We start from the raw sequence: 144,179 nt of genomic DNA, 5'->3' as shown, positions 1-144,179 counted from the left end.
GGGAACGATAGGAGCTGCCCAGCGGGAGAACTGAACGGGAGTAATGACGTTTGCTTCCTGCAGCCGCTCCAACTCATCTTCCACTTTCTTTTTCATGGCGTAAGGCACTGTCCTGGGCTTGAAAAAGCGAGGCTCGGCCTGAGGATCCACGAACAGCTTAACTGTAGTGCCCTGCAGTGTGCCCAGTTCCTCTTTGAAAATCTCTGGGTATTTTTGAATGACATCCTCAGTCACTCGGGTGTGTTTTATCTCACCCCAGCTCAGTTGTATTTTGTTTAGCCAGTCACGCCCTAGTAAACTAGGCCCATTCCCTTTCACCACCAGGAGCCGTGCTCTCGCTTCCTGGCTGTTGTATGCAATGTTCACTTCTAGAGCCCCAAGCAATGGTATGGTCTCCCCGGTGTACGTACGCAGTCTGATCCCTGCCGGTGTGAGGGCAGAAACCTGTCTTGAGCCCCATTTTTGTTTGTAGGTCTCCTCACTTATGACAGAGGCAGAGGCCCCCGTGTCAACCTCCATCCTCATCTGCTTTCCATCTACCTCCACTGTAGCATAAATAGGCTCTGCGCGCGGCTCCCTCACATTAAACATGTTGTAGGAACAATGCTCGTCCTCCTCCTCTGTGCTCTCTAGGTGGTGCGCTGCTGACTGAGGCTTTGGTGCTGTGAACTTGCCCAGCCCAGTCCGCCCACCCTCTGGCTTGCTCCTAGGACCCCTGCATTTTTTTGCTAAATGTCCCTTTTTGTTGCAATTGTGACAGACAGTCTCCATGAACTTACAGTTGTTACCATAATGTGTCCCTCCACATCTGAAACATTCCACTGCTTTTCCCCTTTTTCCTGCCGCCTCTTTTGTCACCTGATGCACTGCACAACTTTCACTATTGGCCTTTTGAATATTTTTCACATTACTAGCGGCCATCTCCATCCCTTGAGATAGTTCCAATGCCCTCTTGAAAGTCAGTGTGGCTTCCCCAAGCAACCGGCGCTGTATGCTGTCCTCATTAATGCCACAGACTAATCTGTCACGGAGCATGTCCTCTAACATAGCCCCAAACTCACAATGTTCAGAGAGTTCCCGTAATTCAGCAACAAAGTTAGCAACAGACTGACCTGTTTTCCGAAAATGGCAGTTAAACTTGAACCTCTGGACAATCACTGAAGGCTTTGGATTGTGGTGAGTCTGAACGAGAGCAACTAGATCCCCAAAAGGAATTTCTCCCGGTCTCCGTGGTGTAGCCAAATTCCTCATTAGCTTGTAGGTTTTAGCCCCACACACACTCAAGAGAATAGAGCGCTGTTTAGCCTCATCTATGATTCCATTTGCCAAGAAAAAGTGTCCCAACCTTTCCACATATTCCGTCCAGTCTTCGTTCTCTTCCACAAACTCAGTGATAGTCCCAAACATTGCCATTATAACGCCAACCTGTCCTTGATCCTCGTTAGCGATTTGCACTTGCTGCTGATTGTCCCCGTCGGCGTTTCCGTCCAGTGGCACCTGCTCTCCGTCGCTCATTAAGCTAGCTAGCTAACTCGCCCTGTACAAGTTGATAAAGTTTTATCCTCGTCGCCAAAAAGGTGTAGTAACTTGACAAGGAATGCCCACACGCATTTCGATATTACTTTCCTTTACTTTCAACCCAAACCTAAAGGTGTATTGCCAGGTACAAACGGTACAGATATAACAGAACTATATAGCCCACTCAGCCGGTGGTAGAATCACATTGCACAGAACTCACTCTTGGTGATGACATCATCAAAGGGGAAAGGTCAAGGTTAATGCCAATAATAACCATGTAATTATTTATATAGTGTCCACACTATAACAGTTCCCCACTATTCCACCCACTAAAACCCCTCCCCATCTTAAGTTGGGTTGTCATCCCAGTGACCAGCAGACCACCCCCATTCCCCCTTGGTCCGAGGGCCCCCTTAGCGACCCGCACTAGCAGTTCTGAGGGGGGGGGGGGGGGGGGGGGGGGCAACTGTGACAACAATTTTGGACCCCCTTGTGGCCCCCCTAAATGTGGATGAAATAATTTTTACATAACAAATTTTTGCTATCGTTCTTTTTTTACATCCGTTATCAGACAGTGGCAACGTGGAACATGGTCTTTTGCCTGCTAATGCCTACAATGCAGTGAAGAAAATGATATGACAACAATAACGTCTAATGTAACAGGCCCCTCTAGCAGTACACCTGGCCCCAGGTTGGCCCCCCCAGTTGAAATGGTCTAGAACCGCCACTGGCGACCGGGACCCATCCTTTGAAAAGAGCACACAGTGCCACCCACAGAACAGAAGCAGATCAACCGCCAAAAGCATTTCCATCGCCCTTACATCGATTTGTATTATATATAGCTATTAAAAAATATATATTAATATTAAAAATCCTGCTTATCTTAATTTCCATAATTAACAAATCATTTTTGTAATAATGTAGGCAGTTCATGATAAGAATTGTTACCTGTAACCAGGATTGCCATTACAAAAATTACATTTTTGGCAAGAAATTATTATTTTAGCAAACAATTATTGTGATTCATCCTATATTGTCCCTAACATCTTTACTCCCTAGCAACAGTTGTGGGATACATACACACACACAAACACTCATACACACTCAACCCCTTTCCCCCACAAACAACCATAAACTCAGATGCTCAATAGTTGTTCCATCCCAGAGCCCAACTCAAGAAAGGACTTGATTTACGAATGCATATACAGTTGCAGATGTTTGAGAAGGCATGCAAAATTGAGCAAAAACTGGCAAAAATTGGGAGATTTGGTTAACCGCTGTAAAGTCCTAGGTGACTGAGATCAGATACACACCCTTCCCCTGAAACACACACGCAAGGGTCCCCCGTTGTGACCATTTTCCCAAGCATCTCTGTGCAGTCAGACCTTTGATTATTTTGTTCCACCAAGGCCACAATAATATGCCCCCTCTCTGAATGTCTCAGTGTGACCCCCTCCCCATGGGTTACTGCAGATAGTGTTGCCTGCACTGCCACTACCTGGGTGGGGGCACCCCACCGGAATCCCCACCGGCTAGGTACAAGGTCGTAAAGGTTCTCATTATCAGCTTTGAGAATTTCCTTGTATATTATGCTCTCCCATCAAGGGGCTTTGGCTTTGTAGGACCAACCCTACCAGGCAGGCTCAGAATCTTGAGGGGGCGGTGTTGCTTTAGTAGGTCTCTGACCACATTCATCTTTCTGATTTGGCTGCGAACAGGGTACTTACAGCAGGCCCATAAAACAGATAAGGACTTCTCCTTAGTGTATGGGTTTCTCAGGTGGGTGTCCAGGGTATAGGGTTGGGGACCATTCCATCAGGATAGAACAATAAATAAATAAATAAATATTATTTATTTTAAAATGTATATCTCATATCTGCACAAAATGGAAAGCTCTCTGGCACAACTGTAACGTGTGTCGTATAGAGGGGACCAAGGCGTGGCGTGTGGAGTGCTCATGATTATTCTTTAATGAAAACTAAACACTTTTACAAAGAAACAAAACGACAGCCAACAGTTCTGTCAGGTTACATACACTAAACAGAAAACAACTACCCACAAAACACAATAGGAAAACCCCAACTTAAATATGATCTCCAATCAGAGGCAACGAGGACCAGCTGCCTCCAATTGGAGATCAACCCAAAAACCCAACATAGAAATAGAAAACCTAGAACTAAAACCTAGAAATAGAAAACATAGAAAAACACAAAACACCCCCTGTCACACCCTGACCTACTCTACCATAGAAAATAACCTCTTACTATGGTCAGGACGTGACAACAACCTCTGCTCACAAACACACATGGGCTCTGGGATTTGCAACCTTTTTCCTTCTTCACTCACTTAACACTTTTCCAAACACAAAAAAACACACCCCACCTTCCATCACAATACATCTGCACATACCCACATCCTGTGCCTTCTATGTCCTCTGTTAGCTGTGTTTTATCTCTACCATGTTGATTGAGTGCTTTTGTGTTCCAGTTCCTTATATTTAAAAATCCATTATTTCGCTAATTATCCTTTCTTCTAATGCTGTCTTATCAATTTATGAAATACTATAAACAGAAAGTCTAATACTATTTTCCAACATTCCCCCTATCTAGAATGGTATAGCGTAGTTGTAGTTTATTTCTTTAACAATTGTTGTATTTTATTGCTTTTCTATATATTTTTTTTATTAAAATCCCTAACATGGCTAGTATTCGGAGTTGCATTATTTGACTCCTCTATGGGAATTTTGTAACATTTAGAATAGCCATGGAGTAGTCTTTGTGTCTCGGAACATTTGGTTATCAATATAAAGTTTATTGACTACGAGAGCTACACGTTTCCCTTTGAATCTATTCTCCTTGAAGACTGGGTACAGAACGTTGTGGCGTTCTGCAATTTCATTCATGCCTATTTTCATGCCAGCAAGTCTTTTACCCAGGCTTTTAACCGTTATTTTATCTTTAAAGAAAGCAAATTTGGCAATGACTGGGCGCTCATATCTCTGTCCTCTCTGTCTGAAACAGTGTACATTTCGAGTTGGATTTTGTCGACAGCTTCACGTGGGATCTGAAGCGCTGTAAGGAGGAACTCCCTCACTACACCTTCAGGAATTTCTCCTTCTTTCTCTTGGATACCAGTAAGTACCAGATTTTCTCTCATAGTTCCAGTCTGTATGTCAAGTAAGGCTTCTCTCAGAAAGATGTTCTCCTTTTTAAGTTCATTAATGTCCATTTCAATCTTATTGACTGTCCCTTTTAGCTTGTTTGTTTCTTTCTCCATTGTCACAGCTTTTTCGTCACTCATCTCGAGGCTCGCCTTCAACTCATTTATATCATTACTGGGTAGTTCAATTATGCCCAGTTTGTCATTTATCAATTTTAACAGATCAGTTTCCACCCTTACCATTCCCGGGGGTGAAAAGCTTAAATCGTCTGTGTTCATCGAGGAGTGGCATTTATTGGTTCTCCTTGTTTACGCTCTTGTTTACGCTCTGTCATGTTTGGGTGTTGCTTGTTTTCCTAATATTTGTAGATACATTTCTCTAACCTTATGATTTGTTTTGTGTTGTTATCTAGATTGAAGGTTATTACCCACCAGTATGTGAAGTGCTAATATTGAGTCTAACTTATAGATATTGTATATTATAATACGTTTTTATCTTGAGGTGATTTGCAGTGCTGTGTTCAGTCCGCCATCTTGCCGCCTAGCAGTCATGTCTTTAGTAATATCCATCATATATGTAATCTATTACATGGTGGTTTATTCATTGTAAGAAAGTCCCCCTCCTTGAATCCACCATAGAGATTACAGTAAAACCTGTCCACCCACTCAAATCTGGCCCAGTCCAGGCAGTGAAACTGAAACTAGACTGGGAGCTGTGGGAGTGAAACAGATTTGCATAGACTGGGCTCGGTGGTTCTGCGTGTCCCAGAATAGAGCAGCACTGTCACCAGATGTTCGCCCTGTCCCCAGGGGCTTGGAGGTAGAGAAGACTATAACTCTACTCTCTATCTTGAAGTTGTGGCACTTGTAATATTAGTCATTTTTATAATGTATTTAGCTTCTAATCACAGACTATAACACACGTCCAAGATACTGGTAGACTGTGTGATAGTTCTTATTTTATTTCTGTAAAGTCTGTCAAGTTAAACAGGTCTGACACAGACTCAGTATCCTGATGAATACAGACAGTCATCAACTACTTCCATGGCAGAACCTCTTCTATTATATCATAGTATATTGTGATGGTATTAATTACTGGTCAGTGATGATGTTCAGTGAGAATGAAGTTTAGGCCTGACAGTTTTCAAAGACACCATGAATCAGGCTTACTGAATGCATTTATTTTTCCAAATATTCCAAATATATCTATGATCCAGTTAATTAATAGAAACAACACAAATATGTATTGCAAAAATACATCTTTATTTTAATCCATTATTACATAGTTGAAGCAGCAAACATGATAGTGAATAAAAGCAGATCACATCAAATCTAAAACGAACAAAATCGCAGTCTACAGAATGGATTGACACATGAACTCAAGCCAAGCCCCCTGTTAGTCTATACGAGTGTGATCACTAAATCAGAGAACGAAGCAAGTCAAAGCAGAGGAAGCAGCAATCTCTCTCCACAGGGGTGTGTGACTGGTGGGTCCTACCCAGAACAGTCAGCCTTCCTCAGGGTCTTGGTGACTGGAGTCTGGGAATTCTGCTGGGCTTCACAGGTCACCTCTCCTGCCTTGGTCCACTCCTGGGCAGTGAGAGTCAGGGTGCTGCTCCAGCTGTACAGACCGTCCTTCTCCAGGACTCCGGGATTGGCCTCCTGCTCCTTTCTGGTCCCATCCACTTTCCAGCTCATGGTCCAGTCTGAGGGGAAGCCCTTGTTGGCCAGACACGTCAGTGTGGCTGTTGTTGTACTGGACAGCTCCTCACTAGAGGGGGGCAGGACGGTGAGGGTGGGGACACTGTTACCTGGAACAAACAGAACACATCAAGTTATTAACTACATCAAGTACAACTTCAGTAAAGTACACATCAAAATAAAGTGAATTGGAAATGCCCTGTAAATATGAATGTAAAAGTTAGATTGTTTAGTGAGATTGTTTAGTAATATGATAAAGCAGATTTATAAACCGAACAAGTATTAAATAAGTAGAGTTACAAGTTATACGACGTCAGTTATACATGTCATACAGATATTATTTAGGAATGAATCTGATGAGAATGGCCAAGTCATATTCATAGTATTTGCAGAATTTGAGCCTAAATTATTTTTAATCACATATCAACCATGTTAGTTCATGACGTTGGTTACAAACATAACTGAGACCTTTTGTCTTCACACTAACAGTGAAGGCTACCATGAATTCAATGCAACAATAATGACTACTATATCCAATACTATTAAAAATTGTCGTACCAGAACTAAGAGTTACATTCTGCAATCATACAAATCAGACATAAATAAACCTACAATTTAACATTTTGATTCAATAAAATGTTACTTGAAAGAAGGCTCAGTCAAAAGCAATTAAAATATTTAGAAAATCTAAAATCGCAATATTTTCATAGAGACAGAGTGTAAGAATAATATACTTAAGTGTAATCAGAAAGAAATATCAAGAGATCTTGTTACTTACTTCCAACATCAAGTCTGGTGCCGCTACCAAAAGTGTACCACAGTGATACAATCCCTATTACTGCTGGTACAAAAACCTCCTGACCATTGGGCAAGCTGAATTTCTTTAGACTGTGGTTCAAATCATTGACTCTAATATGGTATGAATACTTGCCAAAGATGATTTTATCTTGTTCTTTTCAAATACAGTGTTTTTTGTTTTGTTTTCCTAAAGAATTTGCTGAAACTACTCTTTATTGAACATTTCCTACAAGGTGCAGTATGTTTATTCATACAACTAATCTAAAATGTAGGCTAATCACTTTCATAGTTTAAAGACAGGTCAAATTTAATTAGATGTGATAACATTCATATTCTAACTGGCCATATTATGTGTAGGCCTTGTATATTGTTTCCCAAAATCATGTAAAAAAAAAAGTAAGTAAAAAATCCTCAATATTGAGGCTAAAATTATTGAAATATTGAAACACAACATCAAAAGGTGAATAAAACAGTTAATTTAGTTGTTTACTTACTTCCAACATCTAGTCTGGTGCCGCTACCAAAAGTCCTCCACAGTGATACAATCCCTATTACTGCTGGTACAAAAACCTCTATGTTGTGATGCTGCAGCTGTTACAGTGAAGATCAGTCATATAGAATCATAATCAAAACTAATACACTTGACCATCTTCCAGGTAGAACAAACACTTCATATAAGCTGTTCTAGATAATACCGATGAATTGAATCTTAAATCCAGATATGAGTATTTTGTCCTTCCTCTGTGTATCAGGTTCTCCTAGTTTGTCGTTATAGTCCTGCATTAGATCAGTGTTGCTAGTATTCCTCCATATCGTCCATCTGAAAGACAACAGCAGCAGCAGTAGTGATAGTGATCCATGTTGTATATTCCTTTATTAAACATGTTGATCTCAGATTTAACAGTGGTGGTAAAGGACAGACAACACTACCAGAGGAATTCTACCAGCTTTAGTTTAGAGAAGTGTTCACTAACTGATTAGAGGAACTTACATCAGAGACCAAGCATGAGTGAACAGACAGTTCATTATATCTGATCATCATCAGAATAAAAATATAATGGTGATGTGACATAAAAGTGGCCATACATCAGTTACCTGAGTAAACAGTTACTGTTTGATGTTCTTAAAGGACAGCAGGTAGCTAGCGCATAGAGTGTTGGCCTAGTAACCAAAAGGTCGCTGTCACGTCCTGACCAGCAGAGGGCGTAATTGTATTCGTTTTGGTCAGGACGTGGCAGAGTTTTGTTTTTCTATGTTTAGTTGATTGAGGTTGGACTCCCAATTGAAGGCAGGTGTGTTGAGTTGCCTTTGATTGGGAGTCCTATATAGTAGTGTGTGTTTTTCTTTGGGGTTGTGGGTAATTGTTTCTTGTTTAGTGTGTTTGCACCTGACAGGACTGTTGGCTGTCAGTTTCCTTGTTTTGTTTGTTATAGTGTTCTTTCTAATTAAATTGAAAGATGAATACTAACTCCGCTGCATTTTGGTCCATTCCTGAAGACAGCCCTTACAGTCGCTAGTTCAAATCCCCAGGCTGTGTAACGGTTGTCGTCGGGAATAGAGGACCAAAACGCAGCAGGAATGTGGATGCTCATCTTGTATTTATTTTAAAATAAAGAGAACACCAAAATAACAAAATGAAGAAAGCATGAACAACAAAACAGTCTTTGTCAGGCTCACACAGGCAAAACAAGAAACAATCTCCCACAAACACTTAACCAAACACATACCCATATATAGGACTCTCAATCAGAGGCAACTAGAAAACACCTGCCTCCAATTGAGAGTCCAACCCCAATAAACTAGACAAAGAAATACAAAAGACTAGAGACCACATAGAAATACAAACCTAGAACATAACCCCAAAAACCCGGAAATAATAAATCAAACACCCTACTACATAAAACACCACCCCGAACCACATAAACAAAATACCCTCTGCCACATCCTGACCAAACTACAATAACAAATAACCCTTATACTGGTCAGAACGTGACAGGCTGACACAGTGAAAAATCTGTCGATGTGCCCTTTAGCTAGGCACTTAACCCTAATTTCTCCAGGGTCGTCATTAATAATGGCAGATGCTGGCCGTGACCACAGTAGTGGAGTGTATAATATACATGTGTGAAATAGGACAAATATAAGCACCCACCTAATTACTATTATTATAAAAGCAAGCTCATGCAGGACAAAACATATTCTAATGATGGGAGCCTACTTGGAAACTGAAATAGATTTGAAACAATAATTTGTATAATGCATCTGCCCCGCTGCTCTAAGAGTGTTTATAGCCCTGTCGATTTAACACTTCATGACTAAGAGCTGTCATTTATGACAACAGAATCCACAACAATCATGACTTTTATCACCATCTTCATCTGGACACTGGCCGTCTGCTTTCAAGGTTACACATTTCCAAATTTACTGTTGAAAATTAATGAAATCTACACAATTGAAATGTATATCTATGTTAATATTTCTATTCAGAACTATATGTAATATTTTTTTAATGTAATTTTTTAAATTATATTTTTCAGAATCCAGAGGACAGATTACTGTGACTCAGACTACTGTTGTGAAAGCTGTTCTCCCAGGACAGACAGTCATTATTGACTGTAAAACCAGCATTGATGTGCTTGGTACTAACTACCTAGCCTGGTATCAACAGAAACCTGGAGGAGCTCCTAAACTCCTTATTTACTATGCTACAACACTTCAGTCTGGGACTCCATCTAGATTCAGTGGTAGTGGAACTCATAGTGACTTCACTCTGACCATCAGTGGAGTCCAGGCTGAAGATGCAGGAGATTACTACTGTCAGAGTTTACACCTTCACAATGATAAACATGTGTTCACACAGTGCTATAGAGACATATAGAATTATCCCTCAGATTTCACAGTAACTGCACTAGTTGGGTATGACAGCAGGTGCTGAGGAAGAGACAGTGACCTGGAACACTGACTCAACTAAAATACACTGAGCTAAATATATCAGTGAAAGTTAATCTGTCAACTCATATACTGTCACCAAAGCATTACTGAAGTGGTAACTCATATACTGTCACCAAAGCATTCCTGAAGTGGTAACACATCAGTGGCGACACATACATTCTTATAAATGTCAAGGAATTATATTATCTATATAAAGTCTTAACCACCTTGATCATTTTCCCCTAGATCCTACAATGTTCACCCATTTCATAATTGATTATTCCACATCTGCTTTGAAAAATCCAATGCAAACATTTCATTATATGCAAGAATGTGCAATACATTGAATGGACAGCATAATTATGTGTGTAATAATAATGTCTCACATTGTTTCAGAATAAATACCCCAGTCATGTCCCCCTGCTGAATAGAGCATTTCAAGCAATATTTCAACCATATTTATTGATGTTATAAATTAGTAATAAACTCCATAAACCAGAGTACAAAGACCCTCAAGTCTAAACATCACCTGCACCCTAAATAGCCACCCTCTGGTTCCAGGATTGTCTATATAGAAAGAAGTTAACTGGTCCCGTGTGGCTCAGTTGGTAGAGCATGGCGCTTGCAATGCAAGGTTTGTGGGTTTGATCCCATGGGGACCAGTATGGGAAATGTATGCACTCACTACTGTAAATTGCTCTGGAGAAGAGCATCTGCTAAATGACTAAAATGTATCTGCTGCCCTCTCTCTTCACAGATCCCAGCATCAAGCTGATCTGTTTGCATAGAGAGGACATTTTGCATAGACAGCACATGCTTCAGTGGTCTGGGAGTGCTTATATCCCTGTGAGTTTAACACATCATTGCTGAGAGCTGTCCTTCATGACAACAGAACCCACAACAACCATGACTTTTATCACCATCTTCATCTGGACACTTTCCCTCTGCTTTCAAGGTTACCATTTTTTTGTTCTTCGTATTATAGAAAATATCATTCAAGCTACATGAAAGAATCATATGTATGGCTTTAATATGTATATTCAGAACTATTTATTTATTTAATAATTGTGTTTTTATTATATTTTTCAGAATCTAGAGGACAGTACACTGTGACTCAGACTCCTGCAGTGAAAGCTGTTCTCCCAGGACAGACAGTCTCTCTGAACTGTAAAACCAGCAGTGATGTGTATGGCGCAGGAGGCTCTCATCCCCGTCTAGCCTGGTATCAACAGAAACCTGGAGGAGCTCCTAAACTCCTTATTTACTATGCTAAAACACTTCAGACTGGGATTCCATCTAGATTCAGTGGTAGTGGAACCCATAGTGACTTCACTCTGACCATCAGTGGAGTCCAGGCTGAAGATGCAGGAGATTACTACTGTCAGAGTTTACACATTCCCAATAGTAAACATGTGTTCACACAGTGATACAGAGCCGTACAAAAACCTCCCTCAGTCAGACTGCACAGTGACTCTACTGCTACAGCTGGGACCTACTGCAGGTGCTGAGGGGAGGAGATGATCCAGTACAATGACACAGTGTGTAGTAGAGCTGAACAACAATAGAGTCAAACTAGAGCTATGTCTAGAAGACCTTAGATCATAACTGATCACTAAATCTTTCACTTGATCATTAACTACATGTTGACTCTGTTGAGTAACTCAAGGAAAACCATCAACCAATCTAAATAGAGATCAAATCAAATTTTATTGGTCACATACACATGGTTAGCAGATTTTAATGCGAGCGTAGCAAAATGCTTGTGCTTCTAGTTCCGACCGGCAGTAATATCTAACAAGTAAACTATACATTTCACAACAACTAACTTATACATACAAGTGTAAAGGAATGAATAAGAATATGTACATAAAAATATATGGATGAGCGATGGCCGAACGGCATAGGCAAGATGCAGTAGATGGTATAGAGTACAGTATGTACATATGAGATGAGTAATGTAGGGTATGTAAACATTATATAAAGGGGCATTGTTTAAAGTGACTGGTGATACATTTATTACATCCAATTTTTCATTATTAAAGTGGCTAGAGACTTGAGTCAATATGTTGGCAGAAGCCACTCAATGTTAGTGATGACTGTTTAACAGTCTGATGGCCTTGAGATAGAAGCTGTTTTTCAGTCTCTCGGTCCCAGCTTTGATGCACCTGTACTGACCTCGCCTCCTGGATGATAGCGGGGTGAACAGGCAGTGGCTCGGGTGGTTGCTGTCCTTGGTAATCTTTTTGGCCTTCCTGTGACATCGAGTGGTGTAGGTGTCCTGGAGGGCAGGTAGTTTGCCCCCGGTGATGCGTTGTGCAGACCTCACTACCCTCTGGAGATCCTTACGGTTGTGGGCGGAGCAGTTGCAGTACCAGGCGGTGATACAGCCCGACAGGGTGCTCTCGATTGTGCATCTGTAAAAGTTTGTGAGTGTTTCCGGTGACAAGACAAATTTCTTCAGCCTCCTGAGGTTGAAGAGGCGCTGTTGCGCCTTCCTTCACCATGCTGTCTGTGTGGGTGGACCATTTCAGTTTGTCTGTGATGTGTATGTACGTTGAGGAACTTTAAACTTTCCACCTTCTCCACTACTGTCCCGTCAATGTGGATAGGGGGGTGCTACCTCTGCTGTTCCCTGAAGTCCACAATCATCTCCTTTGTTTTGTTGAAGATACAATAATCAAAACTCCTAAAGATTACCACTGTTTTGAATACACTCCTGGATAGAGAGTCGGGGTGCTGCTCCAGCTTAACAGGTCATCCTTTTCCAGGACTCCAGGACTAGCTTCCTGCTTGTTGGTGGTCTCGTTCACTTTCCAGCTCATGGTCCAGTCTGACGTGAAGCCCTTGTTGGCCAGGCACATCAGTGTGGTCGTTGTCTTACTGGACAGCTCCTCACTGGAGGGGGGCAGGACGGTCAGGGTGGGGGAACTGTTACCAAGGAGAAACAACACATTAACTACATCAAAATAAAGCACTTGGAAATGACTTCTAAAACTGTATATGAATATTAAAGTTATATTGCTAAAATATGTGAAGAAGACAGTTACTTTATGTAAAGCAGATTACAAGAATAAAGTATACAAGCAGAAAACATACAGGTATGACGTGTTTAACTTAAACATTACTTTGTCATACAGATATTTTTTTAGGAACATATCTGATCAGAATACTCAAATGTATAGTATTTTTTTAATCAAAGAGGTTTGATACAAACATAACAGAGACCCTGTCACAAGTGTAGAGAGGAGTAGGCAGGAGGCAGTCGCAGGTGTTGAACTACTGAATTTATTAAAGCACCATATAAAAAAGTGACAAAAGCAAAAGTGCTAATTAATAATGTACTCAGGAAATAGTAGGAGAGATTCCTCTCAGGAAAATAAACAACATTTACAATGACCGACAAAGACAAACGACAGAGGGAGTATATATACAGTGATGGAGTGAGGATTGGAACCAGGTGTGTGTAATGATGACGAGACAAGTCCGGGGTTGATGAGTGAAGGGTGTTTGCAAGCAGCAGGCCGGCTACGCCGAAAGCCTGAGCTGGGCAGGAGGGGGAGGCAAAGCAAAGGCTGGTGTGACAAACACTTTTTTGGTTACTAGATGATTCCATAAGTCTTATTTCATAGTTTTGATGTCTTCACTATTAAAAAGTAAAAAAGCTAAAAAAAATTTAAAAAATTAAGCAAAACCCTGGAATGAGTAGGTGTGTCCAAACTTTTGATTGGTACATGTACTGGTATATATATATACAATACAAAAAACTGGTCAAAGTGCTAGAGGACAGAACCAAAATAACAAAAAAATGGTCACTGTCCAATAAATGATGGTGCTCACTGTATACAATGACAATGGGGGTGAAGTGCAGACTGTCAGCTTAAATTTTAGGGTATTTCATACATATCGGATGAACCGTTTAGAAATGATAGAAGCTTTTGTGCATAGTCTTCCCCCATTTTCGGGCATAAAAAATCATTGGACAGTTTAACCTGTTGGGGCTAGGGGGCAGTATTTGCACGGCCGGATAAAAAACGTACCAGATTTAAACTGGTTACTACTCTTGCCCAGAAACGAGAATATGCATATAATTAGTAGATTTGGATAGAAAACACTGTAAAGTTTCTAAAACTGTTTTAATGGTGTCTGTGAGTATAACAGAACTCATATGGCAGGCCAAAACCTGAGAAGAATCCATACAGGAAGTGCTTTGTCTGACAATTTGTTGTCCTTCTGTTGCATCTCTATCGAAAATACAGCATCTGTGCTGTAACGTGACATTTTCTAAGGCTTCCATTCGCTCTTTAAAGCCGCCAGAAAGTGAAATGGGGTGTCTGCTGTCTCTGGGCGAAGAACAGTGGGAGAGTTTGTGAGTGGTCAGCCTGGGGACAATGACACTGGAGATGCGCATTCACGAGACTACTCCATTTTTTCTTTCAACCTTTGAATGAATACAACGTTGCCCGGTTGGAATATTATCGCTATTTTACGATAAAAATAGCATAAAAATTTATTTTAAACAGCGTTTGACATGCTTCTAAGTACGGTAATGGAATATTTAGAAATGTTTTGTCACAAAATGCGCTCACGCGTCACCCTTTGGATAGTGACCTGAACGCATGAACAAAACGGAGGTATTTGAATATAACTATGGATTATTTGGAACCAAAACAACATTTGTTGTTGAAGTAGAAGTCCTGGGAGTGCATTCTGATGAAGAACAGCAAAGGTAATCCAATTTTTCTTATAGTAAATCTGAGTTTGGTGAGCCCCAAACTTGGTGGGTGCCAAATTAGCTAGCCTGTGATGGCCGAGCTATGTATTCAGAATATTGCAAAATGTGCTTTCGCCGGAAAGCTATTTTAAAATCGGACATAGCGATTGCATAAAGGAGTTCTGTATCTATAATTCTTAAAATAATTGTTATGTATTTTGTCAACGCTTATCATGAGTAATTTAGTAAATTCACCGGAAGTTTTCGGTGGGTATGCTTGTTCTGAACATCACATGCTAATGTAAAAAGCTGGTTTTTGATATAAATATGAACTTGATTGAACAAAACATGCATGTATTGTATAACATAATGTCCTAGGAGTGTCATCTGATGAAGATCATCAAAGGTTAGTGCTGCATTTAGCTGTGGTTTGGGTTTATGTGACATATATGCTTGCTTGGAAAATGGCTGTGTGATTATTTGTGTCTATATACTCTCCTAACATAATCTAATGTTTTGCTTTCACTGTAAAGCCTTTTTGAAATTGGACAATGTGGTTAGATTAACGAGAGTCTTATCTTTAAAATGGTGTAAAATAGTTGATTGTTTGAGAAAATTGAATTGTGGTATTTTAGTTGGTTTTGTATTTCGCGCCGTGCGATGCCATTGGTTGTTGGCTATGGGTTCCGCAGGCGGAACGGGGTTCCACTAGCGGAACGTCTGTCATCAACAGGTTAACCTCTTACATCTAGACATTCCGCTAGCGGAACACCTGCTCCAATATCCAGTGATGGTCGTGGCGCGAAATACAAAGTCCTCGAAAATCCGAAAACTTCAATTTTTCAAACATATGACTATTTTACACCATTTTAAAAGACAAGACTCTCCTTTATCTAACCACACTGTCCGATTTCAAAAAGGCTTTACAGCGAAAGCAAAACATTAGATTATGTCAGCAGAGTACCCAGCCATAAATTATCAGACACCCATTTTTCAAGCTAGCATATAATGTCACAAAAAACAAAACCACAGCTAAATGCAGCACAAACCTTTGATGACCTTCATCAGATGACACTCCTAGGACATTATGTTATACAATACATGCATGTTTTGTTCAATCAAGTTCATATTTATATCAAAAAACAGCTTTTTACATTAGCCTGTGACGTTCAGAACTAGCATTCCCACCAAACACTTCCGGTGAATTTAGTTGTTAGTTGTTTACTTACTTCCAACATCTAGTCTGGTGCCGCTACCAAAAGTCCTCCACAGTGATACAATCCCTATTACTGCTGGTACAAAAACCTCTATGTTGTGATGCTGCAGCTGTTACAGTGAAGATCAGTCATATAGAATCATAATCAAAACTAATACACTTGACCATCTTCCAGGTAGAACAAACACTTCATATAAGCTGTTCTAGATAATACCGATGAATTGAATCTTAAATCCAGATATGAGTATTTTGTCCTTCCTCTGTGTATCAGGTTCTCCTAGTTTGTCGTTATAGTCCTGCATTAGATCAGTGTTGCTAGTATTCCTCCATATCGTCCATCTGAAAGACAACAGCAGCAGCAGTAGTGATAGTGATCCATGTTGTATATTCCTTTATTAAACATGTTGATCTCAGATTTAACAGTGGTGGTAAAGGACAGACAACACTACCAGAGGAATTCTACCAGCTTTAGTTTAGAGAAGTGTTCACTAACTGATTAGAGGAACTTACATCAGAGACCAAGCATGAGTGAACAGACAGTTCATTATATCTGATCATCATCAGAATAAAAATATAATGGTGATGTGACATAAAAGTGGCCATACATCAGTTACCTGAGTAAACAGTTACTGTTTGATGTTCTTAAAGGACAGCAGGTAGCTAGCGCATAGAGTGTTGGCCTAGTAACCAAAAGGTCGCTGTCACGTCCTGACCAGCAGAGGGCGTAATTGTATTCGTTTTGGTCAGGACGTGGCAGAGTTTTGTTTTTCTATGTTTAGTTGATTGAGGTTGGACTCCCAATTGAAGGCAGGTGTGTTGAGTTGCCTTTGATTGGGAGTCCTATATAGTAGTGTGTGTTTTTCTTTGGGGTTGTGGGTAATTGTTTCTTGTTTAGTGTGTTTGCACCTGACAGGACTGTTGGCTGTCAGTTTCCTTGTTTTGTTTGTTATAGTGTTCTTTCTAATTAAATTGAAAGATGAATACTAACTCCGCTGCATTTTGGTCCATTCCTGAAGACAGCCCTTACAGTCGCTAGTTCAAATCCCCAGGCTGTGTAACGGTTGTCGTCGGGAATAGAGGACCAAAACGCAGCAGGAATGTGGATGCTCATCTTGTATTTATTTTAAAATAAAGAGAACACCAAAATAACAAAATGAAGAAAGCATGAACAACAAAACAGTCTTTGTCAGGCTCACACAGGCAAAACAAGAAACAATCTCCCACAAACACTTAACCAAACACATACCCATATATAGGACTCTCAATCAGAGGCAACTAGAAAACACCTGCCTCCAATTGAGAGTCCAACCCCAATAAACTAGACAAAGAAATACAAAAGACTAGAGACCACATAGAAATACAAACCTAGAACATAACCCCAAAAACCCGGAAATAATAAATCAAACACCCTACTACATAAAACACCACCCCGAACCACATAAACAAAATACCCTCTGCCACATCCTGACCAAACTACAATAACAAATAACCCTTATACTGGTCAGAACGTGACAGGCTGACACAGTGAAAAATCTGTCGATGTGCCCTTTAGCTAGGCACTTAACCCTAATTTCTCCAGGGTCGTCATTAATAATGGCAGATGCTGGCCGTGACCACAGTAGTGGAGTGTATAATATACATGTGTGAAATAGGACAAATATAAGCACCCACCTAATTACTATTATTATAAAAGCAAGCTCATGCAGGACAAAACATATTCTAATGATGGGAGCCTACTTGGAAACTGAAATAGATTTGAAACAATAATTTGTATAATGCATCTGCCCCGCTGCTCTAAGAGTGTTTATAGCCCTGTCGATTTAACACTTCATGACTAAGAGCTGTCATTTATGACAACAGAATCCACAACAATCATGACTTTTATCACCATCTTCATCTGGACACTGGCCGTCTGCTTTCAAGGTTACACATTTCCAAATTTACTGTTGAAAATTAATGAAATCTACACAATTGAAATGTATATCTATGTTAATATTTCTATTCAGAACTATATGTAATATTTTTTTAATGTAATTTTTTAAATTATATTTTTCAGAATCCAGAGGACAGATTACTGTGACTCAGACTACTGTTGTGAAAGCTGTTCTCCCAGGACAGACAGTCATTATTGACTGTAAAACCAGCATTGATGTGCTTGGTACTAACTACCTAGCCTGGTATCAACAGAAACCTGGAGGAGCTCCTAAACTCCTTATTTACTATGCTACAACACTTCAGTCTGGGACTCCATCTAGATTCAGTGGTAGTGGAACTCATAGTGACTTCACTCTGACCATCAGTGGAGTCCAGGCTGAAGATGCAGGAGATTACTACTGTCAGAGTTTACACCTTCACAATGATAAACATGTGTTCACACAGTGCTATAGAGACATATAGAATTATCCCTCAGATTTCACAGTAACTGCACTAGTTGGGTATGACAGCAGGTGCTGAGGAAGAGACAGTGACCTGGAACACTGACTCAACTAAAATACACTGAGCTAAATATATCAGTGAAAGTTAATCTGTCAACTCATATACTGTCACCAAAGCATTACTGAAGTGGTAACTCATATACTGTCACCAAAGCATTCCTGAAGTGGTAACACATCAGTGGCGACACATACATTCTTATAAATGTCAAGGAATTATATTATCTATATAAAGTCTTAACCACCTTGATCATTTTCCCCTAGATCCTACAATGTTCACCCATTTCATAATTGATTATTCCACATCTGCTTTGAAAAATCCAATGCAAACATTTCATTATATGCAAGAATGTGCAATACATTGAATGGACAGCATAATTATGTGTGTAATAATAATGTCTCACATTGTTTCAGAATAAATACCCCAGTCATGTCCCCCTGCTGAATAGAGCATTTCAAGCAATATTTCAACCATATTTATTGATGTTATAAATTAGTAATAAACTCCATAAACCAGAGTACAAAGACCCTCAAGTCTAAACATCACCTGCACCCTAAATAGCCACCCTCTGGTTCCAGGATTGTCTATATAGAAAGAAGTTAACTGGTCCCGTGTGGCTCAGTTGGTAGAGCATGGCGCTTGCAATGCAAGGTTTGTGGGTTTGATCCCATGGGGACCAGTATGGGAAATGTATGCACTCACTACTGTAAATTGCTCTGGAGAAGAGCATCTGCTAAATGACTAAAATGTATCTGCTGCCCTCTCTCTTCACAGATCCCAGCATCAAGCTGATCTGTTTGCATAGAGAGGACATTTTGCATAGACAGCACATGCTTCAGTGGTCTGGGAGTGCTTATATCCCTGTGAGTTTAACACATCATTGCTGAGAGCTGTCCTTCATGACAACAGAACCCACAACAACCATGACTTTTATCACCATCTTCATCTGGACACTTTCCCTCTGCTTTCAAGGTTACCATTTTTTTGTTCTTCGTATTATAGAAAATATCATTCAAGCTACATGAAAGAATCATATGTATGGCTTTAATATGTATATTCAGAACTATTTATTTATTTAATAATTGTGTTTTTATTATATTTTTCAGAATCTAGAGGACAGTACACTGTGACTCAGACTCCTGCAGTGAAAGCTGTTCTCCCAGGACAGACAGTCTCTCTGAACTGTAAAACCAGCAGTGATGTGTATGGCGCAGGAGGCTCTCATCCCCGTCTAGCCTGGTATCAACAGAAACCTGGAGGAGCTCCTAAACTCCTTATTTACTATGCTAAAACACTTCAGACTGGGATTCCATCTAGATTCAGTGGTAGTGGAACCCATAGTGACTTCACTCTGACCATCAGTGGAGTCCAGGCTGAAGATGCAGGAGATTACTACTGTCAGAGTTTACACATTCCCAATAGTAAACATGTGTTCACACAGTGATACAGAGCCGTACAAAAACCTCCCTCAGTCAGACTGCACAGTGACTCTACTGCTACAGCTGGGACCTACTGCAGGTGCTGAGGGGAGGAGATGATCCAGTACAATGACACAGTGTGTAGTAGAGCTGAACAACAATAGAGTCAAACTAGAGCTATGTCTAGAAGACCTTAGATCATAACTGATCACTAAATCTTTCACTTGATCATTAACTACATGTTGACTCTGTTGAGTAACTCAAGGAAAACCATCAACCAATCTAAATAGAGATCAAATCAAATTTTATTGGTCACATACACATGGTTAGCAGATTTTAATGCGAGCGTAGCAAAATGCTTGTGCTTCTAGTTCCGACCGGCAGTAATATCTAACAAGTAAACTATACATTTCACAACAACTAACTTATACATACAAGTGTAAAGGAATGAATAAGAATATGTACATAAAAATATATGGATGAGCGATGGCCGAACGGCATAGGCAAGATGCAGTAGATGGTATAGAGTACAGTATGTACATATGAGATGAGTAATGTAGGGTATGTAAACATTATATAAAGGGGCATTGTTTAAAGTGACTGGTGATACATTTATTACATCCAATTTTTCATTATTAAAGTGGCTAGAGACTTGAGTCAATATGTTGGCAGAAGCCACTCAATGTTAGTGATGACTGTTTAACAGTCTGATGGCCTTGAGATAGAAGCTGTTTTTCAGTCTCTCGGTCCCAGCTTTGATGCACCTGTACTGACCTCGCCTCCTGGATGATAGCGGGGTGAACAGGCAGTGGCTCGGGTGGTTGCTGTCCTTGGTAATCTTTTTGGCCTTCCTGTGACATCGAGTGGTGTAGGTGTCCTGGAGGGCAGGTAGTTTGCCCCCGGTGATGCGTTGTGCAGACCTCACTACCCTCTGGAGATCCTTACGGTTGTGGGCGGAGCAGTTGCAGTACCAGGCGGTGATACAGCCCGACAGGGTGCTCTCGATTGTGCATCTGTAAAAGTTTGTGAGTGTTTCCGGTGACAAGACAAATTTCTTCAGCCTCCTGAGGTTGAAGAGGCGCTGTTGCGCCTTCCTTCACCATGCTGTCTGTGTGGGTGGACCATTTCAGTTTGTCTGTGATGTGTATGTACGTTGAGGAACTTTAAACTTTCCACCTTCTCCACTACTGTCCCGTCAATGTGGATAGGGGGGTGCTACCTCTGCTGTTCCCTGAAGTCCACAATCATCTCCTTTGTTTTGTTGAAGATACAATAATCAAAACTCCTAAAGATTACCACTGTTTTGAATACACTCCTGGATAGAGAGTCGGGGTGCTGCTCCAGCTTAACAGGTCATCCTTTTCCAGGACTCCAGGACTAGCTTCCTGCTTGTTGGTGGTCTCGTTCACTTTCCAGCTCATGGTCCAGTCTGACGTGAAGCCCTTGTTGGCCAGGCACATCAGTGTGGTCGTTGTCTTACTGGACAGCTCCTCACTGGAGGGGGGCAGGACGGTCAGGGTGGGGGAACTGTTACCAAGGAGAAACAACACATTAACTACATCAAAATAAAGCACTTGGAAATGACTTCTAAAACTGTATATGAATATTAAAGTTATATTGCTAAAATATGTGAAGAAGACAGTTACTTTATGTAAAGCAGATTACAAGAATAAAGTATACAAGCAGAAAACATACAGGTATGACGTGTTTAACTTAAACATTACTTTGTCATACAGATATTTTTTTAGGAACATATCTGATCAGAATACTCAAATGTATAGTATTTTTTTAATCAAAGAGGTTTGATACAAACATAACAGAGACCCTGTCACAAGTGTAGAGAGGAGTAGGCAGGAGGCAGTCGCAGGTGTTGAACTACTGAATTTATTAAAGCACCATATAAAAAAGTGACAAAAGCAAAAGTGCTAATTAATAATGTACTCAGGAAATAGTAGGAGAGATTCCTCTCAGGAAAATAAACAACATTTACAATGACCGACAAAGACAAACGACAGAGGGAGTATATATACAGTGATGGAGTGAGGATTGGAACCAGGTGTGTGTAATGATGACGAGACAAGTCCGGGGTTGATGAGTGAAGGGTGTTTGCAAGCAGCAGGCCGGCTACGCCGAAAGCCTGAGCTGGGCAGGAGGGGGAGGCAAAGCAAAGGCTGGTGTGACAAACACTTTTTTGGTTACTAGATGATTCCATAAGTCTTATTTCATAGTTTTGATGTCTTCACTATTAAAAAGTAAAAAAGCTAAAAAAAATTTAAAAAATTAAGCAAAACCCTGGAATGAGTAGGTGTGTCCAAACTTTTGATTGGTACATGTACTGGTATATATATATACAATACAAAAAACTGGTCAAAGTGCTAGAGGACAGAACCAAAATAACAAAAAAATGGTCACTGTCCAATAAATGATGGTGCTCACTGTATACAATGACAATGGGGGTGAAGTGCAGACTGTCAGCTTAAATTTTAGGGTATTTCATACATATCGGATGAACCGTTTAGAAATGATAGAAGCTTTTGTGCATAGTCTTCCCCCATTTTCGGGCATAAAAAATCATTGGACAGTTTAACCTGTTGGGGCTAGGGGGCAGTATTTGCACGGCCGGATAAAAAACGTACCAGATTTAAACTGGTTACTACTCTTGCCCAGAAACGAGAATATGCATATAATTAGTAGATTTGGATAGAAAACACTGTAAAGTTTCTAAAACTGTTTTAATGGTGTCTGTGAGTATAACAGAACTCATATGGCAGGCCAAAACCTGAGAAGAATCCATACAGGAAGTGCTTTGTCTGACAATTTGTTGTCCTTCTGTTGCATCTCTATCGAAAATACAGCATCTGTGCTGTAACGTGACATTTTCTAAGGCTTCCATTCGCTCTTTAAAGCCGCCAGAAAGTGAAATGGGGTGTCTGCTGTCTCTGGGCGAAGAACAGTGGGAGAGTTTGTGAGTGGTCAGCCTGGGGACAATGACACTGGAGATGCGCATTCACGAGACTACTCCATTTTTTCTTTCAACCTTTGAATGAATACAACGTTGCCCGGTTGGAATATTATCGCTATTTTACGATAAAAATAGCATAAAAATTTATTTTAAACAGCGTTTGACATGCTTCTAAGTACGGTAATGGAATATTTAGAAATGTTTTGTCACAAAATGCGCTCACGCGTCACCCTTTGGATAGTGACCTGAACGCATGAACAAAACGGAGGTATTTGAATATAACTATGGATTATTTGGAACCAAAACAACATTTGTTGTTGAAGTAGAAGTCCTGGGAGTGCATTCTGATGAAGAACAGCAAAGGTAATCCAATTTTTCTTATAGTAAATCTGAGTTTGGTGAGCCCCAAACTTGGTGGGTGCCAAATTAGCTAGCCTGTGATGGCCGAGCTATGTATTCAGAATATTGCAAAATGTGCTTTCGCCGGAAAGCTATTTTAAAATCGGACATAGCGATTGCATAAAGGAGTTCTGTATCTATAATTCTTAAAATAATTGTTATGTATTTTGTCAACGCTTATCATGAGTAATTTAGTAAATTCACCGGAAGTTTTCGGTGGGTATGCTTGTTCTGAACATCACATGCTAATGTAAAAAGCTGGTTTTTGATATAAATATGAACTTGATTGAACAAAACATGCATGTATTGTATAACATAATGTCCTAGGAGTGTCATCTGATGAAGATCATCAAAGGTTAGTGCTGCATTTAGCTGTGGTTTGGGTTTATGTGACATATATGCTTGCTTGGAAAATGGCTGTGTGATTATTTGTGTCTATATACTCTCCTAACATAATCTAATGTTTTGCTTTCACTGTAAAGCCTTTTTGAAATTGGACAATGTGGTTAGATTAACGAGAGTCTTATCTTTAAAATGGTGTAAAATAGTTGATTGTTTGAGAAAATTGAATTGTGGTATTTTAGTTGGTTTTGTATTTCGCGCCGTGCGATGCCATTGGTTGTTGGCTATGGGTTCCGCAGGCGGAACGGGGTTCCACTAGCGGAACGTCTGTCATCAACAGGTTAACCTCTTACATCTAGACATTCCGCTAGCGGAACACCTGCTCCAATATCCAGTGATGGTCGTGGCGCGAAATACAAAGTCCTCGAAAATCCGAAAACTTCAATTTTTCAAACATATGACTATTTTACACCATTTTAAAAGACAAGACTCTCCTTTATCTAACCACACTGTCCGATTTCAAAAAGGCTTTACAGCGAAAGCAAAACATTAGATTATGTCAGCAGAGTACCCAGCCATAAATTATCAGACACCCATTTTTCAAGCTAGCATATAATGTCACAAAAAACAAAACCACAGCTAAATGCAGCACAAACCTTTGATGACCTTCATCAGATGACACTCCTAGGACATTATGTTATACAATACATGCATGTTTTGTTCAATCAAGTTCATATTTATATCAAAAAACAGCTTTTTACATTAGCCTGTGACGTTCAGAACTAGCATTCCCACCAAACACTTCCGGTGAATTTAGTTGTTAGTTGTTTACTTACTTCCAACATCTAGTCTGGTGCCGCTACCAAAAGTCCACCACAGTGATACAATCCCTATTACTGCTGGTACAAAAACTTCTCTACTTGTATGTTGTGATGCTGCAGCTGTTACAGTGAAGATCACTCATACAGAATCATAATCAACACTAATACACCTGACCATCTTCCAGGTAGAACAAACTGTTTCTAGATAATACAAATGAATTGAATCTTAAATCCAGATATGACTATTTTGTCCTTCTTCTGTCTATCAGGTTCTCCTAGTCTGGAGGTACAGTCCAGCATTAGATCCAGAGTTGCTAGTATTCCTCCATATTGTCCATATGAAAGACAGCAGCTGCAGTAGTGATAGTGATCCATGTTGTATATTCCTTTATTAAACATGTTGATCTCAGATTTAACAGTGGTGGTAAAGTCACAGAGGACAGACAACACTACCAGAGGAATCCTACCAGCTTTAGTTTAGAGAAGTGTTCACTAACTGATTAGAGGAACTTACATGAGAGACCAAGCATGAGTGAACAGACAGTTCATTATATCTGATCATCATCAGAATCAAAATATAATAGTGGTGTGGCATAAAAGGTGCCATACATCAGTTACCTGAGTAAACAGTTGCTGTTTGATGTTATTAAAGGGGCAGCAGGTAGCTAGCGGATAGAGCGTTGGCCTAGTAACCAAAAGGTTGCTAGTTCAAATCCCCAGGCTGACACAGTGAAACATCTGTCGATGTGCCCTTTAGCTAGTCAATTAGCCCTAATTGCTCCAGGGTCGTAATTAATAATGGCAGATGCTGGCCGTGACCACAGTAGTGGAGTGTATAATATACGTGTGAAATAGGACAAATATAAGCACCCACCTAATTACTATTATTATAAAAGCAAGCTCATGCAGGACAAAATATATTCTAATGATGGGAACCTACATTGACACTGAAATAGAGTTGAAACACTCATTTGCATAATGCATCTGCCCTGCTGCTCTAAGAGTGTTTATAGCCCTGTCAGTTGAACACTTCATGACTGAGAGCTGTCCTTCATGACAACAGAACCCACAACAACCATGACTTTTATCACCATCTTCATCTGGATCCTTGCCCTCTGCTTTCAAGGTTAAAATTTTTTGAATTTATTGTTGAAAATTAATTAAATCTACACAACGGAAATGTGATCAATTTCTATCCAGAACTATTCGTTAATATATGTAATATTTCCTTCATATACAGTTGAAGTTGGAAGTTTACATACACTTAGGTTGGAGTCATTAAAACTCATTTTTCAACCACTCCACAAGTTTCTTGTTAACAAACTATAGTTTTGGCAAGTTGGTTAGGACATCTACTTTGTGCATGACACAAGTAATTTTTCCAACAATTGTTTACAGAAAGATTATTTCACTTATAATTCACTGTATCACAACTCCAGTGGGTCAGAAGTTTACATACACTAAGTTGACTGACCCTTTAAACTGCTTGGAAAATTCCTGAAAATTATGTCATGGCTTTAGAAGATTCTGTTAGGTTAATTGACATAATTTGAGTCAATTGGAGGTGTACCTGTGGATGTATTTCAAGGCCTACCTTCAAACTCAGTGCCTCTACTTGACATCATGGGAAAATCAAAAGAAATCAGCCCAAGATCTCCACAAGTCCGGTTCATCCTTGGGAGCAATTTCCAAATGCCTGAAGGTACCACGTCCATCTGTACAAACAATAGTGCGCAAGTATAAACACCATGGGACCACGCAGCCGTCATCCCGCTCAGGAAGGAGACGCATTCTGTCTCCTAGAGATGAACTTACTTTGGTGCGAAAAGTTCAAATCAATCCCAGAACAACAGCAAAGGACCTTGTGAAGATGCTGGAGGAAACAGATACAAAATATCTATATCCACAGTAAAACGAGTCCTATATCGACATAACCTGAAAGGCCGCTCAGCAAGGAAGGAGCCACTGCTCCAAAACCACCATAAAAAAGCCAGACTGTGGTTTGCAACTGCACATGGGGACAAAGATCAGCATCATGTTCTGAATCATGTTCTGAATGTTCTGAGTACTATGGTGTTGAAGGCTGAGCTATAGTCAATGAACAGCATTATTACATAGGTATTCCTCTTGTCCAGATGGGACAGGGCAGTGTGCAGTGCGATGGTGATTGCATTGTCTGCGGATCTATTGGGGCGATATTCATTTAGTTCAGTTACCTTTGCTTTCTTGGGTACAGGAACAATGGTGGCCATCTTGAAGCAAGTGGGGACAGCAGACTGGGATAGGGAGAGATTGAATGTGTCCGTAAACACTCCAGCCAACTGGTCTGCGCAGCCCAATTCAGATCTTTTTTTCACTAGTTGGTCGTCTGACCAATTAAATCAGCTCTGATGTCAAAAGATCTGATGTGTTTGGTCAAAAGACAAACAAGTGGGAAAAAGATCAGAATTGGCCTGCCTGTGTAGACACAGCCAGTGTCCCTCTGGGATCATGAAGGTATGTTTTCATAGAGAGGACACTTTGCATTGGCAGCACATGCTTCAGTGCTCTGGGCGTGTTTATAGCCCTGTGAGTTTAACACTTCATGTCACAGGTGTAGCCGTGTTGAATCGACCAAAACACAGCCGGGATGTGAATACTCATCTTTATATTTATTTTGAATAAAGCATACACGGGAAACCAATAAACAAGAACAACTAGTGACAGTTTCACAGGCTATACATTCACTAGCAGTGTAAAATACAACAACCCACAAAAACCAGGTGACAAACACACTCCTAATATATGACTCCCAATCAGGAACAACGATAACCAGCTGTCCCTGATCGGGAGCCACACAGACCAACATAGAAACAGAAATACTAGACAAACACATACCCAGTACTTCTGCCACGTCCTGACCACAATACTAAACAACTACTCCCTCTGCTGGTCAGGACGTGACACTTCATGACTGAGAGCTGTCCTTCATGACAACAGAACCCACAACAACCATGACTTTTATCACCATCTTCATCTGGACACTTTCCATCTGCTTTCAATGTTATATCGTTTACAGAAAATTACCCTGACAATATAAAGTTATTATTTTATACAGGACTGGATAAAGGAATTAACAATTGAATGCTAATTATTATACATCTCTGTTTCAGAGTCCAGATCACTGTGTCTCCTGCAGTGAAAACTGTTTCAGTGGGTTACTCAGTCAGTCTCAGCTGTAAGACCAGCAGTGCTGTAATCATTTATGGACATATACAAAGGTTGGCCTGGTATCAACAGAAATGGAGAAACTCCTAGACTCCTTACATATTTGATTAGTACCCCTAACTCTGGGACTCCATCTAGATTCAGTGGCAGTGGATCTGGGAGTGACTTCACTCTGACCATCAGTGGAGTCCAGGCTGAAGATGCAGGAGATTACTACTGTCAGAGTTTACACCTTCACAATGATAAACGTGTTCACACAGTGCTATAGAGACGTATAGAAACATCCCTCAGATTTCACAGTAACTGCACTTGTTGGGTATGACAGCAGGTGCTGAGGAAGAGACAGTGACCTGGAACACTGACTGAACTAAAATACACTGAGCTAAATATATCAGTGAAACTTAAATCTGTCAACTCATATACTGTCACCAAAGCATTCCTGAAGTGGTAACCCATCAGTGGCGGCACATACATTCTTATAAATGTCTAGGAATTATATTATCTATAGAAAGTCTTAACCACCTTGATCATTTTCCCCTAGATCCTACAATGTTCACCCATTTCAGAATTGATTATTCCACAACTGCTTTGAAAAATCCAATGCAAACATTTCATTATATGCAAGAATGTGCAATACATTGAATGGACAGCATAATTATGTGTGTAATAATAATGTCTCACATTGTTTCAGAATAAATACCCCAGTCATGTCCCCCTGCTGAATAGAGCATTTCAAGCAATATTTCAACCATATTTATTGATGTTATAAATTAGTAATAAACTCCATAAACCAGAGTACAAAGACCCTCAAGTCTAAACATCACCTGCACCCTAAATAGCCACCCTCTGGTTCCAGGATTGTCTATGTAGAAAGAAGTTAACTGGTCCCGTGTGGCTCAGTTGGTAGAGCATGGCGCTTGCAATGCAAGGTTTGTGGGTTTGATCCCATGGGGGACCAGTATGGGAAATGTATGCACTCACTAATGTAATTTGCTCTGGAGAAGAGTATCTTCTAAATTACTAAAATGAATCTGTTGCCCTCTCTCTTCACAGATCCCAGCATCAAGCTGATCTGTTTGCATAGAGAGGACACTTTGCATTGGCAGCACATGGTTCAGTGCTCTTGGGAGTGTTTATAGCCCTGTGAGTTTAACACTTCATGACTGAGAGATATCCTTCATGACAACAGAACCCACAACAACCATGACTTTTATCACCATCTTCATCTGGACACTGGCACTCTGCTTTCAAGGTTACAAGTTTTTTTGTTCTTCGTATTATAGAAGATATAATTCAAGCTACATGAAAGAATCATATGTATGGCTTTAATATGTATATTCAGAACTAAATATTATGTATTTAAAAATTAATTGTGTTTTTATTATATTTTTCAGAATCCAGAGGACAGTACACTGTGACTCAGGCTCCTGCAGTGAAAGCTGTTCTCCCAGGAGACACAGTTTCTCTGAACTGTAAAACCAGCAGTAACGTGTATGGAAATAACCATCTAGCCTGGTACCAACATAAACCTAGAGGAGCTCCTAAACTCTTAATTTACTATACAAGCACCGTTCAATCTGGGACTCCATCTAGATTCAGTGGCAGTGGATCTGGGAGTGACTTCACTCTGACCATCAGTGGAGTCCAGGCTGAAGACGCAGGAGATTACTACTGCCAGAGTTTACACATTCCCAATAGTAAATATGTGTTCACACAGTGATACAGAGCCGTACAAAAACCTCCCTCAGTCAGACTGCACAGTGACTGTACTGCTACAGCTGGGATCTACTGCAGGTGCTGAGGGGGAAGAGACAGTGACATGGAACACTGACTGAACTAAAATACATTGAGCTAAATATAACAGTGATGCTGACAATATGTCAACTCTTCCACCCTCATGTTAAATCATTCCTGAACTGATAACGCCCACAGATCAAGACTACATAAATATTACTTCCCTGCTGCTATGGCCAACAAACCTTTTCATAACATGTCACACAATAAGTTGAATGGACTCCATCTATATGCAATAGTAATGTCTAACATAATTTCAGAATAAATAACCAAGCCTCTGTAAGGTATGTCAGTCAGTTAGTGAATTTCAAGCTAAGATTCAACCATATTTATTGAGATAAACATGATTATAACTCCCTAAAATGTCCTATGGTTCCGTCAAGTTAAAATGTCTCTCCTGCCAACCCTTCAGCACCTTCCCAGCCTTTCATTGAGCCCAGATGAGGCTTGTTTACCAATGAAGACCATGACCATGATGAACCTCAACCTTATTTAATTGCTGCTGATCACACAGATCTCTTCAACTACAGTTTCCCTGGGGGATCAAGAAAGTCTGTTTGCATAGAAAGGACACTTTGCATAGACAGCACATGCTTCAGTGCTCTGGGCATGTTTGTCCGTAAACACTCCAGCCAACTGGTCTGCGCAGCCCAATTCAGATCTTTTTTCCCTAGTTGGTCGTCTGACCAATTAAATCAGCTCTGATGTGATTGGTCAAAAGACAAACAAGCGGGAAAAAGATCAGAATTGGCCTGCCTGCGTAGACACAGTCAGTGTCCCTCTGGGATCATGAAGGTATGTTTTCATAGAGAGGACACTTTGCCTCCCTCAGTCAGACTGCACAGTGACTGTACTGCTACAACTGTGACCTACTGCAGGTGCTGAGGGAGAAGACAGTGACATGGAACACTGATCAGTAGAGGAGGTCAACTTTGAAAATGGTTGGAAAGTATCATACAAATCACACGTTCTCCAACGTCGTCATCATCGTCTTCATCATCGTCATCATCGTCATCATCATCATCATCATGGCTGTAACATGTTATATTGGTCATGAACTGAAAGTGTATATAAAAGTTATTAGACGTTTTGGAACACATTTCCAGTCCATATGTAGACTAAGATCTACTGATGTTAAATCTGCATCAGCCCCCCAAACCAAATCCCTACCTGAGCTTCACAACCAATTACTGATGTGATCATCTAGCATGTATTAATGAGCTGTTAGATCTGTGAATGAGACATGATGCTGGGCTCAAACAGGAGACACATTTATGTAGAGACATAAACTACACACTATTATCGTAAAGTATGATATCCATGTTCTATGTTACAAATTCCACCATAGCCCTGTGTAGGGTGCCGTCTTTCGGATGGGACATTAAATGTGTGTCCTGACTCTCTGAGGTCATCAAGGATCCCATGGCACTTATCATAAGAGTGGAGGTGTTAACCCTGGTGTTCTGGCTAAATTCCCAAGCTGTCCCTCATACCATCACCTAATCATCCCCAGCTTACAGTTGGCTCATAAATCCCCCTCCTCACCCCTGTAACTATTCCCCAGGTTGTTGCTGTAAATGAGAATGTGTTCTCAGTCAACTTACCTGGTAAAATAATGGTAAACCTGTCCTCTCCCTCACATCTGGCCCAGTCCAGTGTATTTCACTCAGTGAAACTGTTCAACTGCTAAATGTGGGACTGAAACTGAGATTTACATAGACAGGACAGGGTGGTTCTGCTTGTCCCAGAATAGAGCAGCACTGTCACCATATTAGGAATGAAACATTATAAATATAAACTCAGCAAAAAAAGAAATGTCCTCTCACTGTCAACTGTGTTCATTTTCAGCAAACTTAACATGTGTAAATATTTGTATGAACATAAGAAGATTCAACAACTGAGACATAAACTGAACAAGTTCCACTAGACATGCGACTAAAAGAAATGGAATAATGTGTCCCTGAACAAAGGGGGGGTCAAAATCAAAAGTAACAGTCAGTATCTGGTGTGTCCACCAGCTGCATTAAGTACTGCAGTGCATCTCTTCCTCATGGACTGCACCAGATTTGACAGCTCTTGCTGTGAGATGTTACCTCACTCTTCCACCAAGGCACCTGCAAGTTCCCGGACATTTCTGGGGGGAATGGCCCTAGCCCTCACCCTCGATCCAACAGGTCCCAGATGTGCTCAATGGGATTGAGATCCGGGCTCTTCACTGGCCATGGCAGAACACTGACATTCCTGTCTTGCAGGAAATCACGCACAGAACGAGCAGTATGGCTGGTGGCATTGTCATGCTGGAGGGTCATGTCAGGATGAGCCTGCAGGAAGGATACCACATGAGGGAGGAGGATGTCTTCCCTGTAATGCACAGTGTTGAGATTGCTTGCAATGAAAACAAGCTCAGTCCGATGATGCTGTGACACACCACCCCAGACTATGACGGACCCTCCACCTCCAAATCAATCCCGCTCCAGAGTACAGGCCTCAGTGTAACGCTCATTCCTTCAACGATAAACGCAAATCCGACCATCACCCCTGGTGAGACAAAACCGCGACTCATCAGTGAAGAGCACTTTTTGCCAGTCCTGTCTGGTCCAGCGACGGTGGGTTTGCGCCCATAGGCAACGTTGTTGCTAGTGATGTCTGGGGAAGACCTGCCTTACAACAGGCCTACAAGCCCTCAGTCCAGCCTCTCTCAGCCTATTGGGGGCAGTGTTAGCACTGATGGAGGGATTGTGCGTTCCTGGTGTAACTCGGGCAATTGTTGTTGCCATCCTGTACCTGTCCCGCAGGTGTGATGTTCGGATGTACCGATCCTGTGCAGGTGTTGTTACACGTGGTCTGCTTCTGCGAGGACAATCAGCTGCCCGTCCTGTCTCCCTTAGGCGTCTCACAGTACGGACATTGCAATTTATTTCCCTGGCCACATCTGCAGTCCTCATGCCTCCTTGCAGCATGTGTAAGGCACGTTCCCACAGATGAGCAGGGACCCTAAACATCTTTCTTTTGGTGTTTTTCAGAGCCAGTAGAAAGGCCTCTTTAGTGTCCTAAGTTTTCATAACTGTGACCTTAATTGCCTACCGTCTGTAAGCTGTTAGTGTCTTAATGACTGTTCCACAGGTGCATGTTCATTAATTTTTTATCGTTCATTGAACAAGCATGGGAAACAGTGTTTAAACCCATTACAATGAAGATCTGTGAAGTTATTTGGATTTTTACGAATTATCTTTAAAAGACAGGGTCCTAAAAAAGGGACGTTTCTTTTTTTGCTGAGTTTATATGTTATGGCAAGTAACTGTTTAGCAATGTGAGTTCTGAGAGCAGATCTTAGAGGTTTATTATAAAATATCACTAATTATTATCACTGGTATTGGTGCTACAGTATAACAGGATCATTCAGTTGTAGAAATGATTACATAGTATTTGTTGGATCAGATGCCCTTTTCATTCTGTTTAAAAACATGAGTAGGGATTTGCTACAATGCTGAAATTATAAAAGAAGCTGATTGATCTAAATTACTATGAAATGTGATGCATATTCATGAGATAGTGATCACTGGAATCATGATTATAGTAATTATTTGGGGTATTTTCTAAATAAAAAAAGCTTTATTTGAACTAGATGACATGCACAACTTAATCTCAAAATAGTTCATTTATCATACAGCACTACTGATATTATTCACTATTATACTGTAACATTCAGCTCTAAAACACTGTTTCCAGAACTAGCACCATGTGGGGACTCTGTAGACCCCTACAACTGCCTCTCCAGTCTCCAGACACTACAGTGACTTTTACGGAAGGCGGCCGAATAACTGGTGTCTGTCACGTCCTGGCCATTATATAAGGTTAATTGTTTTGTAGTTTGGTCAGGGCGTGACAGAGGGTATTTGTTTTATGTGGTTCGGGGTGGTGTGTTTGTGTAAAGGGTGTTTGATTTAGTATGTCCGGGTTTTGGTTTATGTCTAGGTAGTTCTATGTGGAATCTAGTGTGTGTGTTTCTATGTTTGGTTGATTGGGGCTCTCAGTTGAAGGCAGGTGTTGTCTATCTGCCTTTGATTGAGAGTCTCATATATGAGGGTGTGTTTGTGTTTGTGATTTGTGGGTGATTGTTCTGTGTTCAGCCCTAGGCTTTGCCAGACTGTTTAGTTGTTCGTTCGTTTTCGTGTTTTGTTGTTTTGGAGTGCTCTTTTGATAATTTAAATAAAAGTCAAAATGAGCATACACGTACCTGCTGCGTATTGGTCTACATTTTCAGACGACGATTTCGTTATATCGTCGGAAGACGAAGACGACAACCGTGACAGAATCACCCACCTCAAAAGGACCAAGCAGCAGAGGAAGGAGCAGACGGCGTTCGAGTTGGACTGGCGGGAGAAGTGGACTTGGGAGGAAGTTCTGAACGGGGCCGGACCTTGGCATCAGGCTGGGGAGTATCGCCGCCCGCAGTGGGAAATAGAAGCAGCCAAGGCAGAGAGGCGGTGGTACGAGGCCAGAGTGGACGCGCTGAAGGAGATGCACGAGAGGCACCCCCAAGAAAATTTTGGGGGGGGGCACATGGGTAGTTTGGCTAGGCGTAAGAAGAGCCGGAAGCCAGCTACCCGTGGATATATGGAGGAGCGTATGGGGTGGAGAGCGTTATGTTTCGCTGAGGAGCGCACTATCTCACCCATACGCACGCACAGTCCGGTGCGAGTTATTCCAGCCCCTCGCAGGTGCCGTGCTAGAGCGGGCATCCAGCCTGGTAGGAGGATGCCTGCGCAGCGCATCTGGTCGCCGGTACGCCTCCGAGGACCAGGCTACCCAACTCCCGCTCTACGCACGGCTACCATCAAGCCCCTGCACAGCCCAGTCTGCCCTGTACGAGCACTCCGCTCGTGCAGGGCTACTAGTTCCATCGAGCCAAGGCGGGTTGTGCAGGAGGTAAGATCTAGACCGGCTGTGCGCCTCCATAGCCCTGGGTTTCCAGCTCCTGTCTCTCGTGCGGACCCGGAAGTGCGTCCACCCAGTCCGACTCGTCCTGTTCCCGCTCCCCGCACTAAACGGCAAGTGCGTAAACCCAGCCTCGCCAGTCTACAGTCGTCGGAGCTGCCCGCCAGTCAACAGTCGTCGGAGCTGCCCGCCAGTCAACAGTCGTCGGAGCTGCCCGCCAGTCAACAGTCGTCGGAGCTGCCCGCCAGTCAACAGTCGTCGGAGCTGCCCGCCAGTCAACAGTCGTCGGAGCTGCCCGTCAGTCAACAGTCGTCGGAGCTGCCCGCCAGTCAACAGTCGCCGGAGTGGTCAGACTGCGCTGAACTGCCGGAGTGGCCAGACTGCCCTGAACTGCCGGAGTGGCCAGACTGCCCTGACCTGCCGGAGTGGCCAGACTGCCCTGACCTGCCGGAGTGGCCAGACTGCCCTGACCTGCCGGAGTGGCCAGACTGCCCTGACCTGCCGGAGTGGCCAGACTGCCCTGACCTGCCGGAGTGGCCAGACTGCCCTGAACTGCCGGAGTGGCCAGACTGCCCTGACCTGCCCGAGTGGCCAGACTGCCCTGACCTGCCCGAGTGGCCAGACTGCCCTGACCTGCCCGAGTGGCCAGACTGCCCTGACCTGCCCGAGTGGCCAGACTGCCCTGACCTGCCCGAGTGGCCAGACTGCCCTGACCTGCCCGAGTGGCCAGACTGCCCTGACCTGCCCGAGTGGCCAGACTGCCCTGACCGTCCCGAGTTGCCAGACTGCCCTGACCGTCCCGAGTTGCCAGACTGCCCTGACCGTCCCGAGCTGCCAGACTGCCCAGACAGCCTGGAACGGCCTGAGCCGGAGCCGCCTCCAATATAGGTGGGTTGGGGAGGGGGGGTGTAGCACAGTGCCGTCGTTGACGGCAGCCACCCTCCCTTCCCTCCCTTTAGAAAGGGGGAATTTTTCTTTTGGGTATTGTTTGGGGGCATTTATATTTTTTTTGTGTTAAGGTGCTTCTGGGGTAGCACCTTTAAGGGGGGGGTACTGTCACGTCCTGGCCAGTATATAAGGTTAATTGTTTTGTAGTTTGGTCAGGGCGTGACAGAGGGTATTTGTTTTATGTGGTTCGGGGTGGTGTGTTTGTGTAAAGGGTGTTTGATTTAGTATGTCCGGGTTTTGGTTTATGTCTAGGTAGTTCTATGTGGAATCTAGTGTGTGTGTTTCTATGTTTGGTTGATTGGGGCTCTCAGTTGAAGGCAGGTGTTGTCTATCTGCCTTTGATTGAGAGTCTCATATATGAGGGTGTGTTTGTGTTTGTGATTTGTGGGTGATTGTTCTGTGTTCAGCCCTAGGCTTTGCCAGACTGTTTAGTTGTTCGTTCGTTTTCGTGTTTTGTTGTTTTGGAGTGCTCTTTTGATAATTTAAATAAAAGTCAAAATGAGCATACACGTACCTGCTGCGTATTGGTCTACATTTTCAGACGACGATTTCGTTATATCGTCGGAAGACGAAGACGACAACCGTGACAGTGTCACCATGGTCGACCCTGCAGGTGTACACCTCTCCCTCTTCCCAGCGTGCCTTGCTCAGGGTCAGGGTGCTGCTACGGCTGTAGCGACCACTCCTCTCTTCTTCTGTGGTGGTCAGGACCCCCTCCTTCACCTCCGCCCCGTCCACCTCCCAGCTCACCCCCAGCTCACCATCGCCCCCTGGGGGGAGTAGCCACTCATCAGGGAGGCCAATATGGCCGAGCTCCAAGAGAGCTGCTCAGAGGACGGGGGGAGCAGAGACACTGTGGGCCTGACAAAGGGACCAGCTGGAGAGGAGGAGGTCAGCAACTACTACTATTGTATAATGGAATGTATTAGGAGAGGAGTGGAGAGGGGAGTGAAAGGCTTAATGTGTCTGGCAAACAGCCCCTAAGTCTACAAAGACATGCGGTAATACTGTATATGAAAATTAGTTTTTTTTCAATTGCACGTTATTATTGCCAAATAATCTTGGTGGTATGTAACAATTCTCTAACTTCGGTGACTCTGCCATTTACCAATCTACCAAGGTGTCCATAGAGATCTCTAAAATGATACAGCCTGAAAGTATTTCCTCTGGAGAAGATGATAACATCTCATACCATTGTTACAGATGATTACTACTGTCGGAGTGAACACTACCCCAATAGTGTCTGGGGTTTCACACAGTGATATAGAGCCATACAAAAACATACCTCAGCTTTCACAGTGACTTCACTAGTTGAGTATGACTGCAGGTTGAATTTTTTATTTAACTAGGCAAGTCAGTTTAGAACAAATTCTTATTTACAATGACAGCCTACCCCGGCCAAACCCTAGCCCAGATGACACTGGGCCAAATGTGCACCGTCCTATGGGACTCCGAATCACGGCCAGCTGTGATACAGCCTGGAATCGAACCAAGGTCTGTAGTGACGTCTCTAGCAAGGAGATGCAGTGCCTTAGACCTCTGCACCACTCGGGAGCTCCTAAACTCCTGAGTGGGAAGAGACATGTGCTGAGTGGGAAGATGCAGTGGCCAAACTGGCCATGTCCGAATACTAGCATACGAAATAGTAATAGTTTTATAGTATGTGAAATTTGGATAATAGTAGGCCTACTCCGCATGCGTCATCTAATGCGCTATTCCATTGACTCCCGTTATTCATTCATTTTGGTACAGTGCGTCAATTTATCTGATAATCAGCTGTTGTCAAACATGTGAGTCGGAAAAGAGGTGTGAATTCCGCTAGATCAAACGCCAAAAATAGTATGCAGTTTAAGTATGTAGTACTCCAGTATGGATATATTTGTACATAGCAACTGACCTGGAACACTAACTGACCTAAAGTACACTGAGCTAAATACACTGAGTGTACAAAACATTAGGAACACCTTTGTAATATGGAGTTGCACCCCTTTTGCCTTTAGAACAGCCTCAATTTGTCGGGGCATGGACTGTACAAGGTGTCAAAAGCGTTCCACAGGGGCGCTGGCCCATGTTGACTCCAATGCTTCCCACAGTTGTGTCATGTAGGCTGGATGTCCTTTGGGTGGTGGCCCATTCTTGATACACACAGGAAACTGTTGAGCGTGAAAAACCCAGCCGCGTTGCAGTTCTTGACACGAACCAGTACCCCGGTACCTACTTTTATACCCTGTTCAAAGGAACTAGCATCTTTGTGACACCCATCATCATAACCATGTCATAATATGTCATAACAGCTGACATAACAGCTGACATAAGTTGTCACAACCTGTCATAATTGGTAATAACACTTTTCATGACCAACATATTTACACCTGTTGCAACATATATTACATTATTTCATCGCTGGTTATGACACCTACATAAGAGTTTGTTTTGTTTCGTAAATCCTTTGTTGTTGTTGTAATGAATACTTTACAGTAATGTTTTGTTTTCTTTGTATTTTAAATAACTTGTAGGAAATAACGTTACATTTTGTGACTATCATGAAGCATTATGACCATCCTGTGTCACTTTACTTGGACTATGAAAATACACTTTATGACACTGTCAAGAAGCATTATGACCGTCATAATCGTATAAGCCAGATAGGCTTATGACGAACATGCCCTTATGTCAGTCAACAGTAAAAAAGATGGTGTCTTGTCCTGCTCCTGAAATCTGCTCCTGCATTCATCCCAGTCATCAGCAACATAGCATTTGGTACAGTAGGTGCATGTCTGACATCAATGTGTGTGACATCAATTTCAGAAAATGATATATAACATAAACATACTGTTGACAAGTAGGCTATGGTGTAATGGAATGTTTTGCATTATGTGGTAGGTTGTGTGGGTTTTGACACTCTTGTGAAGGTGTCATAACCAGCCATAAAATAAAGCAATATAAATGTCACAAGAGGTCAAAATATATGTGTCATGACAGTGTTATGACCATATTATGACAGGTTATGACAACTTATGTCAGTTGTTATGACATGGTTATGACCGTGTCATAGTGTTAAGACACCAGGTGTCAAGTAAAGTGTTACAACACAATCCATGTCTCAAGGCTTAAAATTCCTTGTTTAACCTGTCTCCTCCCCTTCATCTACATCGATGGAAGTGGATTTAACAAGTAACATAAATAAGGGAAAAATAGCTTTCACCTGGTCAGTCTATGTAACGGAAAGAACATGTGTTCCTAATGTTTTGTACACTCAGTGTATATCAGTAATGATGACAATATGTCAACTCATACACCGTCACGTTAAATCGTTCCTGAAGTAATAACAGCCAAGTCTTCCTACGCTGAATTAGTTCATATGCAAACATTGCCTCAAAATGTCACACAATATTTTGAATGGACTCCATATGTGTTAAATAAGTGTCTCACATCATTTCAGAAAAAACTGTCTCTGTAAGGTCCTTCTGTCGAAGAGTTAATTCCAAGTAAAAATTCAACCATCATTGTACTTCCTGACGGCCATGTCGAAACACATCAGAGTTTGAGAGATTTTAAAAACAAGTTATCGTCCAATAGGCTTTGATTAATTTTCCAATATCCTCAGCCACGTGGAAATTCTGTAACAGTATTATATATGCCAATTATGTGATGGTCTGACCGCATTCTGTCCCCTATCAACACTTTTTAAACATTTGATGCCAGAGAGAATTACATAACAAAGTAATCAAGACGACTAGCATGATTGAGCCTATGCCATGCATATCTCACTAGGTCAGGATATTTAAGCCTCCATATGTCCACTAGTTCCAATATATCCATGACATTCATGATTTCCTTATTTATTTATTTCACCTTTATTTAACCAGGTAGGCCAGTTGAGAACAAGTTCTCATTTCCAACTGTGACCTGGCCAAGATAAAGCAAAGCAGTGGGACAAAAACAACAACACAGAGTTACACATGGGATAAACAAATGTACAGTCAATAACACAATAGAAATATATATGTACAGTGTGTGCAGATGAAGTAAAATTAGGAAGGTAAGGCAATAAAATGGCCATAGTTGCGAAATAATTACAACTTAGCATTTACACTGGAGTGATTGATGTGCAGATGATGATGTGCAAGTAGAGATACGGGGGTGCAAAAGAGGAAAACAATAAATAACAATATGGGGATGAGGTAGATGGGTGGGCTATTTACAGATGAGCTGTTTAAGCTGATGCTTAAAGTTAGAGGGAGATATAAGTCTCCAGCTTCAGTGACTTTGGCAATTCGTTCCAGTCATTGGCAGCAGAGAACTGGAAGGAGAGGCGGCCAAAGAAGGTGTTGGCTTTGAGGATGACCAGTGAAACATTCCTGCTTGAGCACGTGCTACGGGTGGGTGTTGCTATGGTGACCAGTGAGCTGAGATAAGGCGGGGCTTTACCTAGCAAAGACTTATAGATGACCTGGACCCAGTGGGTTTGGCGACCAATATGTAGGGAGGGCAAGCCAACAAGAGCATACAGGTCGCAGTGGTGGATAGTATATGGGGCTTTGGTGACAAAACGGATGGCACTGTGATTGACTACATCCAATTTGCTGAGTAGAGTAGAGTGTTGGAGGCGTTTTACGAGGGTATGTTTGGCAACATGAGTGAAGAATGCTTTGTTGTGAAATAGGAAGCCGATTCTAGATTTAATTTTGGATTGGAGATGCTTAATGTGAGTCTGGAAGGAGAGTTTACAGTCTAACCAGACACCTAGGTATTTGTAGTTATCCACATATTCTAAGTCAGAACCGTCCAGAGTAATGATGCTGGCTGGGCGGGCAGCAATCGGTTGAAGAGCATGCATTTAGTTTTACTTGTATTTAAGAGCAGTTGGAGGCCACGGAAGGAGTGTTGTATGGCAGGTTTGTTAGCACAGTGTCCATAGAAGGGCCAGATGTATACAGAATAGTGTCGTCTGTGTAGAGGTGCATCAGAGAATCACCAGCAGCAAGAGCGACATCATTTATATATACAGAGAAAAGAGTAGGCCCGAGAATTGAATCCTGTGGTACCCCCATAGAGACTGTCAGAGGTCCGGACAACAGGCCCTCCGATTTGACACACTGAACTCTATCTGAGAAGTAGTTGGTGAACCAGGTTCATTATAAACATTCATAAAAGATACATGTGTTATACATCGGCTTAAAGATGAACTTCTTGTTAATCCAGCCACTGTGTCAGATTTCAAAAAGGCTTTACGACAAAAGCATACCATGCGATTATCTGAGGACAGCCCCCCGCTTACAAAAGCATACAAACATTTTCAAGCCAAGTAGAGGAGTCACGGATGTCAGAAATAGCAATAAAATTAATCTCTTACCTTTGATGAGCTTCATCTGGTTGCAGTCACAAGAGTTCCTGTTACACTATAAATGTTTGTTTTGTTTGATAAAGTTCCTCTTTATGTCCCAAAACTCTGTTTTGTCTGCGCGTTTTGTTCAGTAATCCACTGGCTCAATGGTGCTCACAACATGCAGACGAATACATCCTAATAGTACCATTTAAATTCGTTGAAACATGTCAAACGATGTTTATAATTAATCGTCAGGTTGTCTATTGTCTAAATCATCGATAATATTTAAACCGGACAATAGCGTCTTCAATAGAAAGGAAAACCAACGAATGGCGCGTAATCGGTCGCGCGCGCAAAGGTGCTCTGCTTCATTCTGCAAGCCACTTACAATATGGTCTCATTCTTCCTCGTTTTTCAGAATACAAGCCTGAAACAATGTCTAAAGACTGTTGCAATCTAGTGGAAGCCATGGGAACTACAATCTGGGTCCGAGTCTGGCAGTTGAAAACTACACACATCAAAAATATCCCACTTCCTGGATGGATTTTCCTCAGGTTTTTGCCTGCCATATCAGTTCTGTTATACTCACAGACATTATTTTAACAGTTTTGGAAACTTTAGAGTGTTTTCTATATCCTAGCATATCCCAGATTCTGGGCCTGAGTAACAGGCAATTAATTTGTGTACGCTTCTCATCCAGATGTCGAAATACTGCCCCCAAGCCATAACAAGTTAACTTGGCTTTCGAAGTCTTTAGAAAGGTAGGGCAGGATGGATATAGGTCTGTAACAGTTTGGGTCTACAGTGTCTCCCCCTTTGAAGAGGGTGATGACCGCTGCAGCTTTACAATCTTTAGGGATCTCAGACGATACAAAAAAAAGAGGCTGAACAGGCTAGAAATAGTTGCAACAATTTCAGAGCATAATTTTAGAAAGAGAGGGTCCAAATTGTCTAGCCCAGCTGATTTGTAGGGGTCCAGATTTTGCATCTCTTTCAGAACATCAGCTCTCTGGATTTGTGGGGGGGGGGGCTTCAGCAAGTTGCTGCAGGGGTTGCAGCGCTGTTGGCCGGGGTAGGGTTAGCCAGGTGGAAAACATGGCCAGCCGTAGAAAAATGCTTATTGAAATTCTCAATTATCGTAGATTTATCGGTGTTGACAGTGTTTCCTAGCCTCAGTGCAGTGGGCAGCTGGGAGGAGGTGGTCTTATTCTCCATGGACTTTACAGTGTCCCAAAACTTTTTGGAATTAGTGCTACAGGATGCAAATTTCTGTTTGAAAAAGCTAGCCTTTGCTTTCCTAACTGACTGTATGTTAGTTCCTGACTTCCCTGAAAAGTTGCATATCGCAGGGACTATTCGATGCTAATGCATTACGCCACAGGATGTTTTTGTGCGGGTCAAGGGCAGTCAAGTCTGGAGTGAACCAAGGGCTATATCTGTTCTTAGTTCTACATTTTTTGAATGGGGCATGCTTATTTAAGAAGGTGAGGAAAGCACTTCTAAAGAACAACCAGGCATTCGCTACTGATGGGATGAGGTCAGCATCCTTCCAGGTCAATTAGAAAGGCCTGCTCGCTGATGTGTTTTAGGGAGCGTTTGACAGTGATGATGCAGGCAATGAGGCAGTGATCTCTGAGATCCTGTTGAAGACCACAGGTGTATTTAGAGGGCAAGTTGGTCAGGATGATATCTATGAGGATGCCCATGTTTAGGGATTTAGGGTTGTACCTGGTTGGTTCCTTGATAATTTGTGTGAGATTGAGGGCATCTAGCTTAGATTGTAGGACGTCTGGGGTGCTAAACATATCCCAGTTTAGGTCACCTAACAGTACAAACTCTGAAGATAGATGGTGTCCAGGGCACAGCTGGGGTCTGAGGGGGTCTATAACAAGCGGCAACATTGAGAGACTTATTTCTGGAAAGGTGGATTTTTAAAAGTAGAAGCTCCAACTGTTTGGGCGCAGACCTGGATGGTATGACAAAAACTCTGCAGGCTAACTCCGCCCCCTTTGGCAGTTCTATCTTGACAGAAAATGTTGTAGTTGGGGATGGAAATTTCAGAATCTTTGGTTCAGTCACGGCTAGGACATCAGGGTTGGCGGAGTGTGCAAAAGCAGTGAATAAATCAAATTTAGGGAGGTGGCTTCTGATGTTAACATGCATAAAACCAAGGTTTTTACGGATACAGAAGTCAACAAATGGGGAATAGGTGTAGTACTGGGGGCTACAGGGCCTGGGTTAACCTCTACATCACCAGAGGAGGAGTTGGATGAGGGGACAGCTAAAGGCTATAGGAACTGGTCGTCTAGTGCGTTGGGGACAGAGTAAAAGGAGCAGATTTTGGGCGTGGTAGGATAGATTCAGGGCATAATGTACAGACAAGGGTATGGTAGGGTGTGAGTACAGTGGAGGTAAATCTAGGCATTGAGTGACGAGAGAGATTGCATCTCTGGAGGCGCCATTTAAGCTGAGGTCTCCGCATGTGTGGTGGGTGGGACAAAGGAACTAAGGCATGTTGAGCGGGACTAGGGGCCAGAAGTAAAATAAAACAATGAGCGCTAGCCTAAACAGTATACAAGGCATATTGACATTAGAGAGAGGCATAAAGCAATCACAGGTGTTGATTGGGCGAGCTAAGATGTTACGCACGCCTCTAGAAAGAGGGAACGCAACACCCTGCTACAACTTAACTCTCCGTGGTGTGAAAGATGTATGGGAGCTTAGGTGTGAGCAAGGATGACAAAAGGCAGAGAATACCGTTTACAGGGAATTTATTCCTTCACACGGTAAGTTTGGGGATTAGGGGCTGGACAGAACCAAAGCAAAGAAAGTAAATATCGAAGCCCCCTCTCCTACCTTCCCCACTACTAAACTAACTAGCACCACCTGGTGCACTAACCAAAATACAGGGGATGGTCCGCCCAGTTCTTTCCTAGTGTGCATAGACAAACTACTACGGGTAATGTTTGCCCGCGGGCCTCTTGCCTAAGCACTCCCTATGTGCCTTCCCCTTCCCCCCTGGGAACAAATGAAACAGAATAACACAAATGCAAGTAACAATTCCAATAAACCAAACACTGCATCCTATTGACACACAGAATTATCCAATCAGCTACCTCAGCAACAACTAACAGAGTACATACCAAATCTCTTAGTAACAACCAACATGCTACAACCCTCAGCCTCCTCTCTCAGCAAATATCTCTCTTACGATCATCTTCCCCTCTGAGCAACAGAACACTGGCTTATATAGCTGTAGGAGACAACTGCGTCCTGACGAGGGGGCGGGGTCAGCTCTCCAATCAGCAATGGGGCCGACCAATCAGCTGCTTGTAGAGAACTTCAGGAAGCCATTTCCTGAAATTCATACATGAATATACACAAACCACAACACAGAAACTGTGGAACGTAACATAAGACAACAACGGGTAAGACAACAATAGGTAAACAGCTAAGACAACAACAACGGGTAAATGGCGACGAATGGGCAGAGAGGGTCAGTTAGCTACACACAGGGCCTGAGTTCAAGGCTGGGGCCGACAGATAAACAAAATGAGCTACTGTGTTAGTGAACAGTCCAGCAGGCATCAGCTGTGTAGCCGAGTGATCATAGGGTCCAATGAGCAGCAATAGGTGAGTCAGGGAGCCATTCGGTAGTTGATACTACACTAGGTGAGCAGGAGACATGGAGTTCAGAATGCAATCACTACTGTAAGTCGCTCTGGATTAGAGCGTCTGCTAAATTACTAAAATGTAAAAATTATGTATATTTTCAAAGAAGCGTGGATCATCATTATTTGGACCATATACTGTAGGTTAATATGCCATATCTGTTTATGGTCCAATAACATATTTAAAATCATCCATCTACCTTGAGGATCTGTTCGGACAATTTGTACATTCGGATCAAAATTACTGTTAATTAATATCATCACTCCTGTCATCACTCGGGTTGGCGCGCCCCCCCCCCCCCCCCCTGGATTCGTGCCTTGGGGAAGATCATCGAGGGCTATGGTCAGTCTGTCATATCTGGAGTATTTCTCCTGTCTTATCCGGTGTCCTATGTGAATTGAAGTATTTCTCTATCCTTCTCTCTCTCTCTCTCTCTTTCTCTCTCTCTCTCAGAGGACCTAAGCCCTAGGACCATGCCTCAGGACTACCTGGCCTGATGACTTCTTGCTGTCCCCAGTCCACCTGGTCGTGCTGCTGCTCCAGTTTCAACTGTTCTGCCTGCGGCTATGGAACCCTGACCTGTTCACCGAACGTGCTACCTTGTCTCAGACCTGCAGTTTTCAACTCTCTAGAGACAGCGTGTGCGGTAGAGATACTCTGAATGATCGGCTATGAAAGCAAAGTGACATTTACTCCTGAGGTGCTGACCTATTGCACCCTCTACAACCACTGTGATTATTATTATCTGACCCTGCTGGTCATCTATGAACATTCTAACATCTAGGCCATGTTATGTTATAATCTCCACCCGGCACAGCCAGAAGAGGACCCCTCACAGCCTGGTTCCTCTCTTTTCCCTAGCCACTGTGCTTCTACACCTGCATTGCTTGCTGTTTGGGGTTTTAGGCTGGGTTTCTGTATGGCACTTTGTGACATCAGCTGATGTAAGAAGGGCTTTGTAAATACATTTGAATTGATTTTGATTTAACCAATAAGTGAAATTGTCAGATTTACATTCTCAAATGGGTCTTTTAAATAATATCCAAATTGATTAGTTTTCTAAATGAGACATTGTAAACTTTTTCCACATGAACCTAGATGAGGCAACCTCTCATGTTAATTGAAGTTTAATTCCCAAATAGAGTATACAGGTTTGGGTTATCATTGAAATTGATGAAACTGTAAAATGTTGTTTTTGCAAAACACATTCAGTAACCCTGTCACACCCTGACCATAGAGAGCCTTTTTATTCTCTATTTTGGTTAGGTCGGGGTGTGACTAGGGTGGGTGATCTAGTGTGTTTAATTCTATGTTTGCCTTGTATTGTTCCCAATCAGAGGCAGCTGTTTATCGTTGTTTCTGATTGGGGATCATATTTAGGCAGCCATTTCCCCACTGTGTTTTGTGGGATCTTGTTTTTGTGTAGTTGCCTGTGAGCACGCCATAGCTTCACATGTAGTGTATTCTTTATTGTTTTTTTTGTGCGGTTGACTTATAATAAAATTATGTCGAACCAGTATCACGCTGCGCTTTGGTCTGAATGTTCCTACGACGATCGTGACAAACCCAGTACTGACAGAAGTCCCGCCTCCAGGGGGAATCCCATGTGGCTTCGGCCTTCGGGTGAAGTGAACCTTGTGGTGAATGTACCCTAACATTTGCTCTACTGGTTACTCTTATGGTATTCCAAGCAATCCCAATTGATTGGATATCATCGTCTCAGTCAATTTAATAAGATAAATTGTCGAACATACCTTTTTAGGTTCTTCCAATTAAATGAGACATTGTAAACTTTTTCCACATTAACCTAGATGAAACAACCTCTCAGGTTAATTAAAGTTGAATTCCCAAATAGCCTATACAGGTTTGATTGATCATTAAAATTGATCAATCAGTAAAATGTTGTTTTTGCAAAACACATTCAATAACCCAGTACTGACGGAAGTCCCGCCTCCAGCGGGAATCCCATGTGGCTTTGGCCTTAGGGAAAAGTGAACCTAGTGGACTACTGTTTACACTTATGATATCCAATCAATGGAGATTGTATGTATTATCGTCTCATTCAATTTAATAAGTTAAATTGTTGAACATACCTTAAGGTTCTTCCAATCAAATTAGACACTTTTAAACTTCCCATATTAACCTCTCTGGTACATGTGGGACGATTTCGTCCCACCTACGTAACAGCCACTTCAATCCAGTGGCGCGATTTTTGAATCGTTAGAAATGCTATAACTTCAATTTCTCAAACATATGACTATTTCACAGCTATTTAAAGACAAGAATCTCGTTAATCTAACCCCACTGTCCGATTTCAAAAAGGCTTTACAACAAAAGCAAAACATTAGATTATGTCAGCAGAGTACCCAGCCAGAAATAATCACACAGCCATTTTTCAAGCTAGCATATCATGTCACATAAACCCAAACCATATCTAAATGCAGCACTAACCTTTGATGATCTTCATCAGATGACACACCTAGGACATTGTGTTATACAATACATGCATGTCTGTTCAATCAAGTTCATATTTATATCAAAAACCAGCTTTTTACATTAGCATGTGACGTTCAGAACTAGCATTCCCACCGAACACTTCCGGTGATTTTACTAAATTACTCACGATAAACGTTCACAAAAAGCATAACAATTATTTTAAGAATTATAGATACATTACCCCTCTATGCACTCGATATGTCCGATTTTAAAATAGCTTTTCGGATGAAGCACATTTTGCAATAATCTAAGTACATAGCCCGGCATTACAGGGCTAGCTATTTAGATACCCACCCAGTTCAGCCTCCACCAAAATCACATTTCCTATAAGAAAAATGTTCTTACCTTGCTTGTTCTTCATCAGAATACACTGCCAGGACTTCTACTTCAATAACAAATGTTGGTTTGGTCCCAAATAATCCATCGTTATGTTCCAACAGCGACGTTTTGTTCGTGAGTTCTAGAATGCTTCTTCGCGGTGTCGCGCATGGCGCATTGGCGTGTCAAAAATGTCTAAATATTCCATTACCGTACTTCGAAGCATGTCAACCGCTGTTTAAAACCAATTTTTATGCCATTTATGTCGTAGAGAAGTGTTAATATTCCGACCGGGAGTATGCATTGAGCCTAAACAGCCGAATAAAATTTCTCCTCAGAAGCGACTCATGCACGCGCATCATTGAAAGGTCCTCCGAGCATCCACTTACAAAAGGCGATAATATATTTCAACCTGAGGTTCCCTCGTAAACCTTCAGTTATTTCGCGGGCTCTGAGAGCCTATTGGAGCCCTGGGAATTGTCACGTTACAGCTAAGATCCTTACTTTTCAATAAAAAGAGGTAAGACGCACGACTCCTTGTCAGACAGGGTACTTCCTGCTTGAAGCCTTGTCAGGTTTTTGCCTGCCATAGGAGTTCTGTTATACTCACAGACACCATTCAAACAGTTTTAGAAAATTCAGAGTGTTTTCTATCCAAACCTGAACAATAATATGCATATTCTAGCTTCTGAGTTGGTGTAGGAGGCAGTTAAAAATGGGAACATATTTTTTCCAAAATTCTCAATACTGCCCCCTATACCAAACAGGTTAACCTGAATGAACCAACTTCTCAGGTTAATTAAAGTTAAATTCCCAGATAGCCTATCCAGGTATGATTTATCATTGATTAATTCATTCAATTTGCTTTTGCAAATTCATTCACGTCCAACTCCCACATTATAGTACTGATGGTTCGTTAATACAGTGGGGCAAAAAAGTATTTAGTCAGCCACCAATTGTGCAAGTTCTCCCACTTAAAAAGATGAGAGAGGCCTGTAATTTTCATCATAGGTACACTTCAACTATGACAGACAAAATGAGGGGAAAAAATCCAGAAAATCACATTGTAGGATTTTTTATGAATTTATTTGCATATTTATATGCATATTCTCGTTTCTGGGCAAGAGTAGTAACCCGTTTAAATCGGGTACGTTTTTTATCCGGCCGTGAAAATACTGCCCCCTAGCCCAGACAGGTTAAAACCTTCCTGGTTCATTCGAGAGAGTGCATTATTGAAGGTCAAGTGCTTTTGCAAAATTATCTTAAGTATTAAAGATGTAGTTTAACTCGGACTGGTGTGTTTGTAACTCTCCTCATTTGGTAATGCAGAAATTAGCCACCACACTTCTCACAAATAGTTTCATATTTAACAACACTTAGATGCAAACCTGGTCCCTTAAATGCGTACACTTTCAGAGATACAGTTATTTATATATAGCATCCTTAATGATATCACAAAACAATACACTTTTGACAGGATTTATTGTTTAGATCCCAACCAACAATTTCCCACATTATTTATGAAGAAATATTATTTTATTATCCACTTTTGGATGTTGGGGTTATAGCGGCAGATGCTCTCTCAACACACAAAGTATTTTTCTTCTCAATACTGCAGGTCAGAAAGAGAGAATGTTTACGACCTGTCGTTAAATCATACAACTGGCCCAATTTCCCCCCTTCCTCTCTGGTGGGAGAGAGAGAGAGGGGGGGTTCTCTTTGATCCTCACCCAGGAGGGAAAGTCATGACACCCCGTGGTCGGAGAAAGAGACGCTGGCCCTCATTGAGCTGTGGGGGAATGATGGGGTCCAGACAAGCCTCCGATGTTGTGTACACAATGGGCACATTTTCGCCAACATAGCGGAGAAGCTGGCCACCATGGGGCACTTCAAAATGGCTGAGCAGTGCCACTCGAGGGTTAAGCGGCTGAGGAAACCTACCAACATTGTCTCCACAGCAGGACGTAAGTGGAAAGCATAGATCATTTGAGGGTAAGGCCTGAACTCTTCACCTCCCAATGTTCTCCACCTCCCTCTACCTCTGGCTGTACATACAGAGACCGAAGGGAGCCCTTGCTCTTCAGATTCTTCAGGTTCCTGGAGCCGGTGCTAGGCAACAACACTCTCTCCCCCGATCCAGAGATTGTTCATTTTTGTGTTGACTTTAATCCAGATCCCACTGAGGAACCAGATCAGGGAACATGTATGGTACCTCATCATCCTTACCCTCTAAGTGTAATGTTATTAAGGCCCTGTGTCAGTGCCAACATTTGTTTGTCCTGGTCCTTGTTTGTGCTGGTCAGGTCAAATCAGGACCCTAGTCATAATCAATCTTCTAAAAATGTACTCAGCAGGCACCTAAAGCCTCCCAAAAACATCTTGCGCAGATTTAACCCCTACTGCTCATACCTTCCATATATATGTCTCTTTTTTTAAGGCCAGGGCTCAGCCAGTTACGCTGTGACAGAGTCCAGCAGAAAGATGCCCTGGCCCGATCGGGAAACCCAGGCTCTGCTGAAGGTCTGGGGTGAGGACCACATGTAGCTCTCCCTCCGCGGCTGCTTGAAGAAAAGACACATGTTTGAGTACATCTCACGGAGGATGACGGCCCAAGGATTCATAAGGATGGCTGAGCAGTGCCACACCGGCATCAAATGACTCAAGGCCAGCTTCCACCATGACAAGTGAGTGCAAAATAATTTATAACTACCATTTATTTACTTTATAAATGACACCACAACATCGGATATAAATTGAGATGCAAAATCTTTCATCAAATCAATGCTTTACTTAATTTCATAACATTAATAAACTATGTAATTGCAGTCTTGTTTTTATCACTGTTATTGTTACATAGTACATGTGGTCAGAGGATATGATGATCCAACTGAAATTCCCTCTGAACAGTGTGTCTAATCTTCTCTTTCCTCAGAAGGGAATGTAAGTTCTACGACCAGATGGAGATTTTATTGACGGAGGTCAACATCGACAGTTTGGCCGAAGATTCGTTAGACAATGAGGAAGCTGCTGTCTGGGAGTCTACTCTTGAGGTTGACCAAAGGAAAGGTAAAGCAAAGCCATATCATACCCTGAAATGTTAATGAAACGCTCTATGAACTGTCTTATTTCAACTAACCTAACCCCCTTCCCATTGAAAACAATGTGTTCATTGGGTGTCTTTGTCTTCAGCTAGCCGTCCTTTAACTGACGGCTCCAAGTTCCCCTGGAGCGACAGTGCGACACAGGTCCTCCTCAGTATCTGGGGGAGTCACGAGGTCCAGGAGGATCTGAAAGGCTGCACCAAAAACTGACACATTTTCACCAAGATCTCTCAGGCCATGGCCAACAAGGGCTACCTGAGGACAGCCGAACAGTGCCAGTCTAGAGTGAAGCAGCTAAAGGCCAACTTCTGCCAGTTCTGTAAGAGCAAACAGTAAGCCATGGGGGATAAGATATGGATCTGAAATCGATATCCACTATTTATAATTGTGAATTGATTATGAAGACTCCATACTGATCGAACAGTTGTGTATTCATGGTCCGAGTTTTGCCATGCTTATGTTAGATAAGCAAAGCTCACAACCAAATGTTATGTTCTATTTTCCCAGGATTGGAGGGGAAAAATGTGGAGTGCAAATTTTACAGTCAGTTTCTGCAAATATTGGGGAACAAGTATATATCCTGTGACTCTCTGGCTGAGGAATCGAATGACGCCACAGACAATGGAGAGGTACCAGGTGGCCAAGTCAAAGGAACAGGTAAGGGAAACAATCTCCTAATCTCTGTACAGTAAATGCTGTTTTATTTTATACTATCAACGTTGGGCCTTTGTTTCAATTTTTTTCTGGCTCTCCAGAATCAGGCAGCTGTCTGTCACCATGGGAACTAGATCTCCCCTGGAGCATTGAGGAGACTGAAGAGGACCTGAGGGGAAACACTGAACTTCAACACATTTATATAGATCTCTCAAATGATGGCTGACCAGGGTTTCATGAAAACAGCAGAGCAGTGTCAGACAAGGGCGACCCAACTGAACCGGAGTATTATTCCAATCTGACGATGAGGAAGCATAGTGATCATCTGAAGACAGTTTTGTAGCCACAGGAAAGCTGCAATGACTCAACAATTACTTCTGGAAAAGAGGTGTATCAACAATGACCAGTGTCTCTTGTATAGATGTGATTAAGGGATAGGCCCCTGTTTTCTCCATTTCTGCATGAATGACGTGCCTAAAGTAAACTGCCTGTAGCTCAGGCTCTGAAGCCAGGATATGCATATATTTGGTACCATTGGAAACATAACACTTTGAAGTTAGTAGAAATGTTAAAATAATGTCGGAGAATATAACATAATCGATATGGTAGGAAAAAATCCAAAGAAAAACCAACCGGAAATTTTATTTTTTTGAGAGACCATCCTCTTAGAAATGCAAGAGAAAGCTCATATTGTAAAATAGCTCCCTGGGTGCAATTCCTATGGCTTCCACAGGGTGTCAGCAGTCTATGTTCAATTTTTCAGGCTTGTAACTTCAAAAACGAAAAGAAATAGCAGTTTTTGTATGAGGACAAAGTCTTGGAAATCTGTTACTTTGCTCGCCATGATGAAGTTGTGCACCTGATAAAATCGGTTTCCTATTGAACATACTTCTTTCTGAAATAAATATTATAGTTTGATTACATTTTAGGGTGTCTGAGGAGTAAATAGAAATGTATTTTGACTTGTTGAAACAAAGTTTAGGGGTAGATTTTCGGATTCCTTTCTCTGCAAGTTGAACGGGTGGATTACTCAAATCGATGGCGCCAACTAAACAGACTTTTTGGGATATAAAAAAATATTTTATATAACAAAACAACACTACATGTTATAGCTGGGACCCTTTGGATGACAAATCAGAGGAAGATTTTCAAAAAGTAAGTGAATATTTAATCTCTATTTGAGTATTTAATTAATATTTAATCTTTATATGTGAATGTATGAAACCTGTGCCGATGGAAAAATATTTTGATGTGGGGCGCTGTCCTCAAACAATTGCATGGCATGTTTTCTCTGTAATAGCTACTGTAAATCAGACAGTGCAGTTAGATTAACAAGAATTTAAGCTTTCAGTCGATATAAGACCTAAATGTTTAAAATCTATAATAACTATTAGAATTTATTTGAATTACGCACCCTCCAGTTTCAACGGAAGTTGTCCCGCTAGCAGGACACCGATGCTTAAGAGGTTTTAAATCTAAGTGTAATGGACTATCTGAATGTATTTGTGTCATGTATGTCACTAAGTGCACTTGTTGAGGCAAAGGGACGTATTCACTGAACTTAACAAAACATTTTAAAGGGATTGGCTTGAGTGAATCCTCTAATGAGAATTGGTCAAAACCACATGACATTCTGGACATCTTGATTTTATGATTTGTTAAACAAAAGGCTTGCTATTATGCAAATATTTCTGTATTTTATGTACATTTGTGTTTTAGCAAACACTGTGCTTTTAGGACTATTTTCAAGTGAACTCATTTAGATAAAATTCCTTTGAGTGGAGTTTGATTGCCTGACTATTTGGCTACTGTATAATCTCTGTTACTGTGGTATATCTTTCTCTCAATATGTTTTAACCTCTATCTAGGTTCACCGAAACACTGAGGTTTCTGTTGTGTAATGTTGTGTAATGTAACTGCTGCTCTCTCTCTTCACAGATCCCAACATCAAGCCTATTGTTTGTACAGTTTCCACAATCCCAATGTGTTCACACAATGATATAGAGCCGTACAAAAACCTCCCTCAGTCAGACTGCACAGTGGCTGCACTGCTACAGATAGGATGTACTGCAGGTGCTAAGAGGAGAAAAATCATCATCAGTATCCTGATTAAATTACAGATGATTATTGCTATATTGTCAGGACACGTAAGTGCACCTACATACATGAAGGGACCATTTCGGCATTTGCTGTATGGTTAATGAGAAAGTCCATATTGCAAATGTACGGTCCCTTACTAGACGGTGCACGGACTGACGCCGTCCGCGAATTTTACAAACGTCCGCGGACGGCGTCGGGCCGTGCACCGGATCTTCCGGGAAGTCATCGAATGGAGTCTCTCGGACATTCGGTTTCCATTTTATAAAATGTTCTAATTTTGGTAATTTCTCACCTGTCCCGGATTATACCACAGGAGGGCGAATGGAATCATATTGCAAATGTAACAAACATCACCAATCACGACGTGGCCTTTTCTCCTAAATGGAAAATACTTTGAAGACGAAACTTGGTGAGCATTGGTTTGGCATAATGGGCAGTTGGCCCCGAACAAGATGGAGTCGAGGCCTCAACGCTTTTTGAGTTAAGGCCATTTTTCTGGGATTAAAGGTCAAAAATGAAAATAGAGCGCTAAATTGACCGCTTCACGTCAAAGTACATGAGCCTATGGTGTCAGAAAAAAAAGAACCAGACATTTATCTACCGTCATTTAAGAGAAATCGTGCAATGTCAAATTGGTGATATTCAAAATAATTAGTTTTTTTTCCCAAAAAAGTTACAGATCCAGTTGCAGCGTGTTCAGATGAATCCGTTAAGGTGGGTTCCGGAGCTCTGTGAGATTTCTGTGAATTTTTGTGATTTTCTGAAACAACACACACACGTTCAACCCTCTGTAAACAAGTCAGTTCTTAACGTAAAGACTTAAAACTCAATATTCTATAAGAGCCTAACCCAAGGAGGATATGTGTTCACTTTCAGCTTCCTGTGTCAACCAGAAGTGCCTTAAAATGGTGTCATAGGGGCTGTTTCGAAGGGTTAAAAAGGTCAGATCTTTCCACAACTTCATATGTGTGATTAGGCAACCATCGTGAACTGTAAATCAGTCATTTCTCCAAACAGATGTCAAAGAAAAGCTCTCTCACACACACACACACACACACACACACACACACACACACACACACACACACACACACACACACACACACAGCAAGGATGGAGTGACAGAATGAGGTGCTTAAAGACACACAGAGCCTGCAATGGTATTACCATTATCTCTAGGCTGTGCCGAGTTCAACGAGATGCCCCGCTTGACCGTAGCTCGCTCGGTCCAAGCGCAGCGACCGTGAGAAAAAGTAGGCCCAAAATTAAGCCTGGCCCTAAATTTCAAGTGCTTTTGGGTGACAGCAAGAGAACCGTTAGGGTTAGAAGCACAATTCTACCTCAGGAACGTTCCTATCAAAAACCAGCTTTTTACATTAGCATGTGACGTTCAGAACTAGCATACCCCCGCAAACTTCCGGTGAATTTACTAAATTACTCACGATAAACGTTCACAAAAAACATAAAATTATTTTAAGAATTATAGATACAGAGCTCCTCTATGCACTCGCTATGACCGATTTTAAAATAGCTTTTCGGTGAAAGCACATTTTGCAATATTCTAAGTAGATAGCCCGCCATCACAGGGCTAGCCATTTAGACACCCACCAAGTTAAGCACTCACCAAAGTCAGATTTACTATAAGAAAAATGTTATTACCTTTGCTGTTCTTCGTCAGAATGCACTCCCAGGACTTCTACTTCAATAACAAATGTTGGTTTGGTCCCAAATAATCCATAGTTATATCCAAATAGCGCCGTTTTGTTCGTGCGTTCAAGACACTATCCGAAAAGGTAAATAAGGCTTACGCGCCCGACGCGTTTCGTGACAAAAAAATTCTAAATATTCCATTACCGTACTTCGAAGCATATCAACCGCTGTTTAAAATCAATTTTTATGCCATTTTTCTCGTAAAAAAGCGATAATATTCCGACCGGGAAATCGTGTTTTAGTACAAAGAGAGAGAAAATAAAAACATGGTGTCCCCTCGTGCACGAGCCTCAGTCTAATAGTACTCTGATCGGCCACTATCCAAACGTGCTAATGTTTTTCAGCCAGGGCCTGCAAAGCAACCATTCAGCTTTTTGCCGCCTTCTGAGAGCCCATGGGAGCCGTAGGAAGTGTCACGTAACAGCAGAGATCCCCTGTTTTGGATAGAGATGATCAAGGAGGGCAAGAAATGGTCAGACAGGGTACTTCCTGTACAGAATCTTCTCAGGTTTTGGCCTGCCAAATTAGTTCTGTTATACTCACAGACACCATTCAAACAGTTTTAGAAACTTTGGAGTGTTTTCTATCCAAAGCTAATAATTATATGCATATTCTAGTTTCTGGGCAGGAGTAATAATCAGATTAAATCAGGTACGTTTTTTATCCGGCCGTGAAAATACTGCCCCCTATCCATAACAGGTTAGTGCCTTACCGGCCTGTTATTTCGTCATTGTGTTTTGTGTACGTGTTTATTTTGGTTCTCCTTCTTTGCCAATTCAATAAAAGAAGATGAGTGCACATTTCCCCACTGTGTCTTGGTCCGCTTTATCCGACGACAACCGTTACAGTTGACATGTAGTGGAAGCCATAGGAATTGCAATCTGGGAGCTGGATTTAACATTGTCCCTATACATTGTAATGGAAGAGCATGGGATCTCAAAAAAAAACATTTACGGTTGTTTTAAAAAAAATTCTCCTACCATATCAATTGTGTTATAGTCTCATACATTATTTTAACATTTATACAAACGTCAAAGTGTTTTATATCCAATGGTACCAATTATATGCATATCCTGGCTTCTGGGCCTGAGTAACAGGCAGTTTACTTTGGGCACGTCAGTCAGGCAGAAATTGAGAAAAATAGACCCTAGCCTGAAGACTGGCTCTCATCAAGCTGCCCACTCAAGAAAAAACTTCTGTAACCAGTGCCTGCAACCTGATTCAGGTTGTCAGTCAACCTCCTAGGGTATTTACAAACTGCACAGGAATGAAATCATCAACATGTATTGATCATATCTTTACAATTTCTGCAGAAGTTTGCTTTGAAGCAGTATCCAAGTCCATAGGATGTAGTGATCACCATATAATAGCCATATCTAGGAAAACCAAAGTTCCAAAGGCTGGGCCTAATATAGTGTATAAGAGGTCATTGTCACGATTCTCTAAGACAGAACCCAGAAGCAGACCAGGACAAGGTGAGTAAAATGAAGGTGAGTATTTATTGGTAGTCTTGAAGTGTAAATTGAATAATCCAGGAGACGGAACGGCAGCGGAGGTGAGTTGATGAGAGTGAATGGGTTGATCCAATGAAGTCACTGAATCCACCGACGGCCAGGCAAGGGAGTTGAATGTTCCGGGAGAATGACTGTAGACAGAGTAAACGGGAGTGAGTAACCGGCAACAAGTACAGAATAACAAAACAAACTCAGGAAACATGAGGCTGATACGCTGGCACAACATACTGTTCGTTGCTAACAATCCGGCAGGGAATGGATGTCAGGTCAGGGCTTATGAAGAGGTGATGATCAGGACCAGGTGTGCAGATGGTTGATGAGATGCAGGTGCAGGTAATCAAAAGTTCTCCCGCCTAGCTTCGTCGCCTGGCAACCAGACAGGGTGCGTTCAGGAACCTCAGACAAAAGACTCCAAAACAAAAAACAGTCAGCTCAGGCAGAAAACAGACTCAGGAAGCGGGATTCCTGACAGTCGTACAACAACTTTTGTAGTGATTCATATGTTGATGATGTAAATAATATTTGTTGGTCCGTGGTATGTAATGAGAAGGAGCCAGACGCTGCACTTGACACATTTATTGTTGCCTATCAACAATGACAAGCCACCGGGATCTGACAATCTGTATGGAAAATTACTGAGGATAATAGCGAACAACACTGCCATTCCTATTTGCCACGACTTCAATTTAAGCCGATTAGAAAGTGTGTGCCCTCAGGCCTGGAGGGAAGCTAATGTCATTCCTCTACCCAAGAATAGTAAAGCCCCCTTTACTGGCTCAAACAGCCGACTAATCAGCCTGTTACCAACCCTTAGTAAACTTCTAGAATAGTTTTTTTGACCAGATACAATGCTATTTCAGACTTTCAGCACGCTTATACGGAAGAACACTCAACAAGCACAGCACTTACACAAATGACTGATGACTGGCTGAGAGAAATTGATGATAAAATTATTGTGGGGGCTGTCTTGTTTGACTTTAGTGCAGCTTTTGACATTATTGATCATAGTCTGCTGCTGAAAAAACGTATGTGTTATGACGTTACACCCCCTGCTATAATTTGGATAAAGAGTTACTTGTGTAACAGAACACAGAGGGTGTTCTCTAATAGAAGCCTCAAACATAAATCAGATAGAATCAGGAATTCCCCAGGGTAGCTGTTTATGCCCTTTGCTTTTTTCAATCTTTACTAACGACATGCCACTGGCTTTGAGTAAGGCCAGTCTGTCTATGTATGCGGATGACTCAACACTATACACGTCAGCTACTACAGCGACTGAAATGACTGCAACACTTAACAAAGAGATGCAGTTAGTTTCGGAATGGGTAGCAAGGAATACTTTGTCCTAAATATTTCCAAAACTAAAAGCATTGTATTTGGGACAAATCATTCACTAAACCCGAAACTTCAACTACGTCTCGTAATAAATAATGTGGAAATTTAGCAAGTTGACGTGACTAAACTGCTTGGAGTAACCCAGGATTGTAAACTGTCATGGTCAAAAAATATTGATACAACAGTAGCTAAGATGGGGAGAAGTTTGTCCATAATAAAGCGATGCTCTGCCCTCTTAACAACACTATCAACAAGGCAGGTCCTACAGGCCCTAGTTTTGTCGCACCTAGACTACTGTTCAGTAGTGTGGTCAGGTGCCACAAAGAGGGACGTGGGAAAATTGCAGGTGGCTTAGAACAGGCAGCACAGCTGGTCCTTAAAAGTATATGGAGAGCTAACAATAATGGCATGCATGTCAATCTCTCATGGCTCAATGTGGAAGAGAGATTGACTTCATCATTACTTGTTTTGACAAGCTGAATGTACCGACCTGTCTCGGGTACCCATGCATACGTCACAAGACATACCACCAGAGGTCTCTTCACAGTCCCCAAGACACACAAAGGTACAGTCACATGCATATGCACACATTGAGATATTGTTGTATGGTGGTATTGAACATTTTGTGTTGTGGATATGTGGTGGTGTAGGGATGTTTTATGATGTCCTGTTTAATCTTTAGCTCATTCAGTACAAACATAAAACAGTGAATTATCTTTTGTTTTATATGTAATGTGGGTGCTTTGGTGTGTTTGGACCCCAGGAAGAGTAGCTGCTGCCTTCTAAAATACAAATACCAACCCTACCTTGTCACAACAAAACTGATTGGCTCAAACGCATTAAGAAGGAAAAAAATTCCACAAATGAACTTTTAACAAGGCACACCTGTTAATTGAAATGCATTCCAGGTGACCACCTCATGAAGCTGGTTGAGAGAATGCCAAGCATTTGCAAAGCTGTCACTTGGGCCCCCGAGAGGCACATCGGTCTAAGGCACTGCATCTCAGTGCAAGAGGTGTCACTACAGTCCCTGGTTCAAATCCAGGTTGTATCACATCCGGCCGTGATTGGGAGTCCCATAGGGCGGCGCACAATTGGCCCAGCGTCGTCCGGGTTTGGCCGGGGTAGGCCCTCATTGTAAATAAGAATGTGTTCTTAACTGACTTGCCTAGTTAAATAAAGATTAAATAAACAAAAAAATGCAAAGGCTGGCTACTTTGAAGAATCTCAAATATAAAATATTTTTTTATTTGTTTAACACTTTTTTGGTTACTACATGATTCCATATGTGTAATTTCATAGTTTTGATGTTTTCACTATTATTCTACAATGTAGAAAACAGTAAAAGTTAAGAAAAACCCTTGAATGAGTAGGTGTGTCCAAACTTTTCACTGGTACTGTATATGTATTTAGTTTCGAATCACAGCCTATAACACATGTGAGAGTCCAAGATATCTGTCGACTGTTTGACAGTGATTTTATTACTGTAAAGTTTATCAAGTCAAACAGGTCTGACACAGACTCAGTATCCGTAGGAATGAAGACAGTCAACTATTACCATGTCAGAACGTCTTCTAGTTGAACATCAAATATCATAGTATATTGTGATATTATTAAATGCTGGTCAATGATGATGTAAAGTGAGAATGAGATTTAGACTTGACAGTTTTCAAAGACACCATTAAACAGACTTATTTTTCCAGAATTTTACAAATATATCTATGCTCCAGTTTAGAAACAACACACATTTGCATTCCCCCCAAAATATTTATTTTAATCCATTATTACATAATTGAAGCATCAAAGCAAACATGATGGTGAATAAAGTCAGGTCACATCAAATCTAAGATGAACAAAATCTCAGTCTACAGAATTGATTGACACATGAACTCAAGCCAAGCCCCCTGTTAGTCTACACTAGAGTGATCACTAAATCAGAGAATTACTGATCTTAGAACAAGGCAAGTCAAAGCAGAGGAACCAGCATCCTCTCTCCACAGGGGTGTGTGACTGGTGGGTCCTACTCAGAACAGTCAGTCCTCCTCAGGGTCTGGGTGACCGGAGACTGGGAGATCTGGTGGGCCTCACAGGTTACCGACACTGCCTTGGTTCACTCCTGGGCAGTGAGAGTCAGGGTGCTGCTCCAGCTGTCCAGACCGTCCTTCTCCAGGACCCTGGGACTGGCCTCCTGCTTCTTAATGGTCCTGCCCACTTTCCAGCTCATGGTCCAGTCTGATATTTTTTTAGGAATGTATCTGATCAGAATAACCTCATATTTATAGTATTTTACAGAATCCACATTAACAGTGTAGGCTATCATGAACTCAATGCAATGATGACTAAAAATATCTCAAATCTAAATGTCTTACGTAATAGAGATGGAAGAGTCAAGAAAAATGATATAGGTCTAGGTGTAAATCAGCCGAGGTGATAGAGCAATGACCCTGGAATAAAAAACAAAATGTGTATAGGTGGAGAGAGGGTTGGTTTTACAGGTTTACTCGCTCTGGATTGCCAGTACTGCATGTATTCTTGGCTGTCGTGCCATGGCTGTGTCAGAGTTGATTGTAAGTTCAACTTGGGTATTCCTTTATTGGTAGTGTGATGCCTAAGACTAATTGTTACTTGCGGTCATTAGCGGCCGTTAGAATCTATGTTTCTTTTTCCTTCTTCCTTTTTTTGTCGGAATACAACAGGATATAATGAGGACTGCATTAAATATGTCTTGCATTTAATGGACATAAAAAATGTATTTATAGGTTATTTTCTCTTCATTTACATTTTTTTTTCAAACAATTGATTCCAATGAACTGAGCAGGCTGGGCTGACATGCTTATAGCCTTTGTCGTGTCTTTGGGTACCATTAAACTGAAGACATGTTTATCAATTAACTCCCTGTAATTATTATCACGCGATTAAACTGATTAATTGTTTAATTGTAATTAACTAGGAGATCGGGGCACCAAGAAAAATATTCAGATTACAAAGTTATAATTTTCCTAATATAACTTAACCTATATTATAATATAGGCCGATTATCTTCTGGTTTAAATGGTGTATTTTACCTCGAGTCCAGTCTCATTCCAAACGTCGTAAATTGTTTTATCTGCACGAACCCAGTCTTTACTAAAATCATCCATACATCAATTGTCTTAAAATGATTTATTTACTACACTAAGTAATTAACAGAAAACATACAAACAGTAATTATCGTCACAAAGGATTGGTAGCGTAATGTGCCCTAAAGGGCTAACAGGCAGGTCGGCCTGTTGAACAATGGATCATAAAAGTCAGCTGAGGATGCACACCTACAGAGTTCATTAATATTACAATTGACAATTGAACGCTCACTCATTCGGGAACAATTGCAATCAATATATATTTCCGCTCAGTGTCGTCGGGATCCTTGTTCGAGCGTCGTTCTGATGGAGAGTTCTCTCTCTCTCTCTCTCTCTCTCTCTCTCTCTCTCTCTCTCTCTCTCTCTCTCGGTTAGAATGGATCTTTCAAAGCGACATTCATTAATGTCGTTATAGAATGGATGTTTCGTTGGTCTTCGCGTTCGATGATATAATTTACTTAGCTGCAGTCTAATAATTAATATCAAAGACTTGTTCTTATTCTGTCGATCTCGATAGTCTAAAAGTTAACCACGTGGTGTAGTTCACTTTCAGTAGAGGAATTGGATGGTAAAACCTACTGGCCATGGAGTGCAGGCCTGGTCTTAAGAAAGTAAATCAGGGTGGGGTTTTTTATAGGTGACCCTAGAACAGGCTTGTCAAATGACGCCTGGTCCTGTCTGTGTCCCTTGGGGGGCGTGCCGATGGCTGAGTGAAGCTTGGTACAGAAATCCAATTCTATCACATTAACATCAGTACATAGCATCTCAATGTATTACAAATAGCTTTATCCTTATTAATACATTTTATACAACCATTATGATGCAAGTCTCATTGCTGAGGCTATTATATAAACAGTTTTATGGTAATATGGCTATATTTTCTCTTCTGAGTATCACAAAATTGTACCAAGCGGACCAGTTCGTAGCTGGATTCTTCACCAATCTTCCATACCTCTCCAGAACACACATGTCGCTCGGTTCTCCAATTCTATGAGTTGGAAGAATTTCCTTTGTCTCTCTATGAAACATGTGGTAGGAGATTCTCCTCTTAGAGTTTTTACAACCCTTTCACACAGGGCCTGGGTTGGGGGGAAGGTATGTTGGGGGATGGTCCCGTGTGGCTCAGTTGGTAGAGCATGGTGTTTGCAACGCCAGGGTTGTGGGTTCGATTCCCACGGGGGACCAGTACAGAGAAAAAATGTATGAAATGTATGCATTCACTACTGTAAGTCGCTCTGGATAAGAGCGTCTGCTAAATGACTAAAATGTAATGTAAAAATGGATGGTACAAAGGGGAGGGGGTCAACTGATAGCCTTGTACCCAAAGAGGCCAACGTCATGACACCTTGCTAGGACTTTCTAAGTATGAGGATGCATTTATAAGATTGTGCTGTTATTATTTATATTAATATGATCTATTATTGTTTCTATTTATTTTTTTCTGACTGTTTTCTATGTTATTTGGTTAGTTCTCTTTAAAAAGCACCCTCATAGATATTTGTTGTCATGGGACTGTCCGTATTTCCCTCTGGCAAACACCAATTGGTTTGCCTTAGGATGCAAAGGTCGGTCATGAGTCAGGGAGATGGTCTGATGGTGTTAGTCACTGATGGGGGGGATGGTTTTGTGGGTGGAATATTAGGACAATTGGAGGTTTACAAAGTTTCAGCTACATTTTGCTTAACAGTGCAAATATTATGGTATAGCTATATGGACACTTAATCATCATGGTGCTTTTTAATGGTAAGTTTACAAACATTGGTTGTGGTAAGTATAATTGAAATGTGGGTATCATTATGGTGAGTGGGGAAATAAGTATAGCCAGTTATAATTGTAATGGCTTAGCAGATCATTAAAAAATATACATTTTTACATGGCTAAAAGAGAAAGAATATAATTTCTATTGCTTACAGGAAACTCATTCTACAAATATAGATGAGGTTGGGTGGAAAAAGGACAGGGAGGTTAGAAATATAAATTTGTCATTTTCAAATAAACTCAAAAGGGATGATTATACTAATTAATACAAATTTTGATCCGATTGTGCAAACTACAAACAGATCCGCAAGAAAGATGGATTATTTTAAGTATGCTATTGGACCAAAAACAGATCTGGCTAATTAATCTATATGGGCAAAATAACGATGATCCACACTTCTTTGAAAATATATATAATAATCTATTGAGCTCACAAGCAACGAATGAATCTATTATTATGGTGGGAGATTATAATACAGTTTAAAGTATCTCAATGGATCGTTAAAAAAAAAATCACTGTACAAACTATCACCCTCAAGCACTTAAGATGATCACAAAGATCATGGATACATTAGAACTAGTGTTTTTTTGGAGGCTGAAAAACCCTGACATAGTGAGATATACATGGAGGAGGCTTAATCAAGCTAGCTGTCTTAATTACTTCCTAGTCTCATTCTGCTGGCATCAAAAGTCAAATAAGTATTTATAGGAGACCGAATGCGATCGGACCACCATCTATTTGGCCTCCATATAACTCTTTCAGAATTTCCACGTGGACAGGGATATTGGAAATGTAATCAAAGCCTGTTGGATGACAATTTGTTCTTAAGACAAAATATTTCATAATTTACTTTTTTTGCACAACATAGGTACAGCTGATCCCGTTATTGTATGGGACACTTTTAAATGTACTTTTAGAGGCCATTTAATACAATACTCATTATTAAAACAAAAACAGTTTAGGTCAAAAGAGATTAGATGTCACGGTTGTCGTCTGGAATGGAGGACCAAAACACAGCAGGAATGTGGATGCTCATCTTGTATTTATTTTTAAATCAAGAAAACACCAAAATAACAAACAAAGAACACACGAACAAAACAGTCTTGTCAGGCTCACACACGCAAAACAAGAAACAATCTCCCACAAACCCTAAACCAAACAATTACCCATATATAGGACTCTCAATCAGAGGCAACGAGAAACACCTGCCTCCAATTGAGAATCCAGCACCCAAACATAGAAAACCTAAACTAGACAACATGCAGAAATACAACCTAGAACAACTAACCTAGAACATACACCCAAAACCAAGGAACACATAAATCAAACACCCCTCTCTAACACACACAAAACCCCCACCATACAAAACAAACCTCCCTCTGCCACGTCCTGACCAAAATACTAAACAACTACTTCCTCTGCTGGTCAGGACGTGACATTAGAATAATAAAGGAAATAGAGGAAGTAACAGTGCAGGTAGATGGTAATGGAAACTGTACTATATAGAGGCACAAAATAGGTTAGAGGAAAAACAAAAAGAAATGGAGGTACTTATTGAAGAACGATCAAGTGTAATGCATTACAAAAATAAAGCGAATTGGATGGAAAATTGTGAAAAATGCAACAAAAAATAATTTACTGAAACTCGTTACAAATGGAGTCATCCATGATCCACCAAATTATATTTTGAAAGAGGAAGCAACATATTTTAGGCATATGTTTTCTTTTCAGTCTCCTCCATTTCCACTGAATGATGTTAACTGTAAGGATGTATTTCCTAATAATAATAATAATTTAAAATTAACAAATTTACAGAAAGACCTGTGTGAAGGGCAACTTACAGAAGATAAACCTTTTGAGGCAATAACATATTTTCAGTCTGGAAAAACACCAGGGCTTGACGGCAGAGGTATATCAGGCCTTTCTTGATGTACTCAAAGATCCACTATTATTATGTTTTAATTACTCCTGTACAAATTGTAGACTTTCAGGCACTCAACAAGAGGGTCTGATTTCATTTCTACTAAAACAGGACATAGGTGGTAAGTATAAAGATCCAGTCCATTTAAAAAACTGGAGGCCTCTAACACTTAAATGTTGTGATGCATTCATCATGATCAGACAGGTTTTTTACATGGACGATATATTGGAGATAATATACGACAATTACTTGAAACAATTGAACATTATGAAACATCAAAGATACCAGGCCTGGTCTTCATAGCAGATTTTGAAAAGGCGTTGATAAAGTATGACTAGAATTTATATATAGTAGTAAAAAGCACATGACAGCCCGCTTGGAGTTTGCCAAAAGGCACCGAAAGACTCTAAGACCATGAAAAACAAGATTCTCTGGTCTGATGAAACCAAGATTGAACTCTTTGGCCTGAATGCCAAGCGTCATGTCTGGAGGAAACCTCACCATCCCTACAGTGAATCATGGTGGGGAGGCAGCATCATCTTTAGGATAAAGTAATCCTTCTAACCCCCCCCCCCCCCCTGCTAAATGACGTAAATGTAAATGTAAATGTAAAATGTAATGCTGTGGGGATGTTTTTCAGTGGCAGAGACTGGGAGACTTGAATGTCCTTGAGTGGCCCAGCCAAAGCACAGACTTAAACCCGATTGATCATCTTTGGAGAGACCTGAAAATAGCTGTGCAGCAACGCTCCCCATCCAAGCTCACAGAGCTTGAGATGGTCTGCAGAGAACAATGGGAGAAACTCCCAAAATACAGGTGTGCCAAGCTTGTAGCGTCATACCCAAGAAGACTCAAGGTTGTAACCGCTGCCGAGGGTGCTTCAACAAAGTACTGAGTAAAGGGTCTGAATACTTATGTAAATGTGATATTTCAGGGTTTTTTTAGCAAACATTTCTAAAGACCTGTTTTTGCTTTGTCATTATTGGGTATTGTGTGTAAATTGATGAGGAAAATAAACAATTTATTACATTTTTGAATAAGACTGTAACCTAACAAAATGTGGAAAAAGTCAAGGGGTCTGAATACTTTCCGAAGGCACTGTATATCTGGGTGTAAAGTCACAGAGGACAGACAACACTACCAGAGGAATCCTACCAGCTTTAGTTTAGAGAAGTGTTCACTAACTGATTTGAGAAACTTACATAAGAGTCCAAGCATGATTGAACTGACAGTTAGGGCTGTATTCAATCTGTATCGCTGAAGCCTTTACATTTTAATTGGGTTTTAGTGCTGAACTTCAGTGATACGGATTGAATAGAGCCCTTCATCTGGTATAAAAGTTTAAATGGTGTGGCAGAAAAGTTGACACAAAACAATATAATAGACTAAAACGTTGCTGTTTGTTCTTATAAAAGTTATCATGTGCAGGATAAAATACACTCTTAATAATGGGAGCCTACTTGGAAACTGAAATAGATTTGAGACATGAATATGTATAAGCTCGCTAGTGTGTAAAGTAAACATTTGGATTTAACACTTCTTGACTGAGAGCCGTCCGTCATAACAACCAGTGGTGAAAAAGTACTCAATTGTAATACTTGAGTAAAAGTGAAGATACCTTCATAGAAATTGACTCAAGTAAAAGTGAAAGTCACCCAGAAAAACACTACTTGAGCAAAAGTCTAATAGTATTTGGTTTTAAATATACTTAAAACCTCACTGTGGTAGGGGGCACTATTTCCACCTCTGCTACTCAGGCTCAGAGGCTAGGATATGCATATAATTGGTAGATTTGGATAGATAACACTCTAAAACTGTTAAAACAATGTCTGTGAGTATAACAGAACTGATATGGCAGGTGAAAACCTGAGAAAAATCCATCCAGGAAGTGGAATTTTTTATTTTTGTAGTTTTCTATTGAATGCCATTACAGTATCCATTGGCTTGGGACTCAAATTGCACTTCATATGGCTTCCACTAGATGTCAACAGTCTTTAGAAATTGTTTCAGTCTTGTATTCTGAAAAATGAGGGAGTAAGACCAGTCTGAATAAGTGGACACTGCAGTTGCCCAGAGATTTATCATGCGCGAGAAGTAAGTATCCAAAGTAAAAGTATAAATAATTTCAAATTGATTAAAATAGGAAGATCAGACGGCACAATTTTTGTATATATTTTTTACATAATTTACAAATGAAGCATTTGTGTTTCGTGAGTCCTCCAGATCAGAGGCAGTAGGGATGACCAGGGATGTTCTCTTGATAAGTGAGTGAATTGGACCCCTTTCCTGTCCTGCTAAGCATTGAAAATGTAGCAAGTACTTTTGGGTGTCAGGGAAATGTATGGAGTAAAAAGTACATTATTTACTTTGGGAATGTAGTGAATTAAAAGTAGTTAAAAATATAAATATAAAGTATAGATACCTAAAAAAACTACTTAAGTAGTACTTTAAAGTATTTTTACACCACTGATTACAACAGAACCCACAATGACTTTGATCACCATCTTCGGCTCTGTTCAATTTGTATCATTGAAGCGTTACTGACATGTTACATTTACTGAGCAGACGCTCTTACAAGAGAAATTAGGGTTGAGTGCCTTGCTCAAGTGCACGTCAATAATATTTCTCAAATACCGGAGCTTGTGAGTTCAAATAGACTTTATTACAAAGTAACAAAAGCCGAGCTGGTTCATGAAGCAACTGTTTTTCCAAGTCTCAGCACCCTCCTTTTATACAGTTTCAAGTACACACACCTCTCATGGTTGTTCCCCTTCATGTTAACCATCATTCTTCTTGGCTTTGCCCTACTATTATTTCCTACACTAAGTTCTTTCTCTGGGACGTGCTTTCTCCCCCCCATCCAGATCATTAAAACACTACAAATCACTAAACCAATTATATTGGAGTCGCAATCTTGACAGTTTGGAAAACTCTACAAATCACCAAACCAATTAGCGCAACAGTTAAGTTTAAAAAAAATAATAGGGGCCCCTGATAGGCAAAAGTCATACAGTAAGTACACTTCAGTATGTTTATGTGTATCAGCATTCACCAGGTTATATTCATATGTGCATTCATTATTTTAATTATGATGCTTCAAATACAGGCATGCATCTGGATTACAATATGTGTCCGTCCACTTCTTTTATATATGGGCTTTTCTCATGCTGTACGGGTGTGATTATAGGTTCCTTTAAAGCTTTTAATAATTATGTTTCATTACATTATTATTTCACAATATGTTAGTAAAAAATTACTATGCACATCGTCAGATTTTTCACATAGTCATCTCTGTGAATCGAAACAGCAAAATGCTTTCCAAAAACCTCCCTCAGCCAGACCGTGCAGTGACTGCATTGCTACTGCTGGAACCTGTTGTGAGTAGTGAGGCGGAGGTCTAGACCAGTGATAGTGTTGAGGACTACACCAGTGATAGTGTTGAGGACTAGTCCAGTGATAGTGTTCAGGACTAGACCAGTGATAGTGTTGAGGACTAGACTAGTGATAGTGTTGAGGACTAGACCAGTGATAACGTTCAGGACTAGACCAGTGATAGTGTTGAGGACTGGACCAGTGATAGTGTTGAGGGCTAGACCAGTGATAGTGTTGGGGGCTAGACCAGTGATAGTGTTGGGGGCTAGACCAGTGATAGTGTTAGGGGCTAGACCAGTGATAGTGTTCAGGACTAGACACAGTGATAGTGTTCAGGACTAGACCAGTGATAGTGTTCAGGACTAGACCAGTGATAGTGTTGAGGACTAGACCAGTGATAGTGTTGAGGACTAGACCAGTGATAGTGTTGGGGGCTAGACCAGTGATAGTGTTGGGGGCTAGACCAGTGATAGTGTTGAGGGCTAGACCACTGATAGTGTTCAGGACTAGACACAGTGATAGTGATCAGGACTAGACCTGTGATAGTGTTCAGGACTAGACCCGTGATAATGTTCAGGACTAGACCAGTGATAGTGTTGAAGGCCAGACCAGTGATTGTGTTCAGGACTAGATACAGTGATAGTGTTGAGGACTAGAGTCTAGAGTATCATATGTTCCCTTTATTACTTGACAGAACAACACTTCAAACTGAAAACAGTCACACAATGGATGATACACACTGAATGGACAAAACATTAGGAACATTCAATGACATACTGACCAGATTAATTCAGGTGAAAGCTATTATCCCTTATTGATGTCACTTGTTAAATTCACTTCAATCGGTGTAGATGAAGGGGAGGAGACAGGTTATAGAATGACTGTTAACGCTTGAGACAATTAAGACATGGATCGTGTATGTGTGCCATTCAGAGGGTGAATGGGAAAGACAAAAGATTTATGTGCCTTTGAACGGGGTATGGTAGTAGGTACCATGTGCACCGGTTTGAATGTGTCAAGAACTGCAACGCTGCTGGGTTTTTCACGCTCAACAGTTTCCCATGTGTATGAAGAATGGTCCACCACCCAAAGGACATCTAGCCAACGGCAGGCTAGTTGTCGAAAGCGGGTCATTGATGAAAGAGTAGAAAGGAGGCTGACATGAATTGTGCAGAGCAACAGACGTGCTACAGTTGGTCAACTGACAGTCCAGTACAACATTGGTGCCCAAAGACCCATAAAATAATGCACAACTCGTTGTACCTTGACACGAATGGGATATGGCACCCGACATCCTTAAAGTTCCACTTCTTTCAGCAAAAACAAGAAACTGAGGTTGCAGTGGGCTAAGGAACAAAAACACTAGACACTGGAGAATTTGAAAAAATATTGCTTGTTCTGATTAATTCCGGTTCTTGCTGTTTCACGCTGATGGGAGGACTAGGGTATGGAGAAAACCACATTAGTACATCCATCCATCACACTGTTTGTCAACATTGCAGACTAGTGATGGTGGTGTGATGGTGTGGGGTGTGTTTTCATGGCACACGTCGGGTCCATTGATAAAAGTGGAGCAACGTTTGAATGCCACTGGATATCTGAATATCATTATCAATCAGCCAATCAATCAAATTTATTTCCAAAGCCCTTTTTACATCGGCAGATGTCACAAGGTGCTATACAGAAACCCAGCCTAAAACCCCAAACAGCAAATAATGCAGATGTAGAAGCACGGTGACTAGGAAAAAATCCTTAGAAAGACAGGGACCTAGGAAGAAACCTAGAGAGGAACCAGGCTCTGTGGCGTGGCCAGTCCCCTTCTGGCTGTGCCGGGTGGAGATTGTAACAGTACATGGCCATAAAGGCCAGATTTATCTTCAAGATGTTCAAACGTTTATAGATGACCAGCAGGGTCAAATAATAATCACAGTGGTTGTAGACGGTGCGACAGGTCAGTACTTTAGGAGTAAACATCACTTGGCTTTTCATAGCTGGGCATTCAGAGGATGAAATAGCAGGTGCAGTAGAGAGAGTGAGTTGGGTCAAGCTACCACGTCCGGTGAACAGGTCAGGGTTCCATAGCCGCAGGCAGAAGAGTTAAAACTAGAGCACCAGCTCGACCAGGTGGACTGGGGACAGCAAGGAGTCATCAGGCCAGGATGTCCTGAGGCATGGTCCTAGGGCTCAGGTCCTCTGGGAGGGAGAGAGAGAGAGGGAGAAGAGAGAGAGAATAAGAGGGAGCAGACTTAAATTCACACAGGTGTCGTGTCTTTGGCTATGCCGGATTAAGTGATATGACATGCTATTCTATAAAATCCTTTCTCTGTAATTAATATTACCTGATTAAGCTAATCATGTAAATGTAATTAACTAGAAAGTCGGGACACCACAGAAGAGTGTTTATAGACCCGTTATCTTCCGAATAAACTCTTAAAGACTTTAATATTTTACATTGATAGCCGTCAATATTAATCCTCATTTTATGTTCAGTCTCATAATGAAAGTTGTAAATTCTTGGTTATCTTCACGAACCCTGGCTAACAAGTTGAATCAGCAATAAAAAATTGGGTTTAATTATTTATTTACTAAATACCTAACTAATCACACAGAATTACATATACACAGAATACAAATGATGTCATACAGAAAACGTCCCTGGTGGACGGAGCCGACATGGTGGCTTGTCACACAAAGAAAGGGGGTTGGGCTTGAATGAAAGAGCGGGAAGACTTAGGAACAAAGAAACAGCAGCTATGCTATCGTACATACAGAATCTTATGCATTCTAAATTACCGCCCATTTGGAAAAGGAAAATGCAATAAATATTTACTCTGAGCTGCGCTTCGGTAGATTGGTCGTAGATGCTGGCCGGGTTGGCCAACAGATCTTCCTGTCCTCGGAAGAATGTCAATGGTGGTAAAGTGGATACATTGTAGTATCTTCGTCTGTGGTAGACTGGATCCGTCTTCCGTCCTTTCCTAGCCCACGTCTACAGCGGCCGCTGCTAACTCAATGGCTACGAAGTATCACTTCTGTAGTGAATAAGTTCAAAGTTCATACCATTCACAACCAAAGCTCATGCCGAGGTTGGCTTAGTTCTGTACTTGACATGTGTGTCCTTGTAACGCAGAGGCTGCAGACCTCACGTAATGGAACCCGGTTACATTGTGTCATTGTCTTATATAGTGGCGAGGGGAGAAGGGTGTGTCATCGTTTATAACCCCTGTCTCTTCACAGGGGTGGGCCACTGATAAAGCAGGGCACTTTCCTTATGAAAACCCAATTCTCTCAATTGGAAGCTAAAATTACATTTAATCTCCTAACAAACAATGTCAATATCAAACATTTCAATTGCATAACAATTCCATGTGACTCTGATAACTAGAGGGTGTATACTTTCCCAGGTACAGTTTATGTCGTCCTGTCATCAGTCATAATGACTCAGATGACAACCGAACTGACATCCATACTCATTAACCTGTTGGGGCTAGGGGTCAGTATTTGGACGGCCGGATAAAAAACATAGCCGATTTAAACTGGTTACTACTCTTGCCCAGAAATGAGAATATGCATATAATTAGTAGATTTGGATAGAAAACACTCTAACGTTTCTATAACTGTTTGAACGGTGTCTGTGAGTATAACAGAACTCATATGGCAGAACCTGAGAAGATTCCATACAGGAAGTGCCCTGTCTGACAATTTGTTCTCCTTCTGTGGCATCTCTATCAAAAATACAGCATCTCTGCTGTAACGTGACATTTTCTAAGGCTTCCATTGGCTTTCAGAAGGCGCCAGAAAGTGTAATGGGGTGTCTGCAGTCTCTGGGCTAAGTACAGCAGCTCTGTTTGTGAGTGGTCAGGCTGGGAACAATGACACTGGAGATGCGCGTTCATGAGAATTCTCAATTTTTTTCTTTCAGCCTTCGAATGAATACAACGTCGCCCGGTTGGAATATTATCGCTATTTTACGAGAAAAATAGCATAAAAATTGATTTTAAACAGCGTTTGACATGCTTCGAAGTACGGTAATGGAATATTTAGATTTTTTTTGTCACGAAATGCGCTCACGCGTCACCCTTCGGATACTGACCTGAACACACGAACAAAAAGGAGGTATTTGAATATAACTATGGATTATTTGGAACCAAAACAACATTTGTTGGTGAAGTAGAAGTCCTGGGAGTGCATTCTGACGAAGAACAGCAAAGGTAATCCAATTTTTCTTATAGTAATTCTGAGTTTGGTGGGGACCAAACTTGGTGGGTGTCAAATTAGCTAGCCGTGATGGCCGGACTATCTACTCAGAATATTGCAAAATGTGCTTTCGCCGAAAAGCTATTTTAAAATCTGACACCGCGATTGCATAAAGGAGGTCTGTATCTATAATTCTTCAAATAATTGTTATGTATTTTGTGAACGTTAATCATGAGTAATTTAGTAAATTCACCGGAAGTTTGCGGTGGGTATGCTAGTTCTGAACATCACATACTAATGTAAAAAGCTGGTTTTTGATATAAATATGAACTTGATTGAACAAAACATGCATGTATTGTATAACATAATGTCCTAGGAGTGTCATCTGATGAAGATCATCGAAGGTACTCTCCTGACATAATCTAATGTTTTGCTTTCGCTGTAAAGCCTTTTTGAAATCGGACAATGTGGGGACGCGTCCCACCTAGTCAACAGCCAGTGGAATCGTGTGGCGCGAAATACAAATTCCTCATAAATGCTATAACTTCAATTTCTCAAACATATGACTATTTTACACCATTTTAAAGACAAGACTCTCGTTAATCTAACCACACTGTCCGATTTCAAAAAGGCTTTACAGCGAAAGCAAAACATTACATTATGTCAGGAGAGTACCCTGCCAAAAATAATCACACAGCCATTTTCAAAGCATGCGTATATGTCACAAAAACCAAAACCACAGCTAAATGCAGCACTAACCTTTGATGATCTTCATCAGAAGGGTGACGCGCGGGCGCATTTCGTGACAAAATAATTCAAAATATTCCATTACCATTACATTAAATCGGGTACGTTTTTTATCCGGCCGTGCAAATACTGCCCCCTAGCCCCAACAGGTTAACCCACTCAAGTGACACACCCCTCCGAGGGACCGCATGGAAAGCACTAGTAAGTCAGTGACTCAGTCCCCGTAATAAGGCAGAGAATCTCATTGGAGAGAGGGGAACCGGCCAGGCAGAGACAGCAAGGGCTGTTCGTCGCTGCAGTGCCTTTCCGTTCACCTTCGCACCCTTGGGCGAGACTACACTCAATCATAGGATCTACTGAAGAGATGAGTTTTCAGTAAAGACTTAAATGTCGAGACCAAGTCTCCGTCTCTCACATGGATAGGCAGACCATTCCATAAAAATGGTGCTCTATAGGAGAAAGCTCTGCCTCCAGCTGTTTGCTGAGAAATTCTAGGGACAATAAAGAGGCCTGCGTCTTGTGACTGTAGCGTACGTGTAGGTATGTATGGCAGGACCAAATCGTTAAGATAGGTAGGAGCAAGCCCATGTAATGCTTTGTAGGTTAGCAGTAAAACCTTGAAATCAGCCCTAGCCTTAACAGGAAGCCAGTGTAGAGAGGCTAGCACTGGAGTAATATGATCAAATGTTTTGGTTCTAGTTGTCACGACCGTCGGATGAAGTAGACCAAGGTGCAGCGTGGTGAGCGTACATTTTCCTCTTTATTGAATGTCGCCAGCAAAACCAATAAACAATACAAAACGACCGTGAAGTTTACAGGGCAAAGTGCCACAAACAAAGTTAACTACCCAAAAGGACAGGTGGGAAAAAGGGCTACCTAAGTATGGCTCCCAATCAGCGACAACGAAGTACAGCTGTCCCTGATTGAGAGCCATACCAGGCCAAAACAAAGAAATACAAAACATAGATAATAGAACATAGAATGCCCACCCAAATCACACCCTGAGCAAACCTAAATAGAGACATAAAAAGGCTCTCTCAGGTCAGGGCGTGACACTAGTCAAGATTGTAGCAGAAATAAACTGAAGTTTATTTAGTGCTTTTCTCTACTTTCCGGCTTTGTAGCCGGAAAGTAGAGCATTGCAGTAGTCTAATCTAGAAATGACAAAAGGATGGATTAGCTTTTCTGTATCATTTTTGGACAAAATGTTTCAGATGATAATGTTACAAATATGGACTAAAGCTGTCCTTGAAATATTCTTGATATGTTCATCAAAAGAGAGATCCAGGGTCCAGAGTAACGCAGAGGACCTTTTTTGAGACGACTGTACAACCATCAAGATGAAATGTCAGCCCCAACATAAGATCTCATTGTTTCTTAGGACCTAGAACTAGCATCTCTGTGATGTCCGAGTTTAAAAGTAAAAAATGTGCCTCCATCGACTTCCTTATGTTTCATTGAAATGTTCAGCTGTGTGTCATCCACATAGCATTGAAAGTTAACATTGTGTTTCCGAACGACATCACCAAGAGGTAGAATATATAGTGAAAACAATAGTGGTCCTAAAATGGAACCTTAGGGAACACTGAAACGTACAATTGATTTGTCAGAGGACAAACCATCCACAGAGACAAACTGATATCTTTAAGAAAAATAAAATCTAACCCAGGCAAGAACTTGTTCGTGTAGACCAACTAAGATTTCCAATCTCTCCAAAAGAACATGGTGATTGATGATGTCAAAAGCAGCATTAAGTTGCAGAGCCTTGGTTTGACGTCAACCTGTTTGGGATAGGGGGCAGTATTTTCACGGCTGGATAAAAAACGTACCCGATTTAATCTGGTTACTACTCCTGCCCAGAAACTAGAATATGCATATAATTAGTAGATTTGGATAGGAAACATTCTAAGGTTTCTAAAACTGTTTGAATGGTGTCTGTGAGTATAACAGAACTCAATTATTCTACAATGTAGAAAATAGTAAAAATAAGGAAAAACCCTTGAATGAGTTGGTGTTCTAAAACTTTTGACCGGTAGTGTATACGAAACGCTTCAGTCTGGTTTTAGACCCAATCATAGCACTGAGACTGCACTCTTGAAGGTGGTAAATTACCTTTTAACCCCTGGTCGGGCTCGGACATCCAGCGAAAAATCCTATCGCCATTAGCATAACAAAATTTCATATTTTTCTTTTTTCAATTTAAAAAAAAAAATTATATCGTTTTATAGATACACCTCTCCTGAATCGAACCACTTTGTCCGATTTCAAAAAGGCTTTACAGCAAAAGCAAAACATTAGATTATGTTAGAGGAGTATATCGTAAAAGTAGCCACATAGCCATTTTCCGACCAACCACATGCATCACAAATAATCAAAAAACAGCTAAATGCAGCACTAACCTTTGACAATCTTCATCAGATGACACACCTAGGACATCATGTTACACAATACATGCATTCTTTTGTTCGATAAAGTTCATATTTATATATAAAAATAGCATTTTACATCGGCGCGTAACGTTGACTAACTTTTTTCCCTCAAATGCATCCGGTGAAACAGCACTACAATTTACTAAATTATTATTCGAAAACATTTTAAAAATGTAATATTGCCATACTAAGATTTATAGATGAATATCTCTTGAAAGCACCTGTAATGCCAGATTTAAAAATAACTTTACTGGGTAATCACACTTTGCGATAAAAGGGGATGCGATACTCAGAACAATAGGCTAGCAATACAGGTCAGCGCCATCTTGGAACAATCTTGTCTTGTATACTATTGTCAATAATCCCTTACCTTTGATTATCTTCATCCTTAGGCACTTCCAGGAATCCCAGGTCCACAACAAATGTATTTTCGTTAGAAAAAGTTCATCCTTTATGTTCCAATAGATTGTTCTTGTTAGCGCGTTCTGAAGGCTGCACCAAAAGTTCTGTCGTGCGCGGGGCTACTCTTTCAACAAAATGCATTTTTTTCTTATTTAGGTTCGTTCAAACATGTCAAACGTTGTATAACATAAATCTTTAGGGCCTTTTTCAACCAGAGCTCCAATAAGATTCAAGGGGGACGATTGCATTGTCTTTATAAACGTTTCGAAAGGGGAGGGTAGCCAGGGGCGCCGGCGTCATAATGGTGATGGCCCTCCTCATGTGACCACGTTCCACAGCGTGTCATTCAGTCAGTTTTCACAGTAGGAGACTCAAATCACTTTGTAAAGACTGGGGACATCTAGTGGAAGCAATAGGAAGTGCTCAATGAACCATTGCTCACGGTGTGATTTATAGGCAACGAGATGAAGTTGAGTCCGCAATTCAGAATTCCACTTCCTGTTTCAATCTGTCTCTGGGTTTTGACTGCCATATGAGTTCTGCTATACTCACAGACACCATTCAAACAGTTTTAGAAACTTTAGGGTGTTTTCTATCCACAAGTATTAATTATATGCATATCCTAGCGTCTGAGTTTGAGTAGTAGGCCGTTTAAAATCGGCACGAATTTTTTTCAAAAAGCGCTGTAGCGCCCCCTATCCTAGGTGACCGTCAAGAGGTTAATTCTTAAGGACAGACGTTCCGCTAGCGGAACGCCTCACCAATATCCAATGGAAGAGCGTGGCGCGAAATACAAATACCTCAAAAATTGGTTGTCTTCAGTAAGACAGTGAGTTGCTGCACAATAGCTTTTCTCAAATATTTTTTTTACAAAATAATGAGATCCTCAGTTATGACGTTTGTTATATACAGTTGAAGTCGGAAGTTTACATACACTTTAGCCAAATACATTAAAACTCAGTTTTTCACAATTCCTGACATTTAATCTTAGTAAAAATTCCCTGTCTTAGGTCAGTTAGGATCACCACTTTATTTTGAGAATTTGAAATGTCAGAACAATAGTGGAGAGAATGATTTATTTCAGCTTTTATTTCTTTCATCACATTCCCAGTGGGTCAGAAGTTTACATACACTCAATTAGTATTTGGTAGCATTGCCTTTAAATTGTTTAACCTGGGTCAAATGTTTAGGGTAGCCTTCCACAACCTTCCCACAATAAGTTGGATGAATTTTGTCCCATTCCTCCTGACAGAGCTGGTGTAACTGAGTCAGGTTTGTAGGCCTCCTTGCTCGCACACGCTTTATCACTTCTGCCCACACATTTTCTATAGGATTGAGGTCAGGGCTTTGTGATGGCCACTCCAAAACCTTGACTTTGTTGTCCTTAATCCATTTTGCCAAAACTTTGAAAGTTTGCTTGGGGTCATTGTCCGTTTGGAAGACCCTTTTACGACCAAGCTTTAACTTCCTGACTGATGTCTTGAGATGTCGCTTCAATATGTCCACATAATTTTCCTTCCTAATGACGCCATTTATTTTGTGAAGTGCACCAGTCCCTCCTGCAGCAAAGCACCCCCACAACTTGAGCTCCCACCCCTGTGCTTCACGGTTGGGATGGTATTCTTCGGCTTGCAAGCCTCCTCCTTTTTCCTCGAAACATAATGATGGTCATTATGGCCAAACAGTTCTATTTTGGTTTCATCAGACAAGAGGACATTTCTCCAAAAAGTATGATCTTTGTCCCCATGTGCAGTTGCTAACCGTAGTCTGGCTTTTTTATGGCGGTTTTGGAGCAGTGGCTTTTTCCTCGCTGAGCGGCCTTTCAGGTTATAGGACTCATTTTACTGTGGATATAGATACTATTATACCTGTTTCCTCTAGCATCTTCACAAGGTCCTTTGCTGTTGTTCTGGGATTGATTTGCACTTTTCGCACCAAAGTGCGTTCATCTCTAGGAGACAGAACGCGTCTCCTTCCCATCGCGGTATGTTGGCTGCGTGGTCCCATTGTGTTTATACTTTATACTATTGTTTGTATAGATGAACGTGGTACCTTCAGGCGTTTGGTAATTGCTCCCAAGTATGAACCAGACTTTTGGAGGTCTACAATTTGTTTTCTGAGGTCTTGTCTGATATCCTTTGATTTTCCCATGATGCCAAGCAAAGAGGCACTGAGTTTGAAGGTAGGCCTTGAAATACATCCACAGGTACACCTCCAATTGACTCAAATGACGTCAATTAGCCTATCAGAAGTTTCTTAAGCCATTACATCATTTTCTGGAATTTTCCATGCTGTTTAAAGGCACAGTCAACTTAGTGTATATAAACTTCTGACGCACTGGAATTGTGATACAGTGAATTATAGGTGAAATAATCTGTCTCTAAACAATTGTTGAAAAAATTAATTGTGTCATGCACAAAGTAGATGTCCTAACCGACTTGCCAAAACTATAGTTTGTTAACAAGAAATTTGTGAAGTGGTTGAAAAACAAGTTTTAATGACTCCAACCTAAGCGTATGTAAATTTCCGACTTCAACTGTATATATCCACGTAGGTGGAGGGAGTCTGGAAGGGCATCTAGGAATCTTTGGGTTTACCGAGAATTTATGGCATGGCTTTTGATGATCCCTGGTTGAGGTCTGAACAGATGGTTTGTTGCGATTGCAAACGTATTATGAGGAAAAACATTTAGATCCACATTATTTATTCCACGGGACAAGACTAGATCCAGGGTATGACTGTGGCATTGAGTAGGTCAGGAGACATGTTGGACAAAACCCACTGAGTCGATGATGACTCCGAAAGCCTTTTGGAGTGGGACTGTGGACTTTTCCATGTGAATATTAGTCATCAAAAATTTGAATATTATCTGCCATGACTACAAGGTCTGATAGGAATTCAGGGAATTCAGTGAGGAACATGGCTTCATGGCAGCAGTGTATCCATATGCTAATGTATTTTTTCAGCAGGATAATGCCCCATGCCACAAGGCTAGGATTGTCCGGGAATGGCTCCACGAACATGACAGTGAATTCAGCTTACTGTAGTGGCCTGCCCAGTCACCAGATCTCAATCCAATTTACCATCTGTGGGATGAGATGGAACCAGCTATTCAAGAGATCCACTACCAGCCAACTGGACACAACTATGGGAAGCATTGGAATCAACATGGACCAGCATCCTTGTGGAACGTTTTCGACACCTTATAGGGTCCACGCCCCAAAATAAAATGTAGGCTGTTCTGAGGGCAAAAGGGGGTGTAACTCAATATAAGGAAGGTGCTCCTAATGTTTTGTACACTCAGTGTATATCACATATGTTACCAAATGAGGCATACATTATCTGAAACAAGTTCCATATAAATCAAATTTATGAGTGTGTGTGTGTGTTTCGTGTAATATTGCCTGGGCTAAAAAGGGCAAAAAAGGATTCAGTTGGAATATCGTGATGCAATAGTTACACCATAACATTTCTTTCTTATTTATTTGATAATATTTTCTTCATTAATCTTTGTCCTGTCTAGTGCCTTGCTCGAGGAGGGCTATTTTCATAGAGAGGACACTTTGCATTGGCATCACATGCTTCAGTGGTCTGGGAGTGTTTATATCCCTGTGAATTTAACACTTCATGACTGAGAGCTGTCCTTCATGACAACAGAACCCACAACAACCATGACTTTTATCACTTTCTTCATCGGGACACTTGCTTTATGCTTTCAAGGTTAACATTTTCTGAATTTATTTTTGAACAATTATTAAATCTACACCATCGACATGTATAGTATATCAATGTTAATATTTCTATTCAGAACTATTCATTACTATGTGTAATATTTCATTCATACACATGTTTTTTTTCTGTTTCAGAATCCAGAGGACAGTACACCGTGACTCAGACTCCTCCAGTGAAAGCTGTTCTCCCAGGACAGTCAGTCTCTCTGAACTGTAAAACCAGCATTAATGTGTATGCCAATAACTATCTATACTGGTACCAACATAAACCTGGAGGAGCTCCTAAACTCCTTATTTACTATGCTACAACACTTCAGTCTGGGACTCCATCTAGATTCAGTGGCAGTGGATCTCATAGTGACTTCACTCTGACCATCAGTGGAGTCCAGGCTGAAGATGCAGGAGATTACTACTGTCAGAGTTACCACAATCCCAATGTGTTTACACAGTGATAAAGAGCTGTACAAAAACCTCCCTCAGTCAGATTGCAGTGTCTGAGAGGGAAGAAACAGTGACATGGAACACTGGTCACCAGATGAGGTCAACTGTTACATGTTACAATATGGTTAGAAAGCAATCATTCAGATCACATGACCATCATCATCATCATGGTTATGACTTATAGTATTTGTCATGGTCTTTAAGTGTATATATAAAAATCATTTGAAGTTTTGAAACACATTATCTGTCCATATGTAAAGCAAGATCTACAGTTAAACAAAAGGTGTTATGACCTCAACATTACTTCAAAGTTACAATCACTTCAGCCCCCCCAAAACAAGTCCTCCTATGGACCTCACAACCAAATGGCCGATTTAAATTGATGCAATATTCTAGCATTATATTAACTATTTTCATGAGCAGATTATTGACCGTTAGATCTGTGAGTGAGACTGTGAATGAGGCTGGACTCAAACATGAGACACATGTACTGAACACTACATACACTATCTACATACACTATCTACACTGCATACAGTATCTACATACACTAGCTACACTACATACAGTGGGGGAAAAATGCAAATCAATTTATATCATTTCTGACATGCGTTTTTCTGATATTTTTGTTGTTATTCTGTCTCTCACTGTTCAAATAAACCTACCATTAAAATTATAGACTGATCCTTTCTTTGTCAGTGGGCAAACGTACAAAATCAGCAGGGGATCAAATACTTTTTCCCCCCACTATCTACATACCCTATCTACACTACATACACTATCTACATAATTTACACTACATACACTATCTACACTACACTACCTACACTAAATACACTATCTACATACACTATCTACACTATCTACACTATCTACACTATCTACACTATCAACACTACACTACACAATCTACACTACACTATATACACAAAGTGTCTAGGTGTTCACGCAGTGAAACAGAGCCATACAAAAACCTCCCTCAGTCAGACTGCACAGTGACTGTACTGCTACAGCTGGGACCTACTGCAGGTTCTGAGGGAATCAAGTATAGTAACTGTATCTGACCACTAGAGGGGAGTTAAAAAGCAGCCATAACTTATGCTTGAAATCAGTTAGTCCTAACCCACTGGGTACACACTGGTAGAATCAAAGTTGTTTCCACGTCATTTCAATAAAATTAAATTGAACCAACGTGGAATAGACGTTGAATTGACGTCTGTGCCCAGTGAGAAGGCTTCATAATGCGTGTGATAGTGCAGCATGAGAGGAGATGGCAGATAATCCTGATTTCCTGCTGTCTGGGGATTGAGGATCAAACGGTTTTTGATTCATATGGATCTGTCTCTGTCAGTTAGCATGGAACTGGTATTTCCTTCAGCCTACGGCTCATTTCCTTTGTGGCGAGAACAAGCCCCTCTTATGGCCCTCACTGAGATCATCCAGAGCAGGGTAGCTTACTCTCTCTCACACACACACACACACACACACACACACACACACACACACACACACACACACACACACACACACACACACACACACACACACACACACACACACACACACACACACACACACACACACACACAAACAGCAGGCAGTTAAACTGTCATACTGTAGTCACACACACACAGATGATGTGACTCAAAGAGGGGGTGAGACAGCACACACTGTGGCCACACAGCAGCAATAGATATTTAGGCCACAACAAAGTTCAGTCTCAGTAGAGAATGTCTCTGATATGTTGTCATGTCAAAATCTCTGATTAGACAGACATAGACAAGGTAGGAACCTGTGATACATGGTGTTGTATCAAAATATATGACAGTCCAAATGATATAATTTTAGTAAGCGGTTGATTAATGTCTTATCACCGTTGTCCCTTGTTTAAGTGAGACCCCTATATCAGCCCATATATTTTAGAGATATCAGCTCCGATATGTCAAAGATACTAAAAAAGAGATTTCAGCTCTGTTCTCTCAGGGATATCACCCAAGAAGAATCAGTGATACCAGATCAGAGTGTCACCAGTTCAGAGTGACACCAGTTCAGAGTGTCACCAGTTCAGAGTGTCACCAGTTCAGAGTGACACCAGTCCAGAGTGACACCAGTCCAGAGTGACACCAGTCCAGAGTGACACCAGTCCAGAGGGGGAGCTTTCTGCTCTCTATGCAGTTCTTGATGTTGGCTTCATTTGCTACCTCAGTGGTGATCAGGCTTCACCCATTATTGGTGTGTCAGTTGTACTGGTGACTGGTGGAATAAGGATGTTTATGGTCCGTTCCACATTAGTGGACAGCCTTCTATGGCCTCTCTCAAGGTTACTCTCTGGGGTGCCTCCTCTTCTAGATTTAATCTGTGGAACAGAGTATCATGTTGAAGCATCCAAAACCATACACCAGTGCTCTTCAGTCCTAGTCCTGGAGAGCCAGTGTGCAGGCTTTTGTTCTAGCCAAGTATCAAATCAAATCGTATTAGTCACATGCGCCAAATACAACAGGTGTAGACCTTACAGTGAAATGCTTACTTACGAGTCCCTACCCAACAATGCAGTTAAAAAAATATGTATAAGAATAAGAAATAAAGTAACAAGTAATTAAAGAGCAGCAGTAAAATAACAATAGCGAGACTATATACAGGGGGTACCTGTACAGAGTCAATGTGCGGGGACACCGGTTAGTTGAGGTAATATGTACATGTAGGTAGAGTTATTAAAGTGACTATGCATAGATGATAACAACAGAGAGCAGCAGCAGTGTAAAATAGGGGGGGGGGGGCAATGCAAATAGTCTGGGTTGGCATTTGATTAGGTGTTCAGAAGTCTTATGGCTTGGGGGTAGAAGCTGTTTAGAAGCCTCTTGGACCTAGACTTGGCGCTCCGGTACCGCTTGCCGTGCGGTAGCAGAGAGAACAGTCTGTGACTAGGGTGGCTGGAGTCTTTGACAAATTTTAGGGGCTTCCTCTGACACCGCCTGATATAGAGGTCCTGGATGGCAGGGAGCTTGGCCCCAGTGATGTACTGGGCCGTACGCACTACTCTCTGTAGTGCCTTGCGGTCGGAGGCCGAGCAGTTGCCATACCAGGCAGTGATGCAACCAGTCAGGAGAACCTTTTGAGCATCTGAGGACCCATGCTAAATCTTTTTAGTTTCCTGAGGGGGAATAGGTTTTGATGTGCCCTCTTCACGCCTGTCTTGGTGTGCTTGGACCATGTTAGTTTGTTGGTGAGTACTAACACATTTGATGATTAGTTGAAGTGTTGATTTAGATGCGTAGTAGTAGTGCTGGGCTGGAACAAGAGTCTGCATACCCTGTAGGTCTTCTGGACCAGACACTGTCATACAGCCTGAGCAAGCCATCCACATTGTTAACTTACCACCCACACAATGAGGAACACACATGCTGTGACTGGGATCGAAAGCAGGGACAGCAGACTCCCCCTTGACCGAGTCTGTTCATGGTCCTGTGCTTCACTTCCTGAGAGCGACAACAACACGCTCTGTGAGGAAGAGACTTGTGAATGCTGTATGTGGGGGCTGAATGGATACTGTGTGTTGGGGCGTGTTTCTTACCTGGTGTAGTAGGGGCAGGGCAGGATGGAGGCACACAGCGGAATCCTCCTTCTTGGTGAGTTGCAGAATTCAAAATGTCTCTGATATAGTCAAAATACAGCCCAGATGGCCATTTGACCGCCCTATAGTGGCATTTAAAGACTTGCATTGTTGCCTCCTGGAAGTGCAGACAAACAAAGTAAACATCAGGATGGTTGCACCACTTAATACAGTCAATAAACTGGGTCTACAGTAACTGGGTCTACAGTAACTGGTTCTACAGTAACTGGATCTACATTTGGGAGAACTGACAGGCATTACCAGCTCCTCATGATCAAATTGGAAACGTAGATTTTGCAGCATGGTGATAAAGATCATAATATTATCTTTGTTGGAAGAAATGGCACCAAACACTCGGGCCAGTTCCCTAAGGCTTTGTTCCAGTGGATAGATATTCAGTAGAACCCAGCACACACCACTCTGGAGAAAGAAAAAGGAAGAAAACCGACTAGGTTACATATAATTCCATTCCACAGATTCCAGATAAAACAAAAATGTTCATCAACAACAATGCTGCCAAAGTTTAAGACCACCCAGCACAACTTCTCTCCTTCTAATAGTTTCTGCATGATGTTTTGTTTTTGAGAAATTCTACTCACCCTCTCTTTGGGAAGATAATGTATAGAAATGTTATAACCCTTTGGAATATTGTGTTTCTGTAAAAATAAATTAGGATTATTTGGTCATTTATTTTTTGCCCAGTTTGACCCATTTTCTGTATCAAAAGAAGAGATTTAATGTAGTTTTAATGATTAAATAAACTCTAAATAATCACCAGACTAGTTTTGCATAGTACAGTTCAGGTTAGAGTATGTAGAAGTTCTTACCAATAACATCAGCCTGCTCACATCATCTGTTACAGGATTCCCAAATCCTCCGGAGCATACTCCAAGACTTGTGAATAGAAATAGGAGGACACACGTGGTCGTCCGAATCTGACAGAGGAAGCACATCAGAAAGGGAAGACTTTCCTTTCCCAACCCCTCCGTACATTGCTTTCTTTTCTGAATCTGTATATGGCTTCACTTTCTCATCAACCCTCAAGTTAATTCTAGAAACGTTCAAAAAAAAATCACAAAAGGAAAGTCTGATAATATCATACATAAAAATATGGATTTTTACTCACTTTGCTCTTCATATGGAACTTGAGAAGTTAATGAGGAAGACTTGAAATCCAATGTTTCTTCCTTCAGGCAGAGGACTTGTCATGATAACATGTAAATACTATAGACCAGGGTCCGGCGGACTAATGTCGCAAGGGCCGCCTACGAGCACTACTGTCTGTCACTGCCATTCATACACTTACCCGCACGCACACATTTTAAAAACTCTTACTTGTTTGATATTTGTGTTCTATCTAAATGGGGACATTACTTTTTTTTGAAAGAGTTGTTGTCCCCTACCCATTCATAACCTGCCCTGAGCCTCTTCAAGCACCATGCCGTCATCTCACAAAAACGTCTCTGTGCTGTTTCGCTAACATTTCCAGCTAAATATTTATCATAAATGTTATCAAATGGATTGTGAATCAATATCCAGTGTAGTATCCAAGAAAATGAGGAGGATATTTGGCAGTGATGTGGATTAGAAGTGCGTCTGAGAGCCTGAGAGGAGAGACAGCTGTCTGTGATTCATATGCTTTGATTCATCTGACCTTTTGTGTACGGCACAAGGACAGTATTGTGTACCAGTCCACTGTCACCCAGTCACATAGTGTGTGTGTGTGTGCACGTGTGTCTGTGTGTGCGTGTGTGTGTGTGTGTGTGTGTGTGTGTGTGTGTGTGTGTGTGTGTGTGTGTGTGTGTGTGTGTGTGTGTGTGTGTGTGTGTGTGTGTGTGCGTGCAAGCGAGAGAGAGAGAAAGCGAGAGCGTGACAACAAAAGCTGCTCGATGAGAGTGGTTGGTAGCAAATACGAGTCAGACAACATGGAGGAGGATGAACGTACAACTCGTGACAAGTCACTCACTTGTTATTCTCTGTAAGGTTTTGATCAGGCACACACAAGGTTACTTAACAAAGTACATTTTGTCTGTGTAGGATGTTAGGAGCCAATAGGGGCCAGATATATTTACAAGGGGAGGGAAATACTGTAACTCTAAAGTGAACAAAAATATATCTAGACAATGTTTTTATATTAGTGTCTGTCTTACAATATTGGACAGTATTGATATTGTTTTTTTTATGAAGAAATAAACCACACAAAAATTCTGATAATCTCACTGATGATTTGTCAACAGCATTCATATCACAGGTGTCATGTATCATCAGACTGTTTTCTCATTTGCATATGAAGACAATTTGCATTGACAGCACATGCTTCAGTGGGCTTAAAGTGTTTATAGCCCTGTGAATTAAACGTGTCCTTTATAGAAGCAACACAACATAAGACATTTTATCTCCGTAACTATCATGGTCCTTGCATTTTACACAAATGGTAAGTTTGGAATTACTTCAGTAATTAACCTTAAAGCTATCGATTTTAATATCATTATCCTATTTTAAACAACAATTATTTATTCTAATATCCATATTTGAACTGAAAAAGGTTTAATCTAAATCAAAGACTGCAAATTCATATTGTTTTATCTCTTCCAGGCTATGTAGGTGACATTTTATTGACCCAGACTCCTGTAGTTGTCATGGCACAGTCTGGAGAGTCTGCCACGATCAGCTGTAAAGCTAGCGGTGCCATTGACAATGATTTAGCCTGGTACCATCAGAGACCTGGAGAAGCTCCTAAATTCATCATCAACTTTGACAGAGGTTTAACATCTGGTTGATATCATGGCACTGGATATGATATTGATTTCACTCTGACCATCAGTGGAGTTGAAGCTGAAGATGCAGGAGATTACTACTGTCAGCAGCATGAAGCTACTCCGTTCACACAGTGATACAGAGCCGTACACAAACCTCCCTCAGCTGTAGAGAAAGTGATCCAAATCTGCTTACTGGGGACTTTCACAAATGTGTTGAAATACAATATTAACATTTATCATGACAAGGATTATCATGACAAACACAGGTAAGGTCAAGGCCCAATTTGAATATAATATCAGTTAATGTGCCTGTTTGTTGGTGTGTTTATGCCTATTTAGGTAAGGTTGGTCCAGACAGAACGCAGACAATTAACACTGACAGTGTGCAAAGTGTACAAACCATCCAGACATTTGTGTAGACCTAAAAAGTATATGTGTATTCAAGAGTAGGCCTACAATGCGCTATAGGATTTTCAATGTTTTTTGTAGTCTACGCGTCAAATTCCTCCAGCATGCTAGGTGGCGGTAATGCTGCCAGCTTCTATGCTGCCCAAAAAAAAACTTCTGGTTGGATGTTTAGAATATTTTCTGATTCACGGCAGCAACACTACCTGGATCACTGAGGTTTAATAAGAACTGGGGACAACGTCCAAGATGTCCGACTGTTGTTTTCAAGGTAATCTACTCACGTTCACATACACCGCTTCATGGACTGTCTGTACGGGTTGCATCCAGTTTATATGGACCAACCACAGGAGTTTTGTGGCACCTTAATTGGGGAGGATGGACTTGTGGTAATGGCTCGAGAGGAATTAGTGAAATAGTTTCCATGTGTCTGATGTCATTCCAAAAACTCTGTTCTAGCCATTATTATGAGCCACCCCTCAGCAGAATCCACTGGGTCACCAACATCCTATTCATGAGCAGCGACGACATCATCACGTCATCCAAAAATATAGCAAACATTGGATGAATATAAAATGTTAATGGTCTTGCTTGAGTGGTAAGGATTCTGAAGCAAGCGACTGCAGACGAAAGTCGAGGATGTGTTACGATTGTGTGGAGAGACGGACCAAGACGCAGCGTGCGCGGAGTTCCACATCTTTATTTTGTGAAACTTACAAAACAAAAAAGGAAATAATGTCACGGGTGTCGTAGGGTAGAGACCAAGACGCAGCGGGAAAATGTACACTCATCTTTTTATTTGGTGAAGAAGGAAAACACATGAAACGTATACAAAACGAACTGGACAGTCTCGTCAGGCAAACAGCTAAACAAGAACAAAATTCCATGAAAAACAAACTCCTAATTATAGGACCCTCAATCAGAGGCAACAATAACCAGCTGCCTCCAATTGAAGGTCCAACCCCAATTAACTAAACATAGAACTACAAAAGACTAGATAGAACATAGAAATATACTAACATTGAACAATGACTAACAAACCCCGGACTAATAAATCAAATACCCCCTCTACCTAAACACATACACAAAACACACCCTGAACCACATAAAATAAACACCCCCTGCCACGTCCTGACCAAACTATGATAACAAATAACCCCTATACTGGTCAGGACGTGACAAATAAACAACGAACCGTAACATAAGAGGTGCAGCATGCACTAACTCAAAATAAGATCCCACCAGTGGGGAAATGGCTGCCTAAATATGATCCCCAATCAGAGACAACAATAAACAGCTGCCTCTGATTGGGAACCATACCAGGTCAACATAGACATAAAACAACCTAGATAACCCACCCTAGTCACACCCTGACCTAACCAACATAGAGAATAAAAGGCTCTCTATGGTCAGGGCGTGACAGGATGGCGCCGGATGTCGATTGAATCATGGCGCTGGAGAAGATGGCTGAAGTTTTACATGCTCCTAAACAAATGTGTTTTTTTGTTCATTTTTTTGCGTTATTTGTAACTTATTTTTGTACTTATTCTGTACATAATGTAGCTGGTACCATCTCTTATGACAGAAAATAACTTCTGGACATCAGAACAATAATTACTCACCACAAACTGGAAAAAGCTTTTTTTTCCTTTAACAAGTCCGACGAGCCCGACATGAAGGACATACTGATTTCCCGGGAACAGGCCCAAATCCCCGTCATTTGCGTGAAGAGAAGACGGAGAAAAAGAGGACAGAGGTCGGCTGCCTTCTGAGAATTCGTTGGCAATCGAACAAACCCCCACTGCCTTCTGTTCAACTAGCTAACATGCAATCATTGGAAAATAAAATTGACGACCTACGAGGAAGATTAAACTACCAACGGGACATTAAAAATTGTAATATCATATGCTTCACGGAGTCGTGGCTGAACGACGACATTATCAACATACAGCTGGCTGGTTATACGCTGTATCGGCAGCATAGAACAGCGGCATCTGGTAAGACAAGGGGGGAAGGACTATGTATATTTGTAAACAACAACTGGTGCATGATATCTAAGGAAGTCTCAATGTTTTGCTCGCCTGAGGTAGAGTATCTCATGTTAAGCTGTAGACCACACTATCTACCTAGAGAGTTTTCATCTGTATTTTTTGTAGCTGTCTACGTACTACCACAGACCGATGCTGGCACTAAGACCACACAAAAAGAGCTGTATTCCACCATAAGCAAACAGGAAAACGCTCATCCGGAGGCGGCGTTCCTAGCGGCTGGGGACTTTAATGCAGGGAAAATTAACCCGGAAGCTTATAAGAAATCCCGCTATGCTCTAAGACTAAGCACCAAACAGACAAAGCGTCAATACAGGACTAAGATCGAGCACTTAGCACGCCCCCATTCTCATCGACGGGGCTGTAGTGGAGCAGGTTGAGAGCTTCAAATTCCTTGGTGTCCACATCAACAACAAACTAGAATGGTCCAAACACACCAAGACAGGCGTGAAGAGCGCACGACAAAGCCTATTCCCCCTCAGGAAACTAAAAAAATTTGGCATGGGTCCTGAGATCCTCAAAAAGTTCTGCAGCTGCACCATCGAGAGCATCCTGACCGGTTGCATCACTGCCTGGTACGGAAATTGCTCGGCCTCCGACCGCAAGGCACTTCAGAGGGTAATGCGTACGGCCCAGTACATCACTGGGGCAAAGCTGCCTGCCATCCAGGACCTCTTCACCAGGCGGTGTAAGAGGAAGGCCCTAAAAATGTTCGAAAACCCCAGCCACCCCAGTCATTTTTTTTTAGGTCATTTTAGCAGACACTCTTATCCAGAGCAACTTACAGTAGTGTATGTATACATTTCATAATTTTTTTTTCTCCGTACTGGTCCCCCCGTGGGAATCGAACCCACAACCCTGGCGTTGAAAACACCATGCTCTACCAACTGAGCCACAGACTGTTCTACCTACTACCACATGGCAAGCGGTACAGGAGTGCCAAGTCTAGGACAAAAAGGCTTCTCAACAGTTTTTACCCCCAAGACATAAGACTCGTGAACAGGTTACCCGGACTATTTGCATTGTGTGCCCCCCCCAACCCCTCTTTTACGCTGCTGCTACTCTCTGTTTATCATATATGCATAGTCACTTTTACTATACATTCACGTAAATACTACCTCAATTGGGCCGAGCAACCAGTGCTCCCACACATTGGCTAACCGGGCTATCTGCATTGTGTCCCACCACCCGCCAACCCCTCTTTTTACGCTACTGCTACTCTCTGTTCATCATATATGCATAGTCACTTTAACCATATCTACATGTACATACTACCTCAATAAGCCTGACTAACCGGTGTCTGTATATAGCCTTGCTACTGTTATTTTCAAAAGTATTTTTACTGTTGTTTTATTTCTTTACTTACCTACACACACACACACACACACACACACACACATATATACCTTTTTTTTCGCACTATTGTTTACAGCCTGTAAGTAAGCATTTCACTGTAAGGTCTACACCTGTTGTATTCGGCGCACGTGACAAATAAACGTTGATTTGATTTGATTAACCCAATCCTCACTTCCCTCATCAACTTATACTTGACCACTGGCTGCGTCCCCTGTGACTTCAAAATGTTCCGAGTTGCTCCCCTCCTCAAGAAACCAACACTCGACACCTCTGACCTCAAAAACTACAGACCGGTATCCCTTCTTAATTTTCTTTCCAAAACACTTGAGCATGCTGTCTCAGACCTACTCTCTCACTGTCTCTCTCAGAATGATCTTCTTGACCCTAACCAGTCAGGCTTCAAGACGGGTCACTCAACTGAGACTGCTCTTCTCTCTGTCACGGAGGCTCTCCGCACTGCCAAAGCTGACTCTCTCCTCTGTTCTCATCCTTCTAGGTCTATCCTCTTCCTTCGAAAATATGAACCATTAGATCCTCCTCTTCACCCTCCAAGATCTTGGTGTCTCAGGCTCTGTACAGTCTTGGATTGCATCCTATCTGGCAGGCCGCTCCTACCAGGTGACATGGAGACAATCTTTGTCTGCACCACGTACTCTCACTACCGATGTCCACCGGGGCTTGGTTCTGGGCCCTCTTCTGTCTATACACCAAGTCACTCGGCTCCGTCATATCCTCACATGGTCTCTCCTATCATTGCTATGCGGAAGACACTCAACTACTTTTCTCCCCCACCCTTCTGACATCCAGGTGGCGACACGCATCTCTGCATGCCTGGCAGATATCTCAGCTTGGATGTCGGCACACCACCTCAAACTCAACCTAGAGTTTGAGCACGCTCAAACTCAATCTAGACAAGATGGAGCTGCTATTCCACCTCTTTATCATGGCTGGAAGTGGTGACCCACTTCCAGAGTGAAAATGACCTTGGCGTGACCCTTGACAACACCCTTTCGTTCTCTGTAAACATCAAAGCAGTGACTCGCTCCTGCAGGTTCATGCTCTACAACATCCATAGTGTACGACCCTACCTCACACAGGAAGCAGTGCAGGTCCTAATTCAGGCACTTGTCATCTCCTGTCTGGACTACTGCAACTCACTGTGGTCTGGGCTCCCCGCTTGTGCCATCAAACCACTGCAACTTACCCAAAACACTGCAGCCTGCCTGGTGTTCAACCTTTCCAAGTTCTCCCATGTCACCCCACTCTTCCGCACACTCCACTGGCTTCCAGTTGAAGCTCGCATCCACTTCAAGACCATAATACTTGCCTACGGAGCAGCAAGAGGCACTGCCTTCAGGCTATGCTCAAACCCTACAGCCCAACCCGAGCACTCTGTTCTGCCACTTCTGGATCTCTTGGCCTTTCCACCCCCACGGGACAGCAGCTCCCACTCAGCCTAGTCCAAGCTCTTCTATATCTTGGCACCCCAATGGTGGAATCAGTTTTCCCCTGAAGCTAGGACAGTAGAGTCCCTGCCCATCTTCCAAAAAAAAACATATTTAACCCTACCTCTTCAATTAGTATTTTAAATAATCCCCCCCTTAAAAGACTTTTGTTAACTAACACTAGCACTTGACACTGACTTTGCTGATAGCTACTTTACTGAGAAAAAATGTACTTATGACCGCATATATAAATATATATATATATATATATATTTTTTAGCTTGCCCGTTTTGCGTGTTATTTTGGAATTAATACGTGTCACATATCAGTTTGCAAACAATGTAAAAGAAATAGGTACATATCATTCAGTTAATAAAGCTGCATACACACATGGTCTCTTTTTTTGTTTTCCCGAGTAAGGCAGCTCCAAAATGCAGGTATTTCAGCCCAGCTCAGTGCTTTCTGTGATGGTGGGGCAAACCAGCAGCAAATAGGAGCATTGAGCCGTGATTGGCTTAGTGTTCTGTCACTCATGGGGAAAGTACGTCATCACCAGGTTTAAGTCCTTGATACGGGTAGACATCCAAAGTTTCAGCCCTTGGGGTCCTGCCATAGAGTTATATGACAAGTGCCATTCCAAGAAGGCTCAAAGTCATTGGCAAAAGATAAAATTATGTCAAATCACGTTATATGTACAGTAGCTTTGATTGGACTGATCATGTCAATATCTTACTTTCAAAGTATTAGCTAGCAGTCATCATCGTGAATAAAGTCGACGATCAACTGGCAAATCCTTTTAATCCTTGTCAAATGAAGAGAAATAAGGAAGAGAAATTATAGATAAAACGTATCGTGCTCATCGGCCATTGGACATAAAGATTACACAACAAGTTGGAAATAGCAAACTCAACAATGAGTAGTTTGGAAGGAATCAGTGGCTAACTGCAAGCATTGCAAAGCTACCACTAACGTTATCCTGCTATTCAATGGAGTGGCTGTGTGTGTTTTTTTCGTGTGAGTTTCTTTGGTGAGTTCCCACCAAAAATGCAGAGAATGCCGAACTTTGATGACAAAGTTTGATGACAGAATTTGCCCACAAAGGACCGCTGCGCCACCTTCACAAGGCTGCTGCATATATTATGTAATATTCAAGGGAGATACAGTTGAAGTCGGAAATGTACATACATCTTAGCCAAATACATTTAAACTCAGTTTTTCACAATTCCTGACATTTATTCCTAGTCAAAATTCCCTGTCTTACATCAGTTAGGATCACCACTTTATTTTAAGAATGTGAAATGTCAGAATAATAGTTGAGAGAATGATTTTCAGCTTTTATTTCTTTCATCACATTCCCAGTGGGTTAGAAGTTTACATACACTCAATTAGTATTTAGTAGCATTGCCTTTAAATTGTTTAACTTGGGTCAAACATTTTGGGTAGCCTTCCACAAGCTTCCCACAATATGTTGGGTGAATTTTGGCCCATTCCTCCTGACAGAGCTGGTGTAACTGAGTCCGGTTTGTAGGCCTCCTTGCTCACGCACGCCTTTTCAGTTCTGCCCACAAATTTTCTATAGAATTGAGGTTAGAGCTTTGTGATGGCCACTCCAATACCTTGACTTTGTTGTCCTTAAGCCATTTTGTCACAACTTTGGAAGGATGCTTAGGGTCATTGTCCATTTGGAAGACCCATTTGCGACCAAGCTTTAACTTCCTGACTGATGTCTTGAGATGTTGCTTCAATATATCCGCATAATTTTCTTTCCTCATCATGCCATCTATTTTGTGAAGTGCACCAGTCCCTCCTACAGCAAAGCACCCCCACAACATGATGCTGCCACCCCCGTGCTTCACGGTTGGGATGGTGTTCTTCGGCTTGCAAGCATCCCCCTTTTTCCTTCATATATAACGATGGTCATTATGGCCAAACAGTTCTATTTTTGTTTCATCAGACCAGAGGACATTTTTCCAAAAAGTACAATCTTTGTCCCCATGTGCAGTTGCAAACTATAGTCTGACTTTTTTTATGGTGGTTTTGGAGCAGTGGCTTCTTCCTTGCTGAGCGGCCTTTCAGGTTATGTCGATATAGGACTCGTTTAACTGTGGATATAGATACTTTTGTACCTGTTTCCTCCAGCATCTTCACAAGGTCCTTTGCTGTTGTTCTGGGATTGACTTGCACTTTTCGCACCAAAGTATGTTCATCTCTAGGAGACAGAACGCGTCTCCTTCCAGAGCGGTATGACGGTTGCATGGTCCCATGGTGTTTATACTTGCGTACTATTGTTTGTACAGATGAACGTGGTACCTTCAGGCGTTTGGAAATTGCTCCCAAGGATGAACCAGACTTGTAGAGGTCTACCATTTTTTTTCTGAGGTCTTGGATGATTTCTTTTGTTTTTCCCATGATGTCAAGCAAAGAGGCACTGAGTTTGAAGGTAGGCCTTGAAATACATCCACAGGTACACCTCCAGTTGACTCAAATGATGTCAATTAGCCTATCAGAAGCTTCTAAAGCCATGACATCATTTTCTGGAATTTTCCAAGCTGTTTAAAGGCACAGTCAACTTAGTGTATTTAAACTTCTGACCCACTGGAATTATGATACAGTGAATTATAAGTGAAATTATCTGTCTGTAAACAATTGTTGGAAAAATTACTTGTGTCATGCACAAAGTAGATGTCCTAACCGACTTGCCAAAACTATAGTTTGTTAACAAGAAATTTGTGGAGTGGTTGAAAAACAAGTTTTAATGACTGCAACCTAAGTGTATGTAAACTTCCGACTTCAACTGTATGTATACTGTAGCTAAGAAAGTAATACTAAGTGTAGTAAGCTGTTAGTAGCCCATGTGGCTCACCCTACAAATGTAGTATTCTTTTCACCAACGCGGTATTGTAAACACATCGTTCGTGCCCAGTGTGTGCTTGTTTGCCAACTTTTTTTGTACAGCTTTGACAGTGCTACTGATAGTAGTGGTGGTGCTTGGTTTGCATGTGCAAATTCAGCACACACAACATTCTATAATAGAATTGTGTTATTTAACATGTCAAATTGTGTTATATGACATGTATGTTTTTTGACACAATCTTTTTAACTAGGCAAGTCAGTTAAGAACAAATTCTTATTTCCAATGACGGCTTACACCGGCCATCATGTGTTACAGCCTGGAATCTAACCAGGGTGTCTGTAGTGATGCCTCTAGCACTGAGATGCAGTGCCTTAGACCGCTGCACCACTCGGGAGCCCAAATGGTGTTCAATGTGCCTCACCCTAATAATTTGGTCTATTTTCACCTCTTAATTTCGCCTACTATTCTAACATGGTGGTGCACATGTAGCCTATAACCTGTTTTAGAGGAGGGTAATCATTGAATAAGTCATTAAATCATTTAATTGTCTGTTTATATGCCCCCTTTATTTATCCTACGGTTCTGATATGTTGTACAGGGAGTACACTGTAAGAACGGCACATGTTCTGAATTCAGTCGCTGCACATTTCAAAAAGGCTGAACAAATAGTTATATTGACTACGTCTGTCGTCGCTCGCTCATTAATGTCTTAATCGAAATTACGGATTGCCTCTTATCCGCGTGTCCTCCCCTTATGCCATAGTGTGTACATCTCAATTGTCAGTAGAAATCACATTTGTTTAAACAAATCAGCCATATCAGCTATGTTTTTTTAAAAGGCAGTAAATGAGTATGAATGAACTGTTTCGCTGCCAGACAAGGCTCTGCTGAAAGCCAGGTGTAGCAGTGCTAAGGTGTCGGGACTGCTGTTGGGACAGCTTTGTGTAGGCCCTAACAGTTTGGGGGCACTGTTTGTCACCGTTATAGTGTAATTCATGTATTGTTTAGTGTTGAGTTGTGTAGTGGCTTTGCTGGCATGCATCCCCCAAAAAATGTGCTTGCCCCACCAAGATTTACATGCTAAAATCGCCACTGAAATAGAGGTTAATTACTTTTTTACTATTACGTGGTTACTTTTATTTTGAAATTTCCCGAAACAGTGACCCGGAAATACTTTTCTAGTGTTGCTGACGAGACATTAATTACTTTCTGAATGTACGGTTGTTGTTTCCATTTTCACATTTATTTTATTGCTTGTTGATATACAGTTGTATGCTGTTAATTATCCATACATACATTTGATAACAACTTTTTCATCATGGACAAACGAGTCAAAGCGACTGCCAGTACGGGTAGGGGTTGTTTCTAAAAGTAACGTTACAGTCTATGCTATTAACCCTGGCTAAACGTAAGCTAGAGTAGCTCAAATTTAACATACAGGCAGCCCCAAGTGAACTGTAAAGTAACTTATTAATATAGCTAACTACATTCATTTCATGTCAATATCATGTTGGCTTTCTTTCTAAATGTAGCTAGCTATTGCTGCTAAATATAGTAAAACCAGAGATTATAACTCTCATCTGTGGTATAGTCTTATAATATTTTGTATAGCCTTGATGTTGTAGATGAATATGATTTTTTTGTTATGCAACAACCAGTACAGCCTAAATATTTATTGGTTCCCTCTTCTTTCCATAGGTCCCCCACTTCCTCTCTCCTCTTTGCGACTATTGGTTTCTCCCCTGCGGCTGATGTATTCATTTGTATGGCATGTGGTGAATCAACGCAATGTGATGCACTATGGGAAGGTCGAGGAATTTGTAACTGTGGTGACTGAAGCTGTTCCAAAGTTGCTGAGTTACAAACAGAGGGCTCAACTCATCCTGGGCCTGAGAGCAAGGGTGAGTGGCATGATGTGTGGTCATGGGAGGGGTGGTTGATTATGCTTTGATTGACACATTTATATCAATGCCAGTAGAAACTATATGTGTGTAAGGAGGGCAGGGAAGTTGCAAGTTTACTCAATATCGCCATGATTCCCATTATTTAGATGATCTTGGAGATGTTCCGCAAGGATTGTCCACCTAACCCTCAGGCCATCCAACGTCTCCTGGGAAAGATTAACATCAGTGCATCCGCAGGGGTAAGAATATTTTTCTCTCTCCTGCATACATTCAAAGGGTGTAACAGCTACTAATTTTAATAGCTCAATTCAGATAACCAGAAAAGTTATACTTGTGTCAAATATTTCACATTCTGTGTTACAGCAGCAAGATATGGAAGTGGAGAAGTCACAGGCTAACTTTGTGGCGCTGGTCCAAACCCTTCTGAAAAACCCTTATGAGAGGAAGCACTTCTTCCAGGTTTGACATACTTTCTCTCTCTCCCTTTCATCTGACTTGCTTTTAGCGGCTCATCATTCAGGTAGGTTCTCTCAGATACTGTCACTCTTTCCTTCCCTGTAGGAGGAGTTCCATACACAGTATGGCTCCAAGTATGACACAGCACTGCAGGCCCTTGTGGGAGGCTTGGTCCTCAGACTGGAACGACTGCAATCTGTGCCAGATCTCTCCCAGGTAATGAACTGGTACATGACAAGTCTATAACTAACAGTTCACTGATCATACCTAATTTTGTCATTATTAGATAACAGTTTATGTCAACACATGCCATATTATTGTCTTGTCCTCACATGCTAAGCCACCCCCCTTTTGCTGATCTCAGGTTCTTCCTCTCCTTCTCAGATAGCGTCCATTATCAGTGCTGCCCCGTCTGACCTGGAGGAGTGTGGACAGTCTGTGTCTGACCCTGAGCACCTGAAGATCCTCCTCCAGCACCAGAACCTGCTAAATAAAACCCAGTTAAACAAAAATGGTAGGCTTGAAAACAGTCCATAGAAAGCTTTGGAGTCTCTACTTCAATCATTATCTGTTATCCTCTCTGTGTATGTACAGTAGATTTATAAACAGCTAAACAAAGAACATTACAAGTTTTATTTTTGACATCTATAATTAAAAGGACAATGTGGAGAAATCGCTCAGCCATTACCTGGTTGGTAAAATTCTGTAGTGTTCTCCTACTTTCAGTTAGTGACAAAACAAGCAATTTAAATAATTAAACCACTGTGAAATATATTTTCAATGATCATGAATATAATATTTTTAGCTGTATGAATTTAGTTTACAAATCCTTAAATTAAAAGGTTAAAAAGCTCAACTTAAGGATGGAAGGCATAGAAATAGCATGCATAACACTGATATAGCACTTTTCAGCCTTGCTTACAATGAGAAAGACAGAAATATGAGTTATAGATGTATGTACATTTGGTTGGGTCACACACAAAACTACATACGGGACCTTTCAGTTCATTACGAACCACTGTATGATTTTTTTAAACAGGAATGGAAATAAAAAGCTTAGTATTTTTTTAATTAGTAGAATATCCTTAACTGTGATGTACTTAAATATTTTTCTTCTTTTTTTTTTTTTCTCAGTACCTCTCACTTCCTCTGTGGGTGACTGTGTGCTGTCTTCGCTGTCCTTCCGCCTCGCCTGTGGAATGCCATCAATGGAGCCAGATTTTGATGAGCCATCAGAATCATTAGAAGCCGCTCTAAGCCTCATGAACCCTGCCTCCTTCAGTGACTTGGAGGATCTGGGAATGATGTCAGATGACTCGCCACATGCTGGAGAAGATAATACTGTAGAGAGAGAAGAGGATGCCAGGGATAACGGAAGTGGGGTGAAAAATGCAGTGCGTGACAATGCACTGCCAGAGAGCGTGTCTAGTCCTCAAGGTGTTAGCGGACTAGTAGGAGGGTCACCATCAAAAGGGGCGCCAACAGAGAGACACCAACAGCTTGTATCACTGATGAGTAGTTCCTTCACCAAATCCTCTCCTTTACAGATAGTCAAATTAGTCATCCCTGACACGGTCACCAATGGGAACCAACCGTGTATCCCACCGGTCAAAGTAGCGAGTATCCACCAATGGGTCTCCCACATTGCAAGTAACTCGATCTCGCTCCCTTCCTTGCCACCCCTTCCACAAAACAATGATGTAGACAAGGAGATCCGGTCAGGTGACACATGTCTTGGAAGCAGTGTGGTAATTGGGGGTCAGGAAACAGAAGCCAATCTCTTTGAGAAGGCTGTTATCCGAAGGAGATGGGTGCCCAAGCCACAAAGAATAACGGTACCCTCGAAAAGGAGAATCCCTGAGGCAACCATCATTTGCCAGGAGTGTGGGAAGAGTTTTGTCTATCCGTCTCAGCTGGAAAATCACCTCCGCATTCACACAGGAGAGAAACCTTTCAAGTGCACTGAGTGTGGCAGGGCCTTCAGGTCCTTAGGAGGCATGACCACTCATATGAAAAATCACTCTGAAGCGCGGCCATTTAAGTGTGATGAGTGTGACAAGGGCTTTCGGAAAAAGGCTGACTTGAAGAAGCATCAGCTCATCCACACGGGTGCGAAACCACACAAATGCACCATCTGCGGAAAGGGCTTCACCCAAGCATTCTATTGCAGAATACACATCCAGTCTCATGCAAGTGAAAATAACTTTCCCTGCACTCATTGTCAGAAGAGATTCCCAACCCAATACAAGCTGTCTGTCCACGAGCGCTGGCACACCATGGAGCGCCCGTTCATCTGTGAGCAGTGTGGGATGCGCTTCTTTCATCCCAGTGGGCTGAAGAGGCACATGGGCTATCACATTGGGAACCGCCCGTTCCTGTGTGCCCAGTGTGGAAAGACTTTTGTTTATGAGTTCGACCTGAAGAAACACCAAAGGGACCATGGCCCCAAGCCCAAGATCCCATGCCCTGTCTGCCAGAAGGTGTTTGGCAGCAACGGACTCATTAAGGCCCACATGTTTACGCATACCTCTGTAAAACCTTACAGATGTGACATATGTGACAAGACCTTTAAACAGAGCAGCAGCTTGAGCAGTCACAAACGTCTGCACACGGGCGAACGCCCTTACCACTGCGACATGTGTGGGAAGACATACAAGCTGAATCAGCACCTGAAGGAGCACATAATTATCCACCACACGGCGGAGGGGCACCCCTGTGACCAGTGTGGAAAGGTCTTCAAGTTACCACGTCTTCTGAAGGCGCATGAGCGGTTGCACTCAGGAGAGCGATCTGAGCAGACAAGGAAATACAGTCACACCAGCCGTCACAGGAGAAATTCCTCCAAAAGGAGTTGATTTTCTACACAGTGGCTGCCCTCCACACACACAATGACTGGAATGCTAGTTTTATTGTTCTGACACAAGTTTAACTTTGTCACAATGCCATGCCATTGGCTGTAATCATGTCCTTGTTTTTTTTGTTGTAAACTTGACAATTTTGGACCATAATCCAGGATTCCCTAGACTGAACATTGACAAATGGTAGAATGGCTGGCTTAATTCATGCAGAAACAAACATATGTCCTGTTAGATAACAACAATGAATGATTGTGTCATTAAAACATTTGTTTGTGATGCTTTTTTTTTTTGGATAGGTTGAAATTCCAATGACATAAGATGTAAATTGACAGCTACTCACATATCTCTTTTTGAGAGATTGCCAGAAGCCTTTACAATAAATATGCACAACATTTGGTGTTGGATAAAAGCAAATAAAGTCAACATTGTGTGCCACTACTCATTTGTTTTGCTGTTTAAGTTGAAAACATTCACAGCAAGGGAAACCAAATGTTTGTTAGAATGGTCCTGTGCGATTACTTTTTAAAATACATTTAAAGATTGTATTAAGCCCCAAAAGTTCATTAATAAAGATTCATACTCATCCAGATATATAACGTTATACAGAGAAATGATGAAATTCATGTTTTTACCTAAACTGTCATTTCAAGAACAGAGCAGAAGGATTCACTTGCGGCTCTTATTCCAGCACGATAGGTGGCGATAATGATGTTATGCTGCCAATCTTATTGTTAATAGTCTGGTCAAAACTCTGTTCTGGTTCCGTTTCCCTCTGTCCTGTCGTCAACATTTTCACACAAAAAAATCGTCAGTGAGTTGATAGCTATCTGTCATGCTAATTATCTTTAGTTAGATTTCTGCTTATCGTACATATTTGTTAACATTCCGGCATGGACAAACGAGTCAAGAAGAGTACAGCCAGTACGGGTATGTTACATTATATGACACTTACTAGCCATGTATTAGCAATCTAACCAATTTTACAAATGTGAACCTGGCTAGACCCAAGTCACTGCAGTGCAGAGCGCTAGCTAGCTAGCGACTATCTTCAATGGGTAGTTAAGTATAAAACTAATGTCCGTTTCGGCTTGCCTTCTAAATTACGTTTGCTAGCTAGTTAGCCATGTTGCTGGAGGTATTTGTTGCTAAAGAAAGAGGATGAAGCCACACAAGCTAACATTTTGTTCTGTCTTGCTATAGGTCCCCCACTTCCTCTCTCCTCTTTGCGACTATTGGTTTCTCCCCTGCGGCTGATGTATTCATTTGTATGGCATGTGGTGAATCAACGCAATGTGATGCACTATGGGAAGGTCGAGGAATTTGTAACTGTGGTGACTGAAGCTGTTCCAAAGTTGCTGAGTTACAAACAGAGGGCTCAACTCATCCTGGGCCTGAGAGCAAGGGTGAGTGGCATGATGTGTGGTCATGGGAGGGGTGGTTTTGAAACGGTGTATTAGAAAAATCATATACAATTTTGTCCCATTATTTTAGATGATCTTGGAGTTGTTCCGCAAGGACCCACCCAACCTTCAGGACATCCAACGTCTCCTGGAAAAGATGAACATCTTGGGGGTAAGAATATTTATCTCCTGTGTGAAAGTGTGTAAATTCCGCCCCATACCAGTGAACAACTCACATGTAATGCAACATATTCAAGTATGATTGTTGATAGCATTAACCCAGAAAAACCAAGGCTGGAGCGACATCACTTAAACGAGGGTAAAATATGCGCTGTACTCTGATTTGAAAATAGCCTTTAGCTCTGTAATGTACAAATCTGAGGGGACTGGATAAGTGTAAACGACATACAAGTGTTAACACCTTCCAGTGGGGTTGCGGGAGCTTTCTGCCATCTGTCTTGCTTTGCTGTCACTCATCTGATTCCTTAGATCTGCAAAGTGAAAACACGGATGGGGTAAGAGATAAAAGTTGTTTTCAGGCTAGACTTGTGACTTCTACACTCAATGCCCCTCTTTTTAGTAACATGTAATTCTGATGACGGAAGTGGCTGTACTTTGTATCAAATGATTCCTAATCTGTGTTACAGCAGCAAGATGCAGAAGTGGAGGAGTCGCAGGCTAACTTTGTGGCACTGGTCCAAACCCTGCTGAAAAACCCTTATGAGAGGAAGCACTTCTTCCAGGTTCGGCAGGCTTTCTCCCTTTCCTCTCACACTGTCCACTTTGTCATGTCATAGACACTGACTTTAACCTTTTCTTTCCTTCCCTGTAGGAGGAGTTCCATATACAGTATGGCTCCAAGTATGACACAGCACTGCAGGCCCTTGTGGGAGGCTTGGTCCTCAGACTGGAACGACTGCTATCTGTGCCAGATCTCTCCCAGGTAATGAACTGTTACACAACAAGTCTATAACTAACAATTCACCAGTCATATCTAATGTTGACATTGTTAGACAACTATATACACTACCGTTCAAAAGTTTGGGGTCACTTAGTAATGTCCTTGTTTTCCATGAAAACATACATGAAATGAGTTGCAAAATGAATTGGAAATATAGTCTAGACGTTTACAAAGTTATAAATAATGATTTTTAATTTAAATAATAATTGTGTCCTTTTAAACTTTGCTTTCGTCAAAGAATCCTCCATTTGCAGCAATTACAGCCTTGCAGACCTTTGGCATTCTAGTTTTCAATTTGTTGAGGTAATCTGAATAGATTTCACCCCATGCTTCCTGTAGCACCTCCCACAAGTTGGATTGGCTAGATGGGCACTTCTTACGTACCATACGGTCAAGCTGCTCCCACAATAGCTAAATAGGGTTGAGATGTGTAACCTTTATTTAACTAGGCAAGAGATCCAGTGAGTGTGATGGCCACTCCATTATAGACAGAATACCAGCTGACTGCTTCTTCCCTAAATCGTTTTTGCGTAGTTTGGAGCTATGCTTTTGGTCATTGTCCAGGTGGAAATTGGCTCCAATTAAGCACCGTTCACAGGGTATGGCATGGCGTTGCAAAATGGAGGGATAGCCTTCCTTCTTCAAGATCCCTTTTACCCTGTACACATCTCCCACTTTACCACCACCAAAGCAGCCCCAGACCATCACATTGCCTCCACCATGCTTGACAGATGGCGTCAAGCACTCTTCCAGCATCTTTTAATTTGTTCTGCGTCTCACGAATGTTCTTTGTGATCCAAACACCTCAAATGTAGATTTGTCTGTCCATAACACTTTTTTTCCAATCTTCCTCTGTCCAGTGTCTGTGTTCTTTTGCCCATCTTAATCTTTTATTTTTATTGGCCAGTCTTAGATATGGCTTTTTCTTTGTGACTCTGCCTAGAAGGCCAGCATCCCGGAGTCGCCTCTTCACTGTTGACATTGAGACTGGTGTTTTGCGGGTACTATTTAATGAAGCTGCCAGTTGAGGACTTGTGAGGCGTCTGGTTCTCAAACTAGACACTAATGTACTTGTCCTCTTGCTCAGTTGTGGACCGGGGCCTCCCACTCCTCTTTCTATTTTGGTTAGAGACAGTTTGTTCTGTTCTGTGAAGGGAGTAGTACACAGCGTTGTACGGGATCTTCAGTTTCTTGGCAATTTCTCGCATGGAATAGCCTTCATTTCTCAGAACAAGAATAGACTGATGAGTTTCAGAAGAAAGTTATTTGTTTCTTGCCATTTTGAGCCTGTAATTAAACCCACAAATGCTGATGCTCCAGATACTCAACTAGTCTAAAGAATGCCAGTTTTATTGCTTCTTTAATCAGCTCCACAGTTTTCAGCTGTGCTAACATAATTGCAAAAGGGTTTTCTAATGATCAGTTTGCCTGTTAAAATGATAAACTTGGATTAGCTAACACAACGTGCCATTGGAACACAAGAGTGATGGTTGCTGTTAATGTACCTCTGTACGCCTATTTAGATATTCCTTTAAAAATCCTCAGTTTCCAGCTACAATAGTCATTTGCAACATTAACAATGTCTACACTGTATTTCTGATCAATTTTATGTTATTTTAATGGACAAAAAAAACTGCTTTTCTTTCAAAACAAGGACATTTCTAAGTGACCCTAAACTTTTGAACGTTAGTATACGTGCCAACACATGCCATAATATTTTTCGTACTGCGCACTCTAAGAAACCCCCTGGTTGCTGATCTTAGCTTCTAACTCTTCTTCTCAGATAGCGTCCATTATCAGTGCTGCCCCCTCTGACCTGGAGGAGTGTGGACAGTCTGTGTCTGACCCTGAGCACCTGAAGATCCTCCTCCAGCACCAGAACCTGCTGAATAAGATTCAGTTGGGTAGGGTTACTTTAATTAGTATATCTTCTCCATGTTAATGTTCAGTGGAATTATCAACAGCTGAACAGAGAACAATGTAGTTTTCCCTTTTTGTCAAACTGCCATGGTTCAATCTATTGATAACTTTGAACCAGCTGTATTTACAGGAATATGAATGATTTTCAAATGGTATTAATCTAAACATGCCCAGTACTTTCAAATTCAAACAATCAGAATTTGGTGTAATATAAAATATTCATAGATTTTTCTGTATTTGTCCTTTTTTCTCAGTACCTGTCACGTCCTCTGTAGGGGACTGTGTGCTGTCCTCGCTGTCTTTCCGCTTAACCTGTGGAATGCAGTCCATGCAGACAGATTTTGACGAACCAGCGGAATCATTAGAAGCCGCTCTAAGCATCATGAGCCCAGCCTCCTTCAGTGACTTGGAGGATCTGGGAATGATGTCAGTTGAATCGGACCACGCTGGAGCAGTAACTACTGTGGAGAGAGAAGAGCAGAATGCCAGGGATAACGGATGTCGGGTGAAAAATTCTGTACTCGACAGTAAAGAAGACAATGCACTGCCAAAGAACGACGTAGTCTCTTCTACTCCTCAAAGTGTAAGCAGGCCAGTGGTAGGGGCACCAACAGTTGAGAGCATGCTGCCAACAGAGAGACACAAAGAGCTTGCAACACTGATGAATACTTTCATCACCGAAGCCTCTCCTTCACATATTGTCACCCCTGCCACGGTCACTAATGGGAACCAGCCAGATAACCAGCCGGTCGAGCTAGCGAGTGTCCACCAGTGGGTCTCCCATATTGCAAGTAACTCGATCTCGCTCCCTTCCTTGCCACCCCTTCCACAAAACAATGATGTAGACAAGGAGATCCGGTCAGGTGACACATGTCTTGGAAGCAGTGTGGAAATTGGGGGTCATGAAACAGAAGCCAATCTCTTTGAGAGGGCTGTTATCCGAAGGAGACTGCCCAAGCCACAAAGAATAACGGTACCCTCGAAGAGGAAAATCCCTGAGGCAACCATCATTTGCCAGGAGTGTGGGAAGAGTTTTGTCTATCCGTCTCAGCTGGAAAATCACCTCCGCATTCACACAGGAGAGAAACCTTTCAAGTGCACTGAGTGTGGCAGGGCCTTCAGGTCCTTAGGAGGCATGACCACTCATATGAAAAATCACTCTGAAGCACGGCCATTTAAGTGTGAAAAGTGTGACAAGGGCTTTCGGAAAAAGGCTGACTTGAAGAAGCATCAGCCCATCCACATGGGTGCAAAACCACACAAATGCACCATCTGCGGAAAGGGCTTCACCCAAGCATTCTATTGCAGAATACACATCCAGTCTCATGCAAGTGAAAATAACTTTCCCTGCACTCATTGTCAGAAGAGATTCCCAACCCAATACAAGCTGTCTGTCCACGAGCGCTGGCACACCATGGAGCGCCCGTTCATCTGTGAGCAGTGTGGGATGCGCTTCTTTCATCCCAGTGGGCTGAAGAGGCACATGGGCTATCACATTGGGAACCGCCCGTTCCTGTGTGCCCAGTGTGGAAAGACTTTTGTTTATGAGTTCGACCTGAAGAAACACCAAAGGGACCATGGCCCCAAGCCCAAGATCCCATGCCCTGTCTGCCAGAAGGTTTTTGGCAGCAACGGACTCATTAAGGCCCACATGTTTACACACACCTCTGTAAAACCTTACAGATGTGACATATGTGACAAGACCTTTAAACAGAGCAGCAGCTTGAGCAGTCACAAACGTCTGCACACGGGCGAACGCCCTTACCACTGCGACATGTGTGGGAAGACATACAAGCTGAATCAGCACCTGAAGGAGCACATAATTATCCACCACACAGCGGAGGGGCACCCCTGTGACCAGTGTGGAAAGGTCTTCAAGTTACCACGTCTTCTGAAGGCGCATGAGCGGTTGCACTCAGGAGAGCGATCTGAGCAGACAAGGAAATACAGTCACACCAGCCGTCGCAGGAGAAATTCCTCCAAAATGAGTTGATTTACTGCACAGTGGCTGCCTTCCACACCCACCGACTGGGATGCTATTTTTAATGTCCTGACAAATTGCCATTAGTTGTAATAATATTTCACATTTTTTGTTGTAGACTTTAGATTTTGGACCAGAATTCAGGATTCCCTTAATAGACTGAACATTAAAAAGTTGTATAACGTCTGGCTTAATTAATGCAGCAACAAACATTTCTGCTGTTAGATAACAATGAATGATTGTGTCATTAAAACATATTTGTTTGTTTTTGCTTTTCTTTTTTTGGAAAGGTTATTGAAATTCCAATGACGCAAGATGTAAATTGATAGCTACTCACTTATTCCTCTTTTTGAGAGTAGTCAATGATTGCAGGGAGCCTTTACAAAAAATATGCACAACATTTGGTGTTGGATAAAGGCAAATAAAGTCAACATTGTGTGCCACTACTTTCTTGTTTTGCTATTTTATTCACAGCAAGGGAAACCAAATGTATGCTAGAATGGTACTGTGTGATGACTTTTTTATAATACATTTAAAGTGTTCACAAAAGTTAATTAAGCCACAAAATAGAGATTCTTACTCATCCAAATATATATATGTACAGATAATGATGAAATTCGTGTTTTTACCTAAAATGTAATTTCAAAAAAAGAGCAAAGGATTCAATTGCGGCTCTTATTCCAGCACGATAGGTGGCGATAATGATGTTAAGCTGCCAATCTTACTGTTAAATAGTCTGGTCAAAACTCTGTTCTGGTTTTGGTTCCTTTCCCATCTGTTGTTGTCGCCATTTTCATAATTTTTCGTCAGTGAGTTGATAGCTATCTGTCATGCTAGTTATCTTTACTGTTAGATTTCTGCTTATCGTACATATTTGGTAACATTCCGGCATGGACAAACGAGTCAAGAAGAGTACAGCCAGTACGGGTATGTTACATTATATGACACTTACTAGCCATGTATTAGCAATCTAACCAATTTTACAAATGTGAACCTGGCTAGACCCAAGTCACTGCAGTGCAGAGCGCTAGCTAGCTAGCGACTATCTTCAATGGGTAGTTAAGTATAAAACTAATGTCCGTTTCGGCTTGCCTTCTAAATTACGTTTGCTAGCTAGTTAGCCATGTTGCTGGAGGTATTTGTTGCTAAAGAAAGAGGATGAAGCCACACAAGCTAACATTTTGTTCTATCGTCTTGCTATAGGTCCCCCACTTCCTCTCTCCTCTTTGCGACTATTGGTTTCTCCCCTGCGGCTGATGTATTCATTTGTATGGCATGTGGTGAATCAACGCAATGTGATGCACTATGGGAAGGTCGAGGAATTTGTAACTGTGGTGACTGAAGCTGTTCCAAAGTTGCTGAGTTACAAACAGAGGGCTCAACTCATCCTGGGCCTGAGAGCAAGGGTGAGTGGCATGATGTGTGGTCATGGGAGGGGTGGTTTTGAAACGGTGTATTAGAAAAATCATATACAATTTTGTCCCATTATTTTAGATGATCTTGGAGTTGTTCCGCAAGGACCCACCCAACCTTCAGGACATCCAACGTCTCCTGGAAAAGATGAACATCTTGGGGGTAAGAATATTTATCTCCTGTGTGAAAGTGTGGAAATTCCACCCCATACCAGTGAACAACTCGCATGTAACGCAACATATTCAAGAATGATTGTTGATAGCATTAACCCAGAAAAACCAAGGCTGGAGCGACATCACTTAAGAGGGTAAAATATGCGCTGTACTCTGATTTGAAAATAGCCTTTAGCTCTGTAATGTACAAATCTGAGGGGACTGGATAAGTGTAAATGACATACAAGTATTAACACCTTCCAGTGGGGTTGTGGGAGCTTTCTGCCATCTGTCTTGCTTTGCTGTCACTCATCTGATTCCTTAGATCTGCAAAGTGAAAACACGGATGGGGTAAGAGATAAAAGTTGTTTTCAGGCTAGACTTGTGACTTCTACAAACCCAGTCACCCATACACTCAATGCCCCTCTTTTTAGTAACATGTAATTCTGATGACGGAAGTGGCTGTACTTTGTATCAAATGATTCCTAATCTGTGTTACAGCAGCAAGATGCAGAAGTGGAGGAGTCGCAGGCTAACTTTGTGGCACTGGTCCAAACCCTGCTGAAAAACCCTTATGAGAGGAAGCACTTCTTCCAGGTTCGGCAGGCTTTCTCCCTTTCCTCTCACACTGTCCACTTTGTCATGTCATAGACACTTACTTTAACCTTTTCTTTCCTTCCCTGTAGGAGGAGTTCCATATACAGTATGGCTCCAAGTATGACACAGCACTGCAGGCCCTTGTGGGAGGCTTGGTCCTCAGACTGGAACGACTGCTATCTGTGCCAGATCTCTCCCAGGTAATGAACTGTTACACAACAAGTCTATAACTAACAATTCACCAATTATATCTAATGTTGACATTGTTAGACAACTGTATACGTGCCAACACATGCCGTAATGTTGTTTATCCTGCGCACTCTAAGAAACCCCTGGTTGCTGATCTTAGCTTCTAACTCTTCTTCTCAGATAGCGTCCATTATCAGTGCTGCCCCCTCTGACCTGGAGGAGTGTGGACAGTCTGTGTCTGACCCTGAGCACCTGAAGATCCTCCTCCAGCACCAGAACCTGCTGAATAAGATTCAGTTTGGTAGGCTTACTTTAATTATATATTCTCTTTCCTGTTAATGTTAAGTAGAATTATCAAGAGATAAACAAAGAACAATGTAGTTTTCCCCAAACTGTCATGGATCACTTTGAACTAGCTGTATTTACAGGATTGTGAAATAGTTTTTCAATGGTATTAATGTAAACATGCTCATTCCTAGGCTTTCAAATTTAACCAATCAGAATGTCATTTTTCTATATTTGTCCCTTTTCCTCAGTGCCTGTCACGTCTTCTGTTGGTGACTGTGTGCTGTCATCGCTATCCTTCCGCCTCGCTTGTGGAAGGCCGTCAATGGAGGCAGATCTTGACAAGCCATCAGAATCATTAGAAGCCGCTCTAAGCCTCATGAACCCTGCCTCCTTCAGTGACTTGGAGGAGCTGGGAATGATGTCAGATGACTCTGACCATGCTGGAGAAGATAATACTGTGGAGAGAGAAGAGGATGCAGTGCGTGGCGGTGAGGAAGAGAATGCACTGCCAGAGAGCGCCGTGGTCTTCTCTTGTCCTCAAGGTGTTAGCGGACTGGTGGGAGGGGCACCATCAAAAGGGGCACCAACAGTAAGGAGTATGCTGCAAACGATGAGACAGCAACAGCTTGTATCACTGATGAATACTTCCATCACTGAAGCCTCTCCTTCACAGATAGTCATCCCTGCCACGGATAACCAGCCGGTCGAGCTAACGAGTGTCGACCAGTGGGTCTCCCATATTGCAAGTTATACTTTATCGCTCCATTCCTTGCCACCCCTTCCACAAAACGATAATTTGGACAAGGAGATGGAGTCGGCCGACACAGGTCTCGGAAGCAGTGTGGTGATCGGGGATCAGGAAACAGAGGTCGATCTCTTTGAGAGTTCCGTTATCCAAAGGAAGAGGGTGCAAAAGCCACTACGAGTAGCTTGCTCAAAAAAGAGAAACCCTGCAACCAACTCCTGCCAAGAGTGTGGGAAGCGTTTTCTGTCTCGGGGACGGCTGGAGGATCACCTCCGCATACACACAGGAGAGAAACCTTTCAAGTGCACCGATTGTAGCAGGTTCTTCAGGACATTGGCACTCCTGACCAACCATATGAAAATTCACTCTGACGTGCGGCCCTTTAGCTGCGACGAGTGCGGCAAGTGCTTTCGGAGGAAGGTTGGCCTTCAGAATCACCATCGCGTCCACACGGATGCGAGACCATACAAATGCACCATCTGTGGAAAGGGTTTCACCCAAGTACAGTACTGCAAAAGACACATGGATTGTCATACAAGTGAGAATACCTATTTCTGCACTCATTGTCCGAAGAGTTTCCCAACCCAATTCCAGCTGTCCGCCCACCAGCGCTGGCACACCATGGACCGCCCGTACGCCTGTGAGCAGTGTGGGTTGCGCTTCTTTATGCCAAGCTTGTTAAAGAGACACATGGGCTATCACATTGGGAACCGCCAGTTCCTGTGTGCCCAGTGCGGAAGGACCTTTGTCTATGAGTTTGACCTAAAGAGACACCAAAAAGACCATGACCCCAGTCCCAAACTCCCCTGCCCTGTCTGTCAGAAGATGTTTGGCAACAACAGCCTACTCCAGGCCCACATACGCAGGCACTCTTCAGAGAAACCTTACAGATGCGACATATGCGACAAGACCTTTAAAGACAGCGGGGGTCTGCGCATACACAAGCGGGGGCTGCACTCGAACGAACGCCCTTACAGCTGCGACGAGTGTGGGAAGACCTATAAACTACACACGCACCTGAGGGAGCACAAGTTTAAACACACGGGGGAGGGCCACACCTGTGGCCAGTGTGGAAAAGCCTTCAGGTACCTGCGTCTCCTGAAGGCGCACGAGCGATCGCACTCCGAGCCATCTGAGCTCACACGGCGAAACAGTCACACCAGCCGTCACAGGAGACATTCCTCCAAAAGGAGTTGATTTTCTCACATCTGCACACCCTTTACTGTGGCTACAGTAATATACAACCGTATTCAACTTTGTCAATTCCATGTCATTAGCTGTAAGGTTATGTAGGGCAGCCCAGGGTTCCTCTGTGTTGTCTTAGGAATGCTGCATTATCCCACCATTCCCCCATTCTGTGACATCTCTGTGGTGCAGAGGGGCGACATGATGAGGGATGGTGAGATAATTGACTTGAATGGAGAAGAGGGTCTCTGCTGTTCAGGACTGCTGCTCACTGAGTTTAGCTTCCTCCCTCCCTCTATGATCCTCCCTCCTCTGATCAGACATACTGGGACTATACATGCCCTTATTACATGATACACAGCATATCAAGTACAGGTTCTAAATTCATTTCAAATCATGCGATGTCATACATGTTCTATTTTGGGAGGTACCAGAATTGCAGTCCTAACAGCCATGTATACAAAACCGGTTGTGCGTCTGAAGGCTCCCAGAAAATCTGTGGACCTGCAATTCATATTGGGAATCTTTGGAACTATGTTCAGTGAGGTGTGTTTGGTAAACCAGTGAAACAACCACTGTCAGGTGCAGTAAGCTCTCAAGAGAGTGTGGTTTTAATCTGTTGACTTGGATCAGGATTGGGGGTCAATTACATTTTATTCAGGATCTTGCTAATAGAAAATAATTTAAGTTACTACCTGAATTGACTGAATTAATGTCATTGAATCCAACCCTGGTTTGGATACAGTCTCATGGCTTCTCTTGCAGTATAATCATCAGTGTTTGATAGTCACATGTACAGGGTTGCAGGTGTAATTGTGGGGTACAGTGACAATCTTAGGGTCTGAACTCCAACAGAGTGTAGTTCTTCAATTTGTGCTTCTTGTTCTATCGCAATGTTCTTGTTTAATTCAAAAGCTTATAGGCTACATTAATTTGTGGTGTTTATTTTGGACATAAAACAGTCTCCTAACAAGTGTGTGCCACACATTTCCTGTTCTGCAACATTTATTTACTGTAGCTGCCATTTAAACCTTCAGAGAGAGAGAGTTTCTTTTCTTTTTTCTTCCAAATGCAGCATTACCCTTCTTGTGGGCACATCAGAAATTGTGTGAACATACGTGTTATGGCTATGCTGGAGTTGTCATTTATATATTTTTTATGAATCATGAGATTTAACCGGTGGATGTCAGTTTGCCTCATCAGTCTTTTGACATCAACAATATTTTGTGGTAAGCAATACACAAAGTTAATATTGTTTTAATAGTTATAGCTAACAAGATTGCAACAGATGTCTGTCATTTTTCTGTGTGAAATGTTGGTTCACTCCAAAATATCAATTACTGACATCAATTTTTTTTATGTATTTCACACATTTCTCTGGCAAACAATAGTCCACAAAACTACACTTGCAGTCAACAAAACTAAGAAAACCTGTGCGCACTCATGCGTTATTCTGGAAACTGTAAGCATCTACCTGTGAGGGAAATCTAATAGGCTAGGTCATACATTATTTATTTGTGCATGGGGAAAAAGAGCTACGGTACCCTACTGTACTGCAATGCAGGTCCAACAGAATTCCAGCCGTCTTTGAAAATATTTTTGTTTGTTATACAGGAATACGTTATTTTTCAGAATTGAACAGATTACATTTTGATCTTGTTGAATGTTGTTCTCCAACTCCCAATCCCACATCTTTTTGTTTAATCTCATGTCATTCCTCATGCCTTGTGGTCCTAAGAGGAAGAGCAGTGAGTCTGATAGTCATTTATTTTGAAAAGTATGAATTCCTAATAAATAACACTATTACACATGACGTAAATGGTTATAACAACTATGAATGCAATCACATGCATTCCTCATACGAACAAAAGGTCAGGATTCAATTGAATCAACAGTAGGCTTAAGCCTTGTTCGCCAACAAAGCACAGCCTTTCTTTGCTTTTGTTTAGGCTGTGTCAGAGGTGGAAGAGCTTATCAAATAACTGATTAGCTGCTCTTGCGGTCATTGTCATGAAACCACACCCGCGCTTATCCCACCCACGTTTACGTTCTGAACAAGAAAGTGAAGGCTATATAAAAATGACACTCAAATTTATGATAGGGATTTATATCAACCTAATTGCGGTGTAGGGGCTCCCGAGTGGCGCCGCGGTCTACGGCACTGCATCTCAGTGTTGGTCTGATTTGTTATTGTTACCCATCTAACGATCACTGCCCTTCTTTATGAGGCTTTCAAAAAGCTCCCAAGTCTTTGCAATTGAATTTGTGCTTGAAATTCAACACTTGACTTAGGGACCTTACGGATATTGTATGCATGTGGACAGAGGAAGGGTAAGTTAAAAAAAACAACTGTCAATTAAATTTTTTCCCACACAGTGATTCCATGAAATGTATTTATGTGATTTGTTAAGCCAAATTTTACTCCTGAACTAATTTAGGCTTGTCATACTTACCGTATGCAACGACTGTATTTTAGTTATCAAATTTGTATTGATCTTAAAAAATAATCAAAATGTGGCATTAGAGTATTTTGAGTATATTGTTGACAAAAAAATGAATATATTTTAATCCCACTTTGTAACAATAAAATGTGAAGAAATCCAAGGGGTATGAATACTTTTGCAAGGTACTGTAGATGTTTGACTGATTAAATTCTTGATTGCTGTTTCTCATGAGTAGCTCTTGTTACAGATGGCTTCAAAAGTTGATGGAAAGTACATACACTCATCAATAAATACAAATGGCAAAATATTCAACATTGATGATTCCCTTTGTTATTTGGGGGATTTTAGTTACATTCATTATAGTCATCAAATGTTGTGGTAAGAATTTAAAATACGTTTTTAACTCAATCAATACTTCTATAGATGTTTTTTTCTTGAGTCTATTTTGAGCAAGCATGACTATTTCAATTTTTTTTAATGTAAATCACCAGAGGTTTGAGCTCACTCAAACAAATCAGAGCAAAGCAATCATAGCTAAAATAAATCATAGCTTAAATCAAAATGCTTTATTGTGGAGTTATGTTACCATGAAAATAACTATACCGTACCTATCTAAAAGTGATAACCACTGACTTCCATCTGCCTTTTCTTACAGACCATAAAAAGCCCAAACCTGCAGTTGAGAATCCCAACGTAAAAGGCTGGTTTCTTCAAGTAATTCAAGTCACAATGCATCCTGTTTTGAGGGTCGTTCTTGGAACCATGGCATTTGGCAGACTTTCCAGAGGCCTACAGAAACATCCATGAGGAGTGGGTGGAGATGCAGACGGACATTGGATGATGAGTACTCCATGTAATACTATGTCCCATCTGGGAAATATACAAAGTTACAGGTTGTAGTGTAGATAACACATACTATTGAGCCATCATTTTTACTAACATGGTTTAAAGGCATTATTCAAGATGTTGGCAACTAAACCCTTTTAAAAGTTGAAGATGGCATGCTACGTGCTCCCTGTAGACTTTCAGTAATTGTGCTAACGCTAGTTAGCAATGGCTCCAGAAACAAATTGACCTTTAACTTCCTTCAAACTGCACACAGACGTAAGAATTGTATTCATGAGTTAATCTGACTCTGGGTTAATAGAAAATAGGGCTTAAGGGCAAAAATCTTAAACTATACCCTATTAAAGTCATGCTAGTCTTTGAGTTACAATACCGACAGGATCAATTGCTCATGCCAGAACCAACAGGTGGACAGTCCTGATATTTGTTTCGTTTCCATTGGGGTCCTTAATTCTCTTGTGTTTGTACTGAAGTATGTCACTTCCCATAAGGGAAAGTGGGATACCTAGTCAGTTGTACAACTGAATGCATTCAACTGAAATGTGTCATCTGCATAACCTCTGAATCAGCAGGGCAGCGGAGGACTCATCATCTGAGCACACGAGCACCTCCTGGGTGTAGTCCAGGAGGTGTTGCATGGCCTCAGGCTACAGCTCTGCGATGGAGGCCCTGAGGCTGGAGACCAGGACCAGGAGCTCCTCTGTGGTGAAGCCCTTCTCCCTCAAGAAGCCGACTGTCCGTCCACGCCTCAGCCGGCTGCATCAGGATGTAGGGGTTCTGGCTGAGCAGCTTTTGGAACCATAAGCGCAGGTTTCCCTCGTCCCCTCCCAGGTCCAGGCAAGTCTCTCGCAGCGTGTGGATGACCTCCTGGTTGCTCTCCACAGGCTGGCTGAAGCTCTGGGGGGTGCTGGCCATCAGCTTCCCGATGATGCGCTTGCTGAGACATCTCCAGAGCCTGCGCATGTTGTCACGCTGGTTGGTGTGGTGCGTGAGTGTGAAGGAGGAGGCAGGGAACTTCTCAATGATGCCCACCAGCTCACACCGGCCGGTTGGGGCATACGGAGGACCAGAGGTCCCGTTGAGCTGCCACATCCTCGGGCCGACTCAGGATATCCTCGGGGTGGGTCTCCAGCACACGGGCTATGGAAGCAGTGTCGGCGCCCATGTCCTGCAGCAGATCCGCCGTGTCGTACATGTACACAGAGTTCTCTGACAGCACCCATCCCTTGAACATACGCACTTTACGGATGTCCACCGATGGGTCATAAAGGGAGTCGACAGTTTGCTGGTTCTCTGGCCGCTTGTTGGCGAGGGTAGAGGCGGAGAAGCCCATATGAGGGGTTAAGACGCTCCTCTTCTGGCAATAGGCGCACGGGAAGGCAGTGGTGGCACGGAGCATTGTTAAGGCACTAAAGTACAGACGACCTGTATAAGACAAAAACACACTGAGCTGAGTTGCATCACACAAGACCACTACGTCCTTTGTCAGTATTATGTACCAGTTAGTCCTATACTACTGTTTTATGCTTTCAGTACATAGACTGTTTTCTACTGCTCTAAATTAGACCGTTTACTTAACGGTAAAATACATTTTATTTAGGATGATCACATAACAAACATTGCTTTCCTCACTGCAAAGCCTGTCAAAATCAAACAATGTTGAACTGATCTATTGAGGGCAACATCAGTAAATGTAAGTATATTTGGCCAGTAGATATCAGAGTAGTGTTGCTGTGGGAACACGATGTACTAAACGTGTTACTGGGTGGTGGAGAATGTGTACTTAAACTCATAACCAATGTGCCCTCTATATTACCGACGGTAGCAAGTCACTATAGGTCTATAATTATCTAGTTTGTAAAAGGTCTATGCTGCTGTAACAACTGTCTTTCAGCACATGGGACAGAGACCACCTGAATCAACTATAGTAATTCAAATACAGGCTATAAATTCTATATTGTAAACATCTGAATCAACTATAGTAATTAAAATACAGGCTAATCATTCTATATTGTAAATAAAACCAGATGTTTACCAGTTTATTGTCCAGAGGAATACACAAGTTGACGCTGGAAGTTGTTCAGGGCAGGCATTTGTACCACTATGAAAGATTCTAAATGCCCTCTGCTCACATGTTTCAAAATGCGTGTGATTGGCTCTGTTCCCGTCCTCCTACATTGGTGTTGTGCTGCGCAGATTATTAAATTGTGGGAACTCCATCAATATGAATTCCCAATGTAATTAACAATAATATGGTGGGTGTTTATATTGTCCTATTTCACACATGTAGGCTACAAGTGTGTATTATACGCATGTATAATACGCACGCATATCCCAACTCTCCCAGACACCCTCAGAGAGTGGGGTCACGGTGGGGCCGGTGTTATGGGCGGGATTTGGGGGGCCTGTTCCGCCCTACCTTACCTCGTTGCCCGTCCAAATACAATTTTGAAATATGCATAATTTATTTGACGGAGATGCGCGCCAACAGAAAGACGCATCAATCTCAGTTGAAGCATCCGAACAAGCGAAACAGCGCCCCTCTGTCTCAGTATGTAGACCGTGTATTTAATACTGTCTGGACCAAAAGAGTATGGCATGTCATACTAGTTCTGTCCAGACAGCATCAGATACATGGGCTACATAGGGGCGCTGTATCTCTCCTCGCTCGGATACTTTCTTAGGTGATATAGTTTCAGCAGAGAGGAAGAGGCGAGGGCTCACTCTCGTTCAATTCTGGCCAGTATAAACCAAATGCGTTTCTATGGGAATAATATGCAGACCTAAACTTGTCGCCTGCCTTCCTGCCTTTGGGACAAAAACTCATTGTTAGGGCGGAGACATGAGCATCTCATCATTATATGCAGATATCTGGTGTCAGCCTCTTCGGAATTGGAAAGGAAAGTTGGCGGGTGTACAGTGCACTGTTAAGATGCTGGATTGCCCAAAATTAAATTGATGTTCCGCCAAAATTATATAATTATCCTGTCTAAATAAAATCATTCAAAATACTTCACCAGTGAGCATTACTTAGCCACATAGGATAAGTAGCTTCATCAAAAAAGGTTTGCTGTGGTAGTTTTAAATCACCGGTGTGCTTGAGAAGCCCGCGATTTGGGTAGTGGGCGTGGCAATAGGTCTAGCTGATTGAGTTGCGGCTGTCTGAACATAAGAATGAGAGGGTTGTGGCGAAGATATGGCGCTGTCTGAACATAAGAATGAGAGGGTTGTGGCGAAGATATGGCGCTGTCAGTGAACATAACAATGAGAGGGTTGTGGCGAAGATATGGCGCTGTCTGAACATAAGAATGAGAGGGTTGTGGCGAAGATATGGCGCTGTCAGTGAACATAACAATGAGAGGGTTGTGGCGAAGATATGGCGCTGTCAGTGAACATAAGAATGAGAGGGTTGTGGCGAAGATATGGCGCTGTCAGTGAACATAACAATGAGAGGGTTGTGGCGAAGATATGGCGCTGTCAGTGAACATAACAATGAGAGGGTTGTGGCGAAGATATGGCGCTGTCAGTGAACATAACAATGAGAGGGTTGTGGCGAAGATATGGCGCTGTCAGTGAACATAACAATGAGAGGGTTGTGGCGAAGATATGGCGCTGTCAGTGAACATAACAATGAGAGGGTTGTGGCGAAGATATGGCGCTGTCAGTGAACATAACAATGAGAGGGTTGTGGCGAAGATATGGCGCTGTCAGTGAACATAACAATGAGAGGGTTGTGGCGAAGATATGGCGCTGTCAGTGAACATAACAATGAGAGGGTTGTGGCGAAGATATGGCGCTGTCAGTGAACATAACAATGAGAGGGTTGTGGCGAAGATATGGCGCTGTCAGTGAACATAACAATGAGAGGGTTGTGGCGAAGATATGGCGCTGTCAGTGAACATAACAATGAGAGGGTTGTGGCGAAGATATGGCGCGTTCCTCTCTAGAATCCATGCATATGTAGGAACGTGTCCATTTGGCAATTTCTGATTGTCATACAGCATAATTTTTTCTTTGCCTCACACGTCAGCGAAGTCTGTTTTTTAAACATCCATTGCGAATGATAGTTCCTCAGTATTCAAAAAATCTTTCCAACACTCGATAATCACCAAGCCATGTGAAAACGCTAAATATAATGATCTGATGATCCCATATATCCAGTGTAAACGTCATAAAAACAGCTTTCTATCCCGAGCTCACTGGCGCAGGAAACTCTAGGGCCCGGAATAGCTAGCTGATACAATGTTTCACACTTTTTTCGCTAGAGACAGCTTCGGTCCGGACCAAGTGATGATTTGACGTTGTACTTCACTAGCAATAGCTCAAGTCAAGACAGATAGAAAAGAGGCAGACAGGCGGATTAGATAGATTAATGTTATTGAAAGAACCGGGATTTTCATCAGGATATTTTCTACTGTTTTTATTTGTCTATTTTAGGCCTATGTATTTTACTTAGTTGAGGCCTACTGCTGCATCTGAGTTATATTGTCATTTCTTTAACTTTTCAATGGATCACTGTATCAATGTGTCCATATGGCAGAGGCTAGTGCTCTCGCATAGTTGAATTTAAGTGTTTAGATTTGTATAATTTTACTTCCGATTTTTATGATTAACCACGTGACAATGATTTTGATAAAACAAAACCTTATTATTGAAATTAAACCGTTCCAAGAAAATGTGCATATAAAAATAATCATAACGGTAGAAATGGTATGGTAACTGTAGCTTCCCCAAACCTGAAACTCACGAGTTGCCTATTACAGACGTTAAAAGTCCCGTGAAAAAACACGCCCTCTATGGAAATCAAAGGCTCGTCGAACTGATTCGTTCTGCCGCCAGGTCTGGGTCACAGTTAGGGTCTGACATTATCAACTGCAACCATGGAGCAATTAAGGCTAAGTGCCTTGCACTAGGGCACATTGGCAGATTTTCCCACACCTAGTTGGCTCTGGGATTTGAACATATCGGTGGCCATTTTATGGTTAGGGTCATACCTGTATGTCAGGTTAGCTCAAGCACCAACGTCTTAGTTTTTGAGCAGGGGCGGAGCCAGTGGGGTGTTGGGGTGGCATTGGACACCCCTGTCATTTGAAATCCATTAACTCAGTTAGATTTTTGTACTTGAACTCAAAACTAACAATCGTTATTATCAATCTGTTAACGTTACTCAAAAGATGACCACAATTTGCAGATACACCTTTACGATAGCAAACAGGCTAAGAAATTATAGCTAGCTAAATTACTTACTGCAGAGTAGGGCTAACCATGGCATGATCTATCTAGTAACTTAGGCTGGTAGTTGGTTTTAAGGTACAGTTATGATAATGGGGATTTGTAATTGAGATTGGACTAAAATGTGGATTGGATGCTTAGATGTATCCATAGACTGTCTTATTTTTGCATAGGGTAAATTAAACATGAAAACAAAGGGAGAGATATCAAACTTCTTTTTAAAGAAGCACAAACAGGCAGATCAGGTGCAAACAGACCCCAGCCCTTACATCACCACTGGACCCCAGAGCAGCTCCCTACCTGAAACTAGTCAGAGTTAGTGTGGTCAGACTTCACAAGGACCCAGTCTACCACCACCAGGTCAGAGCATCTACCACGCAGTCAGTCACATGCCCAGTTCAGAGTTTAAATTTAGCTTCAGCTTGTAACAGATGATTTTGTCAGATTAAGCCTCACTTTAAAATGTTGGTTGTTGATTCATGTGTGTTCTTGTTTGATGGCTGTGGCATTTGTATTGTGATTATACACTAATGGTTCTTGTGTTATTTTAATGTAATAGATGTATCAAGGGATGACACAGAGACCTCTGGCTCTGAGCAAGACAGTGAGCCAGAGCTGCCAGGAGATGTCATCGAGCCCCTCCCAACTGCATCAAGCACCAGATATGCTTTTCCAAAAGGACCCCGTGGTAGGCCAGGCCTAAACTTTAAACTACACATTTTATTTAGCAGCTGTTAGTATCTAATCTTGTGAATCTCTTAATTCTACATTTCCATAGAGATATGACACATTATTTAACGTGTATTTCAGACATTTCAAGATCCAGAGAAGAGGGTCCTGTACAGCCGTGTTTGAAAACATTTCCCAGAACTCAGCATGGTACTAGGAAAAGGGCTTTCAACAGCTCCTGGTATAAGGACAATTCATGACTGGAATATTCTGTATGTCAAGATAACGACTTATTGTTGGCGCTGTTTAAAGATTCTGGATTTAAGCTCCATTCGAAGGCAGAGCATCATATCAATGCTATGTATGCTTGGAATCAGCATAAAAGGGCTAGTGCCAGCAACTCAATGTTAGATGTCATAAATGAGGACTGGAAAAAGAAAGTGGAGGAAAACTGTACTTACATTAAAACAATTGCAGATGTGCTCCTATTAACTGACACTCAAAATATAGCACAGTCATCGAGAGTCTGATGACTCTCACAACAAGGGTAATTTTGACCCTCTCATAGAGAAAAGAATGAATGCATGTGGCAATGCTAAGTACACAAGCCACCAAATCCAAAACGAAGTTCTTGAGGGCTTAGCTGAGATGGTAAAAGTGAAATAATGTATTTAGTACTATTACAATGGGGCCATCCACGAAAGCTTTTTACACTTTCAGTCAGCAGAAAGCTTAGATGCAGCAGGTCTCACAAAAATGATCGTTGATTGCCTTGAAAAACATGGTCTGGACTACAGAAATAATCTTGTGGGGCAAGGCTGTGACACTGCATCCATCATGAGCAGAAAGCATTCTGGTGTGTCTGCATGGATTAAAAACAGTGCAAGATTTTCATTTCATGTGCACTGTAATGCACATTGTTTTGAATTTGGTTCTTGTCGATGCTGTAAAATCAGTGCCTGAGGCAGTTCACTTTTTTCCTCTCCTGCGGAAGCTTTATAACTTTGTATCTGGCTCATACGTTCATCTCAAGTGACTTACCGTTCAGAAAGAGCTGTATCCACAGCAGCAGCCCAGGGAACTACAGAGACTTACGGATGTAAGGTGGGCATGCAGATACATGGCATGCCATAATCTGAGGGACAGGCTTCCAGCAGTTCTGAGAGTGCTACAGGATATCACACTTGAAAATAGTGGTGATGTCACACCCTGATCAATTTCACCTGTCCTTGTTATTGTCTCCACCCCCTCCAGGTGTTGCTTGTTATCCCTGGTATATATATCCCTGTTTCTCCTGTCTCGCTGTGCCAGTTCGTTTTGTATGTTCCAAGTCAACCAGCGTGTTTTTCCTGTGCTCCTGCCTTTTCTATTCTCTTTTACTAGTCCTCCTGGTTTTGACCCTTGCCTGTTTTCTGGACTCTGTACCTGCCTGCCTGACCATTCTGCCTGCCCTGACCTCGAGCCTACCTGCCTCACTGTACCTCCTGGACTCTGAACTGGTTTTGACCTTTTGCCTGTCCATGACCATTCTCTTGCCTACCCCTTTTGGATACAATAAATATCAAAGACTCAAACCATCTGCCTCCGGTGTCTGCATCTGGGCCTCGCCTTGTGCCCTTATAGGTGATCGATCAGTGGAGGCAAGGGGCCTTCTTTCTCAGATTTACATTTCATAGGGCTTTTGGTTACCTTTTGTTAAGTGCTTGGTGATGCCAAATGTCTTTCTGACATGCTCCAATCAAGCTCTCTTGACCTAGCAAGGGCTGTGGATCTAGTAGGTGCCCTTACAGACAGTGAGGGTTACTTTGGAGAACTATGGAGAGAGATTGCAGAGCACTGCAAAATAAGTTTACAGTGTGTAAAAGACAGCCTAAAACAAGCTTAAGATTTCACGACTCATTGATGATGAGCGCTGTGAAAAATAGTGACCAAAGTGATGGTTTCTGTTACACCAGTGCTTTTTGCGAGAAGCTTCTCAGCTTTAAAACGGATTAAAACCCACCTTAGGACAACAATGGTTGATGACAGGTTAAGTCACCTTGGAATTCTCAGTGTTGAGTCAAGGTGAGCACGCTCCCACAGCATGGATGAGTTTGTGAAACATTTAGCCAGCTCTCACCAGAACAGCAGAATTATTCTGTTTTAAATCTACCTAGGCGTAAGGAATGGAGCTGCAGTTCCGAGGTAGAGACACTGACTATTCATAGTATGTTCAAGAATTCTAGTGAAGTAACCCTTTTGGACCACACTATCTGCCACATTGAAGAACTCCGGGTTAAGTGAATTATCACTTCTACCTCTAATCAGCAATCATAGGATTCATCAATGCTCCTTAGATGCCAGGTTAGGGTTACACAGTAATTTTGTTGTCATGGTCTATGGACCCACTGAAGTAGCCTTGGCCACCCCATGTATAAAACTCTAGTTCTGCCTCTGAATATCACAGAAACACAACACTTTGAATGAATAACAGACAAATGTTCATAACAATTGTCTAGGGATGAAATTGATCAAATTATCTGTTCAAAACATGAAAAACATACAAAAACGTTTATTTAGAATGATTAGATTTCACTATAAATGTGACATTTTTTAAATATATACTTATTTTGGGGAATTTAAACCATTTACTTGTGTTACAAAAGGTTAATAAAATAAAAAGTGTTACTGCTTGGCAGACAGTGTCTCAAAAATGACCCCATTGGTGCTTTTAAGCAAAAAATATGTTGCTGCGTTTAGGGTTAATCTCATTTGCCTTTCTCTTTCTCACAAAAATGCCCTCTAAATGTCTCTCTTCTATGGGATGCATTCAATTTTCCAATTTAAAAAAAAAATACATTTTTTTTCAGACAATTTCTGATTTGTCTGTGTGCATGTTGAGCATCATTTATTTGTATTGCTCCAGTTACAGGAGGGCATGCAATGATTGTGGCAATTGAGTTTGCTATTTGGATTATGGATAGTGGTCATCATAGACAGAAAGTGTGTCTATTACTGGAATGTACTGCTGCGGTCGTCTATATACGTACACGTCAAGTTTCAACATTGTGCAGACATTGTAGTAGCCTACTGTAATGTTTATTTTTTCAGTGTGTCTGTCCTTAGTTCCCCGTAACCCATTTGATGACAAAGCAAAGAGAGCAGTCCAATTCATTGTGGGAGAAATGAGGTCAGAACTCCACAGAGACCAGGGGAAATTAGCTGCTTCCAAAACTGAGTTGATGAAAGGCAGTCGTGCGTCCCAGACAGAGGCGTGTAAAGGGAGTCCTTATTATCCAATGTCCTGCATCAATGCTTCGTTGAGATACATTATTCTACATCTCCCTTTGCCTAGCCACTAAATTGTGTCTTTAACACTTTTTTAATTCATTTTTTTCATAGAATTAGGAGGTAGCCCTTTACCAACTAGGTAGCCCCCCCCCCCACACACACACACACGCACACATACATATAAACACACACTGCTGCCTAGTAGCAGTGAGAAAAGCTCAGAAAGAAAACCTGAAGGAGTAATGTTGCATAAGGAAATGACTCTTAGTCATTGAACAGAGATGTCAATGTGTGTAATGAAAAACAGCCACAACATCTATTTATTTGGGATGTTGACGCACATACCTTGTTGATCTGATACAGGGCATCCTGTACAGTCTGAGCAATCCAGATGAGGCACACTAAACTTTGACGCACGAGTCAAAATAAACAAAGATAAAGACGAAACGGGTTGCCTAGTTGCAATATTCCATGTGTAGCAGTACCTTGCTTGGGTTATAGAACAGTGTAAATCTTTTGGAACCGTGGTCGTATCAGTGTCTATCTTTCAAATGCACTGATAACGTCAAGTCTCTCAATCAATAAAATGGTTCATCTCATCCACGGCTATAAAGCTCTGCTCAACAGCATCCTCAGGTGGAATATAAAGGTGAAAACACAATTGAGCAGCGACGTCAACGTTCAGACTGACAATTGACAAAGATGAAAATGATCAACCAATTAGCACATTCAACCTTTGGCATTCTAAAATGTCACTTTTATAATGAGAGAAAAACACCTCTAAATTGCAAACTCAGTACAGTTACACAAAGTGATGTGTTCCCACCATATTTGTTGCAAGCAGTTGAATGTCCATCAGATTTGGCCTTTAGGTCAGTGCTGACCACAGAGAGCCACATGACTCAGTGGTGTCGAGGAGCTTTGGGCCTGGGGATGATGGGAATGGGCCTGCTGTTCACGTGGGATAGAGGAAGTGGGGAGCCTCTTTGACATCAAGCATCCGACCGTCCGACCTGCAGTGTATTGGTTGAGTCTGTGGTTGTTTGCTTTCCCATGATTTATCGTGGCATTGCAGTTGACAGAGCAGCATGTCAACAGAAATAAACAGTCAGAGTGGTTTTATAGGATTTGTTAATCTGTGTTTTCTGCTACTGACACCAGAAGCATTTATTGTGTGAAGACTCACAGGCTGCGTTTACACAGGCAGCCCAATAAATAAATGCAAATCCCCACTAATTGGTCTTTTGACCAATCACATCAGCTCTGAAAAAAATATCTGATATGATTGGTCAAACGACCAATTAGTGGAAAAAGATATCAGAAATGGGCTGCCTGTGTAAACGCAGGGACTTTGGGCCTGGGCACTTTGTTACCACACTGTTGTATGCATTAGAACAGAGCACATGACAAGACAGAATGGAAGGTTATATTACACAGAGCAGTGGAACAGCCTATATGAATGACAACTCTGTCTGTCTGGAACCAGAGAGAAGAGAGGAAAGTAGAGTCTGCGTCTTGTCATACTCTTACCCTTAAAGGAGGGAAACGGTCAGGCCATACCCGGGGCAGGGGAGGGCTGAAGATAAATAGCGTCTTGGGAATCTGTATACAGTCGCATGAGTCATGTGAGTGCTGTGCAGCGCCTACCTATGCCTGACATTTACAGCAGGGAGAGTGGTGTTTACAATGCCGGACGCGGGTGAACAGGCACCTGGCTTCTTTTATTGTCAGGGAGAATTCCCACTTCCCCGCTCCAATGACCCAGTGCAGTGTGGATGTGTAGTGATGGTAATGATGGTCTCGGTTGTTCCCCTCACTTCTCCTAGACTGACCTCCACTTAGGGTCCTCTTCAACTTGGCTCTGGTTACCCTACTGAAAATTTTACACAAGATGAATAAATTACATTTGCCATTCCAATGTGTTAATATATTTTAAATATATGTGGTGAAAAACATGCAAACTAAAAATGCATTTCAAACCATATTTTTGCGTTTGCTTACAATACATATATTTTCAACACATTTCGATGGGTACATTTCCTGTAGAGTTGGCATAGCTGTGCCAGTCATGCCAGCTTTGAGTCAGCCAATGCCCTCACCAGTCTCCAGTCTATTCATAGCACCATCACCGCTCTCCCATTTAGGCACACAGGCGGCAAAGGGGGACCATATGCAGACATTTTTAAATTGCGTTTTTTTCCTCCTCTGAGTTGGGATACGTCCACTTTTAAATCCAGGGGCCTGCTATTTTCATGCAGTGTGTTGGAGTTGGATGAGAGGAATGAAAAGAGGCCCTCTGTGTTTTAGAGTGACAGTTAAAGTGAATGAGGACGTACAGTATGTGTTTGACTTCTGGGTTATAATGTGATGGACTCAGTTTCACAGTCAACACTGTATGTGGTGTGTGAGATGTCTCAAGGGGGTAGGTATGATTCCGAACCCCGTTCACTGCGGCTCACTGTGCTCTTTCCATCAGGGCTGCAGCCATGGTTCATGCGTGACAAACCCATAGAGTAATCAGCCTACAGATAACTCGGAGGGATGTTCCTCTACCATGTAAGCGTGCCAATGTCTACACCCCAGTGTCAGACAGAGGAAACGCTGTGCGAGGAGAGGACCCAGGCTGGACATCAAGCAGGACAGATAGACCTGTGTGGTCGTGTTGAGGGTTGCTGGGGCCCCCCTCGCCGTCTGCATAGGAAACACGTTAGGGCCACAGAATTGTCCTCGATTTCCTGCTTCGCTCAGCGGCCCGCTAAAGCACACAATCCCTTTGTGTTCACAACTGTCAAGTTCTCTTTACATTGTCCAGGCCACTCCGCGATCTCAAGTTAAACGCTCTCAGATTACTGCCTTGGGTATGGTATTTCAAGCACAGCATTTGTAGGGTACCGGGGGCCTGCACAATCACCTCAGCACTGCTTCATAACAGGTTAAAGAATGGCATTTTTCATACGTAAAGAGTGTTGGAGTTGGTTAACTAAAACCTGCATTGCTAGACGAGTTAGCTGAGTCTCTACTGTACTGTGTCAGAACAGAAGTGCAGGACTCTGGGAGTGAAGAGTCTGTAGCCAGTCATGCAGTAAAGCCAGGGAACAGGCATTAAATAAAGACAATACCATATATGTGCATTTCCTCTCCACAGCCTTATGGAAACACATCACCTGGAGGTGTAACCCCGTGACCTTATCTTGTCACAGCACCCCGAGCATGAGACAATGGCTCGCAGATTTACAGCAAAGGAGCGGGCTTTTCGGGTCGAAGTTATACTCTCATTTGACCATAATAGGTTGAGGCGAAGTAGAAAAAGTGTTGCTGGTAATTGAAGTTTCCCTGAGCAGAGGGAGAGAGAGGGCTGCCAAGCCCTGGGTGCTGGAGGTGAGGGGGCGAGAGGGGTTCTTTGGAGTTTTGTGAGGAATACAGTAGTACGGTTGCCATGGAGACAGGGAAGCATTCTTCAGGGCTTGCTTATGAAGAAGAAAAGCGACGTCGCAGCGAGGGCAGTGAATACAGTGCCTGCCTGCCTGCCTGTCTGCCAAGGGAAATAACGATTAGAGCCACAGGTCTTACCTTTCATATCTCTGTCTGTGGGTCCGTGAATAGGCCCTGTCATTCCCACTCTTCACCCTACATCCTGCTCTTTAAAGAAGTCACATGCATCAACTTTCCCAGTTTCATCATAATGACTTGATCCACTGCGTAAGGGCAGGGCATCCAATATTTGGTTGTGATTAGTCAGACAAAAGAGGAAAATGACAGTTGATGTAACAGCGACATGACCAGGCCACCCTCCTCTAGCTGTGGGCATGTGACTTGTTTAGTTGACGCACACAGCTATCCAAACCATATATTTTCCCATAATGCCTAGCCTTAAAACTTTACTCCAATGCAATTAACCCCTTTAGGTCTAAGCCCTTAGAGCGCAATATCTACTAAGCAAATATATGGAATTGTTTTAAGGACCCCTGCAGGTATAAAAAAAATATACCTATATTTGATAAAACATTGAATTTGGCCTTTACTGCTATAGCCCATAGAAACGCATTGAATAACACATTTGTACATGGCAAACAGACACTGTCTGTCCTATTTCTGAGAAATATAAGAACTTTGTGAGAGTCTCCCTTTTCTATATTGGTGACATATTATTTTGTAGCTCCAATGGTTCGGTCTGGACAACTTGTTCTGTGAGAAGATCTCTTCGCAATGAGGATGTCCGCGACAGAGAGTTCAGACAACTGACGTAAAGCTTGTGGATGTCGTAGAGTGAAACAACCGTTGTGTTCGTGAGTCTCATTTTTTGATGGTGGTAACACTAGTTTGTAGCTCAATCCTTTCGGGTTTTACACATGATTTCGTGATGATTTTCTTGTCTGGATCCTGTCATGCAGAGAAAAAGACCGCTTTCACAAACCCACGTTATGGAATAGGCTCAAACTCTATATCGGTGGAAAGAAGGGATTGAGCTGCAGCCACAACAAGAAACAGTAAGCCTTTAGCATAAACACACGGGGAGCTATTCAATATTCAAAATGACATCACTGTGTGACGCACAGGTCTGTCAATGTGACATAATAGTAGTCTACTTATAGGCTACTTACTGTATGCATCCACAATTTTTAAGTGGAATCATATTGCTACATAATCTAAACACTTTTCCTGCTTGTCCATAGAGACATTGTTTGATCTTCTCAGTGTCAGTTGTGTACATGCTGATAGGCTATCACGTTACACAACATCCCAGGGACTAACACATCTCTGAGTGACAGTTATTTACAGTATGTTTGGCCCCCTCCAGCCTCTTTCTTAGAAGCACCAACCCCAGGGGTGCATAGCGGTGGGCCACTGAAGGGGGGTTTTCCTCACCCTTTACCACAGTATAAAGTTACCCTGGAGGGCAACCAAAATGGCCGTCACTCCATCTCCACCTCTTACCGTTGTGCCATGGCAGCGGTAAATATTGATGTCTGCTGCTGTGTGTGACAGCTCAGGCCGGTAAAATGTGTCCTGGTATTAAACCCTCGTTTGGACTTGAGCCTCTTCCATTAATTTGGCTATTTTAGCAGGCATCGGCTGCATAGTGGCGGGCCTTGCAGACAGCTGTCCTCTGGCCCACTGGGGTGGGAGGCATTGTCCCCTGGCCTGTACACAGGACCAGATGCTCATCATTAGACAGAGCATTAAGTTCCAGGAAGAGACAGAGACTCACACACACTGATTTCACACACTGCTTTTTCAGCAGAGAGAGAAAGAAAGAGAGAGAGAGAGAGAGTGTGTATGTGTGTGTATGCGTGGTTAATGTCACCACTGTCGTTCACTGCCTGTGAATCGGATTGGCTTTTTAGCTTTCTAATGTAGGGAAAATTGTGTCCAAGACCAAAATCTTAAAGAGGATGTTATGGTTAATTAACAGAGTAATGTTTAACTGCCATTTGTAAACATCTAGATGTTTGAGAAAAGGCACGTAGGGGAGAGTGGGGTAAGTTGAGCCAAAGAGGTAAGTTGAGACACACTTGTTTCTAGTAAACCATACACAAAATGAATAATTTGACCAAATATTTAGGAAGTCATCATTCTATTGAGTCTGTGAAGGAAGAAACCACATGGAAAAAGTGGTAAGTTCGGTCCCAAAAAAATATTTTCACAAAGTCAAATAAATGTATTGTTTTAGAGGTTTCATGATGCTTGTATCTGAACAAAAGTAGATACTTTGAAGATTATTTTATACATCAGTTGGGGTCTCGATAAGCTTCAAAATGAGGTCCTAAACCTAGCATGAAAGTGTAGCTCTGTGGGCTAATATAGTCAAAATGTTTGCCTTGAGGTAAGTTGAACCAATGGCCACCATACTCCATACAAATTATAATACAATTTTGTCAGTTTAATGCATAATATGCATAATATTTTGCAACGTGTCATGCATATGAACTCAAGATAGTACATTTTTATTGTTGAGCAAATTTAAATGTTTTCTTCCCAGGCGTAATGTAAGGCATTATCGCTGGAATAGGAGATAACAACAGGGTCTGGCCTATGTTAAAATTGTTTAAATAATAAACTTACCCCACTCTCCCCTACTGTAATATTGAGTTAAAAGCTAGCGCGATGAAACGGCCATGACATTAAGGTGATATCCGATGTGTTCTGTTCACATAAACTACATTTCTTCATCCCACTTTCTCGTAAAGTGTCATTATGTATTTTAGAATGGGTTATTGTTTGTAGAGTGGCTGGATCATTCAAATGTTCTGTCTTAAAGCTATACTTGAAACATTGAGAACATTAAGTTGACCTGGCAATAGAGCAAAGCATAATGGGTAAGTAACTAAACTTGCCAACGCAGTAGTCATTCCCTCACTGTCTCTCTGTCACATTCACACTCTTTCTCCTCCTCTCTCTCAGCCTTTCACTTTCTTTTTTCTCTCTCTCTCGCTCTCTCTCTCACACACACACACACTCCCTCCTCTCTCCCCCCCCCTCCTCTCTCTCCCCCTCCCACTCCTTTGTCCTCCTTTTGTGGTTCTGGTAAGGGTTCATGCAAGAGGCAGAGTGTGGAGGGTGTGTGGGGGCAATCAGCAGCGCTTGGGTCAGGGCAGGGAGGGCCACCACAGCACAGTCCCTCTCCAGTCCGTCTCTGTCTATCTGATGGGCTCTGGGACAGTGGCTGCAGCCTGGACAACATCTGCTGGACCTGAGAGAAAATACAATGATGAATACTGCTGCCAGAACCATGGAGGTTCTTTCCCCCACCACCACCACCACACTCTGAACATGGCCTTGCTGATGAACACCAGTTAGCCAGACTGAATCATACAGTGATAGTGGTAGTGTTATTGCTCTACCTCAGTTACATAATGGACCACCATTATAAATAAATTATTGAATGAGATGCGTTTTGATTGAATAGATGCATGGAAATACATTTTGGTCTATGTCTCATTTTTTGGGGTCTTTGAGTTTTTCTGTTAGTGTCTGTCTGTGTAGTATGACTGCATGCATATGCTCAGTGTGATTTACTGTCTGTTCCTCTGCATAATGTACAGCGTTTTTGTGTTTATAGTCCGGTGCATGTCTGCGTGTCTATAGGATAGGTGTCTCCGATCCACGAGGCCTGCAATGTATGCCATTTTCTGTCCTCACCATAGCTAATCAATGACATCATCAACAATATAGTTCCCAAACCAAAAAGAACTCCATCAGGACTGAGGCCCTTTAGGACTGAGGTTGTACACCCCTGACATAAGCAGCCTAACGGAGTGTCTCTGTGTAACCGTCTTTGTATCGTCGCCGTGTGTGTCTGTGTCTCAGTACAGTCAGTGTCTGTGCTCCTGGCTCCCCAGGAGAAGATAGGATGGGGCTGGGAAGCTGTGTGCTGCTGCTGCTGCTGCTGGGAAAGTGGGCCAGCACAGCGTTCACAAGGCCTCCACAGGAGCACTCCTTAAAAGGCCAGGATGAATGATGTCGTTGTGGACTCTTTTCTTTTCATTTTTTTTCTTTCCTTCTTAAAGAAGAGAGAAGTCTAGCAGCAGGCTTTGTGAAACTCGTCGTGCACATCAGATACACACACAACATCGATGACTTCAGAGAGGTGTAGTACTTAAGCCTCATGTCCATCATATTCTGACTGGTGCACACAGAGACCATGGGTTTATTGGACAAATTGCTACAGTATGTGTAGTCGTTCAATGGGACTGTTTATATTTGTCTCTATTAGATATTGGAAAAGTACAATAAATCCCTGAGTAGGATAAAACTGTTATTTCCAGCAATGCAATCTAATTGTCTCCTCCTCTTCCTCACAAAAGGTACGTAGTTCTCCATGATAGGGCATGTTTAAAGGAGAGAGTGAAGAAGAGAGGGCTGTCCACTTTGATAGAATGTGACATGAACATGGTTGACAACATGATGCGCCGAGGCAGGGTTCTCAAGCATTCTGGACCATTTACAGTCTGCTGAAGGCTCTGGAGAAGGGTGTCATTAATTCAACTGTCATCCGTATGACACCCCTGTTAATGTGCATGGTTCAGTCTTGGGGCCACTGAAGATGGAGAGAAAAACAAGATCATGGAGTGAGCCAAGAAATATATGGGAACAATAGCTGGTTCCCCTTCTACGAAAAATAGAAACATTTCATCAACTACCATGTATGTATGTGTTAATCTAGGCCAACAATACAAATATCAGCAAGATGTATCAAGTGATAATTTCCATGCTATGAAATTCTCATGCCGTTACCAGGAAGGCTCTTTAGCTACATCTTGACCCTAACAACTAATTAAAAAACACAGAACATGTTCAGTAGCGGATGTCTTCTTCAGACAACAGCTGTTGGCCTCTCAGAGGGTCCAACTTTTTCCACCAGGACCTCACTGATAGGGGTCAAGGACTGCTTCATGCACACAATGCTACAACATGGCCGAACCCAGGGTCCCTTTTAAACCCCTGTTTGCCTCCACACAGGACAATTTGGGAGCCCTGTCTCCACTCTTCGCTTTCTCTGCGGTGAACCGCCGCACCAAAGGGCCTGCGATGCCTAGTTTGAAGGGTGTGTGGGCTGTTCCTCCTCTCACCGCGACGTCCAAATCTGTGAGCCATCTGCTGTTATCTGAGGAATGTGCTGCACACTTTATGGACATATATGTACCAGCGCTTTGACGTCTTCCCTATTTTTAGACACCGGCCCCGCTGCTGGAGGTTGTTATTATGATGTCACACAGGCTCTGAAAATAAATCCGTTTGTTTGTCTTAGGTTGCACCTCCCGCCTGCTTTCCATGTCAAGTCTGTTTGTGTTTACATGTCTGTTAAACTGCATTTTTTGATGGCTTCCATGCAGGCTGGTCACAGTTCCAAGGACATTTCCTTGAACGATTTCCAAATGCGGAGTTGATTGGAGGACAATGTGGTGTGTGGATTGGAACCATTTTCAGAGCTGAGAACCTGAAAATGGTTCCTTTTGCTGTGCCTTTTCCAATGATAATGTGGAAGTCTAGCTCCAGGATAGCGTAGATCTCGATTGGAGTCAGCTGATATTCAGTTCCCTGGAGGTGATGCATGAAATTCATATGTAAAACTGTAACCAGAAAATATGCCAAGCATTAATGGGCTGGATGATTTCCATGTCATATGAATTGGATGATAAGTACTTCCCTGATTTAGTTTAGTTTTCACTTTCTCTATCGGTAGATATATCATATTATTGTACCCCTATTTTTAATAGATAACAAGTCCATTATGTAATGATCACATCCTGAAAACAGCAAGCCATGAGAGATGTATATGCTCTCCTGTGAGTGAGTGTGAGATTACATGCACACATTAACACGTGGGAGACCTGTATGTGTGTGTGTGCGTGGGTGTGTGTGTGTGTGTGTGTAGAGAGAGGCATCAAACCATGCAGGCTGAGTTGATCTGGGGTGACAGGTAAATGTGTTTGACTAAATCTGATTTAGGGAAGCTCTGACATGAGCCCAGGGGTGTCTGGGAGGTACACAGTGACTGGCTCCACAAGCTGCATGTCATCCCTCCCTCTCCCTCTTCCTCTCCGACACATACACAAAAATACCACCTTATGTCCTCCACCCTACCCTTAGTACAGGCAGAGAGGAAGAAAGAGATTTTACATTTAAGCAGATGCTCTTATCCAGAGCAACTTACAATAGTGAATGCATACATTTCATACAATTTCATACATTTTTATTTTTTCTGTGCTGGCCCCCCATGGGAATCAAACCCACAACCCTGGCGTTGCAAACACCATGCTCTACCAACTGAGCTACAGGGAAGGCTACACTCTGCTCAAAATCTGTCCATGAAAATAATCCCACAATGTGAGGAATTTTCTATGTAAGGTTTATTTGATTGAATAGAAGTTTCATAATGGTTAGGTTGTTACGAATGCACTGATATAAGTGAACGCATGTGGCATTTCGCAACTTTATATCGAAGCAGTGCCTGTTGTCATAGAGATAGATAAAGGAAACATCATGGATATAACCTGTTTTAGCATGGACATTGCCATTGAGAGCTTCCACCATTTTAAAGTAGTCAACTGGGTGGGGATTCCTATGAGTTGGGAGATATCAGCCAATGAAGAAAAAGAAAATGGACGATGTTAAAATGGAGATGCCTATGCTTTCACAGATGCTATAATGGCACAGATACAAAGATGAGTCATCTTTCTATCTCTATCTCCTCTCTTCCACGTAAGTATCTGCCCTCTTATGGGCTAGAATGGTCCCACCTGATCTCGCCTCCTCCCGCCTGCCTTCCATCTTTGAGGACATGTATTACCACTGTTAGAGTGGTCACTTGACTATCTTGTCAATATAATAGACAGTCTTTCTCTGCGGCCTCTCAGAGAAAGACCGCAGGGAGCACTGATCAGGACCTGTCACGGGCTGATGACAATTTCCACATGATGAACAGCGTCAGTCGTCGGCTTGTCTTCTCTGACACAGCACACACGCCGTCCAGCCTAATAGCTCAGAGACAGCACTGACATTACCTCATCATCATGTAGCAGGAGAGAATACCCATTCAGACTGGCTTGTTGTATTCTACACTATAAAACTCAACACTTAGTAATATATACCTGCAAAATACGCTATACATTTTCCATTGTATCTCAATATTTTTTTTATTTTAATTTGATTTCACCTTTATTTAACCAGGTAGGCAAGTTGAGAGCAAGTTCTCATTTACAACTGCGACCTGGCCAAGATAAAGCAAAGCAGTGCGACACAAACAACAACACAGCGTTACACATGGAATAAACAAACGTACAACCAATAACACAAAATAATAAAATAAAATAAATAAAAAATACAAAATCTATATACAGTGAGTGCAAATGAAGTAAGATTAGGGAGGTAAGGCAATAAATAGACCGTAGTGGCAAAGTAATTACAATTTAGCAATTAAACACTGGAGTGATAGATGTGCAGAAGATGAATGTGCAAGTGGAGGTACTGGGGTGCAAAGAAGCAACAAAAAAAAGAACAATATGGAGATGAGGTAGTTGGATGGGCTATTTGATTTGACACACTGAATTCTGTCTAAGAAGTAGTTGGTGAACCAGGCGAGGCAGTCATTTGAGAAACCAAGGCTGTTGAGTCTGCCCATAAGAATGTGGTGATTGACAGAGTCGAAAACCTTGGCCAGGTCGATGAAGACGGCTGCACAGTATTGTCTTTTATCGATGGCAGTTATGATATTGTTTAGGACCTTGAGCGTGGCTGAGGTGCACCCATGACCAGCTCGGAAACCAGATTACATAGCAGAGAAGGTACGGTGGGATACGAAATGGTCAGTGATCTGTTTGTTAACTTCGCTTTTGAAGACCTTAGAAAGGCTAGGAATAGGGGTTGCAACAATTGCGGTGGATCATTTTAGAAAGAGAGGGTCCAGATTGTCTAGCCCAGCTGATTTGTAGGGGTCTAGATTTTGCAGCTCTTTCAGAACATCAGCTATCTGGATTTGGGTGAAGGAAAAATCGGGGAGGCTTGGGCAAGTTTCTGTGGGGGGTGCAGGGCTGTTGACCGGGGACTGGGGTAGCCAGGTGGAAAGCATGGCCAGCCGTAGAAAAATGCTTATTGAAATTCTCAATTATAGTGGATTTGTCATTGGTGACAGTGTTTCCTAGCCTCAGTGCAGTGGGCAGCTGGGAGGAGGTGCTCTTATTCTCCATGGACTTTACAGTGTCCCAGAACTGTTTTGGAGTTTGTGCTACAGGATGCAAATTTCTGTTTGAAAAAGCTAGCCTTTGCTTTCCTAACTGCCTGTGTATATTGGTTCCTAACTTCCCTGAAAAGTTGCATATCGCAGGGGCTATTCGATGCTAACGCAGTACGCCACAGGAAGTTTTTAAGCTGGTCAAGGGCAGTCAGGTCTGGAGTGAACCAAGGGCTATATCTGTTCCTGGTTCTACATTTTTTGAATGTGGCATGCTTATTTAAAATGGTGAGGAAAGCACTTTTAAAGAATAACCAGGCATCCTCTACTGACGGAATGAGGTCAATATCCTTCCAGGTCGATTAGAAAGGCCTGCTCACTGAAGTGTTTTAGGGAGCGTTTAACAGTGATGAGGGGTGGTCGTTTGACCGCAGAGCCATTATGGACGCAGGCAATGAGGCAGTGATCGCTGAGATCCTGGTTGAAGACAGCAGAGGTGTATTTAGAGGGCAGGTTTGTCAGGATGATATCTATGAGGGTGCCCATGTTTACAGATTTGGGGTTGTACCTGGTAGGTTCATTGATAATTTGTGTGAGATTGAGGGCATCTAGTTTAGATTGTTGGACGGCCAGGGTGTTAAGCATGTCCCAGTTTACGTCACCTAATAGTACGAGCTCTGAAGATAGATGGGGGGCAATCAATTCCCATTGTCCAGGGCACAGCTGGGAGCAGAAGGTGGTCTATAACAAGCAGCAACAGGGAGGGACTTGTTTCTGGAAAGGTGGATTTTAGAAGTAGAAGCTCGAATTGTTTGTACACAGACCTGGATTGTATAACATAACTCTGCTGGCTATCTCTGCAGTAGATTGCAACTCCGCCCCCTTTGGCAGTTCTATCTTGTCGGAAAATATTGTAGTTAGGGATGGAAATTTCAGGATTTTTGGTGGCCTTCCTAAGCTAGGATTCAGACACGGCTAGGACATCCGGGTTGGCAGCGTGTGCTAAAGCAGTGAATAAAACACACTTAGGGAGGAGGCTTCTGATGTTAACATGCATGAAACCAAGGCTTTTACGGTTACAGAAGTCAACAAATGAGAGCGCCTGGGGAATAGGTGTAGTGCTGGGGGCTACAGGGCCAGGGTTAACCTCTACATCACCAGAGGAACAGAGTAGGAGTAGGATAAGGTTCTTAAGGCTATAAGAACTGGTCGTCCAGTGCGTTCGGAACAGAGAGTAAAGGAGCAGGTTTCTGGGCATGGAAGAATAGATTCAAGGCATAACAGACAAGGGCATAACAGACAATCTCCTCTTAACGTGTAGGATGTGAATACAGTGGAGGTAAACCTAGGCATTGAGTGACGATGAGAGAGGTTTTGTCTCTAGAGACATCATTTAAACCAGGTGAGGTCACCGCATGTGTGGGAGGTGAAACAAAAGGGCAAGCTAAGGCATATTGAGTAGGGCTGGAGGCTCTACAGTGAAGTAAGACAATAATCAGTAACCAAAACAGCAATGGACAAGGCATATTGACATTAGGGAGAGGCATGCATAGCCGAGTGATCATAGGGACCAGTGGGTAGCTAGGTGAGCTGGAGACACGGCAATTCAGACAGCTGGCGGGCCGGGGCTAGCAGGCTAGCAGAAGGGCCTTAGGGGGACGTCACAACGCAAGAGTCTGTTGCAGCCCCCTCGGACGGTTACGTCGCCAGACCAGTCGTGATGGATCGGCAGGGCTCTGTGTAGGCAGTAAAAGGGTCCAGGCCAATTGGAAAAATAGGTATTGTAGCCCAAGAAATTGGCTGATGGACCTCTTCAGCTAACAGTCCGATATGCTGCTCTAGACAGCTAGCGGGCCGCGGCTAGCAGGCTAGCAGATGGGCCTTCAGGGGACGTTTTGACGGAGGAGCCTGTTGAAACCCTTGACGGGGCACCGTTTTTTGCAGTAAAATGGGTCCAGGCCAATTGGCAAAATAGGTATTGTAGCTCAAGGAGTGGCTGATGGACCTCTTCAGCTAGCCGGGAGATGGGCCTAGCACGAGGCTAGTTCCAGGCTAACTAGTTCTTGCTTGCTTCAGGACAGAGACGTTAGCTAGGGATAGCCACTCGGATAGGTGAAAAGATTCAGAGCTTGCGGTAGGAATCCGGAGATGTGAAGAAAAAGCAGTCCGGTATGCTCTGGGTTGAATCGCGCAGTGCAGACTGGCAGGAGCTGACCGTGCTGAGGTTAGCTGATGACCGCTAGCAGTGGCCAACTGACTACTAGCTAGTAGCTAGTTAGCTGGCTAGCTTCTGTTGGGGGTTCCGGTTCTAAAGTATAGAAAATAGCACATCCATACCAATAGATTGTATATTGGCAGCCATTTTGTTTTTACTATCTCTGGGCCTAGGATGGAGCGGGACCAGTGGGACGAGTGCAGTGGGCTGACTTTAGACATTCAGCTGACCTTGACCTAATTTGTTACTCTAAATATAAAGCGCATCCCAGAAAGCCGTAGTGGTAGCTCGTCGCTCGGTGACATAACCACCGAGCGATGGTCCACCGAGCGATAGTTCCATGGTCAAAATCATTGACCATTAGCAGCTATGCTGAAACGCTTACTGTGGGTGTAGATTGGCCTTGGAGTCTGTCAGAGGGCAAACGTACGACACAGTTGTCTGGTCATGAAGGGCAAGGCGAGAGAGGGACACTGGCTGTGTTTGGAATAGGATTACAACAAGCTTGATGAGCTATTTCACTCTATTTGTTTAATGAGAGAACGTCTGTCTGTGATAAGTCAACACAGCTGAGTAATTCTACTCTTGTTAGAAATGCAGGTCTCAGCAAAGCTTCCATGGATGCTGAATATTCATATTCACACCTGTGACACCACACCCTCATCTCACCAAAGCAGAATCAATCTTTTTGAATTATTATTGCATTTTATGATAATACATGAATGCATTAATCCTGCAATGTTAATGCCAATGCCATCTCCTTCTGTGTATATTGTATACTTCAGGTCACCTGTGTTAACTTATAAACCAACTGTATTGTGTGCTAAAATAATAGTTTTGTTTCAGCTCAGGAGCATGATTCTTACCTCCTCACTGGTCTTCTGATTCTGGTGAGTGGAGAGCTGCAACATAAACCCTAATAATGAGTATCTCCAGTGTAAAGAGAGGGGGAAGAGTTGAATCTAAGTAAGCAGCTCCATTTATAACTCTGGTTGGAGGGTCTATTCTGTTTGCTTCATCTTGCAGACACTCAACACTGCTGCTCCAGGGCTTCCTGTGTAAAATGGAGGGTCTCTCACTGTACATGTGCCAACTCACCACAGTGGTAACCATGGCGGACTAGGTTTAAGGAGGATTATGTCTTCAATGGCCAGAGGCTCTGGTTGTCTATCTACAGTATTTTTGGTCTGGGCTCCTATTCGCTCTGTAGTTTGTCAACTAACACTGGCTACAATGTTGTGGATGGATAATACTAATGTCCTGTAACTAGTTGTTTTACTCTGGGGTCATGGGGGATATGAGGCCAATGGGAAACAAGATATATGACACCTGTTAAGTGAAACGTGAACCTGTCTGCATGCAGATTTGACTGCCTTGAAGTCCTGTTCATGGCAAATGGGTTGGTCTGGTGAACTGTGAACCCTGAGATAGAGATGTCTCCACTGGGCTCCCATCCACTGATCATCAAAAGGGTTTGGGTTCAGTTCCAACTGAGGGTTGAAGACCCGACAGCCCTCAGGTTGAGTGATCGATCACGTGGCTGCCCTTTTCATCACATGGTTGTCATGAAGGTAGGCTAAATGGAAACAGTCTGGATAGGAGATATAACCAATAGTAACTCTAAAGGGGAAAGCTCCAGTCTCTTTGTCCCAGAGATATATTTGACTCTTTGAAGTCAAGAGGCTTTGTGATATATTATCCATTATCAACCACTCATTAATGTTAACCACTGATATGTCTACTGTCATGGAGAAATGGAGGAAATGACAGACAGACAGACAGACAGACAGACAGACAGACAGACAGACAGACAGACAGACAGACAGACAGACAGACAGACAGACAGACAGACAGACAGACAGACAGACAGACAGACAATGAGGAAGTGACAAGAAAAATAAGGAACAGCAAATCCTCCTGCTGTTAATAAGCCAATAGACACAAATGGAGGAGTAGACAGCTGAGAGTGCCTCTCGTCCACTGGGCTCTTGATGAAGCTGCCAGTGCCAATGTTGCCATGGTAATAATTAGCAGCCCATAGGAGTGGACAGGTCAGCTGTTTGGTAGAGAGACTAAACACACTCCATCACCTTAATACACCGCCTCACCAATGGCGTGTATGTTGTTAACCTTTTATGACAATAAACGATGGATAGGCAGGCGTCTTTTTCCATGGTTTGCTCTGTCGGAGTGACTAATTTGAGCTTTTAGCTCTAACCCATTACCGGTTGCTGCACAGCTCCAGATTCATGCTATTATTAGACTCTTGATATGAAACAAGGTCAGTCCAATAGCCTTGTCTCATTAGGCTGTCACTACTTTGCCTTAAAGAGACATGTATCCCTGCACCAGTAGAGCAATGTGCATAGTATACATCCATTCATTACAGTAAACCATAGCCATACCATAGGAAGTATAACCCCACACTGAGGGGTATCTTAAAAGTTGAACGTTCCTTTGATGGACTACAGTATCTATGTATGTGCAGCCTTTAGACTCGTAGAGACAATGGAGTGACGCTATAGTAGGAAGAGCTGCTAAGTGAGGGGCCTGCCCTGTATCTGGCTGAGGCAGGAGCTCAGCTGTTGTCCATGACAAGATCAGCTCATGATCACTCCTCCTCTTGGGGGGGGGTTGGCGAGGGACGCTCTCGCTGAGATATATCACGTGTTGAGCACAGGGGCGCACCAGCAAGATTTGCCAGGTGTCATGCATTTGACAGACTGGCTGGTATTCTCAAAGAACTGCCTGTCCGCTCACAACGGAGAAATATTGCTCCTTAAGTTGAAGAAGCCACATGCTCAGTGGTGTAGATATCCTAAGAGTGTGAATTCAAAGTGACAAGCTCCCTGAGACTACAGAGAGAAGCTGAGTCTCCCCCATAAGGAGGCTCAGAGCAGCACAGTGAAAAAGGGGGCCCTGGGACAGCTGCGGGGAGGGGGGGAGGGCAGCTCCATCACAGATCTGTCTGACCTCTGACCCCTTGATGCAAGAGTCAAATCCCTGAGTCTCTCTGACTCAGTGTCTCTGCTCTGCTGCTGTTTGCTGGGCGCCACAATTATACCCTGCACTGAGAGTTTAGCCACAGCTTGTTTTTTCCACTACTGCCTTTCTGCTATCTATTTAGTGATGTGTTTCCATAGTTTGGTTGTTGGTTGTTTTGGGTCTTCCGTGAACCTCAAATTGATTGGACTCATCAACAACTGACATGGGCAATAAACTACACTTCAACACTTGAGAAGCTTTTGTCACAGAAGCGTGAAGTGTGTCACCCACAATGTCAAACCTAAAACCCCAGCCTTACATACCATACAGTCATTTTATTCATTTACTTGGGAGAACTGCTCAATAGATTTCTTTAGAAATTATTCAAACATGTGCACAGATCAGATCATCCAGAGCAGGGTAGCTTACTCTCTCTCTCTCTCTCTCACACACACACACACACACACACACACACACACACACACACACACACACACACACACACACACACACACACACACACACACACAACATCAACAGACTTCACAGCATATGACTGGCTTCTGCAGAGATCAGCTTGCTATTATTACTCTACTCAATGAGGATGGTCTGACAGAATCTAACCACTCTGCCTCAGCCAACTCAGCTCAACTCATGGTGGTTCAAAGTTCCACACGTAACATACTTTGAATATATAGAGGCTTAGGGCCTATTTGTCAATGACAGACGTGGATGAGCACAGATGTATAGGAACGGTTGCATTGGGCCTGCTGCCTATTTAAGCGTCATGCTGTCCTTTTCTGGGAATGTGATGATATGTACTTTGCCCATTGCAAAACAGCAGGCCGAGAGCGACACTGTCTGCAGACCTGCTAACTCTCACCTGATACCAGGGACTGGAGGAGAGCTTTAAAATCTGACAGTGTCTAATTGAAGAGGCTAAGGTCTGAGCCGGCACTATCTATGCATTTCTTGCCATCGCCTTTCACATCCCAGATAACATCAAAGCAGGACTATTTCTATCAGTGTGATGATAGCACTGCAGTCTGTGTTTTCTGCTCTGGGAGGAGTTGAGTGTATGTCACAGGCGCCAACGTCGCCACGGTAGCAGGCAGTGGGCGACAGGAAGTGGGCGTCTGGCTTCACTCAGATGGTGCTCACTCGTCCACACTCACGAGTCACCCAGCTCTGAGTGGCTGCTACCTCAGTTACCTTCAGGGACATGTTACTGTAGTTAGTGAACATCTCTGAAGAGACTGTTTTACTGTCAATGGTAGTCAGTTATTTATTGGAAGGATTCTAACTAAGCTGTATTTCATCTTCAGTGCAATATCTGATAATTTACCCTTGTCCAATATATTAACAGTTTCGCACCCACTCACAACCACAGGCAATAGCAATCATCCCACTCACAACAGTCCACAATATTGTATAGCCCTCCACCCTCAGTCAGCTATCTCTTCTGCATGCTCTTAGACTGCTCACCTCATCTGGTTTCACAAACCACATCAGGGAACGGTTTCTCAGAAACACTCAATTACAATAGTAAACACCAGCTTCCCCTGAGGAATCAGTCATAGGTATAACCGTTCTGACACGAGATCACACAACAGCACACACAAACAACAAGCCCCTGGGATAAGTCTTTATGACTTATGGCTTGTTTTTAATAAGCTTCAGTCACTAACATGTCGATGGACAATGCCAAAAAGAGAGTGTTGGTGGTTTGTGCTATTGATACTTTTCATTTGTCTCCCTCTCAAACTTTTTTTTTGATCTCTGCGAGGAACAGGAACAACAGCAAACAGTCCTCTGGCATCAAAGTGAAAGGTAATGAGGGACAAAGTTCGTCTGGATTACCTTCCCTCCCGGTGACACATGATGACTGGACTGGCCTGCATGCAGCTGAGGCAGCCACTAATGGCACACGTGAGCATTGTGGTAAACACAACTGTTTAATGTTTAAGGAAAAGACACCTAAACATTTACTATACCTTCAAGAGGTAGGTTAGTCCACATGGGAATAGCCAAACAGAACGCAACAGTCATATAACTCATGTGGTTAGATGATGAATCACATGGTTGCCCCAGGGAGCAAATTACCACTGTTAGACAAGCAGAGGGGCTATGGCGGTTGTGGTGACTGACTACAGACAGGACCTGGCAGGTTGGGAAGTACAGGCCAGAAGGAGGGGCGGTGGAGAGTGAATATTAATTCACCTTGGGGGCCGTATGATCTACTGTTTCTCTGCTGAGGCATCCAATCAGAAGCCTGTAACAAATTAGCACCATGATGTCTCAGAAGGCCTTGGCTGTAAGATAGAGCTTGGCTCTGTATTTCACCCACAGATGGTTTCTTGGTGGTACTCTACCTGCCTCGTGGAGAGAGACAATTCACTGCCATGCTTGGCTCTGCCTGTATCACAGACTTTGTCTTCTATATTCCGTTCAAGCTACCAATGATCCCTGCAAATTTTATTACAAGCAAATGGATTTACTGTGTTTGACGTGACATCATTGTTACATAATGAATGGTTGGATCTTTATAATCTAACCCGTGGGAAAGGTGTAGCTGTTCAGTCTCACATACAGTATGGTGCTGTATGTTATGTATAGTAAGCATAAACCGATGACAGTAAGGTGTTTAGGTAGGAGAGGGGCCCTGCTTTAAGGTTGATATACAATTTCTCCACTATTGGCTTGACAATCAACATTTGAAAGCAGAAGCAAGAACTTTTGAAGGTGATTTTGACACACATTTGACACATTTTCTAGTGTGTGTTTATTCGGTAGGATAATTTCATTGAGTTTGAGCACCTTGAGCACATTGAGAAGAACAATACGCAGACGCTGACAGATTGTCAGTGTTCCAATACAAACACTACAGATATCAATGCCGTCCAACACACGTACCTTGAACTCACTCACACAGTCCATCACATCACTGGGAGGTCTGCTCCCTGCAATGCCCAGCAGCAGCTTACACATCACTTTCCACTACTAGCTCTCCTGATATCAGCACATAAAACCATTTTAGCCATCATCCTGACACCACAGACATTTGGCGTGCTCCACCTCCCTGTGACTAAACACAAAAGACCTCCCTCCAGGATCTCCTGATGGCTGTTTGCACCATAGACTTTGGTTCGAGGGGTGGCCAGTAAATCAGGACGAACTGGGCCTGATCCCTTCTCTGTGTATCTTGGCCTCCCTCTGGTTCTCCTGGCCTAGAGATCCTCCACGCCTCAGCGTCGGTCCTACCAGGAGGCTGATTTATGCTCTGAGTCTGCAGAAATCAATTACTGTTAAGTCTGTCCTCATTATTATTAAAAAAAGATGTAAAAAAGACCTAGATGGTAAATATAAAGATCCAATCTATGTAAAAAACTGGAGGCCTCTTACACTTCAATAGCAGCTACCTCTCAGAGAGTTTTGAAATTTCAAGAGGAGTTAAAGAAGGGTGTCCTCTGTCACCATATCTATTTGTTACGGCCATCGAAATGCTAGCTATTAAAATCACATTAAATAACAATGTTAGAGGATTTCAAATCCAAGGCTTAAAAACAAAGTTATCTATGTAGGCCGATGATTCAAGTTTTACATTTAACATTTACATTTAAGTCATTTAGCAGACGCTCTTATCCAGAGCGACTTACAAATTGGTGCATTCACCTTATGATATCCAGTGGAATATTAAGTCAGCAAGCTAGATCCCTGCGTTGTCTCATTGAAGCTCTAGATTACTTTTCTGGACTCTCTGGACTTAAACCTAATTATGTGTACAATATTACGTATTGAATCTTTAAAAAATACTACTTTTACATTACACTGCAGTTTACCTATAAAATGGGTTGACGGTGAAGTAGACAATACTTGGTGTTCATATCACAAGATATATAAATTATCTCTCCACAATGAATTTCGATAGAAAACTAGTAAAAATAGACAAAATCCTGCAACCATGGAGAGCAAAATGCTTGTCTATTTATGGGAAAATTGCACTGATTAACTCCTTAGTCATATCTCAATTTAGTCACTTACTTATGGCGCTGCTTACTCCTGATGATTTGTTTTTCAAATCATATGAGCAGAAAATATTTTGCTCTATCTGGGACGCTTAACCAGACAAGATAAAGCGTTCCAATCTATATAATGAATATGAACTCGGTGGGTTGAGATTATTAAATATAAAAGCACTAAACATATCTCTAAAAGCTTCACTTATACAAACGTTTTACTTGAACCCTAAATTGTTGTCAAGTAGATTACTAAGAAAAGCTCATCCACTGTTTAAAAATTGCCTTTTTGCCTTTGTGCAGATTGCCATGTCTCATTTTCAAATTAATTGAAAATTAAACCTTTTTCAAAGTATCTCTCTTATTCAAACAAGCATTGCAGAGCTGATTACAATTTCAATTTCATTCCCCTGAAAAGATAAAACAAATATTACAACAAATATTATGGCTGAACTCAAATATGCTGGTTGATAGAAGACCTGTATTTATGTAAAATATGTTTGAAAAGTGTATTTTGTTTTTAAATGAAAAATAAATAAATTGGAATGGTAGATTTATGTCTTTCATGGAGTTCTCAGAATTGAATGGGAAGGTCTGCTCAATCAAAGATTAGAACCAATTGATTATATCATTACACCAAAAATGGAGGATGCAGGTGGCAG

At 42.0% G+C, this 144,179-nt stretch overlaps 5 protein-coding genes, 1 long non-coding RNA gene, 1 pseudogene and 1 gene segment (V, D, J or C); 4 read left to right on the top strand and 4 right to left on the bottom strand.

Annotated features, from left to right (window-relative positions):
* The window catches only part of LOC115180559 (uncharacterized protein K02A2.6-like), a gene marked incomplete at its 3' end in the record, with an annotated part of 3,898 nt that extends 2,301 nt beyond the window's left edge, over window positions 1-1,597 (bottom strand). The window contains exon 1 of the mRNA XM_029742743.1: window positions 1-1,597. This exon is cut by the window's left edge and continues 2,301 nt beyond it. Coding sequence (XP_029598603.1) covers window positions 1-1,515 — 1,515 coding nt within the window.
* Window positions 1,598-5,919: 4,322 nt separating this feature from the next.
* LOC115180149 (Ig kappa-b4 chain C region-like) lies at window positions 5,920-7,770 on the bottom strand (the record flags this gene model as incomplete). The annotated part of the segment is given in 2 exon segments: window positions 5,920-6,488; window positions 7,671-7,770. Coding segments are annotated over 2 exon segments (417 nt in total), but the record flags the coding sequence as incomplete, so codon positions are not given.
* A 75,186-nt stretch (window positions 7,771-82,956) lies between these two features.
* LOC115180148 (uncharacterized) lies at window positions 82,957-84,391 on the bottom strand. Its single transcript, XM_029742032.1, is given in 5 exon segments — window positions 82,957-83,371; window positions 83,515-83,716; window positions 83,719-83,909; window positions 84,081-84,188; window positions 84,380-84,391. Coding segments are annotated over 5 exon segments (870 nt in total). The 3' UTR covers window positions 82,957-83,014.
* Window positions 84,392-95,344: 10,953 nt separating this feature from the next.
* On the top strand, window positions 95,345-99,776 carry LOC115180436 (zinc finger protein 419). The gene is made up of 7 exons (XM_029742517.1): window positions 95,345-95,472; window positions 95,819-96,021; window positions 96,171-96,263; window positions 96,388-96,483; window positions 96,586-96,696; window positions 96,865-96,994; window positions 97,615-99,776. Exons 1-7 carry the CDS (start codon window positions 95,439-95,441, stop codon window positions 99,333-99,335), a joined length of 2,388 nt encoding a protein of 795 aa, XP_029598377.1. The 5' UTR covers window positions 95,345-95,438; the 3' UTR covers window positions 99,336-99,776.
* Window positions 99,777-100,007: 231 nt separating this feature from the next.
* Window positions 100,008-106,046, top strand: LOC115180435 (zinc finger protein 135). Its single transcript, XM_029742516.1, has 7 exons — window positions 100,008-100,265; window positions 100,539-100,741; window positions 100,830-100,910; window positions 101,386-101,481; window positions 101,571-101,681; window positions 103,483-103,603; window positions 103,874-106,046. Exons 1-7 carry the CDS (start codon window positions 100,229-100,231, stop codon window positions 105,610-105,612), a joined length of 2,388 nt encoding a protein of 795 aa, XP_029598376.1. The 5' UTR covers window positions 100,008-100,228; the 3' UTR covers window positions 105,613-106,046.
* Window positions 106,047-106,279: 233 nt separating this feature from the next.
* Window positions 106,280-112,920, top strand: LOC115180437 (zinc finger protein 34-like). Its single transcript, XM_029742518.1, has 7 exons — window positions 106,280-106,527; window positions 106,804-107,006; window positions 107,095-107,175; window positions 107,667-107,762; window positions 107,852-107,962; window positions 108,132-108,252; window positions 108,488-112,920. The coding sequence occupies exons 1-7, from the start codon at window positions 106,491-106,493 to the stop codon at window positions 110,179-110,181; spliced, it is 2,343 nt and encodes a 780-aa protein (XP_029598378.1). The 5' UTR covers window positions 106,280-106,490; the 3' UTR covers window positions 110,182-112,920.
* A 1,084-nt stretch (window positions 112,921-114,004) lies between these two features.
* Window positions 114,005-115,555, bottom strand: LOC115180147 (transcription termination factor 2, mitochondrial-like; annotated as a pseudogene).
* Window positions 115,556-118,552: 2,997 nt separating this feature from the next.
* On the top strand, window positions 118,553-120,254 carry LOC115180465 (uncharacterized). Its single transcript, XR_003873082.1, has 2 exons — window positions 118,553-119,379; window positions 119,502-120,254. It is a non-coding gene; the product is annotated as an uncharacterized LOC115180465 (long non-coding RNA).
* The last annotated feature ends 23,925 nt before the right edge of the window (window positions 120,255-144,179 follow it).

This window comes from Salmo trutta, chromosome 40, assembly GCF_901001165.1.
Source record: "Salmo trutta chromosome 40, fSalTru1.1, whole genome shotgun sequence".
NCBI classification, from domain to species: domain Eukaryota; kingdom Metazoa; phylum Chordata; class Actinopteri; order Salmoniformes; family Salmonidae; genus Salmo; species Salmo trutta.
The sequence above is the reverse complement of the archived record's forward strand: the minus strand, read 5'-3'. Positions and strand labels throughout refer to the sequence as shown.

What these genes read in the sequence shown, in the direction of transcription:
- LOC115180436 (XM_029742517.1), top strand. Translation starts at nt 95,439, where the DNA reads ATGGACAAACGAGTCAAAGCGACTGCCAGTACGG. An exon ending in CAAAGCGACTGCCAGTACGG is followed by an intron (nt 95,473 to 95,818) that starts GTAGGGGTTGTT and finishes TTCTTTCCATAG; the next exon opens with GTCCCCCACTTCCTCTCTCC. An exon ending in ACATCAGTGCATCCGCAGGG is followed by an intron (nt 96,264 to 96,387) that starts GTAAGAATATTT and finishes TCTGTGTTACAG; the next exon opens with CAGCAAGATATGGAAGTGGA.
- LOC115180435 (XM_029742516.1), top strand. Translation starts at nt 100,229, where the DNA reads ATGGACAAACGAGTCAAGAAGAGTACAGCCAGTACGG. An exon ending in CTGTGCCAGATCTCTCCCAG is followed by an intron (nt 101,682 to 103,482) that starts GTAATGAACTGT and finishes TCTTCTTCTCAG; the next exon opens with ATAGCGTCCATTATCAGTGC. An exon ending in GCTGAATAAGATTCAGTTGG is followed by an intron (nt 103,604 to 103,873) that starts GTAGGGTTACTT and finishes CTTTTTTCTCAG; the next exon opens with TACCTGTCACGTCCTCTGTA.
- LOC115180437 (XM_029742518.1), top strand. Translation starts at nt 106,491, where the DNA reads ATGGACAAACGAGTCAAGAAGAGTACAGCCAGTACGG. An exon ending in AAAAGATGAACATCTTGGGG is followed by an intron (nt 107,176 to 107,666) that starts GTAAGAATATTT and finishes TCTGTGTTACAG; the next exon opens with CAGCAAGATGCAGAAGTGGA. An exon ending in CTGTGCCAGATCTCTCCCAG is followed by an intron (nt 107,963 to 108,131) that starts GTAATGAACTGT and finishes TCTTCTTCTCAG; the next exon opens with ATAGCGTCCATTATCAGTGC.